The 142,828-nt window shown below is 40.9% G+C and overlaps 4 protein-coding genes across 14 annotated transcripts; 2 read left to right on the top strand and 2 right to left on the bottom strand.

The window, feature by feature from the left end:
- The first annotated feature begins 26,414 nt into the window (after positions 1-26,414).
- ATXN7L1 (ataxin 7 like 1) lies at positions 26,415-101,098 on the top strand. Of its 4 annotated transcripts, none has more exons than XM_032190371.1 (10): positions 26,415-26,517; positions 68,327-68,549; positions 76,614-76,897; positions 81,642-81,724; positions 82,587-82,843; positions 85,302-85,494; positions 86,677-86,798; positions 90,007-90,958; positions 94,949-95,023; positions 99,014-101,098. In XM_032190371.1, exons 1-10 carry the CDS (start codon positions 26,415-26,417, stop codon positions 99,071-99,073), a joined length of 2,352 nt encoding a protein of 783 aa, XP_032046262.1. In that variant the 3' UTR covers positions 99,074-101,098. The 4 variants fall into 4 exon arrangements, with proteins under 4 accessions (XP_032046262.1, XP_032046271.1, XP_032046280.1 ...); XM_032190380.1 differs by having other exon boundaries at positions 98,481-101,098; XM_032190389.1 differs by lacking the exon at positions 99,014-101,098 and adding an exon at positions 98,051-98,457.
- Positions 101,099-108,018: 6,920 nt separating this feature from the next.
- Positions 108,019-109,873, top strand: EFCAB10 (EF-hand calcium binding domain 10). The gene is made up of 4 exons (XM_032198112.1): positions 108,019-108,226; positions 108,470-108,634; positions 108,901-108,985; positions 109,483-109,873. The coding sequence occupies exons 1-4, from the start codon at positions 108,127-108,129 to the stop codon at positions 109,517-109,519; spliced, it is 387 nt and encodes a 128-aa protein (XP_032054003.1). The 5' UTR covers positions 108,019-108,126; the 3' UTR covers positions 109,520-109,873.
- Positions 109,874-110,430: 557 nt separating this feature from the next.
- On the bottom strand, positions 110,431-119,920 carry RINT1 (RAD50 interactor 1). Its single transcript, XM_032198097.1, has 14 exons — positions 119,626-119,920; positions 119,033-119,228; positions 118,622-118,863; positions 118,232-118,405; positions 118,005-118,154; positions 116,679-116,835; positions 116,026-116,136; positions 115,615-115,840; positions 114,794-114,931; positions 113,882-114,081; positions 112,859-113,073; positions 112,034-112,214; positions 111,832-111,950; positions 110,431-110,669 (listed from the first exon to the last, which is right to left on the bottom strand). The coding sequence occupies exons 1-14, from the start codon at positions 119,643-119,645 to the stop codon at positions 110,453-110,455; spliced, it is 2,346 nt and encodes a 781-aa protein (XP_032053988.1). The 5' UTR covers positions 119,646-119,920; the 3' UTR covers positions 110,431-110,452.
- Positions 119,921-120,468: 548 nt separating this feature from the next.
- PUS7 (pseudouridine synthase 7) lies at positions 120,469-141,561 on the bottom strand. Of its 8 annotated transcripts, none has more exons than XM_032194477.1 (19): positions 141,511-141,561; positions 140,597-140,765; positions 139,639-139,717; positions 138,569-138,962; positions 136,604-136,700; positions 136,387-136,488; positions 135,387-135,531; positions 133,366-133,383; positions 130,796-130,907; positions 129,434-129,511; positions 127,632-127,760; positions 127,269-127,394; positions 126,932-126,993; positions 126,618-126,778; positions 125,629-125,755; positions 125,047-125,148; positions 122,429-122,558; positions 121,295-121,386; positions 120,469-120,835 (listed from the first exon to the last, which is right to left on the bottom strand). In XM_032194477.1, the coding sequence occupies exons 4-19, from the start codon at positions 138,931-138,933 to the stop codon at positions 120,699-120,701; spliced, it is 1,983 nt and encodes a 660-aa protein (XP_032050368.1). In that variant the 5' UTR covers positions 138,934-138,962; positions 139,639-139,717; positions 140,597-140,765; positions 141,511-141,561; the 3' UTR covers positions 120,469-120,698. The 8 variants fall into 8 exon arrangements, with proteins under 8 accessions (XP_032050368.1, XP_032050409.1, XP_032050400.1 ...); XM_032194518.1 differs by having other exon boundaries at positions 136,616-136,700; XM_032194509.1 differs by having other exon boundaries at positions 140,700-140,765.
- Between the last annotated feature and the right edge of the window lie 1,267 nt (positions 141,562-142,828).

The raw sequence follows: 142,828 nt of genomic DNA, 5'->3' as shown, positions 1-142,828 counted from the left end.
TACCTCTCCAAAACCTAGTTTGCCTGCTTTTTTCCCGTGCAAATGTCACTAGGGTCATCTTCTTCCCTGCACCTGCTGTGCCAGTGAGGAGGGTGGATACCAGGAAAGGATACGATCTTACTTTTTAGTTTTTTATTTTGGTTACCCTAGCTACTTTGTGGCCATAGGTGCGTTATGTTTCTATCTGAGACAGAAGAGGAAACTAGCTGGTGATCCAGTTGGTCACCAATCCGATTGAAGATCATAGCAGGCAATAAATTTTTACTACATGGGGTGATTTATTGCATTATTAAATCCTCCACGGCTAGCCTACGGCTCTGCCCTTTCACTGCCTGTAGCCTGAAGCAACCTTTCTTTGTGCCCACTTGATTTTGCTTAAAATAAACTCTGCTGTGTCCACCCAGTACCTCAAGAGGTGAATATACGAGGGAGCATCAGTACGCTGGGGTGCAAAATAGATGGTGAGCGGTGAGGTGATTGAAGGAAATAGCAGCTGAAGGAGGTACCTTTAAATTTGGGAACTATTACATGATTGCAACGTCATTTTTTGCTCTGTGGTTTTTCCTTTGTGAAGTGTAGGCATTGAACTCATATGTTCCATTAGATGTAGAGCTTGTACAATTGGGGTAAAAAAAAAACACTATAACAAACCAACAAATTTGGTCGTGGTCCGTTCTGAGGTGGTTGTGTTAGAAGGAGCTTTCATCTAGAATATAAGTGGAGAAGGAAGGTTTACTCCGGAAGGCTGATAAATTTAACCAGGCCTGTGCAAAGCAGCCTTGAAAAAGGCTGGAAGTACACGACAGGGAAACAGAGCAGGAGGGAGGTGAATACTGCTGCTTTCTCCCCAGCTTTACAGGAAAACTACATCTCACTTCTGATGTGTGCACTCAAAAAGGTGATGGAAAAAAAACGAGAAGGGGTTCAGAAAAAATCTACATTAATTTGAGGTCTGGATAATCAGCTTTAGCATGGAAGATTTAAGCAGCTCAATCTATTTAGTTTATCAACAGACGGTAGAGGCTACCTGATAAGTCCGTAAGTACTTAGACAGGGCGAAGGTATCTGTCAGTTCGGTGGCTCTTTGTCAGCAAGATTAAGGGGATTCTCGTGGCTGAAAGCTGAAGCTAGATCAGTTCAGGCTAGAAGTAAGTTGCAGTTTTCTAACGATACAATTAAATAGGAACAGCTTATCAAGGGATGTAGTAGGCTCCCTGTTGCACAAAATCCTCATGTAAGGCCCTGGTGCTTCCCAGGGAGAGTGCCTTCACAAACCAAAAAGCTTGGCTGTGAAGCTAGAGGAACGTGGTAGATTTCTATGGGCAGAATTAACATAGACATTCAGTCCAGATCATAAGCAAGCTTTTTGTTCTTAATTCTTCCCCTCTGTAAAACTGCATAGATGCTAAATGCTGCTTTTGTTAAAAGAAAGGTTAATGTGAAAGGCGAGGTGGTCAGAGCAAAAAGCCAGCTAGCTGGCAGGGTGGGTGAGAGGGGACTGTCCCCTAGGAACAGGCAAAAGAGGAAGTAGTGCTCTCCATTCTCCCTTTTTATTTTACCAATCAAACCCACAAATATCTCTCCATTTGCTAATTCTAAGAATAACTTAATCTTTTACGAAATAATTGTTAGCCTTCTTAGAAGCATTGCAGGTCGTTTTTGTGCCTTCTCACCCTGGTTCACGTAACTGGCAGCTGGGCCCAAAGATCTTCTTTGGCTTTGCTTTGTTTGCAGAGGAAAACAACTTTTGTGACCGTGTTGTTTTTTCTGGTGCTGCCCTCTTGCCCGTGGATTTATGAGGGCATGGCAGGTCAATCTTTATGGTAAGTAAGAGGCTCTGTAATTTCTAATGAACTGTGGGAGAACTCCGTGTCCTGGTTTAGCAAAAGAAATAGTAGAATTTTTTTGAACGACTATAGCATTTAAATCATTTAGTTTCTCTCTTTGCTATAAAATCGGGGGATAACCTGAGCGAGAGGGTCACCTCTTCTCCTGGTTATATCCACAGCAGGGCTGATTTAAGGTACTCCTCAACTTAGAGGCTGTGTATGTGGGCTTAAAGGAAGCACCTAACCAACTGCCAGTGCAGACACACCGAGGTTTCCCCAACCTCGGTGGTTCTGTAACTGCTGCAAGCATTGTACACAAAAATAGGGGGAAGGTGAATGTGCTACAACTCACGTTTATAAATTCTCCTCCCTCCTCCCCTTACCAGTATTACTGCCTGCAAAACTTGTAAAATAAAGCTTCGTGAGTTGAGGCTCTAAAAAAGAAAATACTCGATATTGGATTTCTGTGTATGAACTGTTAAATTTCTGGGCCTCCACATCCAATAAAAAATAAAGAATTTCAGGACTGCAGATCAGGTTTAGGCTTTGGGTTTATGTTTGTTTTTGTTTTCTGCAGTTGGGAAGGCTAAAGCAACTTGTGAAGTGAGAAATGAGATTTGCTCCAAGCGTGTGTCAGTGCACGTCCTGTTCCAGGGCCACATGAATCCTCTGCACGAGCTCCAGCTGTTTGTGGCCAGGAATGTCAAGGCCACACCTGGCCTGAGCTACCTTGGAGTCGTACCATGGAGGAGGGTCTAAATGCCCAGAGAGGCTGATCCTTCCTCAGTTCCTTTTCGGTGCTGGGGACAAGGTGATGTAGCTTGGCAGGGGGCTGATCTGTCAGCTCTTAGTTGGGAATAGAGAACATTTATGTGTGTAGTGAGCTAACCTGAATGTTTGGATGGAATATCACCACCATAATCCCCTCACCATATAGGTCCCTCTATCCCCAATTTCGCAAACACTGGATTAAGCCAGGATCTGCTCTGAAGAATGCTTACAACCATTGGAAGTTCGTGCAGATACGTGGTCTGCTTAACCTTTTCTTCATTGTTTAATCCATACTTCTGTTAAGATAAACTGCATATGAGACTGGCAAATACAAAAGGTGATACTTTGACATAAAACATCACAAAGTTCAATTTCTAATCTGAAAGCAGGAATTCAAGAAGGAGGCTGATATCCTGCAGTAGGGGCAGCTTCGTGGCAGCTGGAGGAAGCAGTCAGATAGTGACTTCGTCTGCCCAGGGTAACCAGCCAAGGCAGTGGTTTGCTGGGCTGTGTTTTAGGCAGGTCTGGCTTACTGTCGCTGTCAGATAAAGATCTGTAAATGTATGGAAACTTGTGTTGTAGAAAGCTCAAGACAAGGCTTCACCTTCCTGTGAGGTGCTGTTTCTCATCACTCGTAATCAAGATGGAAGGTAACAGCCCCAAAGTTCTTATTTCTCGTTTGCCTTCTACTGGAACAAGGCAAATGTTTTAAAAAAAAAATAATTAAAAGTCGTGCTCTGGATTGTCATGCAGCGGTCTCAAATTCTAAATTGACCTGGACTGTCATCTTCCAAAAGCTGTACTTGCTGTAGGAGAAACAAGCTGGAGAGCTTCAGGGCCTCGTGTAGCTCGCGATGGCTTAAAACAGTCAGGGCATCCTGAACCCTGAGTTTCACCTGATGTCTGTTGATTACAAAGAGGCCTTCCTCGCTTCTCCATTCCCCTTATCAAAACGTCAAGATATGTTTCTGCAGGAGACAAGCGACAGCAGAGCCAGAAGAGCTCCTGTGAAGGAGCTGTGTGAAGGAGCCCGTTAACTGCTATCAGTGCGTGCTTGGCATGGCACGTGGGTCAGGTGCCAGCTCCCAGAGAGGTGCACTTTGCTCTCTGAACATCTGATAGAACTGAAACCCTCGCTTCTTGCTGCCAGTCACCTGCTGAGAGAGAGCCACACCTGTGAGGAACTAAAAAAAAAAAAAAAAAAAGGTTGCTTTCAGCATATGGTGATTCTTCGGGATGCTGTAGGCATGGTGGGTTTTGCAGCGTGGGCTTTGAGCGGCGTGGAACTGAAACACCTCGTGCTGCTGTGGGAGCCTGGGGGTGCAGAGGGTTAGTGCACGGCCCTGACAGCTGGATCGGGCCGTCTTGTGAGTGGTGTGCTGGCTCTTGTGCAGCCCGTGAGGTTTTCCATCACATTTTCTCCCCCTGTGCTGCTTGGGGGGTTGTGACAGAGCAGCTGTGTGGTGCTCGGCTACCTACCGGCATTAAGGCACAGCAGCAGTGTGGTGCAAAGCCTGTTTGCAGGCTGGAAAAGATCTGAAGTGCACAGAAAGGTTAGCAGGAACAAGATGAAGGATGGCACTGCAGCGTTAGCATTTCTACGTGCTGAATTCCTACAGGTGGATTGCAACAGATCCACTTTTTTATCCTAAAAATACACGTGTGTGTGTGTGTATAAAAATATATATACATTTACATACGTATATTTAGAAAATTCTCTGCAATCATGTTTTGGGTTTTGAGATTTTTCTTAATGTCTGGTGATACAAAATGACATTCTTTTCAGGCATCGGTTATAGTCTCTCATCTGGTTTTATAACCTCGGCAGTGTGTGCTGGGGGTCTTTTGCCAAAATGCAGGCTGCTTTTCATTTGTGATGTGTTGAAGAATATTAACCTCTTTGGGCTAATCGTGTTTTAATAATTTGAAAAAACGCAAGGAAATGAACATGCTGTTGTTGCCAGTCTCTCTTTTGGATTTCTTATTTTGTTTCAGCTGCTGCTTACCATAGGTGGCTTTAGCTACAACAAGTAGGTGTTATGTACTGTAAGTGTAACTAGACTATGAGGGCTTGGTCAATATGTATCCGTACCTTATAGCTGGCATTTTTAAATCATCCTTGTCCATTGTCAGCACTTCAGGTGCACTGTTTGTCTTGCCAGGAGTGGCTTTGAGAATTGGTGGAGTCACCATCCCTGGGGGTGTTCAAGGAGAGGTTGGACGTGGTGCCTGGGGACATGGGTTAGTGGTGGCATTGGTGGCAGGGGGTGGTTGGACCAGGTGATCTTGGAGGGCTTTTCCAACCTTAATGGTTCTGTGATTCTACAATTCCAATATGGTGGCTAAAGGAATATTTATTTAAAAAAAAAAAAAAAAAGGCAAATGACTTAAGCCTGATTTTGTATAGGTATAAAACTTCTACGTGGATGCTGCTTTGAAAGAAGTCCAGCTCTTGAGTGCTGCTCACTACCGGTATCTAGTCTATTGTGTTTTGCAGGTGTTGGGAGCAGCTTGCCTTTGCCTGTGCCTGTATTAGCATCCAGGCTCTTTTCTGCCCTGCTCAGCCAACCTGTAGCTGACATCTGCTGTCAATTAAGGGTTGCCGATGGGTCTCCCTGCGGCCTGGAGGCAGTGAGTCTGACTGGGCATGTGTCACTTTCATTTGGCATTACTGTTTTGTTTGTCCCTGCTTATCACCTCCTCCAAGAGTGTAACGGGACATGGGGAGAAAGGAGGGTTCAGGATGTCCTGCTGTAATAAAACACTTAAAGTCTGGAGGTGTTTTTATCCTATAAAGGCAAATAAGACAAACATGACACTTCTGCATTCAAACAGAGTAGCCTTCCTCGAAGGATATTGTTGTTTTTATTTTGATTTGCCTAGCGCTTTACCCTTTCAGAACCAATGAACACAATTTTAATGCTTTAGTAACACACTTGTCTAAAGCACTTGGCAGCCTGTTAATAAATTAAGCCTCTCAAGCTTTCTGCGACACTTCACAGATGGAGAAACAGAAACAGAGAGAGGCCAAATGACTTGCTCCAAACATGGAAAAGAAATCTCCAGTTCTGTTGCTGGAGTGCTTTGGCTGTGCCTTCACTGGGAGACTGTATGGGAGCGGAGTGAGGAAAAGAAATAAGAATTGCTGCTGGTAATTGCTGCACGTAGCACATTTTCAACGACATTCCCAATAGCCCTATCTCCTGGTCTTTACCCAGTGTGGGTAGCTGTATCTGCATGGAGCCTACAACCCGTTTTGCCTCGCTTTGAGGAGCTGCTGATTTCATGGGGAGCAAGGTAGTGGAGGGTGGGATGGGGGACCTGGGGGCCGAGGCCAGCCACAGCTTTACACTGTCTGCTGCTGGCAAATTAAGTTCTAACTCTTCTTTTGCCTAAGGAGAGAGAAAAACTTATTTTCTGAATCTTTCTAGAAAAAAAAACATGTTGTGGAAGATGTCTTCAGAATCCTTACACTTTGTGTTGTGTTTGTGCTGTACTTGCAGTCAAACACAGCAAGGTACTTAGCAAAATCCACTGGCAAACCTTACTTCGGATTGTATTATTTATACAGGAATATATATGGGCTGCACTCTACTGTAGGTGTCTAACCTGTGTATTGAAGCCTCAGATGCCTTAAAATCATGTGTTTTTTTTGTTTGTTTTTTTTTTCCTCAGTTTCCTTTTAGCTCCAAGCAGATGGCAGAGTAGCAGTTCGATGTCACAGCACTCAGTAACTTGATGGAGGCTTCCTTTCACTTCAGGGAGTATCAGTTTGCTCTTGTAACAAGAAAAAATAACTGTCCCAGAGCACCCCTGTGGAGTTGGTTGAGGGAGCAAGCAAGGAACCTAGTGTTGCATGGGATTCCTTCTTTTACTTGGTTTGGAGTTTCTCCCACCATTTCTGCCATAGCATTGCTTTTAACCAGAGAGATGTGGAGAGGTGAAAGGGGACAGAGGGCTCGAGGTGAGAGGAGATTACCTGGGGGAGGGTAGGGAAGAGGAGCAGGGGGAGATGTTATGTTTTGGGAGCAAATCTGAAGCTGCTGGGGATGTGTCCTGGCTGCTAGCTTGCCCTCTCACCCAATTTGCTGGGTGTGCAAGTGCTTCAGGTGGGAATCCTCCAGGAGCCTGCGAGTTGTCTGAATCTGATGGAAGGCATGGAGCAGCGTGGTAAATGATTAAGTTTCTGTTTGCTTAGAGTGTCCCAAGTTTTGAGGGTGTCTGGGCTACCGCTGGCTTCCAGTTCCCTTGGAATGTGTGCTCAGCACTCTGCCCGACCAAACAGGGGGCAAAGTTTTCATGAACAGCAGGACAGCTCCCACCGGGAGTGATCCTGGTCACCTCATGCGTCCAGGAGCCTTTAAATTTCAGGTTTTTGACTGTTTTGGAACTGATGGCATTTCTTTCTTATTTATGTTTGGTGGTTTTAGAATCTAGAAGTCTTCCTCATGTATTTGAGAGGTATGCAGATGAATCCAGATATGCCACCGAGGAGCTCTCTATATCCTCGTAGACATGTCATGGTGCTGATACAGTAATCCGGTCATTAAAATAAAGTTTAGGCCTTTGTGCATTTTATTCTGTAACTTCAATAAAGTGAAATATAATTCAGCCTGTGAAATAACAGCTGGTGACAGAGCTGGAAAAAATAGTCCTGTATTATTTATAAAAATGTTAAGAATACTTTTTGTGAAGAAGTATTCATTTGGGAGGAATGCTTTAATTATTTTTGGTGTGATGTATCTTCTTTTGGTGGAATTTCAGGGATTATTTTATTCACAATTTCATCAACAGTTTTGCAACAAGTTTGACATTTTGTAATACTCTGTTTCCACAGAGGAATAAAAGTCCTTGTAAGGTTATTGAAACATGCAGTTGTAAAGTGCTTGTGAATTATCTTGGAATGTAAACAGCGATTCTAAGCTAGCTACGAGTGCCTTATTTCAGCAAGAATCGGGGCACGTTTGATAATTAACTGGGCGTGAACGATCACTGGTGATTTTTTAAAGCATTATGATTTCTTTTTCATGATTAATCTGTATTTTCTTTTTTTTCTTTGACAAGGGGAGATGTCATCAATTAATTTCTGGTAGCTGCCTGTTGATACTGAACCAAAATAAATCAATTTTCAGTGTAATATGGGCCAACTGGCTAGCTTCTGGACTGTAGCTGGTAGGGAGTTGCAACACTGCTTGCTGTTAAAAGGATCTACTTCCATGTAAGAGTTGTATTTATGTATGCACAGTTAGAGGCTAAGACCGTGAATCTGAGGATGGATCCTGTTTATGCCCATGTTTTCTACTGAAATTGTGAGTATATTGTAGTTGAATTTGATAGTTGATGCCTTTGACAGTTTTTCCCATAAAATTCAGTTGGTGCATGAAATGGCAACTGCTGCCACTTAAAGGATAAAGGAACAGAATTGTGATTAGCAAGTTCTTATCTGTGTTTATGATGAGTTTAGGATTATTTAGCCAGAAGAAACATTTTTTGTTGTTGTTACTCACGAATGTAAAACAGAGATAAGGTCAAACTACGATGAGAAAATGCAGTAATATTACAGGATTTTTAACAGTTGAACTGATGTTGCAAGTATTCTTCAAACAAATATTGCAAATATAGGAAATGCGTGATAAAGTTATTAGTTTAGACATTAAAGAAATTCATTAAATCAGCAAGGAAATTTATAGTTCAAGTCTCCAGACTGCCTTGACTTTATTGTATAGTCATGCAGCAATTATGCATCCTGGTAACTTATTTCAGAGTATTTGCTTCCACATAGTTAGTGATTTTTACAGCTCTTAGTGGCTTTTTTCATTGCAGAAACATGTTGTTTTAATCAAAATAAAGAGTTGGGTTTTATAAACTTACAAAGATTCTTGGTTCTTTAATGCTCACAATTAAATGAAAGACAAGTTTTAAACTGTGGCCGTTTGACTCTGTTTATGTTTCAAATGATGGACTCCACTTGAACTTGGAGACTTAAAATAACAAATGCACTTCGAGGTACAAAGCTGGTTTAGGATTCTTCTGCCCATGACAGAAGCTTTGAGGATGCTTTGTATTTGCCATTGTGAGAGGCGACGTGGTCTGGCTTCCAGAGATTCCCTTAGGCGGAGACTTTTCTATCGTGAACGCCTGAAAAAAAATAAATGCCCCGTTGAACACTTCTGCTCTGATAACTAGAGAATATCCTTTCCAGATCTTAGCTGTTAGGAGGACTATTCACAATAATTTCAGAAACAGGACAGTATTTAATCACAGAACAGTTAGATCATCTGCAGGAGCTTCGTTAGCAGGGATCTTACGTTCTCAAGCAGTGTCTCATGCCATTCACATACCGAGTTCAGCAAAACACCCACATCTGCCAAAGGGGAGACTCGGAAGGAAGGTGTACATCAGTGACCTGAGGCTCTGAGTGATACTCCAACAAGCACCCCACAGATGCATCTGGTCTTCCCTTGCACTGTGCTGAGCGGGGTGTTAGTGCATCCTGCACTTCTTCTCTTCTCAGGCGTTTTACCTCCTTAACAGCAAGAATTTCACAGCCTGTTCTGGTTAGAATAATGGTCCTGTCTGACATTATATTCATTTACCCTTCATTAAAGCCACGGACCACATCAATCTCAGCCAGCTGCTGCCGGCATCCCTGAGGCAAGCAGCTCCTACAGGTCTGGTGCCGCAGCAGCGGCCGGGGCACGGTCCTGTGCTGGGATCCATCACATCCCTCAGGACACGTACAGACCTCCTGCACTCTGAAATACAGCCTCAGAGTTTGCTTCAGATCCTCGAAGTAGTTGTGCTTGGAGAATGTGCAAACAGTTCTCAGTGGGCAGATGTTCACTTGCATGGCTGTTATACCATATGTAGCCCATTTGCTGCGCTTTTGTTTTTGTGTTTTTTTTTTTTTTCCCAAACTGAATTTTGTTGGACTTGGTCTTTTGGGAAAAATAGTAATACCAGGGATTTTGTATCTAGATGGAGTGTTGGGACAGGAATTAGCCCTCACTTACACTGTTATAATTGTCGCATAAACTTGCAGATAAGGCGTTAACATGTATTAAAACATGTACATTACTTGTTTTCATGCAGGATGCTTTTAATCATTAAGCTTTAAAATGTTGAATTAGGAGTTACAATGTACGTAACTGCTTCTGATGTACAGGGAAAGCAACACGAAGAATTCAAGAAATTTGGCTAAAGGTTTTCTCAGTGGGCTGGTGCAAGAATGCAGGGTTTGGCTCCTCTGTCCACTGCCCTATCTGCTGGATTGCATGGTAATTAGTAACAGTCCTCTAAGGACCCGTGCAGTTATATAAATGGGGGGTAGGTTTGTTCCTTGTAATAGTTTGGGGGATGTTTTTATTTAGTGGGAGTGGTGGAAAGGTCTCACGTGATCTCCGTCCACGGATCTCACTGACTTTATGTTGCTTTATGATGCTGGAGTGTATCTTGAATGCACGAGAGGAGGTGGTTTTTCTTCTCTGTCTCCTTTCTCTTCATCTAGCTAAGGTGCTATCACTGCTGGGGCCAGGTGTGCACCAGAGAACTCAGTATCTGTGAAAAGCTGCATCTTGGGCTGTATCTAGGAGACCTCTTGTACCAATATCTCTACAATTAAATAAATTGTGGAGTACCAGGAGGCACGGCAGTCTCAAAGAAAAGCTGAATAAACGTGGATCCTATCTTTAGATAGAACTGTTTTGTTGATTTATTTTTTTAATTAACTTTTTAATTGTTGCAGAGCCAGCACGATGCTCTAATACTGGATTAAGCAAATGAATAACCTCTTTGCTACACGCAGTCATTAAAAGAGCATAATGCTGGAAGAGAGATTCCTCCTTATGCTGCAGTTTGATGCCCGACAACTTTTCCTAGAAGCACTGAGTGGTCCGTTCGTTGCAGTGAGCTGGTAGGTGGGCAAGGTGAAGCTGGGAGCTGGCAAAAGCATCGCTTCTTGGACCAGGGCATGTCAGCAAATGTCACTCACCTTTCACACGTTAACCCCGAGAACCTGAGACTGTCACTGAGCAGACCCATTTTCAGCAGCTTGCTTTAATCTTGAGGCAGGTTTCTTTGTGCGTGTTCCCAGGATGGTCTTGGTTCCCCAGCAGAAAGAGCTGAGCCCTTTATATCCTAACCTCATCCAGGTGTCAGCAGCTGTGCAGCTGCTGCTGCCTACCTGCCATGAGGAAACCTGTCTCGGGGTTGCTTTGAGAGGCTTGCTCAATGGCTGTAAAACCTCCTTGCTTTTTAGGTCAGTGTAGCACATCACAAGAAATGAATCAGCATGCTGATTCTCCATTGCACGCAGTGGTCTTCCTTCAAACAGAAAGGCTCCTCAGCCCTCAGAAACGCTACCTTGTGATATTTGTGTTACACCATGAAGTCCTAGTAAGTTACTGCTGCTGCCAAATAGTGGAAAATGAAGTAACGTTGTGAAAAAGTGGGCTGGAAGGTTTGTTGTAGTCATATATTTAAGGCAGAGGAAAGAAAAACAATTATCTTCCCTTATTTTAAGGATTTCATGCCCCAAACGCCACCGTTTTTAACCTGTCCAGGAAAAAAAAAAAAAAAAAAAAAAAAAAAAAAATCCAAAGTTCTAAGTTTCAGAGTCTTCATTTGCAATTGTAATAATGAAATCATGAAATGATTTTGTGTGTTAAACGACATAGTGAGAATTACGTGCGCACATCACAATAAGGTTTCTGCAATATTCAATAGGTGGCAGAAAATGAAATAGCACAATAATGTGATTGAACTAATAAACTACTTTCCCTCATTAAAGGAAAGAGCCCTATTTATAGCTTTTATTATATTAGTGTATATGCCTTTAAGTGGCAATATTAAACTGATGATTTGTAGTATTAGGATGTACTGTGCAGCATGAGAAGCAGAGATGATCTTTTTTGACATATACAAATAGCACATGCTTCTTCTATTGCTTTTTCATTTCCTCCTTTTGCTGTTTCAGTACTACCAGATTTGCAGGTTTCTTTAAATTTGCTCTTTGAATTTTTTGAAAGCCTTCAGAGCTGAAATAGCGTAATATTTCATAGGGGGAACTTCTTATGGTTTCTTTTATTCATTCTTTAGTTGGCAAAAGCTCTTCAAGTTTCTTAAGACCTATTTTGCCTGATGCAGCGATAACGAAGAATACATAATTTTTCTCTTATCTAGGCAGTGAATCTTACTAGTATGTCTCATCACAAGGGTTTGGTCCTTTATAGGATGATGGCTTTAACCACATAGCTTTATTTTGAGGCTTTACATTGTCATTGATCTTGTATTTGTACTAAACTATAACTTGGTGGGAAGTACCACTGAAGGAAGGAGGGGAATACCTCTGAATGCAATGTGTACGTATGTTTTAGGGTGCTCAGATCGAAGCCTTGATGGTTATTCTTGTGCCATGTGGGCTTGTGCTGGCCCTTGTGCCATTCATGGCCATGTTCTCTGTCAGGGTTGTGTGAGGTAAGAACTCCCCGAGGTGTGCAGCAGGCTTTTAGCATGGCCCTGGGTAGTCCAGCAAAGGTGCTTCTATCTCCTGGTCTTCCACGTGAAGGAACTTCTTCACGGTGAGGGTGACGGAGCACTGGGACAGGCTGCCCAGGGAGGTTGTGGAGTCTCCTCTGGAGCTATTCAAGGCCCTTCTGGATGCCTACCTGGGCAGCCTGCTGTAGGGAACCTGCTTTGGCAGGGGGGCTGGACCCGATGATCTCTGGAGGTCCCTTCCAACCCCTACAGTTCTGTGATTCCTTAGTGAGTGAACGGGGAAGAGCTCACTGTACCACTACCACGTGCTGCGTTGCCAGTCTAGTTTATCTATACTTAACGTGTACCAGCAGGAGCATATTCTTATTCTGGAGATGTTTGTGGTCTGCACGTAACTGTACTATATGTATCTCGGTGTAAGAACTGATTACATATGTATGCTTTTTTGAGAGAGGAAAACATTTGACTGATCGTACTTGCAAGGATAATTATTCCCTTGAGAGCGGAATTTTTAAACGAGAGAGCTGTTTTCTGGAGTTGTGTGTTAGTGGAACTAAAGACTGCTCTTTAATCTGCTAGAAATAGATCTCCTCTTTCAACTGTTTTGTCTGAGTGGCCTTGAGGTAGAGTTTTTGGATGTTCGAACTTTGATTAAGAAGTTGCTCGTTCATATTTCTACATCTTGTTATCCATTAATGACCTTTCTCTCACGTATTTTTCTTCGGCATAAAACCCTCTCACTGAAATAAAAGCCCAGATGAGTGCTGAAGTGGTACCTCAATCTGCACATCAACAAGGATGAGAATAAAGTTTGTGTCATTTGGAGTTGTGCGGAGGAAAAAGAAAAGGAGGGATGGCTCCAGGCTTAACCTCCTAGCTGCCATCTTCTAGGCTTTTGCAATATTGACTACAAAAATTCTTCACGCGTGCTGTATTTTGTGAAATAGACTGTGGAAACAGCTGCAACTCTGAGTTCACGTAGCATTTTGTGAGCAAATTCTGAGACTTGTGTTTAGAAGTCCTTTTTTTTTTGGTATAGAGATTTGTACACGTACAAGGCATTGTAAGGTGGGGACATCTTTACCCTCCCTGTCTATTGCCAATTGTTGAATGAGGTGGCTGGATGTTTTCAAGCCACTAAACACTTCCAGGATCTTTTGGAAATACAATGTAAAAGTCATCATTACAGGAAAGAGAGAAGGAGATAAAACATGATTTTGTTGGAAGTCTGTCTGAAAGTAACTTCTCAGAGAGGCGTAGGAAGTATTGTGTACTTCTAAAATAGTAGTACAATACAGTTTCATGTAATATCCAGCTATCAATTAGGAACCAGCAGGCACCTTGGATCTTCAGTAAGAGGAGAATTCCTATATTAAAAGATGCTCTCAGTCTTTTTAAGAGAGAGTCGGAGTAACAAAACAGAATGATTGATGAGAACTTGGAGATTGGGAGAAGACAGGCAATTATTGGAAGAATTTGAAATTGGTGTTTGTGGCTGCATAGAAAGTGCCCCAATGAATTCATTCAGTCACTATTGTCTTGTTGGAAAATTTACTTAAACTTATTTATAGAGTAGACACCAAATGTTTGATGGACAAGGCTAACCATTAGTCATTTACTTTAAAGTAGCAACCTAGTGGTATAAGATGATATTTGCGAAACTTGCACTTCACTGCTGGATATTGCATCCTAGGTGTACTAAAGCAGCAGGGATTTTCTTTATTTGTCATAAAGAAATAGTAACTTGATTGTAAAAATGTGTGGAACAATTTGGGAGAGAAGGAACTAGATTTGAGATTTCTATAAGTTTTCTGATGCCTGAGTTGTTGCGTATGAGGAAGCAGACTTTCCTTAGCAGCAAATGATACTTTGAGAGCAGTAACCTTTAGTATATATAGGTTCTTACTCAAAAAGTGTGACTTCTGTAAAGCATACATAATAGTTTTCTATAACGTCGACAAAGAAGAATATTTCTCCACCAACTTGGAGGAGTTGTGGACTCAAATGAGGGCGTAAAGGCCTTACAGAGGGATCTGGACAGGTTGGAGAGCTGGGCGATCACCAACCGCATGAAGTTCAATAAGAGCAAGTGCCGGGTCCTGCACCTGGGACGGGGAAACCCTGGCTGCATGTACAGACTGGGCGATGAGACGCTGGAGAGCAGCCTAGAAGAGAGGGATCTGGGGGTCGTGGTAGACAGCAAGTTGAATATGAGCCAGCAATGTGCCCTGGCAGCCAGGAGGGCCAATCGTGCCCTGGGGTGCATCAAGCACGGCATCGCTAGTAGGTCAAGGGAGGTGATTGTCCCACTCTACTCTGCGCTGGTGCGGCCTCACCTCGAGTACTGTGTGCAGTTCTGGGCACCACAGTATAAAAAGGACATGAAACTGTTGGAGAGTGTCCAGAGGAGGGCTACGAAGATGGTGAAAGGCCTGGAGGGGAAGACGTACGAGGAACGGCTGAGGTCACTGGGCCTGTTCAGCCTGGAGAAGAGGAGGCTGAGGGGAGACCTCATCACAGTCTACAACTTCCTCGTAAGGGGGTGTCGAGAGGCAGGAGACCTTTTCTCCATTAACACTAGTGACAGGACCCGCGGGAACGGGGTTAAGCTGAGGCAGGGGAAATTTAGGCTGGACGTCAGGAGGGGGTTCTTCACAGAGAGGGTGGTTGCACACTGGAACAGGCTCCCCAGGGAAGTGGTCACTGCACCGAGCCTGTCTGAATTTAAGAAGAGATTGGATTGTGAACTTAGGCACATGGTCTGAACTTTTGGGTAGACCTGTGCGGTGTCAAGAGTTGGACTTGATGATCCTTAAGGGTCCCTTCCAACTCAGGATATTCTATGATTCTATGATGATTCTGTGATTTTTTTTGTAACGATGTGTGCCAGTTGGGTCTGAAAATGCTCCTGTAAAGGTTATGAAGACTTCTTTAAGTCCTTGCAGTAGCATCGCAATTGTCACAGAGCAGTCCTAAAACATACCAAGAGTTATCTTATTCATTCCCTGTTCAGTAGTAACAGAGGAGGCCCAGCCAAAAAGAAGGGCCCCACTGTGGCTGCAGTGTATGGACAAATAGTAAGAGAATACAGAAAGGCTGCAATCTAAACAGGCAAGGCAGACAAAGAGCATATTATCCTGATTTTAGAGATGGGATACTGAGGCACAGAAAAATCTAATCAGGGTAATACAAGTATGTTGTTCTGGAGCCAGGAACGAAGCCAGCTCTCCTCCAGTCCAGTTGTACTGCCCTAAACCAGAGTTGCTCTTCTGCAGAAGATAATGCAGCTTTCCAGGCCCGCATATCGGTGCCGGTTGTGTCTTGCAGGGTGTTTATGATGAAAATGCCAGTTGGAGGATTCAGGTCTGTTGCATGGCAGTCTGCACAGAAGAAATAGGAGTGAAGGGTTTTTTGTTTTTTCACTAGTGGGATTTTCTCCTGAGGACTGATTATGGAGTGAACATACTTTTATTGGTTTGTATTGTCAAGGAAATAAGCAAACCTGCACTCCTTGTAGGATTTCGTTACTAGCACTTCAGATGATGGATTTACTAAAACAATTTATTACAAATTAATTGTATCTAAAACATTTCTGTTTGTTTTTTTTCTCCGTACACAGGAGCCCCTAACATAGATGTATTCAACATTTCTTTTAAATAAAAAAAAAAAAAAGGAGGAGGGGGAAGAGGTAAAACATTAATAAGTATCAGATACATTACTTTCTTTTCAAATTTTATTTTTTCAGATCACTCGATCTTGTATTAAACTGCTAAATTATTGTTAAGCTATTGTTTTAGCAAATGGGGAAAAATAAGGGAAAAAACACTTTCAAGTTCACTGTGACCCATGACCTATTGCAAAGGTGATCTGTAGTACATTGGTTGTGTAATTTGGAGAAGGGTTATTAATTTCTTTTGATTTCAGGTATTTATTTTGACTCGCATAACAAAATATTTCAAATCTTTGCACTAAATCCATGCAGAAAGCCTGCTGGTTTGAAATTAAGTAATAAACTATCTATGTCATTAGTAAATATTTATTGATTATAGTGAACCCGTAGGATTATTGTGCTGTAATGAAGAGCAGTAGTTGACAATAATTGATGTTGTCTTCTCACCTCTTTGTCTAGCCACAATCAGAAGTGACATTTCTGGTGAACAAGAACTAAAAAAAATGTCTCTGGTCACTCTGGCAGTTTCTCAGCTATTCTAATAACCCCACAATAGCTCATTGTGTTCCTCGAGGTAGTCAGCTAGCAATTGTCGACTAAATTTGAACATTAAAAGGTATTTGCAAGATTTGCTTTGAAGTAGAGAAAGACCTGCATTTTCTCCTGAATAAAAATGCATTAATATTTTTTTCTTCTTTTAAAAAGGCTTTTTTTTTTTTTTTTTTTTTTTTTTGATGGTGTACTGTAGGGAGGAAATGTCTTATGCAGATGGAACAGGTTCTTGGGATCAGTGTCGCTGTCGGTCCCACTGCTGTGGTACATATCAGTTGTAGGGGTGACTGAGTATTTTTGACAGTCTGTACAAAGTCAGGAGTTGGTGAATATCCTGTGTTTAGCTCAAGTTAATAAACGTGTGCATCCTCAACCCTTTTTCCCTTATCTTTTGTTTTGACCACTGTGATCCAGTGGCTGCCCTCTGGACTAGGCCCTGCTGCTCGGAACAGTCGGGCTCCAAGTGGGATCACACCAAATGCTGACCGAGAAGCTCAGACAGAAAGAAGATGTGAGTCTGATAAAGAAAGTGTAAGGGAGGCTGTATAGCAACCCACTTCAAATTCTGTGTGTTTCACTTCCAAGGAACTGGAAAAACTTTTTTTTTTCCACTCCCCAAGCACTGTTTGCCCTGGTGGCTGGCTCGGTGCCTATCTTGGCAATCTTGGAAATCATCTGTGTTTGGATGGATGGCTGTAGAGGAATAGAGAAGACATTCTTCACCACTGCTAAAAGAGAAACCTCCTTCCCCGTTAGCATTCTTAGCCAAATGCCTAGTGCCAAACTACCAAAAAGAGGTAGGCCTACAATAGGAGCATTTGCATGGCTCGTCTTTCCAGAAAAAGGTTCCCTGATTGTCACTGATACTGTTTTCAGCTTTGGCCCTTCACTTCCTAATTTATTTAGCTTGTCAAGACTCTCCTGCCTTGCAGAAGTCTGATATCCTTTTTTAAACCCTGTTAGTCTCGATCTTCAGCAAGGGTTGCCCACTACTCTCACGAAGAATGGTGATACCAAGCCGTTGCCCTGTGGTAATCATCAGCCATTGTAATGCCAAAAGTGAAAGCTGAGGAGAGGTCTCAGGTACCCTCTTCATAGTTTGAGTACTTCTGTAGCTTAAAAATGTTAGAAAATTCTGTGAAATACTGAGAAAAACATTAAAAAGGCACCAAACATTTCAGCTGGCTTTTAGTATCTCTAGATCCTCACCCTTCTACTTCTGCAGTCCCAGTATGTTCAGGTTGTTTCCTTGCCTTTTCGGTGTGTTTGGTGTATCAGAAAGCTTTTCCTGACAGAAAATCAGAAGCTGAAACTCTATTTCAGTCACTTATTGTAGCTAACTGGCAGACATGAGATCTCTTCTTGTTTTTTTTTGTGTTGTTTTTTTTTCAGTGTCAAGGTGTGCTGTCCCAGCAGAAAAGCTGGCAGAGCCCACCTGCTGTGGAGGTCTCTGAGAAAGTCTGTGTGTGGTGAAACCCTGTATCTGTTGCTAAAGGTCAGACGTCTAATTCTGGAGAGCCACACATCAATCCGAACTGAAATGCAGTCCCATCATCCATGATGGATACCACTTGTGCTGACAAGTCTCATTTGCAACAAGCCTCCTCTTGATACATGTTCAAGGGAGGAAGAATTGTTCTCTTGCTACGTTCGTGGAGGCTCTAGTCAAGTGTGTGGCAGTGACTTTGAGTTATGAGGGAAATGAAGATGCTTTCCAGCCTTTCCTCCGTTTTGGCCTGGCTGTGGGCACTGCAGCAATCAGAAGTCTGATGAATAGACAGGCAGTCCTCCTGCATATTCTCTCTCCCATGTGTGCACACCTGTGTGTGGACGTGTTCACTCTTTGGTGGTTTCAATAGTGATATCTGTGAGCATCTAAAGGAAAGCTACTGCTTTGGTGGGGTAAGAAGGTCTCCTGAGCAGGGCTTCTTCCCCATATTCTCTGTATATAGAAGCTCAGGAGTAGTTGTGCTGTGTGTTCTACAAATGGGATGTCATCACTGCTTCTGGATATGGACGGGGTCCTAACAATTAATATCCTTAAGATTAATTTTCCTGAAGTGTAATCTAATCATTAAAGAAAAACTTAAGAGCAGTCACAATTTTGTAGACTGTATTTTATGTAACCGGGGTTGTTACAGTTGCTGCATGTTCATACATTATGATTATACTTTACACTGCACTTAATTTTAAATAGTGAATTGAGATAGATAGTATTTATAAGCCTTAACTCCACAATCCATCTCTAGGCAATGTTTCTGATCCCTTAGCACGGGTTTTATTGCCCGTCACCCTGCTGAACTCCTTTGCCTTTGCCTTTCAGCCTTGTCTTGCTCTCCAAATTCTTGGATGCAGGCTCAGAAGAGAAGGGGCAGTGCAGGGGAAGGTCTGTCTCTGCCCCGGCTGCTCCTTCGCAGGGCCACCTCCATCCTCTCCAGTCCTGAGCTGCAGCAACCATATGCAATGTATTTGCCCTGTGCAAATGCTTGTATTTGCCCTGTGGTAGGAAATCTCATTATAAAGAATTAACAACGAAGTGTTAACAGAAATTCACGTAACCATCCAAACAGACCCCAGTGACACGTGGCCCCTTCTGAACATGCTCTGGTTTCTTAGCGTTATTGCCAACACCCTTTGCATCAGAAAGAGAGGAGGCTTGGTCATGGAGGGACAGGCAGGAGAGCCAGCGTGCTCAGGAACTGAAAAGGTAAAAATTAACCTGTCTGGTTACATTGCAGAAAATAATTGAGGAGTTAAATGGTAAAGTGGGAACTCAGTTTTAAAGATCAATTTAGTAATCTGAAGTGTTAGAAATGTTTAAAGAACTGTATAAAAGATGATGTGGTTCAGAATAATTTTACAGTACAAATTAATCCATTTGCTTTCTGCCGTCTTTAATTGAGCCACAAGTAACTTTATTTTTACAAAGCTGCTTCTGGAGCTTAGTGCCCTCCTTGAACGTTTCACAGATACCTGTGTGAGAGATTCCAGAGCAAGCTGGCAAGGCTCAGCTGCTCTGCTGCAGTTTTACCTGCTGTGGGTCCTCCTGCTCTCCAGTGCTGGGCTGTGCATTTCCTTCCCCTCCCTTGTGCTGTTAGCAGTGGTCATCAGGCTCTGCAACGGGACAGCTCAGGGAATTCAACTGCCAGAAAACGTTTTCCTGTTTTGTTTTGTCCTTCCTCTTGCTATGTTGCTCCTAGTTCAGAGTTTTCTGAACGTGACTCCTTGTGTAATCAGACAATTGATGGCACAGGGGAGTACCAGTGCCTAACTTTGATTGGTCTAAATTCTTTTGGAAGCCTGATTTACAACTGAAATAGAAAACTGCAAAATAACATATTTTGAGTGTCATAAAATGTTATGGAAAGAAAGTTGTTACAGAAGAAATCAATTGCCTTTGCAAATACAAGAGCAGCTGTGCACTTTGCTGGTTTATTCTGTGTTGGAGGCTGTGCTTTGTCTTATTGTACAGGGAGGGCAATAAAGACTCCATAGGCAGATGAGCTGAGCTGTCTTCTGCCTGCCCCAGGAGGTACAGGGTGCCTGCCTCCATATTAGCAAGTGTTAAGAAATTAGTTTTTCAAGGAGGAAGAACTTGCATTAGCAAATTTCTTACCCTTTAGGTATCTTAAGGTGTGGAAAGCTGAGGTTTCTTGGTGTCACAGGTATGCAGCGTACTTTCTGATATGCAAGTTCTGCGTTTTCTCTTCCTATATTCTTATGGTGCATTAGTCTGATAGTCCAGGCAATTCTCATCCTGTGTTGCCAAATTAATATTGGCTGGGACTGCAAACAGTCTGCATAAATTTAATCAAGGGCTTCAGAATTATGCAAGAAGAGCTCTTTCTTGCTCTTATTTTGGTTATTTTCTCATTGTCCTATGTTTCTTTTCTCTTGATGCAGTGTCCTGTCCAAAACAGCAATGTCAGCATAGGGCACTTTCTAATCTCTACAAGCAATTTGTTGTTCTGAAAAATCCACAGATACTATGAATCCGCTACACTTGTTTAGATCTCTAATTTCCCACTTCTGTATGTTTTTTTTCATTTGTTATGGGTCTTTGGGAACGGAAGGCACCACTTCCATACCCGACGCAATTTCAAGATGCCTACCTAATGCAGTGTAGTGCAAAATCTTTCAAAGTCATTGGGGGTGGTATTTCCTGTACAAACTGTAATTAATGGAAAATTGCCAATGTTCTTTAGGATTGCCAGCATCCTCATGATTGCTCTGACCTGGGAGGCAGCATGCCATTCAATGTTCCCAGTCTGGTTTGAAGGTGTCACCAGCTAGACCTTTTACCACTCTGACTCTTGTCTGTTCTATTTGCTGTTTCTTGTTTCCCTGCATTTTTTCTGTCTTGGTCATGGTTTTGTTTAATTTATTATTGTTGAAAAGTCCAATATTTCTGTATTATTCTCATTAATACTTGTGTTTTTATCATACACAGTCTTTGGTTCCTTATACTAACACCCAAAGCACATCGCTCAGGACTTAGGACAGTTGTGTTTGGCTCTATGTTAGTTGTGTCCTGAATATTTAATTTTGCTTTTTCCTCATTTTCATGGTTACTTCAGCCATGACCTGCCTTTATTCATCAGAAGAGTCAGCTTGATCATTACTTTGTCGCTCTGACCCTGAAGTTACCCATGACTTGAGCAAGGGCTTGGACTAATGACATCCAGAGGTTCCTCAGCTTAAATAATTCTGTGATTAATTGCATCTCTGACTTCAACATTTTCAGGGGTAAAATGCAGTTGATATAGGATAAATAGTTACTGAACAACTTACCTTTTTTTTCATGAAAAGTAGAAAACGAAGGAAAATTGTACTTGGTGGAGAAGAAAGCTGATGCAAGGAGTGTGACGCTTATATCTGAGATAAGGCTATCCTGTCTATGCAAGCACATTCAACTGCTCTCTGAGTAATACCCTGAATATATTGTTTCAGTTTCAAGTCAACATTCAAATTACTTATTTTTTTTAAGAAATCTCAAATGTGAAAGTAATGTAATACACTGAAAGATTCTTTGCTTTCCCACATTTTTGAATGATGCATGGATTTTTCACTTCTGTGGAACAAGAGGGAAATACTGAGCAAGTTCCTAGACACAGAATTTGGAAGTCTGTGTCTGCACATGGATTTCTTTTTTTCCCATTACAATTCTCTTCACTGCCTTTTCTAAGTTTTTCTTTATTAGTTTTTAAACCAGTGTTAGTTGAATATTCTTTCTCCATCTCTCCTCCTCCCCCCTCTTCTTTCCCATATGCATCACTAATATTTTTTAAAGCAGGCTTTGTGCGAACACTTAGTGAAGCAGCTGATATATAGGAGAATGTTTAAAGTGTGTATAATTTATAGCAAAAGATCATCATTAAAAATTTAATTTCCCACGCAATATTATGAGATCTTGCCGCTCAACAACCTTAATTCTGCAGTGGAAGAGTGTTTTAGATTACTTCTAGCTTGTGTTTTATTGTATGGTAGGATGTAAGTGATTATGAATTATATAATGTCAGAGCAGGAACTTCATATAAGTCATCTGGCTTTGATTGTAACTAAAAATAATTCCTTTGTGTGTGTTGTCGTAGAAGATAAAAAGTCGTATTTGGCACCTGCATTTTTATGTTCCTGCCACGGTTTGTAGAAGCAACATTTTCTTTTGTTTCTATGGTATTTGTGTTTTCAATGCACATTTTACGAAGCTGATGTCTTACAAAACTGTGTCATGTGGCTACAGCTGTCTTTTTATTTGCAAATGTTAGTGATAAAACTACAAGCAGAAGTTGCATTTGTTTCCCAAGCACCATGGCAAAGTATACACACAGTAATATTTGGGTTAAGATTTTAATCTAGGAACGTCAGGTTTCCTACAGTCAGCATTCACTGTCTCTGATTTTCACGTATCTTGCATATTTTTCACATGATATGGGACACTCCGCATCCTGTTAGTCAAATAGCTCCTTTTCAAGCAAGGCTGTTGTCAGTGTTTGCTATCACGGACCTGGCTGGCCAAAAGATTTCATTCTGAGGGGACAATGATTTGGTACTACGAGGAGAGGCGTATATAGAGAGAACCCTTCCACAAAGCCTGTGGGGACTGGAAAATCAGTTTTCTGTTCGTTCTTCCATCAAGACCGTACTCCCAGTCTGCTGAAAGCATCTTCTGGTAAAATGAGGTAACTGTGATGGGGGCCATGGACAGCTTTTACTCGTTAGAAGCAGTGGGCAGCTCTTCTTCTGCCTTGGACTTGTAGCTGTCTGTATTTGCAGGTAGGAAACAAGTGGGCCACAGACTCTGACAGTGTCGGTAGAAAACAAATACTCTTCACAATCCTCCTTCTCTCTTCTGTCCCTCCCTGTTCTTTCTGTGCTTTAATAATGATTTCAGTATCATTTGGTAGGTGCTCGCCCTATTCATGGATTATCTGCCATCTTCTTCCATGTTCTTACCTTCTCTCCTGAAGAGGGCTTTCCTGAGTTAGCTTTGGAAAGGGCTGTTTTCTGTTCTCTTCTCCACAGTTAACCTTTCCTGAGAAGCTTATCGCTGTTGCTTCCAGCTTAGCAGCCAAGGAGGTGTGATGGTTGGCTCGAGAAGATAAATCTTTGGAGAGGCTGTTGTCTTTTTTGCTGCACATAAAAAGATCTAGATTGTCAAATGGCTGTAATCAGATCTGAGAACAAATTCCTTGTCCAAAATCACCCTTTAGTCCTGGCTGCTTCGAGTAGGACATACTAGCATTAGGCTGTTCTTATTAAAAACAAGAAAACATCTATAAAAAGATGTATGCTTGTTTATTTTCTGCTTTCTTTATCATTTTGTACTTTCCTTGTTTTCTTCATTCCCAATTCTCTATGATACGGATTGCATTTGTAATACTGTCACACCTAATAAAGTGAGTCCCTGATTGGAATTTCTGGCGAGACAAAACTAATGCTTGGTACTGTTTTTAATTAAAAAATAATTTATATATACTGTGTGCGTGCTTGTGGATCATGAGTTTAATCGTGAAGACCAATTTGTGCCAATCTTGTTAGCATTGATGGAACTACCAGGGTTAGTTCAACCTGTTTGGACATGATGAATTTTCCCTCTTACAAATTCCTGCGTAATGAGTTTTTAAGGAATCCAGTCTGAATGATAGTCTTCAGTTGTCTTCAGTTTGTTTTGCAGGTACTGTGATTAAATAGTAACAATTTATTTGTGTAGTCTTTCTGCTTCTGATTTCCAACTTCTGGTCTTCAATCCTTGTGATTCTTGGGTTAGTTTAAGTAGACTTTTGACAGGTGGCTAGTAAATCAACTTAGTATCCAATGGCCCACGTTTATAGTAGAGGTTTTTCACCTCCACTGGACTATTTCTAAGAATCTGCAAACTGAAAAAACCTTTGGAGGCGCTGCCTTTCGGAACATCTTGTACACCACATCAGCTCTTTGATGCTGTGCTTCTCACGGCACCCTCTGGGTGTGATCTCTCACGCATCTGTGCAGTTTCCTTGCATCTCAGCTTCTGCCACCTGGGTATCCCCAAAACCTGAATGTCTGCTGTTTGCCAGGATTGTGCAGTGAGCTCACAGGTACCAGAACCTGTCCTTTACTGCTCTGGCTCCTTGACCACGTCTGGTGGAAAAAGCAGATGATTCAGTGATCCTGTGAACTAACCTGATTTCTTACTCTATGTCCTTGGATAGATTTCTGCAGTATTACTACCTTATGCGTCTTTATAAGTTGCTCCCTGCAGCCAGACTTCATAAAACTCAGACTCAGACCCAGCCAGATTTCATATGCTTCAGGGCTAGGCATATTTTATAGTCTAGCATACAGAGCTGTGAAGGCTAAATGGACTTAAAGAATTTAAAATGGAAAAAAAACTTGCAAGTATAAGCATCTTTTGTGTTTGCAAAGGGCAAATCCTGCATGTTTTCATAGCAAGATTGTCACTGGGCTATTCAAGCAGAAGGAACAAAAGTTTCGAGTCTTTGAGATGTTTTAACCGTTTTTGAAATATCTTGGAAGTGTAATGAAATGGTTGCTTTTGAGCAGAGAATTTGTATCAAATTATACCATGGAGAAATACTCTTTTCTGTGTAGGTTGTCAGTCTGTTAGTGAGAATCTATGTGTTACAATTGGACATGAGATTTTGCCAGTGTAAGAGTTGCTGATGTAAAGTGATCTTTAAGATCATGAGCTTATCCACATGAAAAACGAGAAAGAAAACAGGCCTGCTGTTGGCATCATCAGTACTAACACTAATGGCACAAAAATATTACCTGAGTTGTTATATTTAACTACTGCAGTTCTTTAAGTTTCACCTTGAATGTGTTGATTGCTTCCTTCTGTTTGTGGTGCATTTAAAGCCTTGGGTAGTCCGAGGCTAGAACCGCGAAGGGGTCACAATTAGTAAACCTTTCAGTGGGATTTCATGGCCTGGTAAGAGCAGTAACAGAGAAAGAGGCTTTTGGTTTTCAGGGGATAACAAATAATTCTCATCGTGTCAGACCAAGGAATATCTGTGGGTCGGGAGTGCTGGTTCATGCCCAGGGATGTGTCAGTGAGCCTGTTCGCATCTGCCTGTGGTGCTGCCTAAATTAGCATGAGAGGGGTTGTCCTGGGCCCTGTGGGTTTCTCGTGGCCTGGAGACACTTCCCACTTCATGGCTGCCAGCACTGCCATCACAGGCAACTGCACAGCAGGGAAGACCACAGGGCAGAATCACTTAAAATAATGCGAGGCCCCAAATGCTTGCTTTTGTTAAGAACTGGTGATATAATGTACTTGCTAAAGTTGCTTTTTGAGATAAATAGCTATTTTTAAAGAAAAGTATGACTTGCACATCGAAAACGTATTGCAGAAGTAAGATTTCATCACTGATGGTTATCGCTCAGCTGCTGCCGTGCGTGTTTGTCCTCACCGAGGACCTCCCCATTTTTCTTCCTGTCAGAAAAGCGCCTGCCTGAAAGGTGCCAGGTTGGCGTTTCAGGCTGAGTCAGAAGTCGCACTTGCAGGTTCTCTAATAGATTTTGGAAGCTGCTGAATAACCCTGGAATGTCATTTAGTGTCATCCTTCAACAAAGAGGTGACGTCCTTGAGTAAATGACTGCAAGTGAAGATGTCGCGGCCCTGCTTGGGGAGCAGCGCGATCTGTGCAGCTGGCGCCAGGCGTGCGGTCACAAAGGCAGCAGCACCTTCGTTAGCACCTCTGGGTGTGGTAACACGGTCACAGGAACAGGAGTGACCGTACTGACTGCCTTCAGAGCTGAAAATTGGCGGATGAGTCCACACACTTGTTCTTAAGTTGCGGCAAGGCAGTGAAACGCGCTAACTCACTGCTGGTGTCAGAGCTGGGAGGCCTTCGGCAGTAATGGAAGCCCACTGTGCTCGGTGCCTGTAATGGCTTAATGCATGCCTTGCAGTCTGTGTTTCAGCTGGGAGGGACAAGTGCCTGTCATCGTTTGCCTGTCCCATCATTTGATTTCATGCGATTCCTCATGCTGTCACTGGGAAATACCTCAGGAACCGTCTGTGGCTTGTCAGGGAACCAAACGGGAGGGCATTTGGACAAGGAGGGGTGTTTGCAAAGGATCGGGAATTTCACATCATGACACCTGGTTCAAAACAGGGATGGTGTTTCTGACTGGTTTAAGCTGACCTTGGTTATTCTAACCAGCTTTTAAGCAGGAGACTTTCTCCAGCACTCTGTAGTCATGCTCGGAATATTGTAACATGGAGCCTAACTCAGGCATCCTGTTTTCTAACATAATCCTTAGGAAGGGATGCTAAAAGACATATTCTTCTGCTCTTTCTGTGGCTGACCGGTACAGAAACGTTCAGTCCACTTGTTGGCAGTGAGCATTGTTCAGACTCAGACCGAGGGGATGTGGCTGCAGCTTTAGCACAGCTCCGTGAAACCCAGAAGAGGGAAAAATGTCTCTTTAACGTAGTAAGAAGCCCTAATCGAGCAGTGTATAAAATTGTTTTGTATAAGTTAATATAACAGTAACGGCCCTACAGTATTTTCTTTTTTTTTTTTTTTTCTTAACATCTATTTAAAGCATAACTTCTAATTCTTGTATATATTTTTAACTTTCCCACAGATATGCACTTATTTGGCCATTATCCAGCTCATGATGATTTCTATCTTGTAGTGTGCAATATCTGCAATCAGGTAGTCAAGCCACAGGTTTTCCAGTCACACTGCGGTAAGTGAATGTTTTCTTTCCTGAATTACAGTGCCAAACCAGCGTATGGTTCTCTTAAGAATCCTTGCATACAATCGTGACAGAGGCATTGCAGATACTTGTCCAGTTATCTTGTGTTATTTCCACAGAAAATATCAGGAATGCCTTCAATAGGCATGCTTCCTGTAAAGAAGGAAGTTAAATTAGTTGTTCTAGAAGCTGGGCTTTTCAAGTTGAACTTGTTATACTATATTAACCTATTACAATAAATAAATCCTGTTAGTTAGATACTAGCTAGCCTAAAGCTGTTATAATATAATATTGGATTGTCTTTTATCAAAGTGGCACAGTGAGTGATACTGATTGATGTTAACCAGAATTTGGATGTTATGATGGATTGTTTTCTGATGGGATTTATATGTAGGAACTTACAGATTTGTTTTTATATCTCTTATATGGTTTAATTTTTGAAATAATTGGCATGTTACATCACATTAGTTAAGATTCTATTGAAAGCTGTTCATTTGAGAAACCAGAAATGTGCAGATATTTATTTCTCAATTAGTATGACAATTAGATAACTTTTATTTTGTTTATTTCTAAGCAAAACTGCTTTAATTAGAAATTTTTGTTATTGATTAACAAACTACTCTCAAATAATCTCTGAAAAACTTCATCTCAAGGTCTGGTTTATTTATTATTTATCTGGTGGTTTATTTGTTATTTGTCCAGTGTTTTGTTCCTGGCTTTTGTTTTTTAAATGATTGCAAAATGTGACTGGAATGACTAGATTTGCTTGAAGTTTTAAAGTTTTTTCTTCTTAAAATTCAGTTTAATCAAATTGATTCGAAGGTGATTGCAAAATAATGAATGGGAGCTAGTACTGAGGATGGTGTCAGTGAAATACATTGATGGGGAAAAAAAAAAAAAAAAAGAACCAGCAAAGTTTGCCTTGACTACGAACAACAAATAGATTTCATAAATCCTGTGTCCCTTTCTGTCTTCTTGACAGCAAAGCAACTCAGTAAGTGGAAAATGTAAAAGTGTATTTACTTTGAAGGAGAGATTAACAAAGTATTACCTTGGGTTTGTACGGATGGACTGCTGACAACCAACCAGTAGCAAGTGTGTTCATGTTCAAAAGCAGTCATACAACTCACTGGTACCTTTGGCCCAGACTGAAATAACTGTGAAAAAACACTAATAAGGAAATACAGCTTTTAGCATCCACTGAGTAATTTATGATCTGAAAGAGTATTACTATGAAAAAGACGTTCTAAATTAATTGGAGGGGTAGGATGCTAATTCCAGGGTTTTGACAAGCAGTCCTGTGTGGGTTTTTTATGTTTTTTGTCTCCAAAATTTGCTTCTTGCTCTTATACTCAGTTTTTTCTTGTCCAGCTTCAGGTATCTTATGGTTCTTTCGGTGACAGCAGAAAAGCTTCTCTGTGTGTGCTGATCGGTACAGTGGGTGCCATAAGCATTGGTGCATTATACAGGGGTGTATGACAGAACAGAAAATAAATGCTGCTGAATTTCTGACCCATAGCTATTGACAATGCTGTGCGGTAGCCTTCGGTAGTTGTGCCCTTTCCTGGATGTGACCACCTGGTCTGGAGAGTGGTATGAAAGCTGGTCCTGTTTTCACGTAGGAGCCATGTGAAACTCCTGCAAGAAGTGTAAAGTGAGATGCTGGATTAGTGTTTTGAATTCTTTATCTTAATGGCCAAGTTTGGTACAGGGTAGCATAGCCAAAACAACCATTCTGTGAACTCGGCTAGAAAGAGCAGAGGTGGAAGAACTTGCTGGTGATACGTCCTTTAAATGAGATTGAGGAGACTGAAGAGCTGTAAAAGGATATTGTAAAACTAAACAGCTGGACAAAATGGTATTTTTTATAGATGAAAGTGAAGTAATCCGTGTTGGAAGGAACTTTTTGAGCTCTCTGGAATTAACCAATTAACATCAGCATTAGTGTTTTGCTTGTGAACTGCAGAGATCCCGTGAGTCACTGGCCTTTTTTCTTTTTTTTTCTCTTTTCTCCATTATTCCATTATTTATGCAATCCCTTTTACTTCATCACAATCCTGTTACACTGAACAACCGAGAGTTAAATTCTGAACTACTTGATTTAAGAACCTAAGGTTAATAAAGACTTTTAAAAAGTCTGCATTAAAAGAAATGGAGCATACTGAAAATAATTGAACAGAGGTGTTGCCCCTTGAAGATTGTACTTAATATACTTAACAAACTGATGTAGGCAGACTTATTTCAGGGAAGGTATTCTAGAATATTGCTGGAAGGCCTAGAGAAGAGCTTTAAATACATATTTTTTATATATGTGTGTGTGTATATATATATGTTTTATATATATATATATATATATATATATATGCATTGTTTTAAAGAAAAAACAGTAAAGGTGATGTACTAAACCTATATAAAAAGTTTTTAGAAGAGAGAAGTGTTCTTGGAGGTCTTAGTAATTATTGAAAAATAATGATTTTTTTCCAAAAAAAATTTATTGCTGAAAGTACTACAGGTTGTGTTACTGGCACACATTGGCTAACATACAATCATTTTAATATGAAATGAGTAAGATTAAAAGAAGAGCTAGACATGTATCTTATTAATCAAATTTTGTTTAATTAATTAGGTCATGCAGCAGTATACCTGTAAATTCAGTGACAGAGAAGACCTCAGTCAGTAGACTTTGAGGTTATTTTAGATTGCCCTGTTTACTGTAAAACGCATTATTTTACATGTCTTGAATTGCAGCTTTAAAGTTGAAACGAAGACAATGAAATGAGGCAGAGTTAGAAGCCAGCACTGGTGTTTTTTTTGGCTCTTGAAGGCTGCATCCTGGGGAGCCTTTATTGCTATTGACAAGGACTAGTAGAGATTTATCCCAGAATCTCCTGCAAAGTGTGGTTTGTTGCTAATATCCCTGGTAAGATCCAGTGCATATTCTCTCAGTAAGGATTCAGATCCATGCCAGACATGTGCTTTATGTCTCTAGGTTCTCTGCATTGTAACTTGAAGGTCTTGGCTTTGGAGCAGCACTGGAATGCTTACTTTAGTGAACATTTGGGCTGTGGTACACTTCTCTTGAGTCCTTGATGGCATTTGCCTTTCTCCAGAGCATAAGTCGACCCAGTGGTTCATTTGTCTCTAATTTCAGACATGTGGCAGCCATCCTCGATGGCACTGGGAAGTTGTGGAGATTGTAGAAGCAGATGTTGTTGTTTAACTTTTAAGGGTTTGCTTCCTGGACTATTGAGCAGAAAAAGACAAAAATCTGCTTGTGGTTCAGGCTTTTAAAACGAGAAGCGGTGCATCGTACAGCCTCAGACAAGTAGAAATTAGAAAGGTAAAATAAGAGATCTGGCTGATTAGAGGACTGACTTGTTGATCTTGACAGTCTTTGTAATGAACCCAGCATAAAGCTTGGCATTGCGAAGCAAGAGATCTCTCCAAGCCTCTAAGGGAAGTGCTGAGCTATTAAGAGCAGTTTCAGGTCCTTACATCTGTGGGATAAGCATTTGCATCCATTTATGAGGATTAAACCATTCATGTTCGTATGGTGTAAGTCCAACTGAAAGAGCTACTTGCTGTTTTAGGCTGCTGGGTAGGAAATATAAATCAAATCATTTCTGGAGGTCGCTCAGTACTATTGTACACTCTGAAAATAATATATCACCATGTCATCGACAATAGGATTGGAATGGTGTCATTTGCTTCTGAGTCCAGTTCTTTTCAGTGACTTGTTGCAGTGCAACAATATCTTAGGTTTCTGTTTGTTTGTTTAATATGCGAACATGCAGTTGTTTTGTTTCTCCATAAACTACTTTGAAATGAGGCATCAGCCTAGTTAGATGGCTCGCAGAGTGTCTAAGTATATTGGCATGTGGGGAATTTTTGTTTTGAGACTGTTTGTTCTCAAATGCTGACCTCAATGAAGATGTAGAGCGCTTTTTGGGACACTGGAAGTGTAGTGTTTTAGTATCCCTGAAGTACCACAGTGTCCTTGGTATTTGTTTTTTGTTTGTTTTCTCCGATATATCTGTTTTCTGGAAGATTTTTAGGGTAGTAGCCTGTGCTGAGCTGTCTGTCGTAGACTATCGCAGAACTTAAGAGAAGACATATCTGTTATTTGTTGAGATGGGACCCGTACCATTTCCCAGGAGATGTTTCTATTTTGTTAGTTGCACTCAGAGCAAAGCTTGATATTCTTAAACTGCATTACCCTTTACCAGAATAAAGAGCATCAGATCCAGTTCTGGTTGCTTTTTCAGAAAGGTTCCATACAATCATAGGCTTGCTAACTTTGGTCTTTTCCTGTTGAAAAGAAAACCTCTTACAAAAGGTAGCTCTGGAGCAGCAGAGAGCTTGTCAAAACATCTGGAGTTCCTCTTTTAATATGAGGAAACAAATTAATGTGTTTAAAAAGTGTTAAAAGTAAAGGGGGGGGGGGGCTGGCATGAATTAGCTAAGCTAAATAGCGAAGCTTGGTTTAAACAATCACTGCAGTATAATCATCAAGGAAAGTTTCCAAACATACTCTGGAATGATTTCAAAAAAATGAGGAGGGTATTTTAACGAGCCGAATAGCTAAGACCCCTATTTGATGAAGTAGTAGTGTATAGAGGAGAACACGTTTGTTTTGTCAAGGAAAAATGAATGTGTAGATCTCCTCCTCTGTTCACTTCTCTGTTGCAGGTTCGTTGCTGTCTTTCCTTCTTGTCTCTAAGGTTGTTTTTTTGTAGGCTTCTGATTAAGAAGTAAAAATTCTTATCCCTTAAAAAAGAAAAACGCTGCCCTTAATTTTCATTACTTCTGCGTTATAAATCCTTGGGTCAACTTATTCATGTCCTCATGAAAGGAGGAAAAGGATATTTCCTTTTATCCTTCTATTGGGCTGTTTAAGCACCATTTAAAAGACAAACAAGCTTGCAAGTACTGAAGTACAGGAGAATATAAATAAATTATTTTCCCTTCCAGATCATAATTATTTTCTAAGAGAGGTTATATACTTTGAATTACTCAGACTAGCTATTTTCCATTGTAATAGCTGTGTGTTACAATTTAATGAACCACGATTAAAGAAAAGCAGGCTGAGCTTCCAGTGTGAACAATTTGCTTTCTTACCACGAACTGGAACATCACTAGCTGGCATCTCTTTTTGCATAAGGATTTTGATATGGGTATCACTGTCACGTTTGATGGATTACTCTCAGCTTTGATATTATTTCAATTATTCAGTGGCTTGCTTTTTACAAAATACGCCTGTTTGGGGTTTTGTAATTGTTAATATTTTATCCACTGCATTTGACCTTTTGTCAGGGGAGCGTTCTTGTGCCCTTCAAGGACAATGGCATTTTCAGTAATTCTCCTTCTGTTGCTGGGATTTTCTTGTTTCACAGCCTTGTCAAAACTTGTTATATGGTATCGCTGCTCATCAAATAACTTTGGGGCTGTCACACGGTAAGGTTTCACTGCAGAAGAGAACTACAATAATGAAAATTACTCTCATCCCCCCTGCTTTTTGTTAAATATGGCAACAGTTTAATGTTAGCAGCTGGACTGGCAAGAATCCATATTTTTTTTCTTTTGGGGGGATGGGAGAGAAGAAATTGAGTATTTTATATGTACTGTATTCGTACATTTAACTTGACCTGTACAATTGCCTAGTATACACACATTTTGTCTGTATCTTTCATTTCTATTACTTTATATTGGAACCCCCTGGTAGCTACAAGCATGTAAAAATTCTCTCTAGCTTTACAGTCTTTCTATCAGAAATCTTAAGACCAAATTGCAGTCAGTGACCTAACTGTTTCCTGTCTATGGTGAAAACATGAGCTCCAGTTCCTGCAATGGTACTTGCAGGTGATGTAGGTTGGTCCTGACTCCATCGATGCAAGTTCTGTGGGCCCAGCATAGCGGCAGTCTCTGAAATTGAGGCCACGAGCCATTTTCTGCACCATTCCTGCAGAATTTAAATAGCACGTCGTTGCCTGGACAATCCAGATAGGGTGGATGTTACCCTTGCAGAAGCAAAACTAAAACAGCACTCTTCTGAATTCAGCTCTTTCCCTACATACTCTTGGAGTGCTGTATTTTTAGACTGTCAGAGCAATTCTTGGGATTCTGAATAGGTGCAGAAATGGAAAATCTGTCTTGGAGAGAACAGCTCTGTATCCTGACTGCTGATAGACTCTGGCCAGATTCAGAGAAGTACTTAAGTGCGTAAAAGCTAAAATGAAATTTTAACATGTAATTCAAATCAAGAAGTAAATTAAAATCTTTGTAGCTGCTTGTATGCATGAGGGTGTTGGTCACCTCAGTATTGGCTCCTGTGCTCGGCCAGAACTGCAGACAGCTTGGGTTGGGTTTTTTTGGATGTACCCTAGAGAGAGCTCCATGAAAGAGGCACTGGCGAGGCCATGTTCATTCAAGAATAACAAAACAAAACAAAATCCTGCCTTCTCTGTAATAACTTGGCCAGGAAGCAAGAGATTTGGATTTAGTAGCCTTACTGCCTAGGAGCTATTCTCTCATCTTCCACCTCTTAGGAGAAGAGAATGTCCTAACCAGCAGATGCATCATAAGCCACACTAAAGCAAGAGCAACAAACACATTTTGTGTTGGAGATGTATCACACAAAGTAAACCTGAATGCAGAGAGTAACACCCAGCTCCAAGGGACGGACTGTGGCAGGGACTGAAAGATGCACAGCTGATGTTCAGAGCAAACGTACTGTCTTCACTTTGCAGGTTGCTGAGAGCTGCTGGAGGCTGGAAAGAGTTTGTCGTGTTTTCTTCTCTTAGTCTAGCTTGCGAGTTTAAAGTGGAGCTGTGTTCAGACTGGCTGGCCTGCTTGCTTAGAAAAAGTAGCACAGTATTTTATGGGGCTTTTAAAATATATATTTTCTACTATCACTCCACTGCTTAAACTGCTGTCTTGTTTGTTGTTACTAATTCATGACCAGTGACAGAGCCTAAAACAGACCATAGATATATGGATATCTATCTATAAATCTGTCTGAACTCTGTTTCTGATATATATCTATATACAAATAGATACATAGATATAATGTAGAGAGAGGTAAGGTCAATGAGTAGCCTAAGTGGGAAGCTCACAACTGCCCATAAAAAACTTAGATGCTTCAAAAATTCGCCCTAGGTCAATGCATCAATAATTGACAATTCCTTCATTCAAAAGATTCTTTGAATGAGATAGCAGGAACGTTTTGGCAGGGTTGAACTCTCAAGGGACTGCACTTTGGGGAGCAGGATTTATTCAGCAGAAGACACTCAGCAGTGAGCAGCATGTATACAGTTGTTATTTAGCATAGTAATTTTTCCCCTCCGCCCCTTACCTGTGTATGAAATTGAAAAATCTGAGGCTACAACATCGATCAGTCATCTTTTCCCTAACTTTCTCTGTTTTGCCTTTACAGTGCCTTGATTGTGCTGTAATTTTACAGTGCTGATCTTAAATAAATCTACAGAGGAAGCAGACTGACAGAGCTGGGCTTTTCAGTGCCCTGAAAGTGTATTGTTCTAGTTTACACCTAAGCTAATTTATAACAATAGAAATTCTCTTTCGCATAGCGTATTCATTGGTAATATTTGTTTAGTGAGCCCTTACATGTTTTTTTAACCTGCAAGCAAATTGTGCTAAATGATACCGTGCATACTCGAAGCGGGTGGTGTTGTCATGGCATTGATGGGAGATGTGTATCGCTTGTAATTTCTTTCAGTCGAGATTTTAATAGAGATGTAGTTTTAAATAGTAACCAATAAGGATTTCTTTTAAGGAGTGTCCATTTATAGAGCTCAGCTGTTGAAGGTTGACTGTAGCATTAGACTTAAGTTTAATCTCCTACATACTATAATTTACAGGGCTGAGTTTAGGGCCTCTTCCTTCCAACTGCCTCACTGCTGGAGGGCTGGGGCTGCGGTAGTGAGGCAGAGGGAAGAGGTGCAGTGAAAACTTAACATCATAACCTGTAAAAACCTGACAAAATTAGAAATGGGACTGTTTGTGCTAGAGTTCTCCATAGCATGCCTTCCCTGGGCTGAATTAAGTAGATGTCTCCCATCCTAGAGAAAGAATGCGGTGTTGGTGTTTTACAAGCTTTATAATTTGCTGCTTGGAAGTGTTTTGCTGAGTAAAAGATAAGAAAGAACAAATCCTTTTTTATATCAAGTTGTGATGTACTGTCCAGAAGGTACAGTTGTGGAATCCAACTTTGCCAAAGGCCCAAATCTGAAATCCTTGCTTCTTTGCTGTATTCAAAAGTACAGAAGTTTCAAGAGCAGCTCTCTTCCCTCTGTTATCTCTTTATGTATCCTGCTTGTGATCAGGCAAGAAAAATGTGGTGGGGTTTTTTGGGTGTGGTTGTTTTCTGGTAGTACTACGTTCAGATGCGTTGTACTCAGTGTGTCTCACAGAAGGTAATTAACGCTGGGATTAGTCACTACCCAATGCTATAAGTCCCATCTCAGTCCTGTTGAAGTCATTCCTGCGTATGGGCCTGCCCATCGACAATGACTTCTCACAGTTGCCTAAACATTTTAGGTATAGTTAATTTTCTAACTCTTCTATGCATTTATAGTATGTTATCTTTAGCAATTTCTCGCAAAGCATAGATTTAGCAACTTCTTGCTCTTCATCTACTAAAACCTGTACCAGAAAGCTGCCTCAAAAAACTGATTCTGCTGTCCATTGCTTCTTCCCAAAGGAAACAGCAGCAGTTTTGGGGCAGTGCCCTCTCTAGCAGCCGACCACCTCCTGTGCCACGAGCTGGGTCAGGTGGAGGGCAGGAAGGGTTGGAGATCAGTGCTGGAGAGCCAGGGCTGGAGGAGGCCAGAGCACCTGGAGGCCAGCTCCAGCCCACACATCTGCCCCGATCAGGCTTCTGTGGTGAGCAGAAAGCAAGCAGGAACATCAGTCTCTTACTTGTCCAGAAATACCACTTCTGATGGTCCGAAATACCACTTTCTGCTGCCACTTCCATGGCCTCTTTTAACACCTACAGGCCGCCTGGGGTACAGCGTGGAAGACCGAAGTCCTTTGGCATGCCGGAGGGCGATAGGATAGACCCTGTCCTTTTGCAGAGAGGTGCAACGGAGAGCAATTGAAATAAGAATGGAGCTGAGGTTCGAGAGCTTTTGTTGTTTGTTTGTTTTTTAAGTTGGAAGTAGTTATGCTAAATGCCTTTCATGAATAAATGAATTTATTCGGTATTTTACAAAATATTCTATTTTTTAGTAGAGGAAAATGTCAGCTATTGATAAACCAGCTAGTACAAGGCTTGCAAATCTACTTCAGATACTTTCTCCACAATGCTCAGTAATAATATTTATCCCAGATAAATTCTTCTGAATTTTTAAAGTATTTCTTCTTCTTTATTTCAACATGATTTTTATTTTCCTCCAGTGTGCAAACATGTTTATCACAGCTGCATGTTTAAAATCTAAATGTTCTGTTCGTTTCACTGTGTACTAGTAGTATACAGCGTCTTGGTACCTGACTAGTGCCAAATCTATTCAAAACATTTTGTTTCCATGCATAAAATACTGTACTTAAAATTCTCATCATTTCAACTATAGCTGAAGCTCTTCTGTGTGTTTCCCATTTCACAATCCTGTAGTGATTCATGTAATTATCTTAATAGCTTAATGCTATTCTATTTAACTAGTGGTATTAATGTAATAATTGTCATATTAAAATCTAAAAATATTGAATTAGACCTTCTTCTAAAATACACTTTATCACTACAGATAGGTTAGAAGCACCGTAAGATTCTGGTTTTAAAATAAAATTGTTAAATTCATCTAGATAGAGTAATTAATTAAATTCTATGAGACACAATGAGAGAACTGTTTGAAATACATTAGGCGAATGATGAGGGGCAACTTGTTCACCTCACTAGGTGTGTAGTTTGATTTGGAGTCAATTTTTAATGCTCGATTTAGCTTCCTGCACCAAGAGCTACCTACTGTTAAGATGCCTAAATAAAATTTAGGAAATCTGCCTCGTTAGCTATTTATGCTTGTGAGACTAGTGTTGCTGTTAACCAGGAACGTTTCCCTTGACTGGTGTTCTGGGAAATAACAGATTTTTCCCCCCTTTTTTTTTTTTTTTGGACAGACTTCTGGTATCCGAGAAAATAATCTTTTATCATGCTTAGCATCTGCTCTGCATCTAGTGAAGTATAACTAATACCATACTTCCATAAAATATCAAGCCTTGCATATGAGAAATACGTCTAACGCTAGTGCTAATCTATCATTATTTTATGCTCCTGCTTCCATTTTATTCCCTGTGAATAAATCGTGTGCTGTATAGGGTTATTCTTTCCATGTGTCTATCATTGGTGTTGCAGTTTGCTAATTACATAACTAGAAAATTATTGTTTTTTTAATTGTGTTTTAGGCTTGAGATTGACTGAAAAATTGCTTCATTTTAAAATCCAGCTTGCTGGGAGAAGGATTGGCAGGGAGGAGTCTCATTTTTTGGTGCAGCTTTTACCTCAAAATACTGAAGCAGGAATACATCTGTGCAAGCTGAAACACGGGCCAGGAATTGGCCAACAATACAGAAAAGGTTTATGTAGATTAGACTTGCTCGGATAGATTTAGTTTGTGTTTGCTGATCAGGTTGCACGAAGCGTGTGGTCCAGCGCATCCTCGCGTGTACTTCCAGCTTTCTCACCCTGGCAGGACTACCCGGGGATGTCCAGATGAGTCTGGAGACAAGTGTTTCTCGTTCTGTGACTCTAGGTAGATGACTATCAGTAAAAATGGTGCTTTCGAACTTGGCTAGGACGACAAAGGATTAGTTTGCAGCGTAAGTAAACCTTTTCATTGCTGTCTAACACCAGATGCATTCAGAGGGAATGCTGAATTGAGCAGCAAAGCTTTTCAGCATTTTCACACGGGCAGGAAAGGCGTAGTCAGACCCAGGCACTGCTGCAGAGAACAGCACGGTGCAGAACAGCATGTTTTCAGTAGCAGGGTTGTGAGGGTTTTTTTGCTGTCCATTAACTAAAAACGTGTGTGAAGCCATCACAGCCTTGGTGCAGGAACTAGCTGTAATAGAAGAGTTTGTACTCGACCGAAAATAGTTCTGTAGAAGTTGAAATCCTACAGTTTTGTATCAGTGCAGATAGTTGGGGTCTGAGTCACCGAAGAACAGGATAGCCTTTCATTCAGCAACCTGGCGTGCAGCATACCTTCCTGGGAGATGGAAACGCAGTAAGATGAGGAGAGAAATTCTGTAAAAAAGAATTGAACTTTGCAAAGACCGGTGTCTGTCACTGCGCTGCCAAACAATTTTGTTGACCCATTGCTTTTTGAACATAATGGAGACTTAACAGCTTAGGGTCCTGTGGAAAGGATTCTCAACAGTTGGCAGTCCGCTGTGTGAAGTACCTCCCTTTTTTTGTTTTGAACTTGTTGTCCGACAGCGAACACTCATTTCCTGTCCACCTTCATAATGAGTGTGTAGCGTAACCCTCCTCTGTCATCGCTTTTCTAGTTTGACAAGTCTGCATCTGTTTAATTGTCACTCCTATAGAGACCCGTCCCTGTCCTCACTGTGTGTTTTTGTACCTTACCCAGCTCTTTTAAACCAATTTTGAAAGGGAAGCAGTGGTGTCGTGCTGCGTTCCTTGCATAACATTTGACCACCGCAGATCATTGAGATTAACTTCTATTACAAGACCAGTACCTCATTATTCTGTACTAATAATTCAGAGACCGTCATTTTGTATATATTGTTGGTTTTTTTTTCTTCCATATTCTTTCACTTTACATTTCTCTACACTGAATCTCATTTACTGGTTTATTACTCCGTTCAGCAACATTAGGTCTTTCTGCAATCTGCTGGTTTTCATCTTTAGTTCTCTGAGTAATTAAATACCAAACATCTTGTTTGCTGGCTAACCACCTTCTTCTCTGGATATGTTGGATAGGTCCGGCCTTAATACAGCCCCATGTTGCATGCCACTGGTGAAATTCTTGCCTAGAAAACTGACTGTTTTCACCCTCTTCTCTTTGCCTTGTAGATAGCCTTCGGGAGGAGGGGTTGAATGCTCCTTCCCCTCCCTCGACAGCTACCTTTCCTCTAGGAAACGCAAATACATGGTTTCCTTTAACTTATAAGTTTAAATAGTCTGTGTTAATTGTATTTCTCCTATCCACACTTTCATTTATGCCTTCCAGTACGTTTGTGACTCATAACTCTAACAAACTCCATTGACCTTTCCCCAGTATATCATACTTATCTGTACGTGTGCTAATTTGGTTCCTTATAGTTTCTACCACTCTGGCCTGAACGTGTTTCAGACCTGCAGCTGTCGGCTTGTTTGTGTTCTGCCAAGCGTTGATGGTACCTTCTGATCTTCAGGTATAAGGTGGTTTTCGGCGAGAGGCTTTGCTTTTGGGTTAATAACGCAAAAACCGCGTCCACGGGTTCTGGAGAGCTCCTGAGTGACTGCAGACGGCCTGGCTCTGCCAACCTGCTCTGCAGCCAGCTTGCCCGTCCTTCAGCTGGAGATGGGATCTCAGTCCTTTGTTTTATTCCATAAAACAAAACCTTCTGGAAAAAAAAAAAAATCTGGAATAAATACTAGGGAGTAATTTATTGCCACTTAATGGGTAGACACATTTGAGAAAAAATAAGTTGTTTTTTTTCCTCCAGCTTGCCAAAGAAGAAAACACACAGGTTTTTTGTGTTAAAAAGGCTAAAAGAGTATAACTAATTTTTCTCTCATTTTCATAACAAAATAAATGTCATGCTGAGAGAAGCAGAGTGTTCCACTTGGCCTGAGTTGAAATCTCTTTTAGGAGACTGAAGTAAAAACAGAGGAAATAAAGGACAACCTTTTCAAAATGATTTCTGTTCCCTTACCCAGTAGTTTGGAGATCAGAACGGTTGTGTGTGATGTGGGACACCCGATTTACCCTATCCTTCCCTAATCTGGGGGGACTGGAATCAAGAGCATCTTAAGCAGGCCACCTAGTGTCGGTGGGAGTTTGTGATCACTCAGCCAGACTGTGTTCTCCTCTGGGGAACGAAATGCTGATGGGAGCTGGATTTATCTCATCTCCCAGGGAGTGCCCTAACCACCGTGCTTGAGAGCCTTTGCCTGTTTCTCTGATTGCATGTTTCATATGGAAAAGAAATGGAAGGAAACGAGGGAGGCTCTGAATTACCTGCTGCCTGAGGGACCGAGTCCCCCTGTGCGGGAAGGCACAAGTTCAGGACCATGCTGATTTCTTCTGTCCTATCAAAGTTTTTATTTTGAATAAAGCTGCCAAATAGCTGTTGAACAGAGCAAGGAAGAGCCATTCCCTACCTTTGACATATAAGATCCAGTGTATGGTTCAGGAAACGTGTTTATAAAAAGTGAAATAATTTCAGCAGGAGGAAGGGAGAACAAATACCTGAGCCCCCTTGGCAATAGTTTGTCCTCTTCTGCAGGGTGAAATACTTGGGTTCAAATCCATTATGGCAGAAAGGGGAGTGCTTTCATCAGGGAAGCAGTCCTCTAACTGGGGTTCATCACCTTCCTGATGTTTAGAGCCATTTAAGTGGCCTTTTAATAATAATAATAATAATAATAATAATAATAATAATAATAATAATAATAATAATGATGTTGGAAATATTTTGATCAGTCAGAATTTTAAAAGCAAAGCACTCTCTGAACCAACCCAAAATTGCTGGTCTTTAAGAAAAATCAAGCCAGTCAGAGAATTGTAAATGGATGTTTGAGGGGGAAAAAAATCCATAGTGGTATCAGCTCCTGTCCGTATTGGATCAGTGATAGCTACTGACGTGTCCTGCATATAAAGTGATGTTGAGGGCGGTGAGGATGCTCAGCCAGCAGTTATCAGGGTTTGGTTGGCTGATAAAGGCTCAGCGTTCCCTCACGGTGCGGTCTGTGCCACTGCTGGGCACAGAGATCTATGGCTGTGTGTGCACCGGGGTGAATATTCTCAAGTGCATGATGTGCTAATAGCCCTGCTGTCCTGTAACACTTGCTCTGTCAAGATCAGGTGTTTTTCTTGCCGAGGTAGAAGGGAGAAGAAAAATAAATACAAAAAATAAATAATAATAATGTTTTCCCCGAAGAGCAGCGGAAGGACATACCCAAGAACATAACGCACAGCCCCAGGGGTGCTGTTCACATTTCCTCGCATGGAGTCCTGAAAGTCACGAGAACCTCACCCATGTCCATTTGTCAGTCTTGGGAAGATCTGCAACGCTTTGGGTTTTCTTCTGCTGCTCCACAAGCCTTACCTGGCGTTCTGGGAGTCAGTCAGGTCAGAGCTAGCCTGGCTTTGCAATTGGAAAAGGACAAGACTGAAAAGGTCAACACATGCTGAGGCAAGGAACGGAGCTTTTTGCTCTGTTTTGTGTTGTTTTGTTTTAGGGAACTAGGAAGAGAAGCCACTCGGGATGTTTTTGCATCCAGTCCATGTCGTGTTCACAGCTTCACATGTACCCAACGTTATCTTCACAAACCCAAGAAAGAACTGCGTGAGCGCTAGGCTGCAGCACCCCACAGGCATTGCTGGTTTTGGTGTCTCCCAGTTACGGAGATCTTGGAAAGAGAAATTCCCAAAAGCTGTTAACTTTCAATTAGCACGAGCCAAGTGAAGATCCTGCCTGTGCGCACTCTCAGGTCTTTCCTCCAGGACACGGTGTGCCAGCTTTATCCACGTGCTCTCCTGCCTCCCGTCATCTCTCTGAGCCCTCACAGCACGCTGCTGCCAGCAGGCGTGGGGGAACTGAGCCGACCCGGTGCCTGTGCCCTAGCTTAAGGATGCCCGGTCAACTTCATCCTGTGAGTGGCTCCTTTGCTCTTCTTATGATGAAAACTCAGAAGGTGAAAGCGGATTTTGGAAGCGTGAGCAGGAGAAGGTGAAATCCCTTCCTCCCGTGCGTTTCTGAGGTCAGTGTCAGTGAAACCTGGCGAGGTTGGCCCCAGGCTCTGCTGCTTCGCCCTCACCCGCAGCGAGGGATTCAAGTTACTTGGTAGTGCATGTGCTAGGTCAGTTTTATTTCCAGTTGCTTATCATGTGATGCAGTTATATGAAGAAATTATGGAGGTGTTGCCAGCGTGTGCACCAGAAGCAAAGTTTAAGCAGACAACGTATTTTTTGTTGTGGTTGTGTGTGTTGTTTTTTTTTAACTCACAGATATGGATGTGTGTGGCAATTTTAGCTAGATGGTATCAGTGAGATAAAGCAAAGTTCAGAAAACAGATATTTGAGTGTAAATTATAATGGTTTCATAAGAGAGCTATAGAAACAAATATTTTCTGCTGAACACTAACAATTCATCTTGCTAAATGCAAGACTTTGTTTTAACCATTAATTACTCACTGAGTAATGTATGCTGCCTTATTTTTATTTCTGCTCAGTTCCTGGGTTTTTGTTCTATACGTAGTTCTGATTTAAAAAAAATACAGATTTTCTTTTTTAAACCGAACCTTGGTTCAATGTCAGTTTAGTAGAATTGCCTCATGTCTTGTTTTTGGTTTTTAAGTTTTATATTTAGGGTAGGATTAGATTGATTTTGTTTTTTCAAAAAATATATAAAGCACAAAAATGAAAACAATGCAATGTCCTTTAATGCTGAAGAAGAGTTAGAATCTATTTGAAAGTTTTGTTTAATGTCACAAGAATACGCTTATGGCAGATAATCTCTGCAGTCAGAGTTGCACAATTATCACTTGAAAAGCAAGTAAAACAGGTGACACTTTACCTGCTTATCACCTAACAAAGCTGTCATCTTGCTGCTTCATTACGTCACACCTTTACTTCACAAAATTCCTCTCTTAGCTTCAGCAAATGCGAACTTTACTGCACTCCAGCTGACCCAAGCATGATTTTGAGGAGTTCACCGCTACCTTTGTCGTAGTTTTTCTTTTCATTTATGAGAAAATACTTTTGAAAATGTGTTACAGCCTGCTTTTAGATTCAGTTAACGTAATCACCTGAAAGTTTTTTGTGTCTCTGCCATACTCAGCTAGCTGAATGTCTGACCTGGGCATTTTATGCCCGTGAAGGGAATCAATACAGAAAGCTTTGCTGAACTCAGTTTTGTAAAGTGGACTTCTGGAGTTACGTGAGATGCAAAATAGTATTTCCTTTATCTTTCATTTTTTTGTAAATTTTAGAGCAGCAACTTTTCATTCTTACGTGGCTGCACAGCCTTTCCTTAAAAAAAAACCTGAAGCTCGTTATAAGTTATAAGCTGTTCCATCACAGGTGATTTCAGCGGGCAGTCCAGACAGCCGGGAGCTGGGTGTGTCCCCTGGGTGCCTTGCATCTCCTGGGCAGTGGCCGCAGCCCCAGCGCGGTGCCGGTGCAGGCTGTGCGCGTCGCTGCGGCAGCGGGCGCGCGAAGGAAGCGCAGGAGTTGTGACACAGGAAGGGCTCGGAGCCTTGCTTCACTCGCAGAGGAAGCCGCTCGCTCCCCGGTGTTTGTGTTGCAGACCGTGCTGGGCTTCTCAAGGCAGGATCTCACCCTGCCTGGCCCTCCTCTTTTTCTTTTCCTTTTATTTTTTCTCTTTCAGCCAGGGTTCTTTTTCTTAGTGCGTTTCCCATGAGACGTTTACGCTGGATGAGGCGGCAGCAGCATTGACCTACGCTGGCTTTACTGGTTAAGCTTTGCCATTCTCCTTTTTATCCCAAACTTTGCTTTAAAGCTTGATTTCGGCTACACAGCACCAGCTGGTCTGTAAAACGTTCCAGCTACCTGTCAGTCGGGGGCAGGTCTGCTTTTCCTTAAATATGCCCATCCCCGATACAGACCCCGCCAGGATGGAGGGGGACCGCGGGTACAGCACGGCCACCTTACGTTTTGGAAACCCCTACAGCTGGCTCCTGTGAGGCACCCTGCAGGTGTACCGGTTTGGTTTGGGAGAAATGGGGAGGGGGTTCAGAGTCTGAAAGGTTTCTGCCGAGAATTTCCTTGCAAGTTTTTTTAAAATTTGATCAAGTTGAGCGGCCGCAATGCTGGGCCAACACGGCTCCTTTATGCTCAGGGGTAAAGCGTGGTCCACGTGGTGCTGGGTGTCCTGCTAGCACGCCCTCAGCGACTGCACTGCGTGTGCAAATCTGTTTCAGGTCGCCTAAAGCAGGAATAATTCTGGAAGTTTTGAAACACTGCGTATTTTGGTGGTTTAAAAAATAAAGCGTGCCTATTTACAAAAACTAATCTGTGCTTTTTATTATGAGCAAAAGTATAATTTCATCATCTAGAAATAAGCATAGGAAGTGTTGCTGGGTGAACTTGTAGTAATTAATAACTTGTTTAATTTGATGACAGTTACGTTAAGTATTTAATATGGAACTGTGCCGTGGCTTAAAATACCTTTTTTCTGTTGATTTCTCTGTAAAAGGAAGATTTTATCACCTGGCTTTCCACATCCTATCATGCAGCATGGATGTAGAGATGTAGGCAGTTGCTCAGAGTTATTTTTTTTTAAGGTTATGTTGTAATACATCATTGCAGCAATACTTTCTTGTAAGTATGGACCAAATCTCAGACACTGAAGCACAAACAGCTTTACATTGAATCAAAAGATACCTTGCAAATAAATCATTATTTCCTTTAATCGAGCTTCAAAATTGTTTGACTTTTGCTGTTCAAACACAGATTCCATTCATGTCTTAGGGAAACTTTTGAAGGCATGTGCAGAATTGTAATTTTCCTCATTTTTTTGGAACTTAACGCAGTTAACTTCCAGCAATGTCTGCAGCTGGCTGCCTAATAAAAATAACTTGCATTCCTAGAAACATTAGGTTGTACTGAGGGCAAAAATGACTAAACAGTTTTCAAAATGTAACCCACATTGTTACATTAAAATGTTTTGTCTTAGTATTAAGCTAAACTAACAGCTTAGCTGCAGTGGTATCTAGCAGTGCTTTAATTAATGTGGATTATCCATCTACAGAAAAGTTCTCCTGGTACTATATCAGTTTGCTTTGGTATCTTTGGATGTCCTCCATCTATTATTTTGAACCTATTGAAAGGCTTCCTGATTTCTGTTGCTTTAGTGATTTGTCTTTTCTTAATGCATGGAATACTCGTGTGTGGTTGCAAGAAATACAATAACCAATATTCTTGTGGTGCAAACAGACAGTGACGTTTTTATGCCTAAGAGTGTTACACTGTCTTTCATACCAGTTGTTATTTTAACAGGCAACCTCTGTTTTGTTTATTGCTCGCTGACTTCCTGATGTTAATGGAGTGAAACTGTTATAATGTAGGACTTTGTTTTAACATAGTGAAATTTTCTGAGCAGTGTTCAACTCAAAATATGGCTTTCAGTTAACTAGGAGATAAGATGGTGCAGCAATATATTTCTAGTTTGAAAACTTGGGGGCAGATTAAAAATGCAGAATTGTTCAAGTTCTGGTTCTGGAGAATTTTCAGCAGCAGGGCTTAGACTTTTTGTAATGAAATCGATGAGTCTCTCAGGCAAGGTAGTAATATTACGATAGTGTTGTGTCGCAAGTCTAGCAAGGTGCCCTGAGTGTAGAAGTGCTGTAGCAGATCCCTGTTGCATGACTTTGGCTTTTCCTAGGTGCACCAGGTCACTGATGAAGCAGGTCTGCCACGTAAAGTAAGCTCCACAGCTCTCGTTTTGGTCTCACAAGTGAAGAAGACAGGTTCTTGGTGGTGTATATAGATAGCGAATAAAGAACTTTTCTCCTTTTGTATCCAGTTCTTTCCAGACCCGTTTGGTTTCTCAAAATATTAGTGTGAGGAGTTGCCTGTCCTTGCCGCGTGTGCCATGTCCTCCTTACCACGGTTAGCTGCAGCCAGGAGCCGTGAGGCACAACCTATGGGGTAGCCAGGGCCAGAGTGTTAGCTGTTGTTTTCCAAAAGGACATCCTTACAAACAGGGCAGTGCTCAGTGATGCTTTGCAGGAATAAACTGTTCAGCCGTGGTAATTCTTCATAGATTGGAAGAAGAAAATACTGGTTTGAGGCTCGGTTGTGAGAGGAACCTGCTTCAGCAGCAACAAAACTTGAAAACCTCGTCATCTCTCCAGGGTGCTTTTTCTGCTGGTGACATCGGTGTCCCTTTTACAGCTCCGCTGGCTGTCACTGGCCAGGTTGCTGCTTGCTGGGCACCCGATGGGGGTGTGAATTGCCCCAGTGGCACACTGCTGCTGAGGAGCCCTACCTGCTCCTCTCATCACACCCGTCCTGCCCTGCTCACATCATCACCTTCCTCACCCGCTTCTGTGGCTCTTCGCACCCTTTACTGATGCTATAAATACTACGAGAAAGCTCTGTGCTTTGATTTGGGTAGGTTTGGGCTGTTGTTTTTTTGTGGTTTCACACTTTTCCCCCCTTTGTTTTGGTAGCTTTCAGCTGGCTGAGCAAGCTAAGCTTGCACGGCGGGGCAGCAGGTGAATACCAGGGGCAGTGGAAAGAAAAAGCTGGGAGAGTACATGGTTCAGGGGGAACAGCAGCAGCAATTAATTATTAAATCGGCTCAGCCTGTCTTATCTAAACTACAATCTTAAAAGCGTATCTTTTGGAAAGGGCATCTGACCTTGAAGATGAAAGATCTGCTGTTTGAATTAACCTAAAAGTGATGTTTTCTGGGCTATGCCTGTTCGGATTTGAGTGTTTTTCCTGCTAGTTGGTATCCACAGACTGATGATATATCTTAAGATTTAGTGGCAGTGTGTTATTTTTTTCCCCCAAAAAGGCATGCTCGTCTCCAACAGGAATTCAGAACCCTAAAAGGGGATGTAGTAGGGAGAAAGTTTTAATGTATGGAGTGAGCCTGCTCATATTATCAAAAAACACAGAAACTCTGTCAGGGACAACATAACTAAAATTCCATATGCAGTGTAGAAAATGAGAATTAAATGAAAACAAAAAGTGGTGGGGCCTGCTGGGCTGCATATCCAGAACATTGGCTTCCTCAGCACAGCGTTCAGCAGGGAAGAGGCAGCAGATTGAGCACAAGTTTCTGCAAAAACTTTGTGAATTTACCTCAGAACAGCTTTTATTGTACGTTATCTGAGCACGTGTATTTAGTGAGAACGCACTGATGTTATGGTTTTCTCAGACTGGAGATCAGAACTAAAGAAGTAAGAAACTTGGTATGTTTGAAACATTTTCACTCTTTTTTTAATCTTAGAATTTGGGGGGAGAGAGAGAATCTGGAAGTCTGAGGGTGGTACATGTGGTCTCAGAACAAATAATGGAGAAAATTAATGTGTAATTAGTGAATAAGCAAATGTAGGAATAATATCTATATTCCTCCTATGTATGCAGGTGACCTTTAAGACATATTTTCTGAGTGTACTTTTTATGTACAAAAGGTACAAGTATACGTCCGTATGTTTAGATAAATACTCTCTGGACTATTTTCCCAAAGTATATATTGAAGTTCATGTCCACAAGCAAGTAAATACTGGTTTAACAATTTCAAACAACTTTCTATGCAACTTCTATGCAAGTACGTTTTTGCAATACTGTCAAAATGCATATATCCACATTACATGAAAATAATTGTGTGAATATCATTTAAATTTAAGTCACTAATTCTAATGCACTACTAGAAGACTGACTGAACCAAAACCTTTTAATTAAGTCAGTAAGAGATATCAATATTAATTGGAATTGAGGAGTCTGAAGCTAAGGCTAAGAAATACAAGTTTGGGGCACTCATGAAGATTTTTATAGCATTGCACAGATCAAGCAACAAATATGATCTTGTTTGCTCTAAGTAGTTAATATTGGAGACCTTTGCCATTTAACCCCTTAAGGAAGCAAAGTGCATACAAGGACTACAGCAATAAGCTTAAAACTCTACAATATACAGCAGCATTGCTGTATATTAGAAGTATAGAAGTATACATTAGAAGTATAATTTTTGTGATTTTTACTTGTGCATTAAATCTTCACATATCATTTAACATGAATCCTTTGCATCTAAATACTCTCTAAAAATACTCAGAAGCTTTTGGAGTCCTAGAGCAGTGGAAAAGGTTGCACAGGAGAAGTAATGAAGGACCTGTTGTCTTCCTGAGCTTGCTCTAAGAATTGCAGGTCTGAATATTGGAGAAGGAATGTTTATTCCTCTTAGGGTTAGTTTCATCTCTTTCCCTAGACGCATGTAAGCCCGATGCTGCACCCAGAGTGGTACTGCTGAGCTCCGTGGCACTGGGGAGGTGCCCAAGTGTTCAGATCATCTTCTATAAGTAATTGAGAACAAGGTCTGGTTTTTATATGATTGCTTACAATTAGCTGTAGCTACGTTCTGGGAAGACAGACACCTCTTGGAATTTCAGCTTGCTTAGACAATTTGGGTTAGAAGTTTTACACCAAGAAAATTGTGTTCAACTCCAAAAATAAATAGTTTAATAGTTTATTTTTATAAATAGCTTAATAGTTTAATAGTTCATTAATAGTTAATAGTTACAGTTATTAAATAGTTTAATAGTTTATTTTTGTTGTTACAATACTTTATTTTTAATGAGAGAAACTTATGTCTAAGGATCCCCTAGGGATCATGGCCAAGAAAGAGGAACCCATTGAATACGAGCTTTCTGAAAAGCTGACGTTTTTCCTAAGAAAGCAGATAGTGGGTTGTCTTTTCCTATGCTGGTAAGGTACTCAGAGCTGTTTTTAAACTGTCACTTGAATGTCTATTGACATCCAAATGGGCAACAGCTTCTTGGCCTGGATACAGATTGAAAAGGAAGAGACCTGTACTTGTCATATATCTCTCATCAGGCAGGATGGGGCAAACATCTTGCAAGGACTGACTGGAATCAAGTGAAGGGACTGAAATTACTATTCCCTGCCTGAAAAATGGACAAATTTCAGATGTGCAGACAGAAAAAAAATGGAAGTGGGTGTATCTCAGGCCTCCTAGGGTTTCCCAAAAATAATAGAATAATTTATGGGTTTTAGGAATGAACTGTTCAGGAGTAATGTACGCCTCAGTTAAAGCTGTGTTCCTCACCTTCCAGCCTTCTTGTTTCCTGGAGGTTAAACAGGAAGGCAGAATGCCATGGCCTTTCTGGAGGAGCAGCTCTGAAAATTTGGGACTGCATCTGTCTGATGTGCAGGAGAACATAAGTGTAACTTGAATGTCTGTCAAGCACCACTTGTTAGTCAAGGATTTGTACTCTTCTTCCATACAATAATAGTTGTTTGATTTGTTTATGAAGATCTGTGATGCTTCAAGAGTAGCAGGAGTGTTTTATAGGCTGCAGACATAGCTTCGTAGAGTGTATTTCTGAAAATAGATCAGACACTTGATCTACTGGAGTTGTCGAGTCGGGGTACTGGGAATTCATAGAAATCTGTTTGCTGCTAAATATTGTTTATATATGACACCTGCCAGTAATTTTTACCAGCAGTCTGCAGAAATGATCAGCTGGAGCTTGAGGGATTCTTCTGAGATGATCTCTGCAGACAAAAGCAGTAGAATTTTGGCTTTCCCAAATGTTCTGACCTGCACTGCTCTAAAAATCCTCTTCTGTCCACTGGTGCTGAGATATCCATGGCACTGAAACACTAGGAAACTGATTTGGGGCTCAGAGTGAGATTAATATACAATTACAGAAAAACCTGAAACACTTAGTGCGGCTGCTGCTCAAATATATGAGCTGGTATTTCATTTCTGTGCTGGGTTAATTTTTTTGCCTGAAGTCTGCTCTGTTGTTTTTGCCAGTGCTGAACTGCTGAAGCTGTAGCCTTGTTTCTAGGTGGGAAAAAAGCCTGCGTGTTGACCTACCTAGCACTACGAGGAAACAAAATTAATTTTGTCCCTATTTTAGGCCCACGCGGCTTTAGCAAGAAACACGTATACTCCCAACAGATTGGACTCTTGTTTCTGCATCTTAAAGTTTTAGTCACTGAACACGTTGCAGAGTCGCCAGTCTCCACGTACTGGGTGCTAAGAAATGTCCCCAGGGTCAAATAGCTTAAAATGTGAAAGCTCTCCGACAGTAACGGTGTCCATCAGAAAAGCACTTCTTAGATTTGAGGCCTTCTCTTGAAAATTCCTTAGGAATATTATTTTGTTGCACAGCACCAAAGAAGTTTCTCCAAAGTGATGCTGGCATGTTGTCCTTTCTTAGCTGGGACAAGCCCAGCTCCATCTGTCCAAAGCTAGCTACAGAGGTGAGATGTTTTCTTTTCAAATTAGTCTTAAAAACACCCTGATAACATCTTCTTGCTGACATCAGGCGTGTTAATGGCTGATTTTATGCACTGGCAAATAGGCAGTCTCCTTAATATTTTTATGTAGTAGTACTATTACCTGAGCCACATTTACAGACCCAAAAAAGCAGGCTACAAAGGAATCACTTTGAGCTGCTCCATATTTCTTAACCTAGTTAAAGCCTCTGCAACGAACAAACAGAGTGATCCTTTATTAAAAAATAAATAAATAAAATTATTTTCTGTATTATCCACGATGATACTGTATTTCTCACCCTTGGCTTGTTTTGTTTTTAACCTTTTTTTTAAAGATTCTGGGTTGTGTAGTTAAAACTTCCATATCAGAATTGCAGAGGTAGAAAGCAATTACTTGCAATGCTTGCTGCGTATGATTGAGTGCACAACTTGTCTGTCATTAGCACGAGCTGTCTCTGTTAGTAGAGCATTTTCTAAAGCTATTTACTGGAAGTTAATCTATAAGGAAAATGTTTGCGGTCTTCATCTCTACTGAAGAAGACCTCTTAAATTTAAATAAGAGTTTTGATATTGTTGATGAATTCCCCTTTTTAGATTGAAAACGAAAGCACTGGTTATGGCTTCCTGAAACACTGGCTCAGGCAATCTATTGATGGATCACTTGAGACACCTAATATTAAGATATGGAAAACTGACAACCTCCTGGGTGTACCTTAATCAAAAGCTAATATTAGCCTTGCTTTTCAAATAGTAGAATTTTATTTTTCAGAGAGTTGAAAGCATCATTGTAAAATTATATTTGCTAGGCTGTTTGCATGGTTACTGTGCGCCCCTCCAACCCACATCCCCCCCAAAATAATGTATTGTTTTGTTTTTACACGGAAGTTAACCCTTCCTTAACGTTAACCTCTGCTACAATTTAAATTTTCAGAACCATGCTGGGACTTGCATGCCATTCAAGGACTGGAAGGCAAACTTTGCCACACGCGGATGTGAGGCAGCAATTGCCACTCACTTGCCGTGCTGTCCTGTGGCTCCCCAGGATTACCCATTGCAGGGTGCTCTGCCAGCTGCCCTGCAAGCACCAGCCTGAGATATGCAAATGGGCATTAGCAGTGTCTGTAGCATCCTAGCCATAAGTGATGGAGTATGCGACACAATCCGAATTTCCCTTAAGCTTTTAATTTGTCAGCTTTTTATCAGCATGTCTGTAAGCATTTTTACTTAACTATTTGTTTTATTTATTTACACATTGATATTACCTACTACTTCTGTACTTATTACTTGATTACTTTCTCTTTTTTTTTTTTTTTTTTTTTAATACTATTTTGTTTCATTATTCCTTTGCTGCTGTGATTACCTCTTCTGTGAGGAAAGTGTACCTACAGGGTTAATGTTTCCCCACTCAGAAATCCCAGAAGCATTTAGTATTGTTTTGGTTAGGTAGATTCATACCCCAAATATACAACATATTGTTTGGTTTTGTTTTTGTTTTTTTGGGTTTTGTTTTGTCATTTTGTGTTTGTTTCTTTTTATTTCAAGCCCCGCATTGAAATTAAACGGGAAAAAAAAAGTAATTACAATAATAATAATAATTTAAAAAAAAACAGGTTCTGTACCTTCAAAGATCTGTTGGCTCCATTACTGGTCTGCCTGGGCTCCATTTCGGGTCCAGTGGGTCGGGATGTCTTGAATCCGGTTCTGTCTTCTGCCCTATGGAAACTGCTGCCAGGAGGACCCGAAGTGCCCCCTGAAGAGCTTACTTACCGTGACTAATCTCTGAGAGTGCTGCTTCTGTATTTTCACACTCCCCAACCTCTTTCTCTCTCCTTCCAGGGCCTCAGGCAGAGGATTCTGTGATTAAGAAAGAGACTCGGATAAATTGGGGCCGTTTCCTCGCCTGCCCCCTGGGATCCCCACAGAAGGCAGGGAGGGTGAGCAGCCGGGGAGCGCAGTGCCCCAGGGAACAGCTTTGAGCTTAATTTCCTGGGGACCAGGGCTCCATGCATGTGTGCAAATATATGCAAGTTAAATCCTGAGATACTTGTTAAGTGCCTCATGATGTGGGCTTGCATGTGTCAGAGTATTTTATGTTGGTCTCTGCTGTGAGAATAAATTTACATTCAACTGGGGTCCCGTGCTAGGCTGCTGCAAATATAGATGTTTTTGGCTTTCTGTACGGTCTGACAACTGCTCTGCTGCAGGTGGAGCAGCTTCTGCTGACGGGCTGTACCTGTGGGCTGTGCTCTTCCCCCTTAATGAATAAAAGGGGAGACTTACACCTGAGGAAGTATTTCCAGATAATGGGCAACCTAGGATTCCCAGCAGTGGTCAGCTGCATGTGGGCTTGCTTGAGAGGTGCTGTGGCATGTGGAGCTCTGCTGTGGCAAGCCCAGCTTGTTCACAGAGCCCTTCATTTCTGGTAGGGTTGTGCGGGGCTGGCTGATTGTGGGGACAGGAGAGGGCTTGGGGGCAATGCAGTGCCCTGCAGCAGGGCCCTCATCCCATGTCCTCTTGGATGTGACTGTGTAAAAATCAAAGATAATAAGACCTCAGAAGTGTAATCTTTTAGTATTGTAAAGAATATGTGTTAATTGTGGTAATTTCTGTGCTGTGAGGGTGACAGAGCACTGGCACAGTTTGCCCAGAGAGATGTTGGAGTCTCCTTCTGTGGAGATATTCAAACCCCGGCCACTATTATATCCGTGATTATGTATATGTGTGATTCAAATTAATTACTGTGTGTTATTCTGTGGAGTTTAGCCAGTGCTACAGCCTCAGAGAGACGAGGTGAGCGCATAACCTGGCTGGAGAGGCCAGGGGTTGTGGTAGCTGGCGGGGCGTTCCTCCGGGTTTTCCTCAACTTGAGGCAGGAATTGGACAACTGCTCAGAAGAGCTGGCGTCTCCTGGGCCGCTTGGCGAACCTGTCGCCTTTTGGCCTTTCCCTGATCAGGGCGCAGAGGTAAAATAAATAAATAAACAAATAAATAAATAAGTTTAAAAAAAAAAAAAAACACCGAATAAAGCGGCCCCGGCAGCCCGCCCCCCGGCCCGCCAGGGGGAGCCCGCGGCCCCGCGGCGGGCAGCGCAGCGCAGGGCGGCCCCGGGGGCAGGATGGCGGCCGGGGCCCGGCGGGCTCGGCCGGAGGAAGCGCTGCCGGCCGCGGCCCCGCTGCGGGGGAGCCGGGCGAGGCCTCGGGCCACAACCGGTGCTGGAGGGCTCGGGCAGGCGGCGGCGAGGCGGCGGCAGGTACCGGGGGGTGCCCGGGGGGTACCGGGGGGTGCCCGGGGCTGGGGAGGGAGCACGGAGCGCGCTGGGGCCGGCGCCTCGCGCCCCTCTGAGGAGGCGCCTCAGGAGAGCGCGGGACTTTGCCCCTTCGCTTATCTGTGGTGGTTTTTTTTTTTATGTGTGATTTTTTTTTTTTTATTCTTTCCAGCCGTATCAGCGTGCTGTTGTGCAAGTATCGATCGCTCGCGTTGCCTGCCGTCTCGGGGACTGATGTCTCCTGCGATTTTCGTGCTTGCACAAACCCCCACGAATTGCGCCTGGGATTTTGGCTGGGGAGCAGGCGCTGGGTGCCGCTTGCAGCCGGCACTGCTGTCCCTTCAGAAGGGTTCAAAAAGCACAGAAAAGCTTCAGCTGGACCCATACCTGCAGAGGAGTTATCACGACTTCTCCCTTTTTCATAGTATTTGTACGCCCTCTGCTTGCACCGTCACATCTATTTCACGTGCCGTGGGGTGCCAAAAAAAACAGTGCAAGCTCCATCTGACTGTATCGATACAAGGTAGTGCTTCAGAAATACATAATTCCTACCTTTTTCTCCTTACTTGATTAATAACATGACAGTGGTACCACAGCAGTTTAAACACAGTCTGCCACTATAGTGGGAAATTGCTGACTCTCGAATTAGCAGCTGTCAACTTCTTAATGGACTTCTTTATGTAAATTCCATAGAGCTTCTTAAATAAAGAACAAGGGAACTACCGAACGTTTGCTTTTGGAGGCTTCAGTATGGCTTGAATTGTGTAAATTTAAATTAAAAGAGAGTACTGTCATGATACTGAGTTATTCTCTAAATATATCTGATTTCTTCCAGTTTGGAGTTATTGGAAAGACAAGGATTGCCTGCAGGCTTTAAGGGCTGCTTACCGTCAGCTGTAACATCGGCATTGCCACTTCACCTCTGCTGTGCTCTAGTATGGATTACAGCTCAGTTACTTTCTGTATGCAGCAATCACAGCTTTCCTCTATTTGTACTAAAAATTTGGGAAGAGAAAGAAGTTCTTTATCACCATTATGTTCTTATTAAACAGTTATAACTAAGTGACCCTAGAAAACTTGTATGGATTTTCCGGGTCGGAAGAAAACCTGCTTGTTTACCTGAAACCTGTGTCAGCTGATGGAGGGGTTACCTGTAAATCTGTGGAAGTTTGTGGCTGCTAAATGAGCTTTATCTGTAGAGCTAAGGATGTTCTGAGGTATCTGACCAGTACCGCTCTACGTTAATTAAACTACAAAACCGGCATAGCATAATTTGTTTACAAGTGGCCACATAAAGATTTTGACAGGTAGTTTTAAAGGGGAAAGCAGAAGTCATACAGAGGTAGTCTATTTCACCACAGTCTGTTGCCCTTTACTACAAGAAGGAGTTTAAGGTGCTGGAGCATCCCCAGAGAAGGGCAACGAAGCTGGTGAGGGGTCTGGAGAACAAGTCTTTGAGCAGCATCTGAGGGAGCTGGGGTTGTTTAGCCTGGAGAAAAGGAGGCTCAGAGGAGTCCTCATCATGTACCTTGACAGAAGCTGTAGTGAGGTGGTGATCGGGCTCTTCTCCCAAGCACCAAGTGATAAGATGAGGGGAAACGGCCTCAAGTTGCACCAGGGGAGGTTTAGGTTGGGTATTAGGGGAAATTGCTTTACTGAAAGAGTTGTGAGGCTCTTGGAACAGGCTGCCCAGGGAAGTGGTTGAGTCAGCAGCCCTGGAAGTCTTCAAGAAATGTGTAGATGTAGAACTTAGCATGGTTTAGTGGTGGACTTCAGTACGAGGTTAAAGGTTGGACTAGATGATCTTAGAGGTCTTTTCCAGCCTGAATGGTTTTGTGATTCCATATAATAATTTTAAAGTAACCAGGAACAGAGTTAGGAATTGCTTCTAAGATTTGTGATCGGCGGATTGGCATAAGATGATTAGGGAGAGTCCCTGGTACAGGGTGAACGTAGGCACCTTGTGAAAGCGGGTTCCCTTTGAGTGCAGCGAGTCTGCGAGCCCATGCCTCGGGACAGCCTGCCAGAGGAAGCAATTGCTGAAGGACTGGAGGTGACCTTATTGTAATTCGCCCCTCTCTGATCCTACACTGTGAGGCAGCCCTGTATTAATACAAGGTTGGAGGCAAAGGTGAACCAGGAACCTTCTGAAAGGGAGGCGGAGCAGGTACAGAAATCGCATCTCTGGTCGCGGTACGGCTGCGGCAGTCACACACAAGGTCCAGTGCTGGCCTCCATGCTTTGCCCCGGGGCCCTCAGGCCATAAAATTTCACTGCCCTTCAGTAAGTGTCACCTCTGAAGTTCTGTGAAAGCGTTTCACAGCCTGTTGCTAATCGTGTTCCTGGCTAGAGCTGATATCTTGTGGCAGGGGGAGCAGTAATGGAGCGGAAAGTTTATTTAAACACAGCTCACATGTGTGTGCTTGACAGATACGCGGACAGTTTACCTGGAAGCTGCAGGCTGAAATTTGCTGTGGCAGAAGCCCACGTGAAGGGGAAATACCTTGGGCGTATATCCTTAAACCTTACAACAGTTGAGACTCAGCGCAGTGCTTTCAGGTCGTGTGTTTTGCATTTCTGGTCTTTCCTAGTTCAGTGGCATTTGGTGGGGGGGAGGAGGGGAGCGTTGGCCTGTACCTTGTTACAGTAAATAAGAGGCGAAAACTTGTAAACCTTCTGCTGATATGAGTCGTCAAACATTTGGCAAAGTCTTTTGCCTCCCAGTTGTTTATCAGTAATCGAGTCTGCTCCCTTCTAGTGCTTGTGATGCTCCAGCATTAGTAAGTACTCAAAAAAAAAAAAAAAAACATACACAAGATGTGCAGATAATGTACAGCAGTAGATTTCTCTTCCGTTTTTGTTGGCTGTGTTATACTACCCAAAATGTATTAATTCCTAATAATGAGAATAAATTTAATGTCTTAAGATAAAATAGCGAAGACAATAAATCCTCTGTAACTTCTAGTGCTATCAGCTTTTAGGTGTTAGGCACTTGTAATCTAAGCAGATAAAACAACTGGAACTGCCAGAAGTCTCTGATAAGTAGTATTGGGGTGAACTTTGGTTTTGAACTTTTTTTTTCCTTGAATTATTTCTTTTTCAGACTTTAAGAAGCCTAGAATTCAAGGCATTTAGGACTAGGGAGAAGGAAAGGAGGGGTTTAAAGGTGGTCGATTTAGCACCTGCAGATTTCCTGCAAGTGTTACAGTGATGTTCTTCTGGGATAGATCGCTGCTTTCTCTACCTTGTGTTCTCTACCATGACACTTTGGTTTTTGCTAGCCTTTGAAACTACTTTAAGTAGTTCCATGCTATAAGTTGCTGTCTTCGGTGTAAATAGGTATTTTCCTTTCAGTATTTAGAAACAAGGTCAGTTGCTCAGGCATGGTTCATTTTGGTTCTCTTGTTAGCCATTGCTGGTTAAACCTACTGCTGCGTCTAGCTACCAATTTGCAGACTCAGCAATAAGCTTTAGAAAAGCCTTGCTCTGTGATCAATTTGCCAAATACAGAGTGTAGTTCCTCCTCTGTAATCAAGCTGGAGTCAGCTGATTATAGCTGAGATTTTTCATGGCAGCATCCTGCATGTTGTCCTCCGTCTGCCTCTTCGGCCAAGTTACTCCCAGAGCTGAAAAAGAAAAGAATTCCAAACTCCTCCAATTTGGAAATATCTTGTATTATCTCTAAATAGTAGGATTTCTTTCAGCTATAGCAGCATCGATTTGATGAGGAGAGACAACTTCCAGAAGGGTCTAAAGAGCGTAAAGTCTCTTCTGGAGTCTGCTGTCTCCTGGTAGATGGGAGAAAGGATTCAGCCCTGCAGCATGAGCACAGATGGCTTGATTCAGAGGAAGCAATTGGCAGGTAGGAAGCAATGTTGCTCTTTTGTTCCATTTCCTTCCCTGTGTACCTTTTTATTTCACTGCTAATTACAGGGAAATTTTGGCTTTGTGGCCAGGAAAACCGCTTCAGCCTGGACTGGTACCGTCTGTTGCTTTGTTTTCCTTTCAGTTAGGAAAACGCTTGCATTTGAAGTTTCCCCTTACTTTAAGTATCTGGCTTGAGTGACCTGGCTGTAAATCATAACCTCAAGTGATCTTGCAGCTCAGCCCCTCAGCACGGAGGCCATCCCAGCTGTATTTGGGTTTTTATTAGCGTTTGCCATGCTGGCTGGTGCTGGCTGCTGCGCTGTCACAAGTATCCCGCTCTGGTCGGCAGCGAGCTCCCCGGAGTCCAGGCGGAGGACAGCCCTGACGCAGCAGGGCAGGAATGCACGCAGCCAGCTCTGCCTTGACGCGGGGCCTGAGTTAACACAGCTCGGGACCTGGGGCACGGGGCTAATGCTGCAAGGCAGTGCCTTCAGCTGGACTCCGGGCCCTTTTCCCCGGTGTTCTTGTCTTTGGAAATGTCATACGGAGACAACCAAAGTGTCTCAGTTTAGATCAAAAAGGACTTCGGCCTTATGCTGGAAAGAAGTTGTTGCATTATTTCCAGACCCACGCCAGCCCTAGAAGTATAGGAACATTTGCACTGAGCTGCATGTAGGCTAATGAGCCCAGCTGGAGCTCATTTGTTTCTGCATCTCTGGTACAGATAATCTGACCATGGATAATTGAGTGTTGACTCTATAAATAACCGTCTGTACACTTTGCAATCCTACCCTTAAAACTGTTTTCTCCTTCCTGTTAGCTCCCAAGCTTACTCCCCTTGTAATGATTTCTTGACTGCCAGAGGTTGCTCTGTCCCCTGACAAAAGGCTGTGCTGTGCTGTTCATTCTTCCTACCTGAAGTGACGTGACACCAGCTCAGCTCCGATGGGAAATAATCATCCTAAAATGCTTTACCTGTGCTCCGAGTGACTCAGGTGGTTTAAATCAAAACCAACTGATACATGTCAAATGTGATACCTTGGGAAGATGTTTAGTGCATGCTTGTTCTCATAGTTAAATATCTTCAGGCAAAACTGATTCCGTATGTGGACTCGCTTACAAGTTGGACTTGCAATGATCTTGGTTTGTTTGTTTACAAATCAAGCTCATCGGTGCTGAAACTTGCAGGAATTACTTTGAGTTGAGTTATGCCTGAGAAGTGATTTTTTTTATTTTTTTTTCCCACTGAACTTGTGCAATTAATTACAGTAAAGTAATTAGGGTGCCTCATAGGAAAAATAACCCCTGTCGTCAGCTGGTGAGTTTCTACATACTCATTTTGTCCTAAAAGTTTCTATAAAATAAACCATGTGTGTGCTTCTGAGAAGATGCACAGAAAGTTGAAACCACCTGAACTGGATGGCACTGGAAGTGGCAGGAGGGAAAGCTGCCTTGCACGGCCATGCTGTCACAGCCTTGCCATGGTGTAGAGATCACAAATGCACCTCGGTGTGTAGCTGTAATGGGAATCACCTGCCTCTTTCCCCTGTGCCACTCCTGCCACGCTAATATGTGGCAGAGGCAATACAACATCTTTGACATGTATCAGTCTCTCTCATTCAGGGCAGTGATGGAAAAACTGTTGGTGTTATGACCGGGTACAGCTTTATGCCCAGCAAGGCTTCTGTAATGCATGGAGTTACTTGCAGTGACAAATGGGTAAGACACGTTCAGAGGTAGAATACCAGGTGCATTTCACATGGATTGTCTTAAGCTGATTTACATCTACGTCGTTTATGTGCAGTTAGGGCTGAGTTTCTTATTTTGCACTGTTAGATGTCAGAAATGATGCAAGTTAAATTAGAAACCATCTTTTCGGATCTGAAATTGTAAATAAATGGGAAACTAAAGGAACTCTGAAGGAAAAGAAGCAGCTAACAAAATGCCTTTACAGGTAGGCCTTTCAGCATGGTTTGCTCACAGTTTTCTTCTGTAGCAGGGTGAGGGTTTGGGGTTTTTCTGTGTGGATTGTATTAGTGAGAGAAACAGGAATAAATGACCTCTTCGGGAATTATTTTGGACATTCACTTTGGAGGCTGCGATTTAGTATTCCCGCAGTGTTCTAAATAATAGGGTTTATTACTTGTGGCAAATGAGGTGCCTGAAAAAAACGCATGAGCTGATTTATCTAAAACACTGGGAATGAAAAAAATACTGTAAAAGTAAAAAAAAAAAAAAAAATACTCTAAAAAGCTCTTATGCTGCTTTTATTGCAGGTTTGATAATACGGATTGGAACTTAAATACAAGCTCATTCAGTTTTCAGAACAAAACAGCAGTCCTCTCTTGGGCAGGTGTGTTTGGTTAACTTGATTTTTAAAAGATGTCAGAATATTCCAAAGGGATTAATTTGAGGCCAGGGAATATCCATGAGGAGTAACAAATACACAAAAGCAGGTAAAAAATACCATATACATTTTTCAAATTGAGTTTTCCAGAAAATAATACTAATAAGGCTCATGTGATTACAGTGATTCTGGCTGAAGAATTTTTAACTCCATGCCAATTTGTCTTCAAAGAGGCCAAGTTTCAGCGATTTTGTGAAAATCAGCAACTGTGAGGAGACACCTTACTGTGCCCCCAGGGAACAGCTTTCCTTGTGGCAGCAGCACACTTGTGCTGGTAGTTGTTATGTGTGTACCTCTAGACCTTGCTGGGGGAAGTTGGTGGGACAGGGACCACAAAAGACTCTGGATATGGGATGAAATGTAAGGGTGCTGTGGGGTGGAGAAGTTCAGGGTAACTGAGATGGAGAAAATCTAGGGATCAAACCCATGGACTTTGAGAAAAACATTTTTCATCATTTTTCTGTTTATGGCACATCTGGTTGTTAATATAGAAAAAAAAAAAAAAAAAAAGAAATATGTTGTTTCACCAGATGCTGGGTTTGGATCCCAAATAACAGAGCTGAAAAAGCCAGAGGCTTTAAATAGTAGGTTACATGCAAGTGCTACAGAACTATTATTCTGGGCCAATTTCAGTAAGTTACAGCATTGTTTTGGTGGAGTCATGAAATCTGGGTATTTTGCTTAAACAAGGCTCATCTTGCTGTTAAATTTGTTTTATTCTTTTGCCTATAGAGGCGTTTTTAACTTGTGGAAGTATGATGGCCTTCTGCTGGTCTGTGTGATATGGTTCGTACCATTAGCTCAGTTACCTGCAAAACCGTAGTGATTGCGTTCAGCTTTGTAGGAGCTGAGCACCGCTCGTCTGATCAGTTTGGGTCTGAGTGTGGAGAAAATACGTGACACCTAACCCTGAGCTCCTTGTGGAGACTTGCCAGGCCACCTCAGCTGTCCCTCCGTACTCGTCTGTGGCTACCAAAAGAAGTGTTGTTTTCTCTCTGCTTAGATTAAGCAAAACATTGAAGAGGTAGAAGTACAAATTTTCTGTAATAGTCTTATTACAGGGGCAACATCTGATGAGTTCCTGAAACATTAATGTATATAAATTATTTTGTAAATATCATTGAAGATGGAGGTAGGTAAAATATTCCGGGGTATCTCTGAAAAATACAAGTAAATGAATAAAAATGGGTATCAGCAAATGACCTTGAGTGTAAAAGATCTGCCTTAGGCCCAATAAAGGGCTCTGCTACACGGTATGAAGCGTGAGGGAGCAGCGATACCAAATTTTCCTCTTTTTGCAACAGTCTGGAGTAAAATTATTCCCCAGATTCTTTGGGGAGTGAATAAATGAGTTGCTTTTAAATTTATATTTCTAGTAAACTAGTGTGCCGTTCCTAACGTTATGTTTAATATTGGAATACAACGTTTAGTTACATCCAATAAATATCCTAACTAAAGATTTCTCTTCACGTACACAGATCACCCACAAAATTCTTACTTGTCTGTGGTGCTGCCTTTGCCTGAAAGGGAAGTACTATTGCTTGACAACTTCGTAGGTTGGGGCTGGTAGTATATTTCCCTGATCTGAGAGCAAAAGTATTACCACCACTGGAAATATTATCACCACTGGTCAGCAGGTAATAAAATAGCGCAAGAGGATGGTGAGGGCTGTCCTTATGGCATAAGCGCAGGGTACGAGGTGTAAGATGCACTCACCCCACACCCTCCCAGGGAATTCGGGATGTCTCTCAGATTTCTTGTTGGGCTACCAGGGCATCTCTTCCAGCAGAACTGGAAATTTCCATGCCTAAGCTCTCCTTGCTTTTCTGTAGTAGAATGTCACGCAAAAAACCAGTGTGTGCCCGTGATTCACTTGCTCTGTTAGCTCTTTTTTTTGCCCAGGGATTTTTGGTCTTACTGAGCTGAGGAGAGCGTGTAAATTGTGATAGAAAAACAGGTGGCTTTCCTGCAGTGTCAGGTGGCAAATAGTGATTGCACGTAGAGAATTGTGCCTCCAAAATCTCCAACGTCTTTTTTTTTTTTTAAGCAAGTTAATATCCTAAATCATTAGTATCCCCTTTTAGAGCCGAAGAAATAGGCCTTGGCACCAGCATTAAATCTAGGTCTCCTAACGGCGTGACGTGAGGAGTGACATTGTCACCAGGACGAGGTATTGACTCTTCCATCCTTTTCCTGGCTCTCTCATACACCAGCAGGGCCTTGGAGCTTCAGCTTTAGATCTCAAAATACTCGCAAAGAAGCAAGCAAGTAGCCAGCAGCTTCGTTTCACATTCAGCGTAATTAATCCCGCCATCTGAAGCTTTTGTGTGCCGTGGTGGAGGTCTGTTCGACCCTTCCTCTTTTGTTTTTTTAATGTTTTATACCAAAAAGAAATAAGTGTTCTGGGAAATGCTGAGTGTTTTTTATGGAATTTGGCCATTTTTAAGAAATTTAGCCACTTTGGAGTAATTTAGTGTTATTCTAGAGATTAATCCTGCTGTCTCATCTGTAACTACCCTTGGAAAAGCTCAAGGCATTCTTCCCTAAATAAAAGATGTTTCAGCAAAACAGCAGGTTTGCCCTGCTCCCTTAGACGTAAACACCCTAGAAAAAGAAAGAAAAAAAGAAAAGAGTGTCTTCTGATAAAAGGCTGTGCTTCTTGTCGCTTTTAATGTTGCACTTTGGTTCACTTCTGCAGTTCCTTGGGCTGGATCAACAATTCGGGAGAAAAAAAAAAAAAAAAAAAAAAAAGAAAAAGGCACGCAGCCGCTTTCAGGGCTTGTTGTCCTTGGCACGGGCTCAGCTCTGGTGTCCAACTGGTAGGACCTGAAACTTGGTGCTTAACAAGTGCCGGGAGTCAAAACAGGCGGTGTGCGCGCGAGCGCCCGTGGGGTGTTCGCTGCGGCAGGTCGCCCGCCCGCTTCTTGCCGTGCGCAGAATGCCTGCTCGCGCCGCTGCCTTCCTCTGACGGCATCTGTGGCAATGGGAATCGCTTCACGTTCCAAAAGTACATGTTTACAGTCGTCGTAGAATCAGATTAAGTTGGCAGCCTGCTCCTCGCTGTAAGTGGCTCGGTTTACATTTCTTCTCCTCGCAGGATGTTTTGCATAATTTTGCTGATCCTACTCCGTCGGAGGCTTTTGGGAAATGGAGAACCGTTTTCGTGGGTTTATGTCAGAAAGCGAGGCTTGTGTTTATTGTAAATAAACACGAGCGGAACGGCGGTTATTTTAGCACTTGATAATTTCCCAATTATGTCATTTGACCTGGAATGAAGCTCGCAATTGTCAAGCTGCGTTTTGTGCAGCGGATCGGTGCTGGGGTTTGAGTTGGCAGTTTATTTCCTTTGTCAGTTTACAAGAAGTATCAAAATGAAACTGACTGTGCCGTTTCCTTTACAGTGCACGGTGCAAGGAGGGAGGAACGGTTTGCGGATATAATTTCCAAACTTTTTCAGCTGGACTCGGAGTAGTATTTTGTCCAAAAAGCTGGTAAAGTCGTCCTTCGGTCTTGCAACGTTCTGCTGTAGTTTGTTAGCTTCAGATCGGAGTTTATTTTTAGTTAGCCTCACGTACTGGCTTTTGTTAGGTTGTTGTTTTTTTTTTTTTTTTTAGACTGTGGCTGCAAAATGAAAGTGCTTACAAGGTGTTTATGAACTCTTGTTATGAACCAGCTGCCAGTTACTGCAGGATGACACATTTCTGCAAGTAGTCTACTTGTTCAATTTTCTGGTGGCTGATCGTAGCTTTTCGGGCATGTGTGGTTGTTGTTTTTTTTCTGTTTGGGTTTTATTAGAATTAATGCCAAGTGCATTTTTAAACTTTGAACTGGGATCAGTACAAGGTGGAAGGTTTCACTTTACTGTTTGCTGAAATTGTAAGTATACATTGCTCAACTGAGCACGGCGAAGGGCTGTGTAACAAAGCACCTCAGGATATACTGTAAATAGCAAAACTGCAACTCGTGCATAGGTGGTGTCTGCTGTTACCATAAGTAACACGGTCATCAACAAGGCGGGTGTACTGCTGGGACACAATCACGCTGTGGAGTAGATACTAAATTTCATTAACATCTGCTTATTGTAAATAGGGAACAATAAATGGTATTCGTGGTGGGTAAAGGGCACTCAGATTTGAAGGTTTATGCTGTTTTAAATACTACAAGCTTGAGCGTTGTGATGAACATAAGCTTTTAAGGAGTTTTATTTCAACTAAATCTGTTTATTAACAGCAAATAACTTACATTTCTGGGTGTTAGCAATTATGTTTTGCTTGTTTTTTCCAAATGTAGTACCAAGCTGTAATCCCTCACGCCGGGTCACTGAGTTACTCATGGGTCAACTTAAAACTGATTTTGCTGTAGGCCTCTTGTATGCAGGAAGTAGGATCGTGCTGAACGAGAATTATGTTTCGAAATGACTGTTGCTGACAAAGTTCTAGTGTGCTCTTCTGTCAACGACAGAGGGATTTTTTTTGAAGTACCTGCAAAAAATACTGAAAGACCAAAGGCGTATCTGTCTCTGCGCTCAAGCTGTCTCATGACTTCTTTCCTTTGCAGTCTTCTAAGTCTCGCCAGCGGATGAGACGCTTACTGTGGGCAAAAGCTGTTCACTTGATTTGATGAATGTTGAGTAGAGCATGTTGGGTAAGAATGGATTTAGGTGGAATATACTGTGCATGGTATTTGTTGGTAGTCCAAATTGGAGAAATCTGTGGTTTCAGTATCATAAAAAGGTCTTCTCTGGGTGCGTTACTGCTGCAGTGCACCTAGAAATATGCGGTTGGCATAATTTACCAGCAATGTATTTAATGTTGTGTTGTTGTATTTAAGGTTTGCTGAGAGCTAAGGGGGTGTTGCATCTTTCATAAGGGATAGTCGAGGCAAAAATTAAAGAAAATGCAGTCTACTTCAAAACGTGTTTTGCCTCTTTTCCCACACACTATTTGTAGATCTGGAGATCATGTTGCCTTCCTATTGCTTTGCTTTTTTGCTTATGATTAGAAGGAGATGTGGCGTTTCCTGCAAAACAGCTGCTAGTATTCCCCGGTGGCCAGTCAAAGAGGATCCAGTGGAATTACAGATTCAAAGACAGACCTAGAGGACTTTGGCAGCTGCAGCAAAGGTTTGGGGAAAGGTAGGGGACTGCGTTCTGTAGGATGCAGGAAGGAGGAGTTGAAACTGAGTGCAAGGGCAGGGGAGAGAAGCTCTGGAGATTCAGGGACTGTTAAGTCTCCAACAACATAAGGACTTCACATCTAGCAAACAATTCAGATTTGGCTGAGAAAGTTGGACTGCGTCCATGTTTCCATAGGACATGGAGAATCTCCTGGAAAAGTTTAAGATCGTTCGCAATGCTACTGATGCAGAGTTGGCGAGGCGTGGTAGGACGGTCTGTAGCGTTGAGCTTTTGGGCACTAACCAGAAGAAACGACCGGTATCGATCTGCGATCGATTCTTCAGAAAGCGCCGTGAATTCAGGGCAAGCGTGTTAAACTTCTGCGATTCCTGTTGTTAATACATTAACTGTTTGACAGCACGAGTCACATGTTGCTTGTCAGTTGCTGCAGTGGCTGCTCTGAGACAGCTGAGAGGTTGCAGAAGGATTAATGCGGTAAAGAGGATTGCAACTTTGATTGTGCTCTCTCTGTTCTTTGGATTTGACAGCAACTGCTATTTGGGAAGAAAACAGAATGTGTGTTGTTATTTTTGAGGAGCACAAGCGTAGTTGGAAGTATTCAGATTAACTGGAAGAGTTGGGGGCATTTTTCATATTTTAAACTTGAACACATTCACAGCACTGTAAGCTTCTGCAGAAACTGAAATGGGTGTAAAACTTGGGTCAGTGTTCTAGGAGCGGTGACTGGATTTCTAGTTGTCTTGCAGGACTTTTTTATTATTTTTAGGGGCAAAAACTTTCATCCTACTTTCTGTTCGTGTATAACCAGTGACTCTGCCATTTGTTCAAGTAAACAGGGACAGATACGTCCACAGCTGTGTGTGTGTGAGTTCATCTGCCCTGCTAGATCTAATTCATCTATGTAGAAACTGCAGATGAGTGTAGAAGCTTCTACATGGATGGCTAGTTATGTTCTGGATGTGCTAGCACGTGAATATTTGACTTGATAATATCTATCTGATGTGCAAATGTCTTTTATTCACCTATTAATTTACTAATTAGGCTGAGTAACAGCAGATTAATAATGTAATAAGTAAAATATTAATAGACAAATTAATAGAAATTTTTAAAGAACAGATGTGACTGGGAAATTTAATTTGATAAAGAAGCACCGCACAGAAACAGGAGCTCCTGCAATAATAGCCCTTATCCTAACAGCTCTTGCGAAGAAATCTATCAATATTTAGCTATGATTTATGCCCCCACCATCAGGATTTTCTATGAGGTTTCACACCTTTGGCAAGCCCAACCTCCTGCCGCAGTGTCTGCCCAGCTTAAAGAATTGCTTTCTGCCGCCTTTTGAGGAGTTTCTCCTCCAGCACTCCTCTGCAGCCCTCCTGGTAAGGTGCTGCTGCCCACACTAAGGCGATGTTACCTTGCATGAGTAACCTTGTCGATTTTTCCCTGTCGTAGTGGTGTCCGACACTATCAACAGTTGTGCGGCCCCGGCTATTTATGTTCTTCCTGCTGTGTGACTTTAGAGGGGTCACAATTTCCATTTTGCATATAGGAAATTTCAAGAGAAGCTGAGTAACACTGCTAATTCGCAAAGTATCAGAGGCTCTCTGAAGTGCAGAGGGCTTTCTGTAGTTGTGCTTTGGGGGAAGAATGGAGCTGGAGGAGATGAGAGGAAACACCACATTTAGCAGTCAGTTCTGATCGCAACACTGACCACCAATCTGGCACACTGAGATAAAATATAGAATCTTCTGAGCTTTTCCTTCCCTATCTTACAGGTAAACGTTTATTTAAAATAGTGGGATGCACTTATTGTATTTTCTTATTACTGCTATGCCTCTTCTACTACTTTATGTTACATTGTTTAAAAAAATGTTAATGTAGTGTTTGGCTCTGGGGAATTAATGAACTGAAAAAATCGTCTTGGAAAGAACACCAAATGTTCAGCTTTGGTGTTTTTTTTAAAAATGCAGTGTAAGGTGACTCTTAAAAAAAATAACCTGCTGTGGCATGTGATACTTAGATGACTTTTAAATATAATTTTAGATGGTCAGTATCTTGAATGTCTGTCTTTCCGGAAGATTAATTTTAATATCAGAGTAGTGTATTTCACTTCCAAATATATCCTTAGGGATGATATCAAAGATATGGTTTACTCGAGGGCAGTCAGTCTGGAGAAAAGCAGAAGCTATGGTGAAGATTTGGGTAGTGATTGATCCAGAATTTATAGAATCTGTATCTGAGGAGTGTGTTGTTGTTTTTTTTTCCAAAGTTTCACCAATGTCACTTGGTTTTCTTGGTTACACAGCAGTTCCTTTTCATTAGCCCTCAAGTAATTAACGGTAAAAGTGCAGATTTTTATTAATCTAATTTAAACTGATTACATAGTTGCCGAGAAGGCTGGTAAACCTGAACACAGCAGCGATTATTTAACTAAATGAATAATCTGTGAATAGAACTGCACTTCAGAGACAGACGCGTAGCTCACATGGCTGTTCACACAAACGTGGAGTGAAATGAATGTAAATTAATTACATCCTGCTGAGGACTTCTGGAGGCAGGGACTGTACACGGAGCTATGTGGCCGGATGAAAACCAGCAAACGATGGTTGGCATTGGAGGTTGAGGAGAGCTTCTTGCACTGAAAATAATGAAGGGAGTTTTGTTCTTCGGTTACAGGAGAATTGTGAGGGAATTTCAGCATTTGTAGTAAAAGCTGTGAATGTATGGAGATCTGGAAGTGCTGGGCTTTGATGGAAAATCCTTTGTTTAGCCACTGGAGATGTAGTAAAACAGTTTGAAATACTCCTCCTAGATTTTTTTTAAGCGTTTCTCTTTGTTCTTGAGGTATTCGCCTATTGCAAATTAATCATGGATGAATCCCTCTGCTGCTGGCAAGTTTTTACTTGCGGACATGCCTGACAAATTGTCGTGTTTTGATTCTCTGTGGGAAAATTTTTCTTCGTTATCCTTGAACTACCAAAGCAGCGAGCGCCAGGCTTGGGATGTGACCACAAACCCATGGAGCAGCAGGTTGCTGATGCTTCCCCAGCCCTCTCGGAGAGCAACACCCAGCACTCTTCAGCTTCAGTGCTGAAGGCTTTGGACTAGGAAAAATGATGTGTATAAAAGGGGAGAGTCACCTTGGGGACGCTCTGGGTCAGTTTTTAGGCCATATTGCTGTGCCTGGTGGCTGTGCCCGTGGCCTAGCGCTGTGTGGGCCTGGTCGGCCGCTGACTGGAAACCACTTCTCCCCAGGAAACATCTTTATTCCGAAGCAAATGGCTGTAGTATCAGGAGTAGAACATGTAGATTGGAATATTAGTAATATTAGTGACTAAACACAAACAATTTCTCTGATGGCTGCCTGTCCTGAAGCCTGTTGCCCTGCTGCGGGGCCAGCACGGCCAGGAGGCCCCTCACTTTCAGCTACTGCTCAGTCTTCCTCATGTTGCCCTTACAGCTTCCCATTAAACTGGAGCAAGGCAGTCCTGAGGTAAACTGCCCAGTAACTGGGTCACATGGATCTGCCATGAGCCCGGATAGAAGCAGTCTCCTGTCTATCAGGGTGTATTTCACTGAGTCATCTGGGCTGGTGATGCATATCTGAAGGAGCTGGGACACCCAGGGTAGCTCACACAGGTGCTGGTGGGTACCTGGTGCTTGAGCAACAGTTTGAGATTTCGTAGTGAAATTTTCTGGGAGATATGTGTTGCTAGTTAGCATTTGTTGTGCTCTGTTTACATTGTTCAGGGCACTTTACAGAGTTGATTTTGTTTAATTATCTTTTGGCATGATTACATTCACTACAGTAATGAACTGGTAATCATTCTTTGGATTGATTAAATCATTGTAACTAGAATAGAGAGGAACAATTTCCTCTTTTTTTTTTTTGTTTTAATGTTAGGCTATGAAATGTTGTTAAGTATATTATTTTTCCATTACAGAACGAAGACACGGTTCAATGTGTAAACCTTCCCCTTCTCCAGCTTCTCCAGCCTGTAATTCCAGGACATCCCTAGTACAGATGAAACCGAAATCCTGTATCAGCGGCCATAACCCTGTCAGCAGCAACTCAAAGCCATTCAAAACGCCCAAAGACAATCTACTTACCTCCAGTAGCAAACAGCACACAGTCTTTCCTTCAAAAGTATCAAGGGATAAACCATGGTAAGTGCCAAAAGAACAGTTAGTTGAGCTGTTGGCGTTCAAAAAATAAATATCTATATATACATTTCACAATTGCCAAAAAAAAAAAAAGTCTATTTTTATCTTTTCTAAGTTTGCCTTTTAAGCCTCTACATTTCTTAAGGGAAGAAATTGGGATGTCTTTTAAATATACGTATATATATATATATATGTGAACAGGAAAAAGGACTGATTTACTCTTGCGATGTTCCATCAAATGTCTGCCTTTCTGAGATGCATATAGTAAGTGAGATGTTGAGTCAGTTTGCTATCTTCAAGGTCCATCTGCCTTTACAGTATCAGCCCTTAAAACCAATGCTTTTAAATAGATAATTTTTGTAAAGTTCTTAACATTGTTTTAGTTCATGTTCATGAAAACTTACTGGTTATAGTCATTTATCTTCAGTGGCAGCTGCCATTGGAGCTCATTCTGCTTTTTGATAATGTGTGCTGCTTTATAAGAAGACAGAAGAATATTCCAGCTGCAAAAATCTTTTTTTTTTTTTTTTTTTTTTTTTGGAGTCTTGCATCACGTACTGTGATAGATAAACACATCTAGGCTTGAGACTGACAGGTTCATCCTCCCATGACTGTGATGATAGCAGCAGAGTTGCAAAGACGTAAAAGAGAGCAGAACTGGGTCACTGTTTTATCCCTTAAGAAACTGTTATTTAGTTATCTACAGAAAAGATGCTTAGTGATTAGGTCACTAGGTTGGTGACTCAGGAGATTTGGGTTCAGTTCCTGCTTCTACACAGGCTACTGTTACAATTCAGTTTCCTCAGCTTCAGTTCCGTTTCTGTGAATGTGAGATAAAAGGACTTCCTTTTTCTTTTCCTCAAGCTTTATCTACTTATTATATAAGTATCCTTCCCATTTATATGCAGTATCTAGCATAAGAGGGTCATGATTTTAGGTAGCATTTCTGGACACAACTGCCTTAAAGCAGTAAATAAACCATTCACTGGTGAGACAAAACATAAACTCCTAGTATGTTAAAATAGTAGCTCATGTTTTCTGCCTGAAACATACACTCCTTGGCATGAGTTTGAAGACTGCAACATCTGCCTAGCCATAGAATTTACCTTGCACTGGAATAAACCTAGTCAATATCTAATCTTCCTGTAAGTCAGAACCCACCATTTCTATAAATGTGATGAATGTTGTGGACAATTACGGTATATAATTCTGAAAACACAAATTTTGGATGTTTAGACTACACACACACACATGAGATACGGGCTATTTTAGTTAACATCTAAGTGCCTCCTTTACTATTAAAAAAAAAAAAAAAACACTCTTGCTTGAATAGTGGCATTTTATTGTGAATGTTAAAAAGAGGAATGAACATTTTTATTTTAAATCTAATTAAAAGAAATTCAGAAAGGTCTTCAGAGTATTAATTCTACAAACCTGTTACCCGTTTTTAAAGACAGCAATTTCTGTATCTATGTTTCAGCCTGCTAACTGAATCTAAACAGTATCCTCCGTTTTGGCAACAGATGGCTTTCTGTCAGTAAAAGCTGAAAGGGAACAAAATATCCATTTTCACCAACCCTTTTTCCCATTATTGGGAACATCCCAAACATCTACTGATGATTAAGAAGTTAGATTTAGTTGTTTAAAACTGTTGTACTGACTTGTTAATTATTTGGCAATTAATATGTCAGTAGTTCTACTTTGTGAATTACCAAATTCTTGCAGCTCTGCAAGGAGATAACACTGTGGTTCTGTTTACCAGGGGAAAATGAGGCATCTACTGGTTAAAGATACTGTAATCATCACACAACAGATCACTGACAGTCCGAATTGGGCATCGGTAAACTTGTCTTTCAGAGTTTAGTGTCAAGTGCCGTAGATTACATGATTTCTTAGAGAATAAAATCAGTCTGATAATCATCACAGTTTATAGTGAGATGTTAACAAACAGTTTGTTCCTGTTCCATTAGTGGATTGTCATTTTTATTTAGAATTCTAGGAATTATTCAGCAGATCTGTTTTTTTTTAAAGGAGAAATTACTTGTAAATATAAATCTTATCTTAAAAAAGAATTACATTTTCCATTCACCATTCTGTACAAGGCATAGAACTTCACCCACTTATCTTTTACAAAGACATACTGAATTGACACAAATTTGTCTCAAAAAATATGCACAGAATTCATCATGTATCCATGCGTTACAGCTTATCGTCATCTGAAGCTTCCAGTTATTCAGTGCTTTTGGCCGTTACATTGCAGTAATTATGAGACACCACAAATACATAGGTTAGCTTCATTCAGGAGCCGTATCACTTGTAATGAGTGCTTTCCAGACCTGGAATAACCTTTATTGCACTTAGCTGATTCCTTCACATTTTTTTCAGTCTCTCTTTTAATTTTTAGATGCTATATTTATAGCAGTGTTTCAGAAATGGCCTCTGCGACAGCATGGCCCAGTAGATCTCTGTTGGCATGCCTGCCTGCATGTAGACCCAGCTCTTCTGTTAATTCACTATTGATTTGCTTGAGTCATCATCTTAAGCATTGACCCAGCAGCTCGTTTTCTTCACATCCATGTCCTGAGACGTGCTGCAGCGGTTCAGAGGACTCCTCAGCTAATGCTTTAGAAGGCGTGATCAGAATGCTCAGGTGAAAGAGAGCTGCGATTGTTGCATTTTTGTCTCTGCTGTTTTAATCCTTGCCTTCTTGTAGCTGGAATGTGAGAGATTACTGTGAATACATCATCCAGAAATACCTCTCGGCTCTGATTTTTTTCCTGTCTCTCTCTAGCATCGTTGCTATTAATACAGCAGTGCGCAGAGACCGGAGCGGTTGCTGGAGCACGACTGCACTGTGCGCAAGATAAACGTGAACCAGGGTTTTCTGGAGCTTGCAGTTGAGGTTGTAGGAGACACAGCAAACAGGTAGAAAATAGAAAAAGGCAACAAATAAGTTAATTGTTAGTGATAACAATAATAATGAACATGAGATGGTGATCCATAAAAACAGCCCAGATACCATTTGTAAAAAGTGTTCTGGTGCCAAGGAGGTGACAGTTGACTCATCTCTCCACTTGAGCTGATCCTGTCTCTGGTCATCCCTCCTCGCCTCACGACACAGTTTGCTCCCCTCTCCTCAGAGGAACTGCACCTCTGGGGTCCATGGGCCCCACTGCAGGGGCCTGGAGCTCCTGGCTCCTCCCTGGATGCCTGAAGGACACCACTTCACCTTCCCAGCACTGCCCTGATGCTGCGGGATGTTCATTTCCCTGCACCATGCTCCTGAGGCAGTGTAAGACCACGGTGAAGTGTTAAAGCCAGCTAGCCCTGCGATCCCAGCTGAAGCAAGTCTCCTTGACCTCCCTCCGTGAGGATTAGCTGCTGCCTGCCAGAAATTCTGAAAATAAAGGAAATGAAACAGAAATTTTGTAGTTTTCATCGACATGTAGGGAATTTATGGTCTTTTTGTAGTAAGATGACAAAGGTATACCTGTGTGTAACCATTTACGGTTTGTAATGTCACTTACAGGAATCTTTTAACCATCTTTTAGTCTTTATTTCTTTGTGTTTAAGAAACGCCTTTGTACACAGAAAAGATGAGGAAGTGAAGCTTGTCAAGAAATTCTAATGCAACATGGAATTGTGAACAAAATTCAAAAGAGTTAACTTGAGCCATATATTCTAATCACTGCATCAAAAATACTTTCTTACACCTAGAGGCAATCCCAGAAATAAAAAATGGAAGTGTTTTACATTTGTAAATGTTTCTGAATTTTATTTCCTATAAAAACAAATTAAAAAAAAAAAAGAGTTGAACAGGTAGCTAAGACTTTAGAATTAATATGGCTATGAATGACCAAAAAAAAACCACAGCAAAATTACATGATAGCAAGGGAAAATTATTTAATAAAGCCTGAAGAAAGGGAAGTGTAGGTAATAAGGAGATAGGAGTGCCAGTATTGTGACATACTATAACTATTTTTCTTGCTTGGGAATGACTTGACAAGTAATGACTTGGAACTGAAAGAAATTATCACAAGTTACTGAGGAGGGAAATACAGTCTTGTTTCAGGAGTTTGTCACAGGCTCCACTGAAGGAGTTACTATTTACTGTCTATTTAAGAACATGAGAAAACAGGGAAATCAGTTACCTTATCTAAAAAAGAGAATGAGGTTTTGAAGCCTGTGATGATAAAGCACTTTCTGTAGCCCTCAGATATATTCATAGGCTTCTCTGGTTCCTTTCTAATTCATCAACATCAGTATTGAACACTGGTCAGCAAAACTGGGAGACGTACCAATATAACTGAGGAGATGAGAAAAGTAAATCTGCTCCTAAATCTTGTTTGCTATATCCTTTTCTTTTAATGTCAGCACAATACAGTAAAAGCTCATATTGTTTATCCACTGACCACTAAATATTTTTGTCTGTATTTCCAGTATGTTTTCTCCCCATATTTTACTGTACACTGAATAGCTCCTTTCTTCATGTATAACTTTACATTTGATTCTATTTTTTGAATGAATGCATTTCACCAAACATCCCATGCTAATTTTTATAACTTCTTTTGTCTGTCACGGTTTCCCTCAATCCTAATTCCATCAGCAAATGTCACCGACAGGAATCCAGTGTTTGTTTCTAAATGCCAGTGAAGTTTTCAATCGTGTCAGACTGGGTTATGATGGCTAAGAAGTCCCACTAGCAACACCCTCATTGGAATCTCTGAAAACTAGTTTTTGATTTTTGTTTGTTTAACATGTGCTTTTAAAGTGTTTTTATTTTATAATGCATTCCAAGAGTTGGAATTTTCACAGTTATCTTTGTCAGCTTAACTGGTAACCTCACCAGAAAGTGAAAACAGATTTCTTTTGCTTTTCAGTACAACCATATGAACAAATTGTTTATCAGTTTGTTATTGTTAGCTTTTCCATTATTCTTTCCAAGACCTTCCAGTGTGGGTTTTTGGTGTGAATATAACATCAGCACTAGGCTGTCTTCTCTAAGTTGCCAGATATTCCAAGATGCAGTTAGAAATTAATGTGCAGACATCAGATATCTCTTCAGCTCTGTTGGAACTCATGGCCATGTTGTCCAGCTTTGCTTATTTAAAAAAAAAAATCTGATTTTTCAGCTAGCATTTTACAGTTACTGAAGGAATCAAAAACCATCTTTTTGTGATCGAGGTGCATTATCCTGCTTCATTCTTAGTATAGAAAAAATACTGAACATTTTTGCTATTTTGCATGCTAATAAATATTTTACTGACCATTAGGTAAATACTGCTGTTATTGTTAGTTTCCTTTGTAAAAAGGAGGAGGAGAACAACCTGTCTTTAATGAATACAAATTTTTCTCCACATATCTGTGGCGATCTTCTGTACCCCCACTACTCTCATTTTCACTGATTGCCATGTGCCCTTCCTCTTCTTGTGTTTGTTGCATGTCTGCTTTCAGCCATTATCTTTACTAAATTTGAGTAGGCTCTTTGTGCAGAAAATTGTTTTTTAAATGTAGTAAATAGATTAAGGAGATTTTTTAAAATCTAATGAACTTTATGAATAAATCCTTAATTTTCAATCAAAAAATGGTTTGGACAAAGAACTCTCTTGAAGCATCAAGTACAAATATGGGCGTTTGATGTATTTAGCTTTTTAGTCCTTAGCAGTTAATCACGGTTGTTGGTCCTGTGCAGCTTCCAGATTGCAGTTCAGCTATCAATTCATCTTTATTTGTTATGCTGACATGAAATTAGAGTTCCTTAATGTTGAGTGTAGTTCCCACTGACACTAAGAGAAGTGATCATTTGTAATTTCTAAGATCTCCAAAAACTTATGGTAGACTACCAGGAGTCATATAGAATGGCCATCTTAAAATACGAGAATGTTTTTATTTTCATCAACATTGCAGTGAAATGCGTAACAAGTAATTACACCTATTCTCAAGCTTGACTTGTTGGTCTGGAAAAAAACTGAAGCAAAACCCAAAGCCTCCCTTTGGTTTTGTTCATTTTCACAGTGAGCACCCACACGTACTCTAGGACTTAGGGTTCTGCACACCGCAAAGCAGATAAACTTTTTCTAAATTACCCACATTTAGCTACTAGAACAGAGAAGATACTGGACTCTATCACTGTGTCATCAGTACTTTGAATTAAGACAAACCTTATAAATGGCATGAACATTTGTTCAGCTCTATTATACATGTATATGTGTATATATATAGTTTCTGTGTAGTAAAACTACTTGATCTAGAGTAAAGAAATTCTCCCATTTTTATTAAATTTAATTGTCAGCAGCTTAAAAGCAAAAATAAATAAATCCTCACCCTAAGACGTTATAATTTATATCTGTCATTTAACTTAGTAAATTCAGAGCAGGTTAAAAAAGTTACCAGAGGATCAAGTCCTCTTATCATAGCTTCATGATTGCTTTTTTATTGAAGTACTTAAGCAATTCTGGTTTTATGAGTAAGTTGAGTTGTTTTCCATACTGGCCAACACTGTGCATCTCACTGTAGTTGGTTCTGTATTCTGACCACCTGACTTGCATGTTTATGATACCACAGGATAAGGAAGTTTTATGTAAGTTAATTCCAGCAGCAGGACGTGTCTTGGTGCCTGCAGCTTAATTTTTATTTTATATACCTGTTGTTTGTCATTGTTGATACATTTTTCTTTATTAAAATATCCTTAGACTAAAACTAAACAACTTTACGCTCTAGGAGAGTCCACTCCAGCCACATACACTGCACTTCCTGATTAGCATCTTCAGCAGCCAACAGGAAACAGGTTTTGTAGGATCCCATGAAGGTCAGGACTTCAGTGATTTTGGCCCCTGCTTCCAGTGCTTCTGTAGGGCATCCCATGGAGGATGTCCTGCCAAAGCCATCTTTTTCTGATCGTAGCAACTTCCTACCTGCTAACCATTCCTCACATAGCAAGGTGACGTTTTTCAGACACAAAAGACTGGAATTATGTGGAATTTATGAATGCCAAGAAACCCCAAAGGGTTCAGTGAGGTACAGACAGGCAACTGCTGCCTGTCTTGGGGCACTGACGGCAGTGTGTACTTTGGCAAGAAACTCCACTTGTAGCCTCTAGAGAAACCGTGGCTTAAAGCTCTGAGCATTTAGGCTTTTAAATTAAATATGTATTTTTAAATTAATGTTTTCTTTCTGGGTTTGTTTCAGTAAGGAGGGGTAATTAGAATTTTAATTGGTAGGCTAACACATCCAGTTTGGGGGTTGCTTGGAAGATTGAAAGCAGCGACTATTGTTGAATATTTCCTCATGCAGATATGACTCAGAAATATTGTTATAATTTTGGATTTAAAAATGACTCGCGTTAATCTTTTTTGCTACCAAATTCAGAATGTAACTTCTGTTAGCATCACAAATAATGCTGTTGCAGTAGTTAAGTTAGGTGAAGTTAGTTACTGCAGAGCTTATTCTGAAAAGGGGCAACCAAGGTAATAATTATAGTGGGGATTTCCATTCATACATTCACAAGATTTTATTAAAAACAGTGCTCAATTCATCAAGCATGGTGATACTTTTAAAGGGATCGCTGTTAAGACTGCTATACTCAAAATCTCTTTTCTCCTTGTTCCCAGAATTTATATGTCATTTACACACTTTCGAGCAAATGAATTATTTTTGTGTTTGTTTAAACTGCAAATATTGTTAGCACACTCCTTCTGTGTCATGGTGAGTTTAGCATGGCATACACACACCCGATACATGTTGGTGTTAATGGCATGAGACCATGGATGTAAGGGGACGTGTTTTGCTAGGCACCGAGGAATCATTTTGTTTATGAATAGTAAGGAAATGTATATTTAAAAATGAAAAGCTTTATTTGCATAATTCTTTACATTACCAGGCTCTACAGATGGCTGGTTTTGTAAAGATTTGATTGAACAAAAGTAGCCAATAACTGTAGTAAGTTTTCCATTTTGGTCTGAAGATGTTTTACTTGCAACAAAATCTTTTTATCTGTGGAAGGGAGTTAATGAACTGTGAATCTGTGATACAGAAAACGCAACTTGAAGATTTTTCTTGGTTTTGCAGTGTTCCTGTTCCAGTAGTCAGTCTAGAGAAAATTCCTAATCTAGTGAAGGCAGATGGTGCCAACGTTAAAATGAATTCTGCAACCACTACCACCATCACCTCCTCCTCAGCCTCTTCATCCACCATACCTGCTCCAACCTTGGTCAAATCTGGTTTGACGTCTAAATCAGTGCCGCCGTCACCAGAAAAGATTCTGAACGGCAAAGGAATTATAGCTCCTTCAATAGACAAGAAACACCAAAATGGCACTAAAAGCAGTAACAAGCCTTATAAAAGACTTTCAGGTGAGTAGCGTCGTGGTTTGCTTTTTGATGTAGTCCATCTTTCTTCATTTATCTTTCTGTGGCTCAGACATAAGGTACTAATAAACTGCTGTAGCCTGTTTTTGTTTTGATTTTTCTGCTGTAAGATGCTTGTTTACATATATGAAAAAGAAAGCTTTCAAACTCCTAGCACGTGTAAACTATTTTCAAAATGCATGTTCCATTTAGCTTAAATGTGGAGTGTCTTAGTCTATTTTTTCAATTGGCCAACAAGTCAAATGTAAAATTTTAAGGAAGAAAACTCATTAAAACAGAAAGGTAGAAAGCTTCTTCCATCGATTATATAATACCAGTTTGTCTACAGCAAAAGATAATATGCCTGGGTTGAGTGACTATACTATGGTCATGACCACGTTGAGCAGCTGAGGTTTAGGACATTGCATTATCCGCCAGGTCATAACTTTATTTAACAGTCATTTTTCTTGATAGTGAACACTGGAAAATTCCAGGAATGTACGGGGAATGCTGGGGGAATCCTAAATGTCATAATTTTCCTCTTCCACTTCTACCTCTGCGATTCACGTGTGAGTGAAGTAAGAAGATGGTAGCGCAGGGATCTTGATCTTTTTGAGGCAGAGAGGGCAGTGAGGCTGAGGGACTGGCATCACAAATGGAAATGCTCTGGCTGGCCTTAGGCAGTATGGCACTGAGGAGATCCCTGTGCAGATTTACCAGTCAAGCACAGAACAGCACAGGGGGGCAGGTCGGGAGGTTGCCATCTGCTGGAGGAAGATTTTTTTTTCCACAGAGCTCCCCAGAGGCAACCCATGCCAGCTGTTGGGCAGCGTGTAAGTAATTTGTCCTCTAAAGCCAAAAACATATTTTTGTTTCGAATAAAAGGGGGGAAATAAAGTGTTTTGAGGGATATACCGTTTAAAGCAAAAGCAACTGATTCAATTTGACTGCTTTAGAAGCTGTGCAGGGTCTATTCATCTGCTGGCAGTGCTTTGTGATTTGGGCAGCAACTCCCTGTGTGTACTGAAAGGCTAATTCTGCTAATGGCAGCACGATCCGCATTAGATCGTCTGCTTGCAGAGTTGGTTCATACAATTTCCAAATGTGCACAAGCTCTGAATCAAGTGGAAGTGTACAAGAAAAATGCTTTCATTTCCAGTTAATGAGTGTGTCCTATTTTTGACAGAATATCAGTTTTATTTTTTCCATTTTCTCCAAGTTGGCAGTTAGCTCTTTGGTACTGCATCCGTGGCTTGATTCCAGACCAGTGAGAGGTGTTTGCTAGGGCTGTGTGTGGTATGGAAGAATGCCATCGCCTTCAAGGATTCAGCACACTGATTGCTTTCTTAACTAGTTAAAGGTGGCAAGTAAGAAAATGGAGCAGTTGTTCATGATAGCATTAAAAAAAAAAGGCAAAAGTGGCTGGTTCGGCTTTTATAACTTACTCTTTACTTGCTAAGATCCAATTTGTTGCTTGTTTTAAACCATTATTTCATTTAATGCTCTATGGGCTTAATTTAGCCGATCGATTCAGATCGATTCTTACTTGGGTAGTTGAAATTGATACTTATTTTCTTCATGTCACCATGTACCTCTGCAGCGCTGTAGGAGATACTTGCTCCTTCTTTGTACAAGTGCTTGCTGAAATATGCTCATAAAGGAGAATCATTTTTGTATCATTCCTTTAGCTTCCATGTCGTGTGTGGAGGTGACTCCATCATTATTCTGTCTCTAAGCTATCACTCATGATTTCTTCCAGGATAGGGAAAGTTTCAGTGGTGGAAATTTCCAAGTAGGCTGGGGCTCTGCGCAGGACTATCTGAGCACTCTGACAGGCATTGGTTTACTTTTAGATGGCTAACAAATGCGCAAAACCGATACTTGCAGTAAAGTTTCTTTATCATTATCAGATTTTAAATCCATTAAATCTTGCTTGTGCTGTCCCATGTGTTCGTGCAGCAAGGCAATAAATCAGTGATGATGCAAAGAACAAAAGTTCTGTGAGCCCTGTAAATTAATTGTCTGTAGATTGTGTGTCACTCTGATGGATCCTGCTACACTGAAGGGCATAAAGCCTGAGAAAAAGAGCTTGGAGGGTCAAGAAGATGATCGTTTTAGTTAGACCATAAATTATATTCTTTTCACACTAAAAGGAGAAGCTGCCTGGGGATTTAGGTTTCCCTGTCCTCTGCCATGCAGGGGTGCAGCTGTTAATTTTTGAAGACTCTTTATAGGTCTGGTTTACATCTGTTTTCCTTCCTTTTTAGCAACCTCCACTTTCTCTCATACCATTTCCCTTCCTGTGGCTGAAGGTTTATTTTTGCTTGGTTGGTGTTTTTTTTGTTTTGTGTTTTGTTTTTTTTTTGTTGTTGTTGTTGTTGTTTTTTACTTTGCTGAGAGCTGGTGGTTGTTTGGGTGATGAATGAACCTGCCCTCTTTTCAGGAGCACTGTCGGTGAGCGAGGGGAGTCAGCTCGTGGACCCACAAAAGACAGTCTGTAGCTGCCCAGCACAAGTGGATCAGTGTTCCCTGGTAGCAAACTGGGAAAAAACAACCCCACGTATTTAAATTTTCCTTAGTTCTTGTTCTCTTTGGGGTAAAACTAAAAAACACAGATGCCCGGTTTAAGCTTTATTTAAGAATATCTGTGCTGTTTCAAACAGGAGTGTGACCTTCCTTCTGTATGTGAAGCTACAATGCTCCTTGCTCTGGCCACCAAAAGGAAGTGAAACCCATTCTGGAGAAACAGCTTTCTCAAGCTGGGCATGTGCACAGGAATCTACACAATTCCTAATACAAAAGTAGACAGAAGCTGTATTTAATCACTGACAAGAAGGTGAAAATCTTCATTTAAAGTGTTGCCCAAGCCAGGCGTATTTGTAGCTACGTTTCTTGTTCATGACTCCTCGGGAGCAGCCACATAAGCTTCACTCAGGAGAAGTGGTTTCCTGTTTGTTTAATACTTGGTGTTCCTCAGAGCAAGCACGTTATTTTGCTGATCAGTAGGTGGCAGAGGCTTCCACTTCTTGTGCTTGTAGTCCATTACACGCTTAGCTTTTACCTCTGTATGGTTTTCTGAAATCTCTCTTTCCTACAATCAATCTCCAAAGTCTTGCTTGGCCAGGACACAAATTGCAGTCTGGCTGTTCCCAAAATTCTTGATTTTTGCAGTATGTTTCCACGTTGGTCCAACACAGCCCAATTTTGTGTCTTCCAGAATACATTGCACAGCCCTGCCACTGCCTTCAGGACTGATTTTTCATTAGAAGGCACGTTTATAAATCCATATAGTTTGTTTAGGGTTTTTGTGTGTTTTCTGGGGTTTTGGCAGGTGATTCAGATAAGAACTCATACACTTGAAAACCAGGAGTAATTAACTCCTTCAACCTGAACATGCATTTTCATCCATTAAATAGGAAAAATGTTTATCATACTTAGTTGTACACAGACCACTTTACTCTTTCTGTTGACCTGTAGAAGCCACAGAAACTACAACTGCGTGTGACAGATTTCAGACCATTTTTTTAGGTTTCACCAAAAAAATAGCATTAGCTATATTTTTCAAGCTCAGTTTTTGGTATCTTTCTGCTAGTAGGCCAATAACATAACCTTTTATTTGATGTTTGCTTTATCATTTGTAAGTCCATATATATTAGAATACATATAACTGCTAGTAATTTTGCTGTCGGAAGACAAGAATTATCTTCTGTAGGCTACTTGGCCTCAAATTTCTTCTTCCAGCTGTTCCACTTGCTGTATGGTGTCCTAGCATTATAGCATAGCTGGGAATTGCTGTCTTCATCTTAGCTCTGATTCTGTTTGTTTGTTTATAAGGAACATTTAAGTACTCGGATTAATTGTTGCATTTAAGCATAGGATAATTATTTTTATCTGAATATAACACAGCTGTAGATTTAAAAATGATTTTGACAAATAGTTTATATCCCTGTATCAAACAAAAGCAAACCATTCTGCCAATTAAAACACACTGTGTCTAGGAATATAAAGATAATGGGAGGTTTTTGGTGGCATCAAATAAAAATTCTATGTCTGTAGATTTGTTACAGCTCTATAGTGCAAAACATAAAACTATATTAATATAACTTAAAGGAGGTGACTCTATCTGTGGTATATAAATACTAAAATATTAATGACAATGAAATATGCAAATATAGCACATTAAATATTAAATGCACGCCTAATGTTAATCATCAGTAGAACTCAAATGAGACTTTTTTTCATAATCGCTGCAAACTTTAAGCTCCATGCTGCCATTGACTTAGGGAAATAAGAACTAACATGCGCTTTTTTTTTTTTTTTTTTAACACTTCCTGAAAATGAGACAGATTTAGATAAATTTTGTTTTTAAAATGTCACCAGTAATCTCTTGTTTACATTTTAGGCACCGCTGGTTGTTTTTCAGGGTTTCTGAGTATGTCAAAGTAATGTGTAAAGCACTTACAGTATTTAGTCTGTGTGTGTCTGAAGTGTGTGTCGGAGTCGATCTCAAAGGCTAGATTTGCAAGTGCTGCATTTCGAGGCCTCACAGGCAGCCAGTGTTAGAGAGGGAACTGAACTCACCACTTTTTGGCTTGGTCCCGCGTTTAGACCACTGTGTTGAGTACAGCTTTGTAAGCAGACTTACTCCTGTGAAGTCTGTGATTGAAATCCTGCAAATATGGTTGCTCCAGTTAAAATTCCTGAAATAATCTGCTTTTTTCTCCTTTTTTCCTCCACCCTCATCAAACAGAAAGAGAATTTGACCCAAATAAACACTGTGGAGTACTGGATCCTGAAACAAAGAAACCTTGCACAAGATCGCTCACCTGCAAGGTATTTTTCTTAGAAGATAAAATATCAGATGCTTTGTTATAGTTTAAATCCTACCACAGTAGTTTGAGAGGTCATACCTGCTCCTGTCTTACAGACAATGGGTATGGTATTCAGACGCTGTTTTCAGGTAATTCTTTTGAGTAATTCTGTTTCTTTGAATCAGAGCATCTGCATTATTCCACTGATGTTTCTAGAAAGATGTTTGTTTTTCTTTCCTTGTCATCTCGTTATAAAAAAAGCATTAATGTTTCATGTAGGAGCTCTAGAGTTATTTTAAATACTCTCTTTTTAGCTCACATATGCAAAAATGTTGAAGTATAGTCACTTTTTAGTGAAAATATAACGTGATTTTCATATGATAAATTACACGGAGGCTGACTTCTGGTAATAATAAGCCTCATGTTAAAAAGAAGCAACAAAGTAAGATGTTGATAATGAACGTTTGTATGTGTATGTGCTGCCTGTTGGTAGAGACAATCAATTACATTTGCTTAAAAATGTATTCCCATTTTTCAATCCAATGAAATCAGTTTTTCATTGTAAGTTAAGAGCTGCGGTGACGTTACTTCTTAATATTTTACAATTATTGGAATTATGCTTTCTGTGCTGGAAAGGGGAAGTCAATAGAGTCTATTATGAAGATTGTTGCAGAAGTAGTTTTAGCCTCGATGTGGCATTTCTTAAGAATTGCTTCATAATTTATCAAAGATAACGTGGAATAACAGCTTTATTTCCATAACTGTGGCTAAAGTTGTTTGAAGTAGATTTTTATCTTGTAGAGAGTTGTGGTGTATCGGAAGTATAGAGGACTCATAAACAATGTCATGCACACACAAATGCTTTTTAACCACCCTATTTTTAGACTCATTCACTTAATCATCGACGAGCAGTTCCAGGCCGTAAAAAACAGTTTGACATCCTTCTAGCTGAACACAAAGCTCGATCCAGGGAAAAAGAAGTCGCAAAAGACAAAGAGCATCCACCGTCTGCAAGGGAAAGCTATCAGAGCCAGCCCACACCAGCACAAGACTCTCTGTCAGGATCCTCAGTGAACTCTGGGCAAGAATCTAAAGTAACATCTCCTGCAAAATCTAGACCGCCAAATTCTGTACTTCCGAGGTAAGCAGTTCTCCAGCGTGAAGTGTTGCATTCTGAAGTTGCTGTTAGAAATGTACTAGTCTTTTATACAGGCTATGTTATAAATATTCGGTGTTTGGGCTATTGCATGATAAAACATACATTAATTATAAGAATTTCTCTTAGCAGTAAAAAAATAGAGTATACTTGTATTAACCTGAATTTGTCCACAATAGCCTGTTGTCTGGTTGGGCATGGCGTAAGGAGCGGTGTCCATCCGCTGCCCTGAACCTTGGACTAGCGGCATTTTTTGTATAAGATGGCCAGTAATGATCAAGACCGTTTCTGACACATTTGGAAATAAAAATATATTTACGTTAATTTATTTTAAGTTTGGGTAAACCTGCGTGGTGCCAGGAGTTGGACTAGATGATCCTTATGGGTCCCTTCCAACTCGGGATATTGTATGATCCTATGATTATATATATTGGAGTACTGGTGGCAAAATTCAGCATGTTTACATAGAAATTTTCTCTGCAAATAATTCACCGATTACATCGAATGTAATTACTTTCTTTGAATGTCCTTCAAAGAAAGGTATGATTTCATGTATATGACAGTGTAAGCAGCTAATTCTTAAAACTTGAGATTTGAAACTGCCTGTAGCACATCTTTCCTCATTTCAAAGATTTTTTTCGTTTAAAGGACAAGGACGGGCTTCGGAAAGACAGTGTGAACTTCCAAAAATGTCCCTTTAGAAAAACTGCCGCGAGGTATTGGAGCTACTGAATTCTCCTTACCCTCTGGCAAACTTTCCCATGTGCTTTGGTTGGCTGCTGGTTTTTGGAGTGTGTTTTTTTTTTTTTAATACTCGTTTGGACTGGGATAGATGGAGCTAAGATCCTTGGTTTTGTTTCATATTTCATATTTTGTTTGTTTCATATTTCAGTTCTTTGCAGAAGCCTTGGTCAGGATTGGGTGCCCATTTTGGGGCTTTTGTACAAAGTCCGTATTTCCAAGTGATTTTTAGTTGTACTTGCTATCTCGAGTTTTAAAAACAGACATTTCCTATGTTTTCTCTATGTTCATCATGTCATAATGCAATTTTGTTCTTACAACAACAGAGGTGGGTCTGACAGGGCTTGGAGTGAATGAAAGAATACACTTAGGTAAACTGGTGAGAACTCAGCATAATCTCTGTTAAAAGAGTGACCTACGCCATCCTCACATGTAGAGGAGTGCAGAGGGACAGGCAGACAGTTTTTTAGTAGGTGTTCCGGAAACAAAACTGGGATGTGATTCAGTGAGAGTCAGCTGAAGAAACTGCAAAGAAAGGTAGTGGTACACGAGGAGAAGGATTCTAGCAGTCATGCATTGTGTTTGTACAATTTATACTTCTGTTTCTGCTACAGCTGCTCTGTTGTGTCATCTTTTCTGTTTTTGCAAGCAGCTGTGCCAGGGAAAAGCCTTGCTACCTCTCTGCTGGGAGTCAGCAAGCCTGCTGCTCTGGTGCTGGCAAGGGTTATGTGAGTGCTGCCTGCTCTGCGGAGGCAAAGTTGTCTGGTTTCACTGAAAGTGACTTGGCTTGACCTGGCCAGCTTTTCCCGAAGGCTAAAGAGCACTCGCACAATGAATTCCAATGAATGCAACAGTGACTGCAGCAGCAGTTTCTAGCTGATGGATGTTGTCAAGCAGCCCCTGCTCTGTTCAGAAGAGAGCGCCTGTCTGCGGGTCTAGTGGCTGATAGCATAAATTCACTAGGTTGAAGAAGGCTGGCTGGATAGCTTGCTGTTCTGCTGATTTTGCTCAGTGTGTACGTCTCTTCCAACCTCAGAGTTCCACATGTATATATAAATATATATATGTAGATACACACTTGGTTGTATAAACTGTATTTGCCAGTCCTTTACACACACAGGCACACACCCTACCTACCTACCTTCAAATCTGGTTTGTTTCCAAGTTAATTTGAAGGGGAAGATGTTGTGCCCTGTGGTGTACACGCTTTCCCACTTTGTTTTCCTGGGTTTTAGGCAGAGGTAAAGAAATCCTCCATGATGTAAGAGGTCCTCCTACTTACTGCACTTACTAAACTAGCTGTGCAGGGAGTAAGCTAAATGCCCGTGTTTATATTTAGTGTGCTAATTTCAGCATAACTGGACACTTGGGATTAATCAAGTAGCAGAGTTACGGTGTTGTGTAAGAAGATTTCACACATCTGGTTTTGTTTGCATATTTAATACACTTTGCCTCCCTCAAGATCTTAAACTCAACTTCACGGCAAATTTAAAATTTCAGGCAACACACAGGTGCTTCTGTTAGTGGTAACCTGGTGATAACCCCAATATATTTCTGACAAGGCCAAGTGTCAGGTATTCTTTATCTTTTACTGTCCTTTACATGGTCATTCCAGGTGTAATTTACTTGGAAGCGTTTCTCTGGCAGGTGGGTTTCTGGAGCTGTCGAACACTGATGATGTAAATGTCTGTTCTCCTTCTAGACCATCATCTGCAAATAGTATAAACAGCAACAGTTCTTCAAACCACAGTGGGTACGTACCAGAACTGCCACTGCCTTCCATGGGAGGAGATCTAACCAGTAGATTGTCCAGTGATGAAGGAGAAGCAGATGGAGCTGAAGAATCTGAGAAATTAGACTGTCATTTTTCTGGACACCATCCCAGACCTCTTGGGGTATGTGTCTCTCCCTGGCATGCCTTGCTGTTATTCTTAAGTCATTAAAGAGGGGAGAAAAAGATGTACTTCAGTAAAAATGTAAGGAATGAGGGAATTATATTGCGATGCCTGCATTCTAAAGAGAACAAACACATTTGTTCTCTTTATGAATGGGATAAGGTAGGAAGAGAAGACTGCTTGTTGCATATGACAAACATTGGTAGGTTGCAGGACAAGCAGGAGAAAGTAAGTTCTGGGTTTAGATATTCTTCTCAATAGTTTGTAAATCAGGTATAGTTCTGCTAAGCTGTAGAGAAAAGCTGCAGTGTTTTAAATGTGACTTGAACAGATGATTTGTTGTCATAGTTCTTACGAAACTCCCTTGCAATTGGTTATAGCTCTGAAAATCATGTGGCAGCAAGGTGCTATTACAGTGCTCGTTGATCTTTGTTGTCTGCTATGAAGCAGTAATTAAATATCATTTATATGAGAGTGTACGTGGACATTGAAGCTATCGCTTCATTCGTCTAAAAATGGAAAGTAGAGCACAGCATACCCCATCAGCTCTGGCAGGGGCTGAAGAATGTTCTCCGGCAGCTGTTTTTGTCTTTCTCCCATGCTAGTGGCAAATTTTATTGTAAGTAGTAAAGTGCAACCTTGTGTCATTAGATTTGCAGTGGGAATTTGTTTACATTGTAGAAACTAAGAAACAGGGGGAGAACTCTTGAACTTGTGAGCAGTTGGTTCTCATAAAGATCTAGCCAAGGAATAAAATTAGCAAAGACTTCATTTATATGTTTTCCACATGATATGCAGAATAAAATTAACACTGGGGTAACTATAGGATTGTCTATGGTCCTTGGAGCAAAGGAGAACTTTCCAGTGTCAGACCACCTGTACTACTGGCCAGAATTACTTCCTTAGCAGTACCTTAGCATTTATATTCTTCCTCTGTTCTTTACCTGATAGTAAACTAAATTGTTAGTGGAGTATGAAGTATACTTTACACTAAGCTGAAAAATTAGGCGCAAATTTCATACATCATGCTAAATAATATTTATGCTGCAGATAGTGAGAAATACCTTTTTAAAGGTATTCGTGATATAAATTACAAAGTTATTACTTGATGTAAAAATGATCATTCTTTCATAATGTAGAAATACTTTTCTATGAACAACGTTGAAATATCTTTTCTTGCAGTTTTGTTCATATGGTAGTCGCTTAATGGGAAGAGGGTACTACGTCTTTGACAGAAGATGGGACCATTTTCGATTCGCACTAAACTCCATGGTAGAAAAACACTTGAATTCACAGATGTGGAAGTAAGTGGGAGTTTTACACTTGGTGGGTAGTTCAACATTTGTATTTCTGTACAACTACAAAATTAAACTCTCCACTGGGGATTGTTTTTAAAATTTCTTCTGCATTAAGTCACGTCAGTAATATGCCCATGCCAGTAAAAATGTTCTCTTCTTCTTTAAGGAATATGCAGCACAGCAGAACAATCTCCTATCCTGATGTGGATTTCTCCCAGATTTAGGACTTTTCTGTATTCCCTCCAAATCTGGGGAGGAATAATTCACTAGTTCTGTTAACATTTAAGTGCATTAAAGCTCAGTGTTTCCTGTGTTTGGAGATGCATCTTGATACCATGCAGTTTTATAACACATGTTAGCCTAGCTCGTTGTACTTGTGTCACACAACTGTATCACCATTCACACTTTGCTCTCTGAGACTCGGATTGTGTGATAAGGAATTCAGTACCCGTTTGCTAACATGTAAGATGGAATATAGAAATTTTTAGTCCATAGTGCCCTTTAAACTCCCTGGCTTTGAGGTCTTAATTTTCTCTTTATGACTTAGTATTGAAACACCTCTGTGCCACATCACTATAAGCTTAGGTTGTGTAAAAACATTAAAATAGACTGCATTTCAAAAAAAAAAAAAAAGCTATTTTTTAAAACAATATACAACTATATTTGAAAGACTCATGGGGTCTGCAGGTATGACTTTTTTAAATTCTACTGTGGAACATGCATTCTTCTTCCAATATAATGACACTAAAGTGCAGTGTTTCATGTCACTATTTATTATCAGGACTGTGTTATATTCATTGGATGCCAGCCATTAGATAAACAAGGTTTGATTTTTATTTACATATATTTTTGAAACACTAAAGCTTGGCTCGTCTGACTAACCTGGTAACTCAGTGATAACAGCTCTGGGAGGCATAGTTTAAGGTGGGTGGGTTTGCCATGAAAGGGCCAGTGTCATCTCTGTTCAGAGACAGGTGATGCTTGATCTACAACGGGTTCCTCTCTTCTGCTTTGCAAATTTGGCAGCTAACTAGTGTCTGTCACCTTCCACAAATAAAACTAATTTGGTTTCTATAAATAGTAAAATTAAAACCCGTTATCTATTGGCTTTATTTGCCAGGTGAAAAGATATTCAGGCACGTGAATCAATGTCGCTAGTATCACACCTTTCATGAAGACCTAAAATAATTTCTGTTGTAGTTCTGTGATACAAGGAATAAACAGGCCTCATCCTGCTCCCACTAAATCCAATTGTAAATGTTTTCTCAAATTCCAGCTGTTCGTGTAATCTCTAATATTTTCATGTATTATATCCATACTTACTTGTCTGTATAACATAGGAAGCTCACAGTGCTTCATCTCTTTGTATTCTTCTGTTGTCCTCAGTCCTCTGGACTGATCTTTTCCTGTCTTTGCCAAGCAGGGGTGTGTGTAAAGCTGTGATTTTATAGCTGATGCTAGTTCAGCTCTAGCTGTGGCTCATCCAGCTGAGACGAAAGGTAAAAGGGATGCAAGGCCATATTTGAGAACAATAGCAACATCCACAGAGTGCATTTTATCCTAGTTCTCAAAGTATTTTACAAAGGTGGGTATAAATCATTGGCTCTTCTTTAAAAATACACCGAGGAACAGACCTGATAAGCTGCTTTGTTCAGTCACATAGCAAGTCACAGGCAGTAGGGCTTGCTCAGTTCTGGTTGCATAGTCTGTATGTAATCTCTTACGTATTTGTACCATAAATGATGTTCTGTCTGAGAGTCTTCATAGGAAAAATACTATGTGAGAACACGAGTAATTAGGATTTGGTTTATGGTAGAGCAGCAGAGGGTGTGTTTTATTATAAACAGTACCCTGTGCTGCTTTATCATGCTTCTTTGAGGACAGGACTAAGTCTCTGCAAATTGAAAAGGTGTCAGTAGTGAGGATAACAAGGGCAGAATGATGGTAGGCTGTAGGTTCTAATGATAAAAACGGGATTAAACTGAGAATTAAATTTTAGTCCAAATAATGAGAAAAGCTCATATGATACTCTTCCAAGACACCATTACGGAAGCCTGTTTCTTTGTTAACACTGGACTGGATAAAGTAATAGAAGGTGTGCTATCAGTGGCCTAATAGAGAGGAAGTTGAACACATTCTACTAATTTCACAGGTGATATTATATGCTTTGAATAGTGTTCAGCTAGTTATAGAGCTTATCAAGCATTGTTTAATACTCTGTCAATTTTTCAATATTGCTGCAATTAATAACTTAACTAGTTAATCCTGTCTAACCTGCTCCCAGATGAGCTGTTGGGGGTAGTACTGCATTGAGAAAGGGGTGAGCCAAATGACCTGATTGCTCCTTTTCCTCTTTACGCTCAGTGATAAATAAATCTCAACTGCCCCCCAAATTGACCCATGTACTACTCTCATCAAATCTGACCTGTGAGTTCAGGTTAATTTTGTAACTGTTCTACAACTTGGAGTTTCAGGCAAAACATAGGCAGTGAATGAAACATAGTATCTAGTGTGTTGATAGGTACCGTCATCGGGAATTTTATTTGCATTTTTTTTATTTTTTCTAGTAAAGCAAAGAAAAAAGGAAATGAAATTTTCAAGAAAGTGGTTAATTGTAACACCGTACCTATAATTGCTACATTGCAGAAGTGAAGCTGAGTTCTGGTTTAACAGAGGAGTTGCACAGTTTAGAAGTCGTGTGCCATGGCAGAATTTTGTGCAGAAAGTTACGCTGCGTAATTCTTTACCTTGCCCTAGTGCAACTTTGAACTCCTGTCGGGCTACATCTAATCTTCTTCTGTTAGGTCTCCTCTGCCTTCATAGAATTAACGTGCCTGGTTTGAAAATTCATTTCAGATGAAAATACGCTTCACAATCCAGTTTTCCTGAATCCTTACAATATTAAAACACACATGCTTTGTGGTAGGTTTTTGCTGTTTGTATTAAATCACACATAACTTAATAAGAGAACCTGAAAATGGAATCTTATGTTTAAACAGAAAAAACGATAGAAGTAAAAGCATTTTGAAGCTGTTGTAGAATGTAGAACTTATTTTGAACTGTGAATATTAAAATGTGTCTAACTGGTAGAACAGGAATCAAAACTAAAATGCCTTTATTAATAAACTTTTCCTTCCCAGGAGTTGTTTCCCATCTGCATTGTTCAGATGGAATTTTTTGTGTGTATCTAAATCTCCTTTTCTGTTCTATTTAGGAAAATTCCTCCTGCGGCAGACAGCCCCATGCCTTCTCCAGCAGCACACGTCTCCACTCCTTTTCCCGCATCAGTCTTACAGCCTTTCAGCAACCCCAGCGCCGTGTATATTCCTTCAACCCCTATCAGTTCAAGAATCAGTTCTTCTTACATAATGACATCAGCCATGTTATCAAACGCAGCCTTTGTGACAACATCAGATACGAATTCCATTATGTCACACACTACAGCTTTTCCTCACGTGGCTGCGAGCCTAAGTATCATGGACTCAACCTTTAAGGCGCCATCAGCTGTGTCACCAGTGCCAGCAGTCATCCCTTCCCCATCCCACAAGCCATCCAAAACAAAAACCAGCAAATCCTCAAAAGTAAAAGACCTGTCATCTCGTAGCGATGAGTCTTCAAGTAACAAAAAGAAGAAGCCGCAGTCGTCGTCATCGTCGTCGTCATCATCCTCGTTATCTTTGCAGACATCTTCCTCGTCTTCATTTTCAGGGTCCCACAAAAAGAACTGTGTCCTGAACCCCAGTTCAACTTTGAACTCCTATCAGGCTACATCTTCCTATAACAGCATGTCTGTGCACAATACAAATAACGGAACAAGCCCACTCAGTGCCAAATCGGAGCCCTCAGGACGGACTTCATTATCAAGTAGTTCAACAGACTCAGTGAAACACATGAGCATGGTAGTAAGCAGTATTGACTCTTCTAATCTGTCTGTATCTTCTCTTGTGCACCACTCAGGGGACCACTCCCTGGGAGCACACAATGCAGTGTCTTCTTTACCCCTTTCTTTCGACAAATCAGAAGGAAAAAAACGTAAAAACTCTAGTTCTAGTAGCAAAGCCTGTAAAATCACTAAAATGCCTGGTATGAATAGTGTTCATAGAAAGAGCACTGCCAACCTTATTTCTGCGGTGCCAGATCCTACAAGCAGCTCCATCTCTCGACAGGTAAGGGACTCTTCCAGTTATTTTTTTGACGGTCATGTTTGACTTACCTGAAATATTTCATGCATTATGAAAAAGAAAATAAACGTGCACTTCAGATTGTTTTCCATCGAACAGTGTGTTTTCTAGGTTAATACAGAACTGTATTTGTATTTGGTTTGTACCAATCACAGAAACATGCTGGTGGGGGAAAGTTTTGTTTGTTTGTTTGTTTTTACTTAAAATATTTTAATCAGAATTTTTATTCAATTACTAAAGTAGCTATTTGTATTTTTAAAGTAAAACTGAATGTCCAGAATGGATAAATTAGTTTTAGGAACCAATTTCTGATCTTAATTCTTATCTCTCTGAAATAAATTATATCTCATTTAAAGCAGGAAGATAAGAGTCAGCATTTTGGCTTTTCATTTTCCTAACCTTGTTGCTGATTCATCTTTTAATGTCAATGTGAGTCACCTCATTTGTTTTATGCAAAATGCTTACATCTACCTTTTCCTGTGGGGGAAATCTGAGACGCGTGACCTCAGATGCTGTTTCCTGTTTGAAACTGGGAGAACTAAGAAATTAAGCTCTTAACCAGATGACCTTTAATGGACATTTAGTTACCTTTTTTTAGTGCGCATGTGGTCGGAATGGTGAAGTCAGTGCAACAGATAAGGATGCAAGCTCGGCCTTCATTGTCGTTAACAATAGAGCTTTGGCTTTTCTTTCAGTGATGCTGTATAAGGATGAAAGTAGATGTGAATTAAATTTTGCTGGAAAAGCTGCCAATGCTGTCTTTAAAATGATGTACTGGTTAATTTTGCTATTACATGCAATGCTGTGCAGTGCACAGAAAATAAAGCTCGGTCCTGGCTTCTGAAAGACAGAGACAGAGAGAACAGAATACCTGAGAAAAACCAGATGAGGTGGCTTAGGACAATTTTTGGTTGTTTTGTTTATGAACTGTTGTGAAACTCATTTCCTAAAGATGTTGTACATAAAGTGGAATTCAGAACTGGACAGGGTAACATCTTGGGCAAGGCAATCCACAGGTAATAGCGGACAGAAATGGGCGTCTAAGAAGGGAATGAGCAAACATATCATTTGAGTAGTTCATGAAAAACTAATACAGCAGACAGAATGAAGGTGTCAAAAAGATTGAATTGCCCCAAGACAAAGTATCTCAAGTGGGAAGACAAAGTACAGACTGTTAGTTTGGTACAACTCTTGGTAATAGGAAATGGATTGTATCAACTTCTTACATAAACATATCTGTAGCTGCTGTGGTCTGGAGATGTCCTACAGATACAGGCAATATAAAGAGCTACAAGGAGGTCCCAGGTTCAAACTCTGATTCTCTTAGTGATTACATCTGTTCCTGTGGGACATTCCTGTTCCAGTGTGTGATGTGTTTCAGCACGTTGCGTAGTAATGGATGCAAATAAACCAGAAAGAATCAATCAGAGGTCTTCTCTGAATACATGTTAATGTGTGAGTAATTCACACTAATCACTTTCCCTTAAGGAAATGTTAAATATATGTAATGAGTATGATGATATGCAGATTTTTAAACAGAATGTTTTTACATATGGATGTGTACATACACCTACAGATGTATATATGTGTGTGTATATATATATGTAGAAGCCATCCCTTTTCTCTCATACTGCTGTCTTTGGAGCTACGCTAGCAATCAAATATAGAAGGTAAAATGAAGTTGATTTTGTTTTAGAATCCTGGCTCACAGCTGGTGACTTTGTGAGAAGGATTCTGAATTGTGCACTATACAAAATGGATTCTTCCTACTGATTATTTGTGCTATAAACAAATGACACTTGTATCCGCTTAAGTACATGTGTCTCGTAATATTATGTCCTCTACGTGTGAATATTAGAACTCCAGAGAATACAATACTGGAAATCACTTTTAACCTCTGCTGTTTCGACTTGCTGTGTTCTAGAAATGCAGTCACAGTAAAAATTGCACACACAAAAAAAACACACAGTATTACTTAAAATCTTTCTTCTATTCCCTGCTGTAATAAGGCAAATCAAATTAAGAGAGTAAGAACACAGGAAGAAGCTCAAACGACTGGTGATAGGGTCTGGATTTTTTTTTATTCAAGTCTGGCCTGGACAGGCAGTAACTGGAAGTGTTGACTGCGTGTTTTTGCACTGTACTGATAAAGGAAAAAATCATCTGACTCCTGGCCTGACCCCTAATGCTTTCAGAATGTTCCCATCGCTAAACACCCAACACAATTGGCAATCTTTCTTTATTTACACTGAGTGCTGTAGCTGCCAAGCCTGTCTGCATCACCCTCCTGTTGCGGAGCGCTGCCTTTCCAGCTCCAAGCTCAGACACGATGGTGGGGCAGCTCGGCGCAGAGCTGTGCAGCGAGTCAGTCAGTCCAGTAGTCGGAGGAGCACGGAACGAAGGAAAGGCTGAGAGGCGCGTGGTGCTCCCTCTCGTGACTCCAGGATCCCAGCAAGTCGATTTCTCAGAGGCTGTTTTTGTCGTTCAGAAGATGGAGGAGGTGTGTGTGCGTTTTGTTGTGCGAGAGTTTCATGGATGTTGCCGTGGTGGATATGGAGGAGAAAGGTTTGCAGGTTTGCCACGGCGTTCTGAATGGCTCGGAAAGATTTTACAAGGCTGCGAGTCTTTGTCCAAGATTTGCATATTGAAGAAAAGCCTGATCCAGCACAGAGCTGCCTGGAGAAGAACAGCTGTGACATGCAAAACATGCTGAGAGGGAGCAGGGTAGGCAGAGGCCTGCCCTTTTAATGTTTGCGTGCCATGGGAACTGCCTTCGGGACTGGCTGTAAATAAAAACGTTAAACATTTCTTCTGGATAGGATGTGAGTAGAGAAAACTGAGAGTCTCTGTGAGAAAGGGCAGATACGTATATGGATACAAAGGCTGCTTCTCAGTACATACATGAAATGGCAAAATAAGAAATGGTGTTGCAGAAGGGAAAGAGCAAACACTGATGCTGGTGAAAGCCCTGCCAGCCATTGCCTGAGTCCCATGCATCCAGCAGGAAACCCGCAGCCTCATTTCTCGTTGCATGTAGAAGACAGGGCCTTGCTGCTCCTCCATCAGCTGATTAGAGCTGATGTTACCTGAAGTCCACTGGCCATGTGGATCCTGTTCAGATCCAGTCATTGCCATTTTGTAACCAGGGGGCCCTGGTTCATTGTTATCAGCCTTGTAACCCCTGGAGAGTTGCTCCTTTGATCCAGCAGCTCTCCCCTTTTGTTTAGCACCAATATCTACCACGTGCTTATGGGGCACTGCAGAAAACCTAAGGCAGACTGCTCTTACAGAGTGCTGTAACCTTTCAGGGATTGACATACAGATTGAATATCACACTGTTTTAAAGAAGTACTTTTAAAATCAATGTACACATACTATTAAATGCGTACTCATTCCCAAAGACATTCTCTGACCCAGTAAATTGATACAACTGGACATCTAAACCTCCAGAGGTTGATTCTACTGGTTAATATTTGCTTTATGAAGCAGTGATAAATGAAGAGACTCTATGGGGGGGAAAAGGAGAGTAACTTAGGGCATGCTGTGGTGCTTGGCCAGTTGCTTTAAACTGGTGAACCCCAAGCAGTGGGCAGGGTGCCCAGGACAAGGCAGGAGTGACCCTGAGCGCTCTGTGCACCGACTGAGCTGCTCCAAGCGAGTCCAGTGACAGCCGAGTGCTCCAGTCCAGAGAGGTGGGGTTTTACAACCTAAATTCCACCAGAAGCCATTTCTTACTGTTATTTTCCTACCTGTAATGGTATTTATGTGCCTTTTAAAATGTGTTTGTTTAAAATACAGGCTCTGAGAGGTAATGACAATTTTGTCTGAAGTTGTTGGGTTTTTTATACTAGCAAAATACCTGTGTTCCGAATGCAGAGCAATTAGTGCCACTTTATTCAGGAAAAGGAAGGCCATTACCAGCATCTGCGTTCCACTGACAAATACTCTCAATGCTGCTCAATTAATGTCTTTCAGATTGGAAAAAATAGCAGTGTAGCTTTGTCACAGTCCAGTCCTTCGAGTACATCAAACCCAGTACACAACAGACAAGTAAGTTGCTTTTAAAAAATTACACTTCAATAGTCTATAAATGGTTTTTGAAATATTTAATATTGTAAAACCTTAAAATACAATTTTGTCATAAATGCAGTTCTGTATAGAAGCTTTCTTTCAGTGAACTAATAGATTTTTTTCCTCTCACTTAGGATGTTTTCCTCTGAGGTTTACGCATAACAAGTTTTCTGCTTGTTTTTCACCACCTGTGCTGTGGTTCAGGTTGGCTTAGGCAATGCCCGCTGCCTGTTGCTCTGGTGACACAAACTCAGCGGCAGCAGAATCTGTGTCTCCATGGGCTCCAGCTAAGCCAGCGTGCCTTTTCTATCCAGCTTCCGCTGCTGAGCGAGGTGGCATGGCAAAGTCCCCAAACTGGCACAGAAGAGTGGGCATTTAAAAATAGGCAAAAACTGAAAGCAGCAAGGGAAGGACAGAAACAGGACAGAGAAGGCAGAAGGCCCCGCTTGTTCAGAGAAAGTAATCTGAAAGTGTAATTCCTCCTAGAGTGTGTGAAATCCTCAGCACTCACGCCATGCCTGTCTATCACACAGACTGCTAGTCAGATAATGGTGGTAAATTCTGTAATTCAGCCCCTTTGTGAGGACAGGTGTTGGACCTGTCGCCCAGCCCTCAGCTGGCCAGAGGACTGATAGATTAATTAATTTTTTCATTGTGGCCCGTACTGTTTGACTCTCCAAGCTGGGTAATTTCTCAAGAATTCATTATCAAGGTCCTTGGTGTGAAAAAGGCTTTCGTCTCACCAAGCTGTAGTCACAAGTAAATAAAAACTCCAGCAGGTTTTTCTCTGTGGCCAAGCAGTGTTGGAATCCTGTTACGTGGCCTGGCACAGTAGCTACTCCAAATGGCTGTGCTGCTTAGTTTCTGCTATGTAGATGCCGTAAAAGAATTGTGGTTATTGTAGTGGAGAAAACCCACAACTGTCTCATCAGTAAAGCATATTCTGAGTCACTCACGTCCCGAGATGAACTGTCAGATGGTGAAACAACCCCCCTGGTGCTGAATGCAAAGGACTGTACATAGGCCAGAACTACACTGAAGGGAAATAAGTGGAAAGTTTCTTCCTACCCAAGCACTCAGAGGGACTGGTATTTTGCTGTGTCAGACACTGCCAGCCAACTGCCAGTGACAAACGTGATAAAGGTCTTCTGAAGTGTAAAACATTCTGCTTTAACCTCCTGCTCCTGTCGGACATAAAATGCACGCTACTCGAGGAGCAGAGCTTGTTGGAATCTGTTGTCTAGATCCCATGGGGAAAAAACCTAACAGGACAAGACATCAATTTTGTGGCGGCTGTATATAAACAGAGGCTATTGCTGAGCTTTTCAGCTGCCTGTTTCCATGAATTTATCAAAACCAGAAGTGTTTGCTTGCTCTAAGCCCCACAGACTCTTTATTGTTAAAAAATACGTTTCTGTCAGTTTATTAACTGAGTATGGAGTTCGGAATAGAAATACAAAAGAAAATGAAGGCATATTAAGCTTTATTGAACATTTTGTTGCTTGTTTTTAGTTTTGTTTGTTTGTTTTAACACTGACATGGGGTTTTAGTGTTTGGAACCATGAATAATGACTACCTACTTAAAAGATGCTTGCCACTGTCATAACCAATCTGATCTGCTTTGCTGACAGCTTTCATCTCCAATTTGGCAACTGAATAGTCTCTAAACAAACTCCTAGTCTTAAGGCGTGCTGTAATATGTCTGTATAAACGTGCTATTAATTAGGTATCAATAAGTGGATCTCCAAGTGTATGACATGGCAATCAAGTTATTACTGGGGGATCCTGAGCTCTCTTGCTTAGTGTTAGTACTGTAACCATTGCAGGGAGGCCAAGGCAAGGCTGGAGGCAGAGGTGATTTATGTTACCACACTGGGGTTTAACAGTTGGATAAACCAGGCAAGTTTTCATGAATACAAGCCTGAAAAGCAGATTTGGAACAATTCAGTTTGAAACAGAATTGCAGCCATCAAGCTAAATACGAGTACAGAGCAGCTCCTCTGGGCTCCCTCCGCTGCGTCAATTGGCCAGGCAATTTGTCAGTTTTCCGGGGGAGCAGAGCGGGGAGTTGGGAGGGAGGAAGGCTGCTGGTTCTCAAGAGAAGGGAGAGTGACTGTGTGAAAATGAAGCGTTCAGAAAAAGCTGCACGCACAAGCAAAGCAATAAGAACTCATTCCCTACGTCCCATCAGCAGAGGGATGCCCAGCCATTCCCAGGAAGGCAGGCCTCATCAACAGTTGCTTGGGAAGACAAATGCCACAACTTTTAAGTGTCCTACCGTCCTCCTCCCAGCTTTTATTGCTGTTCCTGATGCCACCTTTGGATGGTCAGGGGCAGCTGGCCTGGCTGTGTCCCCTGCCAAGTGCACCGCCAGGCAGGATGAGAGGCAGGAAAGGCTCTGCTGCTGTGTGAGCGCTGCTCAGCGGCAGCTGGCACGTGGCAGTGTTACCAGCACTGTTTGCCTTACAAACCCAAAGCGTGGCACCATGCAAGCCAGTGTGAAGAAAGTGAGCTCTGTCCTGGGCAAAACTGGTATGGAGAGAAGAGGGCCCATAGTTCTCATTTCACAAAAGGAGTTTATTTTGGTCATTTACTACATCTGCTAAGGCACGTTATATTCTCAGGTATTCCTGCCTAGGACTGGCGGGCTGTGATGCCAACTGTGGTGGGCCTCTCTGCTGCCCCCCATCACATTAAACTCACCTTAAACTCAGTCGAGTTGTTCTCAATTCACATTCAGTGTGAACCTTGCTGCATCTATTTGAGACCTGAACATAAAAGCATGTCTGGTTTTCCAACTGTTGTTGCTTTAATTAAACAACACACTCCTTTTCCTTACAAAATCTACTTGTGTATTAAAAAGCATTAATGGAATGATAGTTTTACAATCAAACTCTTTGTACCTGTTTATACGAACTGTGTTAAAAGCTTGTTTTCTCCAGATTTTAAACTTTGTTTAAACCTTGTTGTAGGTTTATAACTAATCAAATGTTTTTTTCTTCGTAGTGCTTTTAGGTGCCTTCATGTGTTAATACTTCAAGACCTCAGTATGCGGTGGTTTTTAAATACTGAGTAACTAGATCTTTTTATTAAGGGAAGGTGACAACGTGTGCGCTGTATGGGGTTCCATCATGCATGAAAACACGCTGTGCAGGGAAAAAGATCCTTCAAAGTTGTTGTCTAATTGCTGCTCTTTGTTTCTAATGATAAATTCAGTTAATGAACAGAAGATTCACCAAAGCTTAGTAAAATCTTTCCCAAAAGGAAATAACGAGTTTATTCAAAGCAGGTCCTTTTCTTAAATGTAATCAGTAAGTAGGGATGGACTTGAAATAGATTCATAGTTTGAGGTGGCTCTCAGATGCAGACGTTGTTAAAGTATTATGGACTGAAAGACATTTTCTGATTCTGAACCTGGCTCTGGTTTTTCTTTTAGAAGACATCAAACCGGACTGGTAGAATAAGGACTCTTCCATAACAAGGAAAAGGAACCAGCCTATAATCTCTAGCTCTCAGCAGCCCTACTCCACAGGGTTTTTCTTTTCTATGTCCTGCAGATGGATTTAACCTTTTATGAATTTGTGGTTTTAAAGAGAATCAAATTTACAGAAAACTGTAATAGTGATTTGTTTAGTTTTTCACTTGTATTTGCCACTGATCTGTGCGTTCTGCTTGGTTATGTTTCATGCCTTTTGAAGCTGTTAGCGTTGCAATGCTCCCTTTGTTTCCTTACCAGAATACAGTGGACATTCCAAAAAAAAAAAAAAAAAAAAAAAAGAAAGAAAGAAAAAAAAATCATGATTTGAATTTAAAGGACCTCCAAAATTTTTCATTCAATAAAAATTACAGTAATTCTGTATTTAAGCTTGTCCTATGGATAAATATTGAGTGCATTTCTTAGTAATTTGCAAACAGCTGGGGCACTGCAACTTTAGGGACTAATCCTGACTGGTGCTCTTCTACCTACAGCATTTAATGATTTCAGTGGGAATTCCGAGTGTTCAGCATCTTCCAGGATCAGGCTCTTAAGGAATCTATACTTCAATCAATGCATAGAGGATTTTTGCACCAAACTGTGGTTAATGTTATCCGAGGCTCAGCACGCGAAATCCCCCTGTCGTGGTGGAGGTCTCGACCCTTAAGATCCATCCCAGTACTTGATAACTTCGGTAACAGTTTGGCTTTGCAAGGACGGGCGTTGAGCAGATTGGCTTGCATTAATAGAATTGCACTGACAGTGTTTCTTATAGGATTACTGAATAATTTTTTAATAAAATATAGATTTTATAATCAGGAAGCCAATACTAGGTACTGGAACAATAGTACAGAGGAGTTAATTTTTATTTCTACAGTGTTAAAAGTGCACTTATATGCTGGTTTATTTACATCTGGGGGAAAGGCGAGAGACTGCAAATAGGGAGATTATTACTACTTTCTTTTTTAAAAAAAGAAGGCTTAAGGCAAATTTTAAGACTAAAATGTTTAAGCAATTATAAGCAAGGCTAGACCCTTTGAAAAAAAGTTTAGAAATATTCTTAAAATAAATTTTTATAGTGTTAATTTTGTAATAATTTATGTTTTGCTATACTTCAGAGCTAACTGACCGTATAGTTTCAGAAACAGTATGAAACTTAGGAAAGTTTAAGCAATGTTTATATTTTTGAAATGTTCTTTGAATTATGTTTTTATTGTACATTTCTTCAGACTGAAAAATGTGTACATATCTTTGTTATTTTTGCACAATTTTTGTCTTGTTCAGTTTTAGGAGCAGTACTATGTTGATTTTTTTAATTTATTTTGAGTTTTAAAACTGCAGGAGTTTAAAAATCTCAGTAACAAAGTCATCCTCTGTAATCAACGAAATGCTATTTCTAGTTGTTGAGGGAAAACGGTGGTTGTGAGATTTGGTGGTTGCTTCTGAGAACTAATGCTAATCAGTGACTGAAGGAGCGATTTCGTAGTTTTAGGAAGCTTTAGCTCTTCCCATGCATCTTTTAATTGGAAAGCTGGAATCTGGAGCCTGTCCTTTGAATGCTGCTTTGTTATTTTGTGTCAACTGGCTTACACCTGACAGCATTTCAGGAACGTTCAGCACCAAGTAAAATCCCACAGCCTTTCATCATCAAAGAATCATTATTTAATTGCAAGTATCAAAAAATTCAGCCTGAAAAGCGAAATGGAAGTAAACATTTGAATAAATGGATATAAACTGGACCAGCCTATAATGCATTATTAGTGTAGCATTCACTCGGTAGTTCTTTTTCTTGCCCATTTGCCTGAAAATCTTGTGATTTGTTTCCAGCAATAGAGGCTCAGAAGCTTTGGTTGTTACACATACGCAATGCATAGGCCCGTCAGCCATAAAAAGCGACTTGGATAACTTGTATGCCTTCTTTTGTATCGATGTAACAATTGTAAATAGTGCTGATCGACCTTTGTAGAGAATAGTTTATACAGCATATTCTATTATTGCTGATTCTCAGTGAACTATTGTTTTAAAAAAAAGAAGAAAAAAAGAAATTTTTCTATTTACACCTTATATTTTGTTATGCTGTTGACCCATGGCACTTTAACAAAACTCTGTGGGTTTTGCATAGCTGGTCAGTCATGGGGTATATTAAATAACTGTTGTTGCACAGAAATGAATTTGCACCTGCTATATTGTGCTTTCCTACTACAGATTTTAGAACCTTTTCCAGAAGACTTTTGAAGAAAGCATGTCCAATCATTCTAAGAAAAAAAATGCCATACTTGTACAGCCAATTTCTTTTCTACAATCCATATTTTGTAACACTAAGTATTTTCATTCTTTGTCCTGCACCTTTATGTATTAGCAGTATCAAATAGAATTCATTCCATGCTTGTGATAATTGTAAGCAGAATAAATGTCTAAAGTAGGTGTAAATAGTAAATTCTATGGCTTACAGTTTAAAAAAGGAAAAACAGAACAAACATGTATCTGATTGATACTGCCATGGTTCAACACCGGGCCTGGAGATATTCTCTAGTGAGCGATTGTATTTTTTTTTTTGCTTTATTATTATTATTTTTTTTTTGTAACATGGCTTTGTAAATAAAATAATTTATATGTTTGTAAGAAACAAATGGGTTTTGTCATTATTTATCTTGGCAAAGTGAAAGGGGTATGTATTGCAAGGCTGCCTTTTTTCTTCCCAGAGACTCCAACAGAGCATGCAGTAGCCAGCACTGAGAATTCCTGGTCCAAAAGGCCTGCCCAGTCTGCACAGGGCTGAATTGCTCTAGGATCAGTTTTGGCACTCGGGTCTAAAATATTCCTGTATGTATGATGATCAGCTGCTGAGGTTTTTGTTTTGATCAATCATTTCTGAATTCCTTCACTGAGCTGATTTGCATTTTCTTACTCTATCAGTGTAAGAATTAACTTTGCCAGAGCTGCTAGATGTAGGAATTTGGACTTCAATAGGCAGTGTAAAAATAGAACCAGTTTTTGTTTTTATCATTGTTAATTCTAAAAATGCAACTTTTATCTCTAGGCATTAAGATTCTTGTTCTGTGTAAAAGCCCTTTCCAATTACAGATCAAATGTGACTGAAATTGTTCATTGACTTACCAGCTCTGCAGAGAGGACTGCAGGTTGTTCTCTCACAGCAAACCTCTTCCGCAGGTCTGGAGGAGATGTACGCTTTGTGCTTCTTCCATGAAGTACCTGGAAACTCAGTCTTGGAGGTAGTGGAGGGAAGAGACACAATTATGGATGATCTTCAAAGCAAGAAATTGAACTGCAATTTTTTGTTTTGTTTTGTTTACAAGATGATTTGATATTTCTTGCAGCCATTAGAAATGAGGGCTATAAAAAAGAAAATGCAATATTGCAACCATGAGTTACTGGTTGCTCACCATCATCATCCATGGCCAGCAGTGGTCAGGGACCACTAAAATTATTTTCCAAATGTGACCAAGTGGTTTATTAGCACTTTTTGCTTTGTTGCACTGGCTCACAAGCTGTTCTCTGTTTGGAGTTGGTTCCCCACACCCCTTTTTTTGGTTACGCAACAAGTGTTTTGTTTGCAGCAGCACCCTCTTGTATTATCTAACGTGCTTTAAATGCCACCAGTTTCAGAGGTAAGCAGATCACTAAGTTTTGTTACTCATTGCACTCCGGTTCTTATGCTTCTGTTTTTACCAGAGAAATATTGATTTTAGAAGGCAGTCATTGCTGTCTGCAACCGGTGTCTGTTTTACTCATCCAAATCTGTCAGAATTCACAATTGGAAGCCAAGCCAAGTACCGATTCCAGAAATACTTGGAGGCGATTCATGCAGCACAGTCAGACTTTTTGAACACAGTGTTTATTTCATGCAGTTCTTAGTGCTGTGTTTCCTCTCGAATACCTCTTGAAAGCTTCTACTCCAACCAAGTACGCACCTCTTTTAAAACCTGATTTCCTAAGCTAAAGATAACCTGACACCTTAGCAGCGGATCCTCGTTTGTCCTTCAACCATAGCAGCTGCGGTAGATGGTGTGCGTGCTCTTGTTTCGTTTTGTTAAAATCCATCGCCAGTGACACGGGCTAGGTTGCTTTGTGCAAGAGTGTTTTGGTTTATGCTGCTGGCCTGCAGGAATAAGAACATCCAGGCTGTGATCAGCTGTCCCCACAGAAGGGGAGCTTTCAGGAAACTTCTCCTTGTTAAGGGAAGCTTGCCAGAAATGGATCAGGATCAGGAGAGATTGACTTCGAGGGTAAAGGCAACAGGAGGGGTTCCAGGTGGTGCAGAAAATTCAGCTGCCCCTCTGCCCTTCTACCAGACCTGAAAGATTGGGCTCTGGAGTTGGAGCTGGGTTTGGTTGATGTGGAGCAGTTAACGAGGTTGATGTGACACCACGTGAGAGCAGTTTTTCTGAGAAGCTGCTTGGCATGAACAAGGCACATTTACAGAACACTGCAGGTAAAAACCTGTTGGTGTAAATAAAACAAATGGCCTGACAAACTCCCGAGTGTAACCCTGCGAGTCCCAGAGCTGTAGCACTCTTTTTTCCAGCCCGGCCTCTACCGAGCCAGAGAAGGGAATGGTGACAAAGCGTCGCTGCAGGAGAGACACCACCATCCCTGCCAGAGGTTTGGCGTGCTGTGTCACACGAGAGCTCACAGGTTGATTAAAAAGGATTGCTTGGCCTCAACTCTTCAGCCTTCCCTGCCACCGATGCAGAATGTATAGGCCCTATAGGCATCGATCTTAAGAACCTCTCAACAGCATCTGCAAAAACTTTCCCTTCTGGCCAGCTCCACCCTTAAATGGCAGCTGTTTGCTCTCATTTTCCTTCTCTCATATTTTGACCCGCAGTCAGTTGTTTGGCTGTCTTGTCATTTTTGTTGTTGTTTTGCTTTGTTTGTTTGTGACCTTGCCTGGAGTTATTCCTTCCCTGTTAACCCCCTTAAGGTTTGTATTTCAGCCTCACAGCCTGAGCAGTAACACCAACACACCAGCCTCCCTTCATCGTTACTGAGGAAACGCACGGAAGATGCAGGGAGCTGTTTTTCACTCATGGTGTTTTACAGAGTGCATCCAAGGCCCGTACAGCTTCACACTCCGAGCACAGACACTTCCCAAGGGAAATGCTGCACTGGAGCAGGATGCTGGGCTACAGCCCTCCTGTCCTGTGAGCCAAACGTGAAGGAAGCAACGGTGGCGATCCACCTCCTCCTTCAGGGACTCATCTAGTAGGGTTGTTTTTTGAAGAATGCACCACAGGGCCTCCAGAGGGCATTTTCCTAACACCAAACCCTGGTCTGCCTGTTACTCATTAACCAACTTTTTCAGTAGCTGTATCTCCCACTCAGTGCTGGTAACACCTGAGGCCATATCATTTTACTTGTCACTCTAATAATATGTCTTTCTTGGATAAATATTCCATTGGATTTTTTTTTCCTAAGCCTCTCCCTAGAGACATACTGTAGAGTTTCAGTAAATTTACCTACTTTGTATCTGGGACAGCGTAGGGCAAGGCAGAGAAACTGGTGTCTACTCTAACAAGTCGTCATTTTGTATTTTAAAGTTCACAGAACTGAGTATTTAAGACATTCTCCAAGAATGTTAGCCTGTTTTTGAGGAATCATGAACATTTTTGCTCAAAGGGTTGCTAATTGTGTAATAAACTAGATGGCATTATTTTCTAAAACCATCCCACTACTAGGGAAGGTGTGGGGAGCTGGGGGTCGGCCTCTTCTCACAGGGAACTGGTGACAGGACCAGAGGGAATGGCCTCGAGTTGTGCCAGGGGAGGTTCAGGCTGGCAATGAGGAGCCATTTCTGCTCAGAAAGAGCAGTCAGGCACTGGGACGGGTTGCCCAGGGAGGTGGTGGAGTCACCGTCCCTGGGGGTGTTCAAGGAGAGGTTGGACGTGGTGCTTGGGGGCATGGGTTAGTGGTGGCATTGGTGGTAGGGGGTAACAGGCCCCTGCAGTGCTGAAAGCCAGCCCCACGCCGGGCCACATCAGCAAGAATGCGGGCAGGGGTCTGAGGAACCGAGCGTCCCCTTCTGCTCTGGCTCTTGTGAGACTCCATCTGCAGAGCTGCCTCCAGCTTGGGCCTCCACAGCACGAAATGCAGTACGAGTGCCGAGGTGAGTGCAGTGCAGCGCTACTGAGATGGTTAGGAGCTGGAGCATGTGATGGAGATGCTGAAAAAATCATTTTGGCCTGGACGAGGGCATTGAGTGCACCCTCAGTAAGTTCGCAGATGACACCAAGTTAGGTGCGTGTGTCGATCTGCTCAAGGGTAGGAAAGCTCTGCAGGAGGATCTGGATAGGCTGCACCGATGGGCTGAGGTCAACTGCATGAAGTTCAACAAGGCCAAGTGCCGGGTCCTGCACCTGGGGCGCAATAACCCCAAGCAGAGCTACAGGCTGGGAGAGGAATGGTTGGAGAGCTGCCAGGCAGAGAAGGACCTGGGAGTGATGGTGGATAGTCGGCTGAATATGAGCCAGCAGTGTGCTCAGGTGGCCAAGAAGGCCAACGGCATCCTGGCTTGTATCAGGAACAGTGTGACCAGCAGGGCTAGGGAGGTGATCGTCCCCCTGTACTCGGCTCTGGTGAGGCCGCACCTCGAGTACTGTGTTCAGTTTTGGGCCCCTCGCTACAAGAAGGACATCGAGGTGCTTGAGCGGGTCCAGAGAAGGGCGACGAAGCTGGTGAGGGGCCTGGAGAACAAGTCCTACGAGGAGAGGCTGAGGGAGCTGGGCTTGTTCAGCCTGGAGAAGAGGAGGCTCAGGGGCGACCTTATCGCTCTCTATAGGTACCTCAAGGGAGGCTGTAGCGAGGTGGGGGTTGGCCTGTTCTCCCACGTGCCTGGTGACAGGACAAGGGGGAATGGGCTTAAGTTGAGCCAGGGGATTTTTAGGTTAGATGTTAGGAAGAACTTCTTTACTGAAAGGGTTGTGAGGCACTGGAACAGGCTGCCCAGGGAAGTGGTGGAGTCACCATCCCTGGAAGTCTTCAAAAGACGTTTAGATGTAGAGCTTAGGGATATGGTTTAGTGGAGGGCTGTTAGCGTTAGGTTGGAGGTTGGACTCGATGACCTTGAGGTCTCTTCCAACCTAGAAATTCTGTGATTCTGTGATTCTGTGATTTGTTCAGCTCTAAGGTAAGGTTAAGAGGGGGAGAGTTCAAACTGCTCTATTCAGCTACATAACGGGTGAGTGCCAAGATTCTCAGAAGAGTGCACCAGACTCTTCGTGATGGTGCACGACAAAAAAAAAGCAATAGGTGTAAGGTACAGCAATGAGAATTAAACACAAGGAAGGAAAATAAAAATAAAAATAATTTAAAAAGGGCCTTTGTAACATAGACGAACAACAGAAGAGGGACCAATAGGTGTTGTGGAATCATCTCAGAGGCTGTAAGAACTTGATACGGAGGTGAGCAACCTGATCTCAGCTTTGAAGTTAGCCCCAGGTTTGTTGGGTTTTTGTTCGTTTGTTTGGGGGGCGGGGAAGGGGAAGGAGGTGACCCAACAATCTCCAGAGGGCCATTTCAACCTAAATTATTCTGCCACTCTATACACTAATAATAACAATAATACAATAAATAAATTTATCAAATAAGTAAAAGGGTTCTGGCTGTTGAGATTATTAATACCCAGAAACTTGGCATTTCTGCTGTTAAGCACTTCCCTCTATAAATGTAGTGTCCTCTGATGAAGCATTCACTGGGATCTTGGAAGCCCTTGAGGAACAGCAGAGGAAAACACTACACACGGTGGAAGGGTAGAGCAGAGGTTTTCCAGAGCATCTACAGGAGCAGCACAGCCCATTCACTGCAGCTCCCCCTGTGCTTGCTGATGCCCCTGGTGAGAAGAAGCAGCGGCAGGTGAAGCACCCAGAATTAACAAGCCCCCTTCTTATTGCTCCTGTCTCATCCCACAGCCCTAGACTTCTACCTTCTACAACCTGATTTGGAAAAACATGTCCATTGATTCAGTTCCTCAGTGAGCCAAATACTTCTGCAACCAGCTTCACGTCTGACCTGCAGTCCCTGTTCCTCTTTGTCAAATCTTTTAAGAGTCTTGGTAGTTTATCCAGTCCTTTACAGTTAGGTAGAAGGTTTAAGTTATTAGTCATATTTTGTAGAATGCTCACCTTCTGTTATAGCAGATATTAAATCTTTTAACCAAATTTAGTTTTAAATAACCAAGACACTTTAAACACACAAAAATAGATGTGAGCCTTGCAGTTGTGATTGAAACTTAATTAGCAGCATCGCTATAATGGAACCAGGAAACTTTCAGATGTTTTGTCAAATCCTGTTTTTTTAGTCACCAGAAATTTAATTCCTCATACAATAGTCCATGTGAGCTTCTCAGATATTATCCTAAATTATCACACATTTAGAACCCTCATTTAGCAGATAATATCACATGAACTGTGGCTAATAAATCCCCTACACGACACATTATCTTTTCAAGGAAACAAATTGTGCTTTCTTAACAGTGAAATTAATTTTAAAAATACATACATTCCTAGTAATAAATCAAACTGGGGTTTGCTTTTAGTGATTTTTGGAACCGTTCCTCATAGAAACACACTTCAGCCTGTTCCTGTGTGTTTATGCTTAGAAGTTCAGCCTTCAGCATGCGTTTCATGCTGGTTATCTTTGTTGACCACTGAAGGAGAAACTTTGCCAAACACTGTTTCCCTGCCCCAGACACTGACCTTTACCTACCTTTCTCTCCAGGTCGTCAGTTGTTCCTTCCCGTCAAGTCAATCATCTTCTTATGTTCTCATTTTCAATAGGTTTTCTGTCATTATTTCTCCCCTGCTGGCCGGCTCAGACACTTGTTTGTACTCCTCTGCACCTCAAACTACTCTTTCTCCCATTGGTCTTCTTTAGGGGGAAAAAACAGCAAACAACAGCAAACTTTGCTAGTTCAAAATCTTCTGAAAGGGAGTAGAAAAGTGAAATGCAGGAATGGGTTGGGTAACCATGAACTGTGTCTTTTTTTTTTAGTGGGACATTCTGCTTCATTATCTTTCTCCTCACAGTGGGTAGCACAGTAGAAAGGGTACTTGATGTCTCGTCCCTGTTTGCACGGACTGTGCTGCAAAGCGAAGTAAAAATGTTTAAATCTTTCTCCCTCATAGCTGCTACTCATTGCTTTTGCAGGCAGGAGGGGGACTTTTCTGTGGGATCTTGTAAAACCCCGTTGCAAACGGAGCGCGCCTGCGATGCCGCGGTTATCTGCGCTGAGGGGTTGGCCTTCTGCGGCACCCTTTCCCTTTCTCCTGACAAACATCTCGCAGAGCTGCACCGCAGCTCGCCAAGCGCGGCAGACAGGCGACAGACCCGATTTCCCGCAGTTTTGCCGTGTAATTTTGGGCTGTTGTCGCCGGCGGGCCGCCGCTTTCAGCCCTCCGCCCTGAGGCGGCGCCGTTCTCCCGCCTTCCCCGCGGCTGACGGAACCCGCCCGGGGACCCCGGCGGCGGGCAACGGAGCAAAAAAAACCCCAAAGGTGGCGGCTGGGCGGCTTCGTTCTCGAAGCTTCTCCCCCTCAGGGCCAACGGTTTTAACGGGCGGCGGCTGCGAGGCCTCCCCTGGCAACGGCGAGATGGCGGCGGGCGAGCGGGGGGGCCGCGACTACCTGGAGCGCCACGGGATCCCCGAGCTGCTCCGCCGCCTCAGCGCCCTGCTGCTCTACCACCAGCCCGGTGCGGCTCCCCCGCGGGGCCAGGGTGGGATTTGGGGGGAAAAAAAAAGGAGATCTGGGGTCTTTAAGGTGGTGGCCGCTGGGAGAGATGCAGCAGGGGACCGGGCGGGGGTGCTGAGGGAGAGGAGGAGGCAGGAGCGGGGTGAGGGGAAGTTGGTGCTGGTGACTTGGTGCCTTTGGAGAAAGACCTCGGTGGCTTGGTTCCCTTGAAGAAAAAGACCTCGGTGGCTTGGTTCTGTTGCAGAAAGACCTCGCCAGTTCCTCATCCAGGTGCTGGAAACAGTGAAGGCCGGCAGGCAAGGCGAGGGGACATACCCGTGCCTGATGGACGAGTCCAACCTGGTTGCCATGTTCCAGATGCTGGACGTGGCAGACCTGGGCTACATCACCCCCGCGCAGTACCGAGAAGGTCAGTCCAGCCCAGACGGCAGTCAGCACGCTCCCCTCTGTTCAAACAGTTTTGTTAAAACAGTTTCAAAAGAATTGCATTAAAACAGCTTCAACCCCATCTGTATGTATGTAAAAGCATCAGCACTTCTGACCACACAACCTGGACCTTGGAAAGTTAAACAAAGTTACTTATGTTTGTTTTATTTTTTGTTTATTATATCTAGACCACTTTCAGATGTTATTTTTTTCAGATTTATATAGGAAATTCTGTTTCCTTAACTTTAGCTCTTAAAACCTTGGGACTGAGCACAGACAACCTGCACGTTGGTGATGATGAGAACGTCACACTGGACACGTTCAAGGAAGAAGTGTAAGTATAATGGAACGGGTATGTGCAGAGTTGCTATGCACAGATCTTTTGCTGTGGCTTATGTTTTATTTACAAAAGCATGTCATTAAAAGACTTACAGGTGGTTTAAGCTTACCCACTGTGCACTGAAAGATTTAAACAGGCACTATTGCTCTAGCCTGATGGGTTTGCTCAGCACTTCCCTCAGCCATCTCACATTAGGACCCACACAAAGCAGGCCTGTCAGATTTTCTTCCCTACAAGCAGCCATCAGCTAGCCCAGGACTGAGAGCACTGGTCCAGAAACGTCAAGTACTCGAGCTCCACTGTTGTTTCTGCCTGATATAGCAGAGGTAGTAACACATAGCTGAAACAAGCTTAGAATTTTTCAGTACTTTCTCATCGTTACAATATGGTTCTAGGGAGCATATTTCGGTAACTGTGACAATCACTGAAAGAGTACTAAAACTAGTTATCCTAACTTATCTAATTGGGCATTATTTTACTTTTTTTCCTAGGAAGAAAAGGTTGCTGGAGATTTGGGCTGTGTATTAGATGGAACAGCGGTATGCTCTATATATTAAAAATAGGCATTTTGCTCCATTCTTTCACTGCTGTGTCAGCTGCGAACAACTGATTTTAAACAGTGCTCTCTTCTCTTTTTTTCCTCTCTCTTCCCTGTAGTAGCAATCAGCTGAAAAGGACAAATGACAAAGATTTGTTTACATTTACCAGGGACTTGAAAGGTATCTTTTGAGAACTGTCTTTCTTAGTAAGATTATTTTGTTAAAAATAAGTAGAAACCTCTTTAAAAAGAAAAAAGTATCCTAGAGTCTCCTCCTTCAGCTAGTAGCTTACTTTGTTAATCATTGGTAATGAGACAGCAAATAAAATTAATTTTAAAAGTTGTGACAATACTTTTTTTTTATATATATATAAAGAGGTTTAAAAATCAGTTTCAGGAAGAAGTGTTCATGGTTGAAAGATAGCAGTGCCAAGTAACATAGCATTTATTAATTTTTAAAAGAGTCTCAAAAACAAAAGAGGTCTTACTAAAAAAAAATGGGAGAGACTTTGGGACAGAAGAAAAAAGAACATAAATATAGGAAACAAATTGACAAATTCCTTCATTCCATCCCAGGTCCTGCATAAGCATATTTTAGATACAGATCACCCATTACCTGGGATTTAGACATGTAAAAACGTGTTTAAGTGAGAGTGTCATAGTCATTAGTAATGAAGACTGTTAGCTTTTAAATGTAATGACCAAGTGGTTACATTGAAGTAAGACCTGTGCAGTTAGAAGCCAAGTCAGTAACATTTTCAAATAATTTAAGAGTATATACAATAAATGGTAAAGATTAGATCAAACCAATTATACAGCATACAGTGTTGAAAAAAAATAACACAACTATGTTGTAACTTACTTCAAACAAAAGCAAAGCAAATAAGTAATCTAGATCAAGTTATTAACCAATTCTGAAGTCTTTATTTTCCTGTATTTGGCCAAATAGCTCTCAAATTGAGAAGAATCTCAACATCCCGTTGAGCTAATTTGTAAACGCCAAGTTCATTTAATGCTGCTGTTGCTGACGGCTGGTTTGGCTTCAGTGACGCTTCATTTTCTGAGGCTGACTGTAGTACATCCTTCAGCAGCAAGGCAGAGCCAACATTCAAGTTCAGGATAATGCAGGCTTCTTTTATGCTATGGGAGGGAAAAAAAGTTATATGAATTAGTAAAAGACTCACCCATAAGATACACTTAATTTTGTATGCACAGTGACTAAGAAAAAGGCTTCCAAGGATTTCTGAAAAGGATCTAAGTACTGAACTGAAAAGTGGAAAAGTGCTGCCTAGCATACTTGGTCTTGCTCTCTTAGCACTTTGTGTTACAAGCACCAATATTTGCCATGCTTGGCTTGACTTTTACTTCTTAATTTTTCCACTAGTTTAAAAAATACAGAAGAGAAGTTACCATATAATTACCTGTCTAGCCTTCCCAAGCTAGGTTTCTAATTATCAACAGAAAACATTATTTGGTATATTTTTAAAAAACACTCCTTTACAGAAAGCTGCTAGAGTCTGAACATTTTCTCTTATTAATCTCATTAGAGAGCAAACAGATACCCTGCCACATTGTTTCTAGTACAACAGCCACATACCCACTACACATTACTTTTAATGTTCCTTTCTGCATCTCTTTTTTAAGCTATGAATACTACATAGGTATCGATTACCTTTGTAAAGGTAATGTGCTCAAAAAAACTAAGACGCTGCTACAGGAATATTCCAATTAAGAATGCCAATATATAACCTTCATCTTCAAGCGTTCAGGACTGAATAACACGTTCCATATTGATCTTTAGATGTGTAGTAAAATTTCTGTCCCAATTAGCCCAGGAGTTTAGCGTTGGACTCTGCATAAGACTGTCAGCTATTTAAAAAGACTAACCAGAAAGAAGGTTGCTTCTCACCAGCCAAAGCAACTGGACTGCTAAGCAGAAACATAGTTTAAAATAGCCTCAGGATAAAGAAAATTTGTTGTGCTGTAACTAAATCTTTGAGTAGTTTCTTTTGCCCCACTTTTTGAATTCTGCTTACATTCCCTAAGTTCATCTATCTGCGTGCAGTAGACATCCTCACTGTGCTAAATACTCCAGAACATACATCACAGTCAGTTGCTATCTGAAAACGTGCTGCAGAATCAAAACTTGGGCTGTTGTAAACACTGAAAGATGATCCACATACATGTAGTTCAAGTATTTCTTACCCACTCAAAACTGTAAAAAAAATGTTGGTGATACAGAAAACATTCATCTGGATGTTCTGTTCTGAAACACTAATGGATCAGAAGTTTGCCTACTTACTGCTTGAAGTAGTTTTCTGGCCTCTTACAGTAGTGTGAAAATAAAGGGAAGAGATTTCTACTCATGTCAAACTGAAGTTGTGCTGCTCCTCCTTCATTGAAGTGATTCGCCATGATTATCTGCAAACACAGAGGGGGGGATCTTCTGTTTAGGCCAGTCACCAACACCCGCACAGTACTGCATACACTTCGTAGATACCTACCTCCTGATAGATGAATGTATCCACTTTCTCTGCGAGCATTTGCCAGAATATTTTGAATAGCGAGTGACAGAGCTGCTGTTCCAGTTGGAGCAGGCGGTCTCTTAGGGTCAACAACATTGGGCAAGCTGTGCTCGACAGAGACATTACTGCTTGCTCTGCTTGAGACGGTAAAGATAGCCACCTGAAAGAAATTTCACTGTTATGACTTCGATGTGATAATTATTCATATTACAATAACTGAAATTGAAATTATCCTGTAAGGAAATCTTAGCCAGTTACAATGGGTCAGTTTCCTCCTTTCCCATTTCAAACCTAAAGGTAATCATAGTCTAATGCTTTATTTTAATATCCTTTAATGTTAAGCTGATGCTTTAGTTATAAATCTGAACGTGTTTTTTTTCTTAAAAAAAAAAAAAAAAGCTAATCTATAAAATCATCAAGCAGTTGTGTTAATTTTGAAGTGCTTCAGAAACTCAACCACAAAAATTCAAGAAACCCTGTGATTCCGTGAGGATAGAAGCAGTAGTTACAGGCCATTTTTAATACTACTTGGAAGAAAGTAACTCTCATCTGAACTAGAGTGACCCAGCGTTCTTCCTAGGGTTTTCAAGACAACATGCCCGCTCACTGCAGAACTACTTTAGAAAGCATAACATCAAAACAGGCTTGAAGTGAGGATAAAAAAAATTTTCCAATACTTACTACCCTGTGCCTTTCCTATCCAGGAAACCAGTTTCTCTTATTAGCTATTCTTGCCTTTATTTACCTCAATGTTTTTAAACAGAAAATAATATTGGAATATGAGAAGAGAGCAAACAGAATCACCTCTCTTTTTTGTACAGCTTTGCAGCATCTGTGACCTCTTTGAAGACATGATGTACTTGACGACTCAACATATCTTGTTTCAGGCGCTCCAGGAGGTTAATCATCTCATCAAAGACAGAGCTCTCCATTGAAGCCAGCTGCCCCAGCTGTAGCTGGCTGACAGTGCTACTTTCTGCACAAACCTCCAGTTCAGCCTGCTGTAGCTGCAGGAAGAACTAGGGGAACAGAAGTAGACATAAGTACTAGCAAAAATCATCTTATTATTTGAACTCTGCGTTTGTACTTTAACAGACAGGGTTCTACAAAACATGCTCCTGACACGTTTATAAACGAAGTCTTGAAACTTAAAACATTGTCCTGATTCAATTAAAACTGTTTTAATCCTAGTAATGCAACTGATATGGGTCCCAAACACAACAGCAGATAGGTAATGGCATGTTTGCTAGTCTGACAATAGCAAGAAGTGGACTGAGTTGAATGTGACACAGCGGTAATGAAGTTGGTTTTGCTTTTAAGCACGTCAAGATACTTTTGTAGATGCAGCTGTACAACATAAAAGCTGCTCTCCTATCAAGTCAAGATTATCCTCTGCTACAGACAGTTTCCTGTCAAGACAAAAACAATTTGGAAGCTGCCCATCTCCCACAAAATGCTTATTTCTGCAATGACTACAGAAAAAGTTGACATACTACAGAATAGCTATGGTGCCACTGGGCTATTACAGAAAATAACTCTACCCAACACCCTGTTATCAAAGAGTGACTTTTCCAGACACCACCTGAACCAAGCTGTAATGCAGGCACCCACGCCAAATACATTTAAACTAGCTCAGCATAGGGATAATTCAAGAAGCGTGCACATGCTACTGCAACACATGCACTTCAGCAGCAATACTATTAGTACTATTAGTTCTATTTTTTCCATAATTAATTCTTCTAAATACATTTACATAAATAGTGCTGAAAATGTAACGTTTGATTATGAAACAAACAGAACTAATTTATTTTTAAAAAATTTACTTACTACATTGTCAGCCCAGTCTGCCAGCACTGTTGCGATATAGTTAACGGCATTAAGGATCGCACAGTACCGGAAGCCTAAAGAAGCTCTGCTCTCTTCCTTCATTACTTGAGTTAATCGTATCCTGAAATCATCAACTAGCTCCTTCTGTAGCCCCAGGAACTGCAGTTTTCTGGAAGCTGTTGGAAGGTTCTTATACCTGTCTAGAAAGACATTATCAAAATATTTAACGTTTCCCAGCACTGAAGAAAAGGTTTTGAACACGAAGCATTATGGTCATCTTTTTACATGATGTTACTCCTACAAAGACATCATACAGTATTTAATTTTTAAAAAGCTGACTTATTTTTAGCAACCTCAAGAAACTACTCAATGCAAAAGCTAAATATGTGAAGAAACAACATATCTGAGATTCCCCTCCCCCTCACGATTCCACTAGCATATTGCATCCTAATACTTTAGGAAATATGTTATCATACCACACCACCTAGCAATATCACGTGGCCCCTAAAGCCAGTCACAGTGTAGGATAAAGCCCTTCAATATACAAATAAACACCTCCTGAAAAGGTACATTCTGCAGATTCAAGAGGAACGGCAGGATATTTTTCTTATTGAATTGTAACAAATCATATTCTCTCCATAATTAATGGGTTTGAATGTGGTAATTTGCAAATTATCAAATTTTTAAAAATGCATTTGAAAATACGTCACTACTAGCTCAAGATTATTTGTGCTAGATAATTTCCTGCTCATCTTGTATTTTGGACAACTTTTATTAAATTGTGAGTATCACAACTTTGCAAAGTTGTTATTTGCTGACTATTGTTGACACAGTAGATATTTAATAAATAATATCTGCAGTTTTTCTACTAGTCATTACGAACAAGAGCAATGTCCACAGATTGGCAGTTACCTGTTATAACTAACAACAGAGTCATAAAAGTTTCAGCGCAGTCTGGGACTTTCATTTCATCTATGTCGGTGATATCTTTGTATTGCGATATCCACGCAGCCTCGGATGAAAGCATGGAGTCCATTTTCTGAAGAGCAACTGAGCACAGAAATTGTAAATTGTTTTAGTATTTAATAATGAAAAAAAATTTTTAACAACAACAAAAAAACAACTCTAAAACCAAACAATATATAAAAATTAAATCTTTATCCCTAGTTAGTTAAAATTTACGTTTTCAGATGATAAAAAACTAGTGATGACTGGCTTCATGCAGAAGCAATTCCAATAACAGCATCACAAACGCAGGTATAAGAATTCTGTCAAGGCTATTTTTTTATTTATTTTTTTTTAATAGTTGGCTTGTTCCGTTCCAATGTATTTCTTCTCTGATTCTCAAAAATTAATACCCTCGCTCCATTTCAATTTAAAGTCTATCCTTGTCTGCACACTTGTCTGCACACTCTGTCAAAATACGCAGGCTAGATCCCATACAGCTTGGGGACACCAGTCCTATAAACTTCAGAAGCACTATTAGAGCCAAACCATTTTTTAGTCAAAATAACTGCAAAGTATAAAAATATCACAGAATCACAGACCAGCTTAAAAAACAGGGCTGGACGCAGCATTAACCCCCGGGGCACTCCTCTCATTACTGACCTCAAAAATACATCTTTTGGCGTAGCCCAGTCCAAGTGACTTATCCTGTTTGAGAAGACTATTTGTATTCTGCACAATCAGAAAGAAAATGTGTCAAGGCCAACAAAATCCATCACAAATCTTACATTTTTTTTCCACTGTTAGCCACCTCTGGAAGCAAGACTCTTCTGAGAGAATATGCATGCAACTGGGAAGGGTGCTGAGGTAGCCATGAACACTGTAGAGCTCTCTCTCAAACTGAAGTACCTCATCCACAAGGTGACAAAAGAGGGCATCATCGTATAACAGGAATGGAATATCTGCAGCAAGCTTCTCCAAAATCAGCATTACCAGAGCACGAGAGAATTCAAGCTTTTAAAAGAAGAAAGTGAGTAAAGTATTAGAGATATGGACAAACATGGGCAAAAATGTATGATCTTAAAACTGTTACTAGACTCAGTTAAGTCTCACCACGAGTTTAGTGAAATCAGCAGAAGAATGCTTGTACGAATTGACTGTATAAATGCTTACACATATAAAACACACAAAGTGCTTACCCCAGCATTCACTGAAGATCCTGCCTTGTCCAATATCGGCTGGATTTTGTCATCAAGGAACTTGGAGTGATTTCCAATCCACATAAGCACTTGTGTTAAATACCATTCAGGCTTATTTAAAAAAAAAAAAAAAAAAAAAAAAAAAAAAAAAAAAAAAAAAGAATGAATCCCCTAACATATGTAATACTATTAAAAATGCATTGTATTAGCAACTGTAAGAGCGTGAATGTATTTATATTTACTCAAGACTGTTAACACAAACAGAGACTTGTGCAACTACAGTATTAGAAAACAGCTCTCCAAGTCTGCTGTAGATGTATTACAGCAACATTAACATTTACCTGTAGGAAACCTGCTTCAGTGACAATTCTCAGATAAAATACTCAAGTCTTTGAAGATAACTCATTACAAAAGCAGGTCAGTTTCCAACTGGCGAAGTGGACATCTCTCTGGCCCAGAGAAAATGTTTATGCCTCTGCAAGATCTTCACGTGTTACCTTGGCATCTGTCCCCACTAAGGGACACACAAGTACTGCACAATTTAAGAATCCTAATTTCAGAGAAGAAAGTGTCCAAGTGACACAATTTAAATACAGTAATGTATCTGTTGCTTAGAAAAATAAACAAATAAATCAAACTGCTTTCTTCCATACCTTGTTTAAGACATTGGTTGGTTTATTTCCAGTGAAATGATACTTGAATCTTTTCTGCAGAGGATTCAGCATGATCTGGATTGGAAGGATAATGGGTGGTGATGGGGGTAAGGAATACTTTTCTGGAAGCTGTTTAGGTTTGGTTAACAATTCATCGCTAAGTTTGACAGTCAAGGACAAATTTAAGTGTTGATTCCTCCACTGGTAAAATTTCAATCAAGTGGGTTTACAGGAGTGAACACCTTAGCTCTACCTTGTTGGCTAAAGGCAGTATTACACAAGGCATACAAGTCCTCAAATACAAACAACACTCAAAATGCTTCCGTTTTATAAGTTATGTTAAATAACTCTGGCTGCTAAGGATAATTTATTCAGTGATAGTACAAGTCACTGAAGTCAGTTTGATTTAGGAAACCAGAATCATTTAAAAAAAGAAAAAGGGAAGAAAAAACACCATCATCAATACCAAACCCAAGGGCTATCCAAGAGACGTGCATATTCACGTTTCCTAAAGAAGTATCAGACTCACAAGATTACTAAATGGTATTCATGATTTTCCACTTTGAAGCAACTGATTTAAGTGGCCCAGTCTCTGATAAAATTGTTACTGGCTCCAGGTTGCCCTGAATGACCTTGTTTCTTCCCGGTCCAGTCCTGCTGATTTAAACATCAACAAAAAAGCTACAACCACTCCAGGAAAAAAAAAAAAAAAAAAAAAAAAAAAAAGAGTAAAAATGGTTGTTTGAACTTCAGCTGTGCTTGATTTCACCCACAAACAAAATGAACAGGATGAGCAGCAGTGCCTTCTGACTTACCTCAGAGGCAAGTTACTATTTCTGCTCAGTGAAAATTGTTCCATTTTTTAAAATTCCCTTCCGAGACAAACATCTTGAGTTTTCTCTCTCTTCTTTCTGGGACTGCATATATTAAAGTGATTAACACAGATTTCAAGTAATGCTAGGAAATTAAAAGCATTAACTACGTCTAATTAAAAAAAAAAAAGCATCATCATTTGTATTAATATAGGTAATCTTGCTGAAAGTATAGAACGTAAGGTGTGCACATCATGAAGCCTGAACTGCAAGTTACCATGAGATCACTGGATCTGATGACTTGGAGTTATGATCCTGCTACTGCTAAAAAGAGGAACTTGAATTTTAACTGAAAACGAGTTTTAAATTCTTGCTCCGGCCACCTAGCATTATCTATATGTAAAGTACCTTATAATGTTAATACAAAGTAACATAACTTCGACTTCATTTTTGACTTTCGGGAGCTCTGAAATCCATTATCCTTACTAAAACACGCCACTATTTAAAAGGATACGAGGTTTGCAATTTCAGAAGCTGACAGAACAACGTCTCCAAATTGTTGTATATGTCAGGAGCATTGGCTGGAGCAGCAAGGCCAAATGCCTGAGACTGTGGTGGCCCCACAAATGGCCAGCGAAGCTGGGTCAGCACCTCTTCAAAGTCACTGCAACATAAAATATGTACCTTAGCACAAACCTACAGTACAACACAAAGGCGAAGCAGTGACAGTGCATCCCTTACCTTGACAACTTGTCCTTAAGAATTTTATGCCAGAATTTAACAGTGGATCTTACAAAAGCAAGAAGATGAGAACAAGATGATTCCTGAAGTTTAATATCCAGTTCTGCCATAAAAGCTAGAGTACTGGCTGCCTCTGGAACATTGTTGGTCATCAGATACTGCTGAATGTTATCACTATAAAATTCAAGAAAAGTTGAGGTCAGACATTCACTAAGAATCATTTGTGCACTGAAAAATTGAGATAAAACTTAATCTAAAATATTTTAATGAGACAAACATGGTTACCACTCTCATCATGTATATGCAGTGCTAAGCCCTGAAAAGGCTGTGTGATAACATTAGTGAGAATATTCTTAAAGTATATAAGATTTTAAAGTATACCAACTTTACCTTAACTCTTCTATTCGTGAAATCCATTTAAGATAGGACAGGTGCCGTTCAATCTCCTCTACTTGACTAATCAGCACACCAAGCTCCTCCATCCATGGCTCAGCTTTCAGTAAGTGGCTATCGATTGAATCAGATAGAAGAGCTTCTTCCTCTAGAAGCCGATTCAGGGATTTTTTAGAATCTTCTGCATTCTTCAAGGCCTTCTGAATTCTTTTAGGAACTTCAGATGAAACTGTAAGTACCTACAGTTACAGAAAAGTATTGAAACTCACATGAAAATATTGCATTATATAGAGCGGTATCTTGAAATTTCAATACTTTGCTTCAATTTAGTTAAATCTTATGACTGATTTTACTACTTAATCAGTCATAAGGCACATTCAGCATATTAAAAAAAGGGAATGTGCTTACCTGTTCTTCTAACTGCTTTTTATTTTCAGATAGCTTATCGATGAGGCTGCCCAGCTTCCTCAGAGAATCATAGTCGTTTCCAACTTCTCTTTCCACAAATTCAGAAACATAGTACGGGATATCGCAATGGTCTAGATCTCTCGTGACTTCTTTCTTTGTAACGTTAACAGTTGCCATGTTTTCTTTATCTACAATACTAATCATACAACTTCAGTTACTCACCGCTACGACAGCACTACCAGCTAGAAACCTCCCGAGGATACAAAGCTCAATGAAGAGCAAGGCAGTTCAACTCAAATAAGACGTTTAATAATGATCCTGCATTACACAAGATGAGATGTTAGCTTAAGTCTTAGCTGAGAAATCTTACTTACATGCGTTCCTCTGGTGGTTTATTATATATTAACTAATGAAGTGGGACATGAGTGTGACTGGAAAAAAGTCCCAAAAGCATGACTTAATAATCATTGCAAATAGTTCGGCATGTAGGTAGTTTCTACTTAGGTAAGTTAGAAAACATGGAAACACACCAATAAATAAATAAATAAATAATTTTGTGAAGTAGAAAGAGAAACCACGATCCCCCTCTTTACCTGTTCACACACAGAAGCATCAAGTGCTGAGGGATTTATAACTGGCCAAGGCTCCGCTCAGGTCTGACGTTACCAATCATCGCTTCTTCTGCCAGAGCGACGGGGGGGGACACCCGTGAGGAAGCCCCGGCAGGGACCAACAGAGGAGCACGGCATCGCCTCGAGGAGCTCCACAAGGCCCTGGGCGACCCCACAGCCGGGGAGCCCCGGCCCGGCCCCACAGCCGGGGTGCGGGCACCGGGTGACCGCCACCACCGGGTCCCCGCCGCCGGTCCCGGGGCCCTCAGCGCCCCCCGTCCCCCTCAGCCCGTGAGGGAGCCGCGGCCGCGCGCCCCGCCCCGCCCCTGCCGCGTCAGCGCCTCGCTGCGCAGCCCCAGGGCGCACTGCGCACGCGCGGCCGCTCCCGCCCCACCCGCCCGCTGCCGCCTGAGGGAAGGGGCGGGAAGGGGAAGGGGCCGCCCCTGACGGCCCTGCCTGTGCCTCATGGCTCAGCCCCTGTCAGAGGACACAGCGAGGTGGTCCCGATACGAGGCTCTTCAGGGCGTTTATTCCCACTACCTGTTCTCGGTACAGTTATGGGAAAGCAGGAGAATAGGCACAAATATTTTCCCAAGGAGGTTAAAGCAGCTCTACCCCGTTACAGCCTTGCTGACAGAATCCTCGACCGCACCAGCACAAGCTTCTTTGAAGATATTAACATCTCCGTTCAGTTTCCTGATCTGTAATTTAATAGATCTTCAGAATTCGCAGAAACATTCACTGCTCACCGAAAAAAAAAAGTAAGCTAAACGTTCTTCCAAGTCTGAAATTATTATAAGCCCGCTTCTTACAGATGCAGCCGTGTTAAAGCTCAAGCAACGCCTTTATTCGTTCGTTTAAAAGCACCAGTCACTAAAACCTGTAATTATATTACAACCACCATCTTGTAAATGACTACTGAAGTTAAATGCTTGCACTAATAAAAACTTAAAAAAATACAAATCTCTTACTAGCAATCTTTAAGATTTGTACAGAACATGTAAATAGGAAAACGCTTTATACATGTTAAAAGCTAAGACATTTTAGCAGCCCATTCAGCGTAACCAGGTGGTGTTCAGTTGTGTCTGGTTTTTTATGCTCGTGTCCATCTTCAGAACTTCTCGAATTGCCATAGTAGCGTAGGTGGATGGGGGAAGGGAGAACTCCATCTTCAGTGCCCTGAACTTACCATCTGTTGTGAGAGGAGACACAAAGCAAAAAAAAGTTAAGAGCGTAAGTAAAGCTTATTCTGGATGTCATCTGAAGTAGACCCAAGTTTTCCACCAACCCCTAACTCCATAGAACAGCCATTACCACCACACTCAAATATGCAAGCCACAGTGTAACATAGAATTTCATAAAAAATAACTTTAAATAAAGGTTTTCTCACAGCAGAAATGATGTCTTAAGTACTTATTAGTAATGACGGTGATGTTTGTTAAGAATGGGGTTTTCCTTGGTTTGTGTGGGTGTTTGTGTTGCTTTAAAAAACAAACAACAACCAACACTAGGCTTTTGTTCCTTCAAGATTAAATTCCTAGCCTCTCTTCCTTTCTCCCCCCCTTCACCCACCTCCCAGAAAGTAGTGACAAAAGACTTTGTGACGAAATTTATTTTAAAAATTTAAAGATCAGCAAGAACACTAACTTACCTGTAGGAAGAACTGGTAATGGTTTTCCTTCCAACTTATCCAAATCCGTAGTAAATAATGGGATTTTGGGATCATCATATGCAACAACTTCCCTTTGTAACATACATAAGATTTATCATTACTACTATTATTCAGATTTGCCAGGTACAATCATACAACTGGGATGGAATGATTTTCTAATGAAATTGTTATGAAATATATCTTGCAATAACTGGTAAAGCTTTGTATAGAAAACTTGCCTCTGTTTGATGAAGGTTATCACAAAATAATGAACTAGTGAGAAATGACTTTGCATAAGTAACCTCTTTCCTCCCATGGCATATCAGGATTTCCAGCTATACAAGAAGTATAGTTCATGAAATTAGGGGAAGAATGGTGTAAACTCTTAAGAATACTTGGAAAGAAAATAAAAAGCATTCACTTTGAAGAAAACCCTCTAAACTTCTTTGAAAAGGCTTAAATACATATTTATGTATTCATATCACAGAAATCATTCCATATGTAGTGACTAGGCTGAAAAAAGTAACTAGGAAGTATATAAGCTTTAAATATCAATAGTATTTAAAATAAAATTAAATATTTGAGGTTTTTGACTCCCACCTAAACCCTCTATATTTTGTCTGTTTATCAGTGACGAAGTCTTTCTGCACATTTATACGGTTACCTGTTTAAAAGGTATTTATCTGGTTGCTGTGTGACAAGTAGGTTGTGTCTCTAATACAGTAATTTAGTATATTGAAGTGATATAGGTCTTTCTGATTGACACACAGTTAATTGGAGACCAACTTTCTCAGAGCAAGATCACAACAAATAACTATTTTGAATATTATCTATCATGGTTTCAACATGAATAATTATCTGTGAAGTGTTTAGGCAAGCCCTTGCAAGGAGAGCAACAACCAGATAGACATTTTGACAATAATGCATCTGAAAACCAGAGGACCACTGTAGAAATAAGGCTGTGGTTCAATTTCAGCTGTATAAGCAACATGAGGAAAGCACACAGATTTCTCCCTACCCATGCTTCAGTCTATACGTACATGCCATGGGTCAATCTGATGCTTCTAACTTAGTCATCCCACATAGACTCTATGCTGCCAATTCACATCTAAGTTTGTTTACTCTCCTACTTACCAATTGACATTCTGAGGTCGAATAATAATCTTTCTGTATGCTCCAGAAAGCGAATAATCTCTGATCTTATGCCTCATGTTGTTGATATCAAGGTTGTCAGCTACAAGCATTTCCTTGTAGGCCTCACCAACTGCAAGAGAAAAAAAATATTTCAATCAGCTGCACTACACTCTCTGATTAAACAGATAGCTTTCATAGAGCATTTCTTCCTTTGTATTTTAACAGTTTTCAGCACGTATGGTTATATACGGGTTAAACATTAGACAAAAGTTTCAAATTATATATTGCAAATCTTACTACCTACAATGTTTGCTTATACAACCTGAGTAGTAATGGCAAGTAACCAAGAATCTTTTTTGGCAAATCAAAATTCAAGCTGAAAACAAAACTTAAAAAATACTTTCGATAAGTGGAAGACGTGTGTAAGATGTCAGTGAAATGTCAACGAACTTCAGAAGACTAACCTCAGGTATATGGATTTTAAAGACGGGGGGGCAAAACTACCCCTTGTTCTATTTTTGAAAATGCAGAGACTGAGATGAGTCAAGGAACTTAGCTGATGGGTACCTGTAAGTAGCTCTGACACTGCCAAAAGAATGAGTAATTTTATTACAGTCTTGCATCCCTAAGTAAGGGTGTGAAGCGTTCTACACTAAGCAAAGACATGGACAACGGACACATAAGAATATCCTGCAGCTAAAATGCTGTCCGATGCCAGTAGTCTGCAGTGCAATTGTCAGCGTCACTTCCATGCAATGGGGAAGTTTGAACAGGAACAAATTAGGCTTCCCATGGGAAAATTCCATTAAAAATACACTGAATACAAAAAACTTTCAGCTTTTCTTTCCAATCTTTTAGTTCAATGTGGTTCAGCGCCATACATTGTAAACAGACCTTTGCTTTCCAAATGTTTCAGAGATGTGCTATGAATGGGATCCAGCTCTGAGACTCAGTTCTGGCAGCCAAAGAAAATCAAGATCGACCAGTCTTTTAGGGACAGCAAAGCACAAGAACAGTTTAACCAAATATTGGAAGACTGGCTGGGTTAAGTAGGGAATTTGTGACTAAGTTTGTATCTAAGAAAGAGATATACAGTAGGTGAAGGCTAGGACAGACTTCAAAGACGGGATATACAAGCACTGCCTAGGCACACGGGGGTGGCATTAGGAAAGCCAAAGCTCAGTGAGAGCCTTCTCTAATGAAATTATTACATCAGAGGATGAGTGGAGAGCCGTGAATGTTGCTCGTCTTGCCTTTAGCAAGGCTTTCAACACGTTCTCACAGCATCCTTGTATCCAAGGTTAGAACATCACAGTAGGTGGACTGCTAGATGGGTAAAGAACTGGTCCCAAAGGACAGTCACTGCTGGTTTGTGCTCCGCCTAGGAGTTTGTTACCAGTACAGTTCCTCAAGGAACTGGGACATGATATGTTAAATAACTTTGCAGCTCCTCCTCCATCAAGTTTGTGGACAAAATTAAACTGGGGGAACAGTCGATACACTCAAGGGCAGGACTACCATTCAGAGGGACCTAGGCAGAGGCTGGAAGAACGGGCCAAGAGCAACCTCATGAAATTTGTTAAGAACAATCCCGTACCTGAATGATTGTAATGGTAAAGGCTACAGAGTAACACTGCTGGCAGTTACTTGGGAATCCTGGGGGAAAGGAGACTTAACAGAGCAAGCTGGCAGCAACAAAAGCTACATCAGTAATAATGACTGCCCCTTGCTGGGCACTCATTAGATTGCACTCAGAATAGGGTGTCCAGGTGCAGGCACCCCAGTCCGAAGGGGACACTGATAGACTCAAATGAGTCTAATAGAGGGCCAGCCCAATGGCAAAGGGTTGTAGCATACACCTTGTGAGGAGAGTCCGAGACAAATGGGCTTCTTTAGCTTAGAGAAGACTCAGAGAAGACATTAGAGACTATTTGTCCTTGGAAGTTTCACAGCTGACAGGACAAAGTTGGCCTTGGTTTGACCAAAAGATTGGACCAGATGACCTCCCGAGTCTCCTTCCAACTGAAATGATTTCTACAACTCTGTCCCTTAATAATAACATAGGGTTTCATGCAGATAATTATAGATTGCCAAACCTATTCCATTAAAAACAATTTAAATCCAATATACCTTATATACAACAGATGAGAGATGCATTATTTTTTTTAGCATTAATACTTATTAACATTTAATTAAGCCAGATCTGTTTTTTGTTTTGTTTTGTTTTTTTCCTAACATCAAGCTTTTGGGTTATGTATTCTGTAAGTTTAACTTGTTTTGTAATTTAAAAAAATCAAGTGTGCATACTTTTTAAATGAACTTTTCACCAATTTTTCCCTTGTGCCAAGATAAATCATTTTGCCTCATTAGAAGTTTTCTGGAAAAACTATTTGCTAAAAAGAAATATGAAACGGATTTATGTTAAAGAAATTATAATGAACATTATTATCATAGTGGGAGAGGTTGACAGTAGCGTACCTACTACTGGTGCACAGCTCTGAAATAGCTACTTTTTAAATGGTCAGGAAGGTTGCACAGATCTCACCTTCCTTTTAAGAGCAATCTTAAAGCAGATCTGCAGTTTCAGAGTCATTATGTAAGTCAACAGTCAGACTTACTTTTATGCTTTGGATAAATAACATCAAATCCAGGCAATGGCATCACAACATCATGGATGGTGTAGTTATGAACATCTTCTTCTTCAATGTGAACAGCTGTGGCTACAATCAGGACAGAAAAGTAAAGAGTTACCAGTATGGGTGCCTGTGACAGTTAACATTAGCCAAATTTAAAATGAGCCATTTGGTTGAAACAACCCTACTTAGAGGGGGCTAACTACTCGGTTTTATCTCCACTCTAATAGACGACATTTCCAAGAAAAGAAATAATGGTCTTCAAGGCTGTCAGTTACCAGTAGACTCACAGCCTGGTTTCCAAAGACTTTTAAAGCTGAATGAAGTAAGGACTGCTAGATAAGCAGTCCCCATACCACATATCAGGCATACGTGAAGGAGAAATATCATGGACAATCTCACCACAGCTAAATGCAAATCCAAGTGAAGAGAGTTTTGACTGAGTGCAGTCTCAGACCGCAGAGAAAGCAGATCTGTTTATGTGATAATGGATATTTGCACCTTGTTTTCCTATGAATTTGTACTACAAAGCATCACCAGCCTTTTGTTGTTGTTGTTTGATATTACCTCCTTTAAGTGTGAGATCTCCCGGTACAGCTTTAAGCCCATATTCTTCTATTCTCTTGCTCACCATGTTATTCCAGACATAACTCTGGTAGCTATGAATATACATTAAACGATTGTTTCTTGGTATCTGGAGGTTAAACAAAATGAAAAATCAGAAATACGTATTTTTAGGTTTTTCTGTTACTCATAAGCCAAAAATGCACATATTTGAAATGTTACCTTCTCCAGCAAAAGGACTAATAAAACAACTTTATATACAGACTTGTGGTTTTTATTTGTGATTTGGGAAAAAGGTATGTGAAGAAATAATGCTTTTATACATTTGAAATCCACTGTGAAAAGCACTGTGGTTAAATTAAAAATGAGATAAACTTTTTGTTTGTTTTTTTTTTTGTTCAACAGCTTAAACACATGGGGCTGTTAAAAAAAAAACACACTGAATTCGTCGTATTCAACAGTCTGAAATCTTAAGTAAACTTTGCAGATATTGAGACATAGCATTATTCTAATTGTGTTCTCCATAAACAAGAAATTATCCCCAGCTCCTGTGCTGGGCCCAATAATTGCTGGTTATAAGCTATCTTTTCCAAAGATTTCAACTTAATTACAGAACTTGAAAGTGATAGTGAATCCACCTCCCATACAAAGCTGCTTCATTAACATATTATCAGTTTGATTTATACTTTTTAAGCAACAAGAAGAAAGATCATACTGAATTTCTACAAAATCCTCAGTTCTGTATTACACACGGTTACTAAGTGTAGCTGTATTGCTTCCAATTTAAAGAGACCGTTGTATAAATTGGAGAGCTCATTATACATTGATTGCAGATGTCATACGTTACCATCAGCAGTACTTCAAGCAGAAACGTAGGATAAAGATTTTACACTTAGAGCGAGAGATGCCTGATGAGAGTATTTCTAATTCATCATGATACCATGAAAATAATGTTTATTCAAGTAAATAGCCCACAGCACTTTTACACTCACTATGCCAAATGCAGAGATTATGTTCTTCATTCCATACTTTAAGAGTCCGCGTAGAAGCTGTCCTTCCACGCACCTTTTTACAGGTAGTTTCTTGAGGGCTGCTGCTGGATCTTTAGTCTTTGCCCATTCTTCTCTGCATTTTACTAAGTATCCCTTTTCAGCTAGAACAAGAATGCAGAATAAAAATGTTTTACCTACACGCCAAAAAAACATTCATTTCACCTTTTGTTAAAACAGTTGAGTAATTAACACTTCACTCATGACAAATTACACAGGTTAACAGAATCACAGAATAGTTGAGGTTGGAACCTTACCTCCTGGTCGTGGTTTTAATATCAAATCCATTACTTCATTCCAATTGTTCTGTAGAATAGCTCTAAGATTCAAACGGGAAAGTTGATTAAGAACTTGACAAATATATTTTAAGATTGAGCAAACTTATTTGAAATAAGAAGTATTGTTTGCGTTTATGCAATATTAGAAGTAGTGGCATTATGCAAGGTACCTGCTGAAGCTAGTTCAGAAACAAGGCCTTCCTTGAATCTAAAATTAAAACTGGTACATGCAATAGGGCAGAAAAACCTTCCCAGAAATACACTAGAAGTTATATGGTGATTAAAAAAAATAAGAAGTGATGAAAACAACACGTACCTGCCAATTTGGTATGTAGGAACAGCTGTAGTTCCGAATCTTTGCATTCCATAGTAATTAATGAATCCAATTTCCCTGAGAGAGTTCATTGCTTGCTCTATCTGGTCATCAGTCCCTGTTATATTTCTAGCATTAAAAAAATAAGATTGTCATAGACAGATTATTAAGGGCTTACATGATTTCATAATCCCCAAAATATTACAGCTCAACATTAGTGTTATGCAGTACTTAATAAATTGAATAGCCTTTTGCCAATTGTTTTTTTCTTCTTTCTTGTAACATAAGATACACTGACATCCCTTCCCTGTAGGGAGGGGGTGGGGAATCTAACAGAACTGTCTAAATACACACTAACAATATTACCTGAGAACAACAGTGAAATGGTTCCCTTGCAGCTCTCCTAATTTCAGTGGGTGGTTCTTGTAACTGAAATTTCCTAATTTAAAGTTCATCAGGCATTTATTCAGATGAGCAAGTCTTTGTGCAGTGATTCTAAAGAGAAACAGACCAACAGTGACCACCTTATGCTTAGAAAAACAGGTAAGTTAAATAAATATAGAAATGCCATCATTTTGAAACAAAAAAGCAATGACTATCTAGTTGAAGAAGAGATTCTGTAAAGAAGAGAACATTCTTAAGGCCTACTTATTCAAGAGAAAACATGTACTTCGACAGTGTTAAGACTGTCTTTTCACACCTATGTTAGCACATGCATTCAAAAAAAAAAAAAAAAAAAGCTTTTAATATTGAAGTACAGTGGTACCCCACACCACAAGCCTAACTCTGCTTTATTTGAGTAAAGACACCATGAATGCACTCAGGTTAACTCTAAGACTGTGCTATGGAACTAGCCACTGTGTGAGCTCAGTGGAAGTGAAGGAGTATGAAACCGTCACTGATTTCTGTCGTTTTGGTTGCGAGGTCTTTCAGAAGTATGTCCTGTTCTTTGCATCGCAGAGCTGCTCCTTGACGCTTCTGCTACAATTGATACCAGGAGAGACAAGTTTATCAAACAGTATGGGCAGCACACTCAGCTCAGAGGGGGCTGGTAATGGGTAACCTCTCTGTCCCCATGACATCTGTCCCCAGTGATCTACAGCAGAGTTTGGTGCTGTGATGCTACTGAACGTGCACCAGAATGAGTAGGTTCCTCCCTGGGAAGCTGGCAATGCTTACAACACACCGAAGCTCTTGGACGCAATGTTAGATGTGACCGTGTTAAAAGTAAACAGAACAGCCCCCGAGATGGTTACACCACAAGTTCAGTGCATTGCCATCGATGGGTGAACTTGTTTTCAGTAACGATAATCTGGGTTTCTCACATAGTTCACAAATGAATTCCTTTAATATGCACAGATGTATGCACATGCAAACCACAGGAAGGAAAATTGTGAACAATTAAGTAGTGAATGCCCTCCTTTTAACAAGAACTTGATAAATTACTGGCTCTCAAACCTCAGAATTCCTCCACTTGAGGACTGTGGTTTTGAAAGAGCTGTAAATATCAGTACAGGCAGAATATTCCAGCCAGCTAAACAGATATTGTAATACACGACTGTGAGGCATCCATCATCTTCTGTTACTAAAGTAGCACTAATTTCAAGTGCCTAGGAACCATGTAATTATCTTGAACTATGCCAACATAAGTTGTATTATGGGAGTAGGTTAAGGCAAGAAAAATTCCTTGTCTTTTCTTCCCCTCCTGGCTACTCACAGATGAGCAAAGGCAGTGGTTAAGCCTTCTCTGGAGCTGTTCAGAGTTCAGTGAGAAAGGAAATGGGATTCCAGCTGGAGGAAGGGGGAAACAAAAGTCAGGAAGGAAATGCAACGGGATTTTCACCGTGTCATTCTGCTTATCTGCTGTTGCACGAGGGCCCTGCAGTGCAAGAGCACACAGATAATTTGGCCCACTGCTTCAGCCAAACATTAGCTGCATTTACACATACCTAGCCTATGACTCAGAGCACCACTGCCTGAAAATATTAGCAGTCTCCATGGAATAAAAAAAAGATTATAGTTTATTCATTAACACATGCTCAAGCACGTAACAAGATCAGGACATGAATTTGCTGTTCATGTTACGTGCATAACGAGTCTTAGTTTTTTAGGGAGGTAGCCAAGCCATCGTGGTAGGAGTGCAAACACTCCAGGGTATTTTCACTTACCTAAGAACAGCAATTTCTTGAACTGTTATAGCCCTTTTATCTTTAGTTCCCATGTAGGAAAATATGTTTGGCTTCACTCTTAAAAGCAACAGTAAAAGATATAAAAACTGTTAAAGTAGCCACAGATTGAACACAATTTTCAGTATAATTACCCAAATTATTAATTTATCTTTTATGTGGAAAATACATCTATTTAAAATAGAACATACATTTATATAGGCAGACTTAAACTCTTCTCCAGAAGCAGACTGCAATTCGACACTCCTAAATATGTGTGACATTTCCTAAGCTCATCTGTAAGTAAATAAAAGTTAAACTTTCCTGTTTTAATTTTATGTAAAAAAGGTCCACAACTGTGCTTTCGAAATATGAGCTTTGAAATTCTTTTCTCTATATATCCACTCAGTTCACAAATACGTAGCCATTATAATAAAAAATAAAATTAGAGCAGGTCCATTTCTTCCTTAAAATTTCAAATAGCATTTCCATTTGAATACCATGCATACATATTATATGAAAATACGTGAAGTTAACTTAAAATTTGTTCCATTTCTTCCCTCAAAAAGGAAATTTCCTTTCCACTTTGTGTACCACAACCTGTGTTACCCAGGAAATATATCCCGTTATTCCAGCTATGGGCACCAGGTGGTAGCAAGATTGCCACTAGGTATGTATTTCCACCAAACTATATTCCTAATGTTCTCTTCTCAAATGCAAATGTTAGTATTGTATTGCACTGGTTACAGTCTGAAGTGCAGATACTTATTTTTGAATAGGAACAGTGAAGGGCAGTGGAAAAGCAGGGAACGGATCACTGGCTTGACCCTATTTGGAAATAATTCTTTGTCCGTAATTCATTGTGTTCACATTATGCCTTTCACAAATTTGGGTGTTGTTGCACTTTGTAGGGTAAAAGGACTTAAGGCTGTTTGTACTGGAGAAATTAATAAATGGAATGACAGTTTATCAATTAGTACTTAGCAACTAATTAGCATATAATCATAACAGTACCTGACACAGACTCATAACATACCTGCATAAAACACACACTTACTCACACACCTGAATAAAACTGGCTTTTAATTCATGTTATTTACATTGAGGCTAAGAGCTGCCTAGCCCTTGTCCTATGGGCCAATTTGAATTGTGTAGCCTTTTAAAATCACTTGAGATCACTTTGTACTTTCCTTCTGAAACGTAGTTTCAAAGCTGTTTTTTTTTTTTTTTTTTTTTTAATGTCTAAAGATTAGGCAATAGTAAATAACTGCATTTCTCTTATCTAACCCTGAGGCTTAACATTTTCAGTGACATGAAGCATGCAGTGGGAAGACAGCGTGCTCGACAGGTTCACAGCAGCCTTACCTTAAAAATTTTGATAGGACGTTAATGGCATCCATAGTATCCTTGTTCTCCTTGTACAGTACAAAATGGCAGTAGCTTCCCCTAGATTTTGGCCAAGAGTGTTTTCTTGGATCTTTAAAAATAAAAAGGTTAACATTTTAGAAGTGTCACTTTTTTATTACAATGAACATGGTTGCCATTGCAGTTCCATTTAAAACAAATATGTAAAAGTCAATTTCTGATAACCTCCATCTGCTTTAAAAACAAATAAATACATACTGACAGCAAAAGCTGCAAAGCACATTGCAAAGTACCTTCTCTCCTTCCACTGGCTGTAAATTTCTGTTTGATCAATCCTGGCACCTAAAAAAGCTTGAATGAAATGGTGACAGCTCCTTTGTCATGAAACTACATAAAATTATCCCCTAGTCACTTAATTGCCATATTACCTGATTAAACTCCTCAAAAACGTTATAATTATACTTACTTTTAGCCAGTACAGTAAAAGCCACTCCACTTTTCACCTGGTGCCTTCTCTAATTAATAGATTTGGACCATTGGAGCACTGTTTGTATGATGACTACAGTAATATTTATAGTACTAATATATTATTTATTTTTGTAGGATTTTTTTCTGTATGTAATGAGAAAACGTGAATTGTATCTCTATAAAAGCTTTAAAAAGTTTATTATTAAAATATTAAGGTGAATAAGGAATTGGATTCAAAAGTCCTTGTGGGTCCCTTCCTACTCAGGATATTCTATGGATATTTTTTAAGTCATATGGGAGAGAAAAATCTGGTACACTTACAACGTTAACAAGTAATTCAAGCCAGATACTGTGCCATGTCTAGAGAACACCAGAGGGAGAGAACTTCAGCTCCCGCAGACTATCAGCTGATTTACAGTTCTGTACAATTATTTGGAGATTGCTGGAGAGGGAAGCAAAACCGTCAATATATTTGTGGAGCTTCTGCTACACACAGGAGCTTACAGGGATAAAGCTTTCCTCTGACCTTCATCCACTGCTGAAGACATTACTGGGAATGAAGGTTCATTCTACAGGCTTTAGCAGCCTATTTGGAGGTGCTTTGTTCATTAATTATTTATTTTACAAGAACAAAACTAAGGATTTGTTTTTAAATAAGAAGCACCTTATCTCTTGGTAGCCACCAAGCAGACATTCATTGTTTTGTACCAAAAGAGCTTTTCTTTACAAAAAATAAAAGCTATCTAAAAAAGCCAGTCCTATTCCAGTATATAAACATCAACACCAAAAAGGTGGTCTTGGAAAACACTGCTGGTTTTGTTCACATTTGTTTAATAAACCTCAGATATCCCATGCAGACAGTGAATTTGTTTAAGCTTCATTAAACATTTTGCTAAAGGACAGCTCTTCTTGCCTTTTTTTTTTTTTGAGAAAGTGCCATTCACACAAACACTCCTGTCAAAACAATTTCTCATGTTACAGTTTGACATACTATATATGTAGTTTTTAATCACTAAAAATAATTTCAATGATTGTCTTGTACCATTGCTTCCTAAGCAAAGTCCTCCCACAAAACCAGTATAAAGTTTCCTAGGATCTACACTGAGTAGCATGATCAAAAATCTTTTAGAGACCTCATGCTGCTACTGGTCTCTGTTCTGAGCCACCATTTTTCTTAAGCACACTCAATGAAATACTGCATTCAGTTTGAAGAACAAGATACCTTCATGAAGAACTCATTAATTTGAAAGAGGGGAGAGAAGAGGGGAAAGCAGCAAGTGATTCACAAGGAAGGTCTTCTCCAGCTGAAACAGTTCTTCAAATTTAACTAATTCATCTTGCACACAGTTATTTTGACACCCTCCTAAAAGACAGCCCTAATCAAGGCAAGACTAAAAGGACTCTGCACAATATACCCACAGGCTTCTCACCTCCAGGCATCACAGCCACATCCCTATCCCCAGCACTGAGTCCTGGAAGGCTGCAGCTGTAATCCCACTATTTATCCACCCCTGGCTCAACACTTCAAAGTATTCATTTGGGTAGATGGACTGAAGGGGCAGCCTGCATTCCTTATTACTATTTTTTCAGAGTCTCATTATGTATTTCACAGTAAAATTGTATTTCCAAGATTTTTTTTCCAAACCTTTTGCTGCAACTTGAGGGCTAGAAGCTCTCTGTTAAGACTGGGATGTATGATACATACTTTTAAAGTTGTATACATCTGGAGAATGGGTTTTGAAATATAAGGCTGAAGGGTAAAGTTTTAGCTTAGTGAAATCAAAGGGAAATTTACCATATAGTATGTAGATAGATAAGTATGGTCAACCCCAATAATTCACTTCACTTATTACTGGCAGACCCTCTCTGCACCAAATGACTACTGCCTATACTGCACTAGTGAAAAAGAGACAGCACAAGCCTAATTCTTCACTGTTTCTGGGAACTGTAATCATTATTTGTGTATAGGTTGGGGTTTTTGTTTTGTTGTGTTTGTTCTGTTTTAAATTAATTGTTACTACTTTGGCCAGTCTCATCACAATTTAGGAGGTCGTAATGGTTGGCATTTCATTTTGTTAGCATGAAATGTCAACATCTCTTACCTGTTGCAGTTCTGACCTCTGTCCCAATGCATAGCGTAAAGAGCACAAAAGAGTAGCATTTAATTTTTAGACTGTCAAAGGGTTTTTAGAGGTGAACATGCAGGTTTATGGTTATGGGATCGTTTATGCTTTAGAGAGCATCCAACAGTTAGGTGGTGGATGACAGCAATTTAGACAGTTATGCAATGGAATCGTGCAGAGGCAAACAGTGAACATATGGAAAGCTTCAATCGGAGATGCAACAAACTTCATTTGTGGACAATGATGAAACAGCAATTAACTGACAATTTAGTAAGGCGGTATTTTAAGTATTTTGGGTGTGAACTTAGTAGAAACAGACAGCAGCTTTTGATTTTAAGATTTTAGGAAACTATTTTTGGCAACCTTTATATTATAAACAAAAGTAATCAGGTATCTCAGCTAATTATTGAGTATTATACACTTCTGAAATATTTCTTGCCTGCAGAACCTGCTCAGGACTGAGATGTGTTAGTGGCTGTATAAGCATGAAGGCCATATAATCCTGACTAATAGGAACTTGCACTCAAACCCTGCATTCATTAGCACTTACACACACCCACTGAAACTGTACACATCTCCACCACCTCGCCCAGATGTTTGTAGCACTGTAACTTAAGAGTTCAGCTTTAGATGATGCTCCTCTGCATCACAAAATGCTGCTCCAGAAGACGTTCTAATCCTAGAGATACATCACTAAATTCTCTTTGGTGTATTCCAAACACTTCAATTTTATACAGTATTTGTTAAATCAGACCGGTCAGCTTAATAACAACCACTTGACTGTAACAATGGTTAAAGAATATGTGCAAGCAGAAGGGAAAGGTGGAGGTAAAACTGTTACAAACCAACAGAGAACAAAACTGGTTGAGGAGAATTTTGTGCTGGTAAGTATACATACTCCATGCATAAAGCATGCAAACATAGAGTTTCTAAACGATTAAACAAGATATATAACACGTTATAACTTGTACCAATAAAACACAACACTCCCATACTTGCCTAAAAAAAAGCTTTAGAAGTAATAACTACATTGAATGTGGAGATGGTCTTCTTCCAAATTTTAAATTATCTTATTTCCTTCTATTTTCCTTTCTCCATCTCCTTTATCTTTAAAATGAAAAGGGCTAGCCTTACATACTATACCACTTGCAGTAGGTTGAAATGAAATTGGAATAAATCAGTTCAAACCAAACTTTAGAACCTTTAGTTAAGTGTGCAAAACATTCATTTAGACAATCCTCTCAACTTGCAGGACAATCAAAGTAAAACTAAAATGCATGTAAATTAAAAAGTTAAAACACATTAGAAGATGTGGAACACGTGAATTTATCCCCTGTAACCAAAACAAGATTTGGTAAGAGTGTATATGATACTGCATTTTGAAAATCTTTCAGTACTGTAATTATTCCAAAATAGTAACCACAACATAATCAGCATGGACAATCTTTTGCAAATAAAACACAGCTACTTCTGCTTTCAGAACTAATGACTGAAACTATCTTAAAGACCACCGTAAATATATTATGTTTATATAACACTACAAGCAAACAAATAGGCCCTATCTCAATTTGAGTCATGGACAATTTTATCATGATTTTTCGAGACAGTCAAGACACGCAGAGTGCGTTTCAACTACAAACACAATGCATGCTTGCAGATCCAGGCAAGTCCATGTAAACTACGTTCAAACAATACATATAATAAAGCCCCTGTTTTGCCTGTTCCCCTCGTAATACCGAAAGGTCCTCTCACTTCTACCATAAATATATTTAAGGATTTGGAAAGAAAATCGAGTAAAAAATTAAATGTGAGATACCACTTGTATTCCTAGTTATTTTAGATGCATGACATCAGCACAAACAAAAAGAAAAAGGCCAGGCTACATTTTAGGATGTACACTCCATGTGAAGTGCTTTCTAATGTGTTTTTTTGTTTGTTTGTTTTTCTTCAGGTTAGTTTTAGCATATACTTCACCCAGTTGCTGCAATACTGAAACTCACTTGCCAGTGCTTTCTTCCCAGCAGCATGATAGGCAATGATGTATTTTTTTCCATCTCGATCTTCTGTTTTAGTCTCCAGTCCAGGAAACAAGGACTTAACAGCTTGATGGATGACTGTTCTTTTCTCTTTACTGTCTTCAATTACCTGTGGTAAAACACATGCATACACAAACCAAATAAAATAACACAAAAGAAGAAGGACTCTCTGAGAGTTGAATTTTTGTGTGCTTAAAGAAAACCTACTCAATCACACTAAACTGAATAGATACACTTTAAAAGTCTGGCCTATTCATTAGCTTGAAAAACAGTTAGTAACTGATACAAAGTCTCAGTATTCAAAACCACAATTTTTCAAGACTAATTCCCCTCTTTTGTGCTTAATAAAATTCCCTCTTCTAATGAACTCTGGCAAAACCAAGTTTTTCTACATGTATTAAAGGAAAAAAAAAAATCACTAGTTAAGACTCACAGGATTGCTTATTTAAAATTGCCAGACCTAATCTTACTCATTTCTCTAACTGAAATGTAGTTCAAGAGTTGTTCTTCAAATATATCAAATATTTGACCTTTAAAAAATATGAAGTTTTTGTTTTGAATCCTTTTAACTTTTTTTGTGACAGAAGACCATATTTATCCTTGGAAATAGTCTTTTTATCAGGATGGATTTTATTTAACCTTCCTCACATAGATACCCTATAAAACACTTCTACACAGAGAACCAAAATATTGCAAGAAAATTTTAACACCACAGAAATTAAGACATGCATTGAGTTCACGTGCACAGTCCCACTGAAATCTTAACTACTCATGCACATGAATTTGAGTGTATCTAAACAGAATTTACAGAATTGCACCTAAATTAGCAACAGTTCAAGTATTACCTGCTGCTACATCATGTTCAAACTGCTCTTATGCCACGCATGCATTAGAAAGCACACACCTTCCAGTCACTCACTCTTATCCCCTCCCCCACAAATGTTATCCCATTTATTAATTTTACCTCGATGGCAACACTAGTTTCTTTATTCTTAAGAAGCTGGAGCTCCTCTAAACGCTGCTTGTCTTCATCTGACAAAACTGTAAATGTTTCTTCTGATGGGTCCTGAAATGCATTTAAGGGGGTTGGGGGGGAGAAAAAACAAACATCCAGTAATCCATGTAAAACAGTTTTCTGTCTCTTAATGTTCTTGCTTAACGAGTTTAGCCATTACCTTTACCTCAGAATTTACCTCATCATCCACTGGGACAGAAAAGTCATCTAAATGGCTCACACGTCCATCTTTGCCTATTTCATGAACAACAAAGTCCGAGTATCTGATGGGAAGAAGCATGCATTAAAGCTGTAAGTTAACAAATAAAAATATCCCACATCACAAAGTCCTCTCCTAAGAAACTATTCACTCACAGAATTCATTCAAGGGAGTGCAAAAGAAACTTCAGCCATGGGAAAGCTGTACCTATTCCCACCCCTCAGAAAGATACCAAGAAAACATTGCAGAAAGTCTAGCGTATCTAAATCAAGTAGACTTCTTTGCAGATAAGCAAGCACCTGCTGTAGTTATTCAGTCATTTTCCCACTATTTTGGGGAGATCAGTAATTTATGTCCTTAATTGTCAGTAGTGACAATTAAGACTCTACAACATTACCACAAGTTGAACACAAATACACTGTCACTTCAAACAACCTGCAGGATAAAGTGCCTGTTAGTCATTCTCTAAGGAAAGCAAGACAAGCTCAGCTCTGTTACATATGCTCAGTTACAGAGAACATCTTCCATCAAAAACTGTTCTGCACCCTCTGTGACAGCAACATAAAATTTCACCGTGACATTTTGGATCGAGTTGCTACACTCAGTAATAAAAACATACTAACATTAAGAGAGTAGAAACAGTCTCTGTTGCAATTGATAAATTATTTTTAAGTAGCAACTGCTTGTAAAGAGGGGGAAAAAAAAGTCCTCAGCTTATGAATGCACGAATGTTGAAAGATCAATAAAAAATTTCAGCATTGGAATGTTTCTATAGTGTCCCCCCCCAGTCCTACATTTGCCATACTTTTGTGCAGCCATACATCTTACTGGTGGAATTCCTTCCTAAGGAAGAGTGTTTTATGTCCTCTCTTACTAACTGTAGCTGTCTAGACATGCTAGTGACGGTTACCATAAAAATGTTAGGATTAAATTAATTATAGGTGTTATAAACTGGGATCAAAGTCAAACTGTGAGTCTACAAACATTTCTAGCACACAGCTACATCTGGCCACCTCAGTTTGAAGACTGGCAAATTTCCCAGCAGGAGGTTCTGCACAGACTGTGTTCACCAGTGAAGGATTATGCTAGCTGTTTACTGCTGCACGTGAAGATTAAACACAAAACATGTACATATCGTTTTATTATATAAAACGTTCTATATACGAAGCTAGTATTTAAAAACAAGGACTTTTTGGCGTGTAAAACAAAACTGATTTGCTAAGGTAGGGCAACAATGATTTTTTGCTTTGGAGTTTTTGTATTTGCACTCTCAGAGTTTTATTCAAGTATGTTATTTAATTAAAAAATCCTAAAAGATTCATTAAAAAAATAAAAGCTACTACAAGCCAAACATCTTACTAAGTTTATAATGCAAGATTTCATACCCTGAGTTATAAAATTCCCTTTTATGTTTTGTAAATGACACTATGGCTGATCAGAGTGTAACTTAAAGTCTAGTTGACTACCTGCCAGTATACATGTACATGCTTAACTCCTACAGCACTAAAAAGTCAGGGAAAAGCACGGAAGAGCTGGAGAAGCATGGCTTCAATACTGTTATCAGCGCCTCCTGAACCAGCACTGAAGAGCTGTACAGAAGGCAGCTGTATTGCACAAGGTTTTATGCTGCATGCTGCTGCCACAGATAAAGACAAATGGCAAAGCTTAGTGTAGTCATCAATTTCTATCCACACAGAGCTTCCCTCTCCAGAGTTCCATTTGACAGGAACAAAAAACAAATAAAATAGAGAAACAACCAAGAAAAACGCCAAATTAAACCTTTCTTTCAATCTCAGCATTAGCAACAGAAAGCGATGAACCTCCCAAATGGCTGCACATAATCCAACTGCATCCTGTGAGTCAGAAAAGGAAAATGGAAAACAACAGCTGCTAACACAAGGAATTAACATATATAACAAGACAAAGAGTTACCTCTCTTTTAAGATTCCAGAAAACCCTTTATGAGAGCTAACAAATTTAGTTATGCCAACATCGCTTTCTGTCAGTCCATGCTTCATCATGTCTGCAAAGCTCTCTGGATCTCCATCTTCATCACTGTCCTCTAGTTCTTCATCTTCTTGCTCCTCACCTTCCTCATTGGGGATTATTTCATTTTTCGTGTCCTCAAGCAGAGATTTGTCAGGTTGTTCTTTTACAGTCTCAACGCTCTGCCCAGAGTTGTTCCCTGTCTGAGACTTCTCTGAGATCTTCTGTCTTTTAATATCGTCTGCATTAGCCACATCATCCTCAGAATGAGGACGTTTCAAGGATACGCTATTCATTTCTACAGTTTCCATGTTTAAGGCACAGTGTAGGATAGAAAGCCCTGAGGAGCAAGAAGAATGGCTTATTTCCTGGCTGCTCAAGAGCAATATCAATACACAGTCTCTTCACTCCAAAGACTGCACTCTGCAACAGTTTGGGTAAACCATAACACTTTCTGCATTTACATTAAACATCAAATACAGTTGTGGGGTTTTGTTTTCTTTTTTACAGCTAGAAACAATATGTACTTGAGAAGAGAGAAGGGAGATATCAAAGGGACTTAATACCCACCTGAGGCAGCAAGGATATAAAGCTATAGAGGAGCAGGATTCGACGCCACACAATGCATTTGCCACCACTGTCACTCTTGCAAACTCTTACACAGCTGCATCGAGCCCTGTCCATACAGACTCTGCTGCCAACAGTAATTTAGTGCCTAACAAACTTTCTGTTCCCAAGTCTTCTGTCAGACACTACTGTTCTCAGTTATTCCTTATTCTACCAAGATTTGATCTTGCAAGGATTGAGAGAACATGGCTTGATTCCACCTAAACCTGAAACCTCACCTTCTCCTTTTCTGTGTGCATCTCTTCTAACACACACAATCCCACACAGAACTCAAGATGGCAGGAATTCAGGCCAAAGGATAATAAGGAAGGGGTAATAAATTTTTTGAATGAATGGGACAAATGAAACAACAAGCAAGTGAAATGATTGCTGAGAATATGACTACTCACACTGGTGGAGCAGAGATCTGACTCTTCACTGGCAACTTTAGCTGCCACCCTTCTGTCAGCAGAACCAGAACCTAGAGATCTGAAAAACAAAGGAAAAATATCTATTTGAGAAAGTTTGGGAAAAAACAACCAAACAAAAAAATGACAAACCCCAAACCAAACAAAAATAACCGTAACGTTGCAAGGATGCCCTTAACAGCCCTGTGCTCATCATGGTCACTTCCAGCTGGCTCCATGACAGAGAAAACCCACCATATGCCAAAACTCTACTCAAAAAAGGTGCACACGGTGCCTCTGCTCAGGCATGCTTAAAAAAGACAGGAACTGCTGGTGGCAGCACAACGGGAGGCACAGAATGAGGTTTGTGAGGACATACTAAGAAAGACCTGTGGGGAGGAACGTGGAAGGGAACGCTGCTGGAGATGTGTGCTCCATGCCAGACCAAGGACACCTCTCAGGGGACCGTGGTCTCCCACTAGGGAGCCACGTCCATCACTCTGTATTCCTCTAATGTTCTATTTAAATTTAAAGGGTATGTTTTTAAAGGAGGACTCATGACTAATCATCACACTCTGAGTTGTTAACTAATTGTTATCAGTTTAGCTGTTAGCCACTACCTATTTAAATTACAACTTTCAGTTGTAAGGTCACAAAAGTTTAGGGTAAACAGGCAGGAAAGCCACTTTTAGGAACATCTGAAACGTTTTGCTCAAATGAAGGACTGACAACAAAAGCTAAAAAAAAAAAAAAAAAGGAATAAAAAGGAAGTATGTAGAGCCTTATAAAAATGCACGTGATACCTGAAAAGGGGTAACAAAGCACAAGCATCAGAAAGCAAAACAATCCACAAAGCAGTGTACTTCTAGCAGAAAGCATCACTTTCATGTTGTCCTCAAAAATATATAAAAATATACATACATAAAATATATACATAAAATCCTTATTATAAAAATCGTACCCAAGAGAAGCAATTCACCAGCATTTCTGGATTCTTCTCATATCTTCCCAAATTCATGGGGTGCTGGCAATAAAGCACTGTTGAGGAAAAGGCTTCTAGATACCTTCTGAGTCTCCTTGCATGGCAAATGAATCCACATTGAGCACGCTGAAATCTTCTGGAACAGCTGCTGAAGGGGATAGCAAGACAAATCTCGTGTTTCTAAAGGAAATATGCAATGCTGAGTTACTAAATGATACAAATGGCTAAAAGAACTCAGTGTTGGCTGAGGAGGCTCTGAAGTTAGCAGGCACGACCCGGTCATGCCTGGTGCCAAAATTGCGACCAGCAGCAGGGCAGCCGCTGGCAGGGGCTGCAGTGTGGGGGCACGCAGCACATGGGGTTTCAGAAAAAAAGGCATTTTATTTCCCTGACAGCTGCTGAGCTGCCTCAGCCCTCTGCCCTGCCAGCAGCTGCTCCTCCAGGCTCTGCAGCAATCCCAGCAGGGAGCTGGTCCTGGCAGAGCCACCGACTTTCCTGCCGCACCAAGCGGGCACTGGGGCTTTGCTGCTCCAGCAGGCAGGGCACGGGACCTGTCAGGGAGCAAAACGCGATGGCAGCAGGTCGCGATACCGATACTGATGGTGGTGATGAGCCGAGCTCGGCAGGCGGCCTGGAGCCGAGCCCGGCCCTACCCCAGCGGCGCCCCCGCGGGGTTTGGAGCCCGGGGAGCGGCTCCGGGAGCGGGGCGGCGGCGCCAGGCCCCGGAAGAGGCGGGCAGGGAGGGCCCGGGGCCCCGTTACGGTCCCGGTCCCGGTCCCGGTCCCGGTCCTTCCAGCCGCCTCCTGCCCAGGGCTGGGGCGGGCGGGACGAGAAGGGAAGGGCTGCGGGCACGGGGAGGGCTCCCGGAGCTGGGGAGTGGGGGTGCCGCTTACCCGCACGGCGGCTCGGGAGGACGGGCCAGGAGGAGGAGGAAGAGGAGGAGAAGGAGAAAGGGGAGGAAGAGGAGGAGGATGAAGAGCAGGGGGAGGAGGAGGAGGAGGAGGGCCCAGCTCGGCTCCACGCCGCGTGTACGGGGGCGGGCCCCGGCTGCAGCTCCCGGCTGCGCCTCTGCGGGCGGGCGGCGGCGGCTGCCTCAGGGCCGGGCCGTGGGGAGAGCCGAGGAGTCAGAGGATTGCTGGGGCTGGAGAAGGCCCCCGAGATCACCTGGCCCAACCACCCCCTGCCACCAGTGCCGCCACTAACCCATGTCCCCAGGCACCACGTCCAACCTCTCCTGGAACACCCCCAGGGACGGTGACTCCACCACCTCCCTGGGCAACCCGTCCCAGTGCCTGACTGCTCTTTCTGAGCAGAAATGGCTCCTCATTGCCAGCCTGAACCTCCCCTGGCACAACTCGAGGCCATTCCCTCTGGTCCTGTCACCAGTTCCCTGTGAGAAGAGGCCGACCCCCAGCTCCCCACAGCTTCCTTTCAGGTAGCTGCAGAGAGCAATAAGGTCTGCCCTGAGAATCCTCTACTCCAGACCAAACACCCCCAGTGCCCTCAGCCACTTCTCACAGGACTTGTGCTCCAGGCAGGGCATCCAGGGCTGCCTCCAGAGCAAAAGGAAGGAGCTGCTGTCACAGGGAGGCATCGTTAGCAGGATAATTAAAAGAGTTCCCGTCTGGGGCAGCCCAGCGAAGGCTGTGGTGCCCATGGCCAGCTGCTCTGCACACCCTTCCTTCACTGCTGGCCTGCTGAAGTTTTCCTTTGCAAGTAAAAATACTTTGAAGCAGGCAAGAATGCACTATAAACTCCTCAAAAGAACAACAACAGCACAGAAAAGCATAATTTCCCTCAGTCAGCTAGAGTCAGTGGCAGGGAGTCACGCCTGTGAGGCAGTCAGTGGCCTTCCTGAACTCTCCTGCTGTGCAGCAGATTGTGCTAATTGAACATCAGTCCCCAGGCACAGACGTGTCTGAGCGCCATTTCAAATCATGGCACCATTTTAAAACCAAATAAGAACTGAGTGGATCTGTACTACAGGTATTCTCTGACTCGGTCAGAATGTCGGTGTCCACCCTCCTTTCTACTGTAAGCAGCAGTGCAAAGAACATCTTCATCATTAACTTGAATACATAGAATTTGTCTCTACTTTCAAGACCTTTTGTGGTATATCATAATCCTAGCCAACCTCATATTTCCTCTTTGTAAGGCTATTAATGCCAATTTCTAGTTTCTTATACTTACTCTCTAGTCATACTCTGTTCA

The sequence above is a fragment of the Aythya fuligula genome, chromosome 1 (assembly GCF_009819795.1).
Source record: "Aythya fuligula isolate bAytFul2 chromosome 1, bAytFul2.pri, whole genome shotgun sequence".
NCBI lineage: Eukaryota > Metazoa > Chordata > Aves > Anseriformes > Anatidae > Aythya > Aythya fuligula.
The sequence above is the reverse complement of the archived record's forward strand: the minus strand, read 5'-3'. Positions and strand labels throughout refer to the sequence as shown.

What these genes read in the sequence shown, in the direction of transcription:
- PUS7 (XM_032194477.1), bottom strand. Translation starts at nt 138,933, where the DNA reads ATGGAAACTGTAGAAATGAATAGCGTATCCTTGAAACGTCCTCATTCT. An exon ending in ATGATGAGGTAAATTCTGAG is followed by an intron (nt 136,489 to 136,603) that starts GTAAAGGTAATG and finishes AATGCATTTCAG; the next exon opens with GACCCATCAGAAGAAACATT. An exon ending in GTCCTATCAAAATTTTTAAG is followed by an intron (nt 129,512 to 130,795) that starts GTAAGGCTGCTG and finishes GTTGCTTTTAAG; the next exon opens with AGTGAAGCCAAACATATTTT.
- ATXN7L1 (XM_032190371.1), top strand. Translation starts at nt 26,415, where the DNA reads ATGCACTTATTTGGCCATTATCCAGCTCATGATGATTTCTATCTTGTA. An exon ending in CCAAATTCTGTACTTCCGAG is followed by an intron (nt 82,844 to 85,301) that starts GTAAGCAGTTCT and finishes TTCTCCTTCTAG; the next exon opens with ACCATCATCTGCAAATAGTA. An exon ending in ACCCAGTACACAACAGACAA is followed by an intron (nt 95,024 to 99,013) that starts GTAAGTTGCTTT and finishes TTCTACCTACAG; the next exon opens with CATTTAATGATTTCAGTGGG.
- RINT1 (XM_032198097.1), bottom strand. Translation starts at nt 119,645, where the DNA reads ATGCTTCTGTGTGTGAACAG. An exon ending in GCTAACAGTGGAAAAAAAAT is followed by an intron (nt 114,932 to 115,614) that starts GTAAGATTTGTG and finishes TTCTGTGCTCAG; the next exon opens with TTGCTCTTCAGAAAATGGAC. An exon ending in CCAGAAAACTACTTCAAGCA is followed by an intron (nt 110,670 to 111,831) that starts GTAAGTAGGCAA and finishes TCCCTCCCATAG; the next exon opens with CATAAAAGAAGCCTGCATTA.
- EFCAB10 (XM_032198112.1), top strand. Translation starts at nt 108,127, where the DNA reads ATGGCGGCGGGCGAGCGGGGGGGCCGCGACTACCTGGAGCGCCACGGG. An exon ending in CCCCGCGCAGTACCGAGAAG is followed by an intron (nt 108,635 to 108,900) that starts GTCAGTCCAGCC and finishes CCTTAACTTTAG; the next exon opens with CTCTTAAAACCTTGGGACTG. An exon ending in GACACGTTCAAGGAAGAAGT is followed by an intron (nt 108,986 to 109,482) that starts GTAAGTATAATG and finishes TTTTTTTCCTAG; the next exon opens with GAAGAAAAGGTTGCTGGAGA.